Below are 105,816 nucleotides of genomic sequence, written 5' to 3' on the forward strand. Positions count from 1 at the left end.
CTAATTTTCAGTCCAGTCCTTGCACCTGACCATTTTGTGTGTGTGTGTGTGTGTGTGTGTGTGTGTGTGTGTGTGTGTGTGTGTGTGTGTGTGTGTGTGTGTGTGTGTGTGTGTGTGTGTGTGTGTGTGTGTGTGTGTGTGTGTGTGTGTTAATCCACTTAACAATGACCTATGTATTATTCAAGCATAAAAAAGCACCTAATTGAATTGATGAACCAGTGTCGTGTCTACACATAACAGACAACTTAGCAGTGAACCAATTTTAGATTGTATCTTCAGACACTACATGTTACTAGCCATAATAATCAAAACAGTTTGACAGGCATAAAATCATATTTTTGGACCAACAAGGTGATTCCCAAAGAGCTATTAGCTGAAAACTGAACATGGTGTGCCGCATGTCCTTAAAAGAAAGTGACTGGCCTAAAAACTATCCACAGCAGATGAACAGTCTCTGAAAGTCATGTCCTTAAGAAATAAGAAAAAAATCAAGCAGGACACTGACACAGGACTTGAGCAATGCATCTGGCTCTTCAGCTGATCCATCTACTGTTCACTGAAGTATCATCAGAAATGGTTTCAGTGGAAGGATGACTGTAAAGACGCCATTCCTAAGGAAGGGAAACAGGGAGAAAAGGCTGAGGTATGCCACATTGCAAGAACTGGACTGAAAATCACGGGCAACAGGTCAGATGGAATGATGAATCCAAATTGCTCATTTCTGGTTCAAATTGTCATCAGTATGTGAAGTCAGGTACAACAGCGAGTGTCTACAGGGGCTCTGTCATGGTTTGAGAGCTGCATTTCAGCCATTGTTGTTAGAGACCTTGGCACAATTGATGGAATTATGAATGTAGAAAAGTACCATCTGGCTGGCAATGACTTAATTTCTCAGCATGACCATGATCTCAACGATCCTCTGCTTCCTAGTTTAAATTAACACCACTGTAGCAGGTGTTGGTTCACTGGTAAAGCTCATCATTTTAACATATAATCCTGACTCAGATACTATAGCTGTCAAGTCTACAAGTCTGCTCCCAAATCAAACACTCTGCTGTCTCAATTCCATTAAAAGATCATGTCATCAGTGCTTTGTGAAACTCAATTACCCTTCATAAGCAGAGCTGGCCATCGAGAATTTAATCTAATACTGACAATTAATGGACGTCATGTTGCAGGAGCTGTCTGTTAATACCAGAACAGCTGAAAATGGGGCAATAACACAGAAACAGGAAGTCTGGTTTCATTAGTGATTTTCTTCTTGTTCCTCCATACATTTAGAAAATCAATTTTTATGATGATCTCATCATTTCAGCATCATTATCTGACAATATCTTCATCCGTATATCCAGTGATGGGTTCAAGAGTGCAAAAATATAAACTTTTCTGGGTTCTGTATTAATATAACATTGTATGGTCATAGCTAACTGTTTCAACCATATTACAACGCTGTGTCAGCACTGCCTATAGATCCATTGTATGAACAATCTATAAAGTCCTCTTTCTTCACACGCATGCAGCTGTTTGAAATTGTGTTGCAGAGGGAGAAATTAAAGGGCCAAGAAAATGGGAATCTATAAACCTATTATACCCTGTTGTTAATGGAAATGTCATCAGTAGAAATCTCACAGCTTTACTGAGTGATGAGCCAATTTCCCTGAGTCTTTCTAAACCACTCGCATGTAAAATGGCTGGAAATTCCCAGGATTAAGTATGTATACAGTACCACCAGTTCGCCACCAAAAACAAAATGACCAAATTTTCCAACCAATTAAATTTAAAGGCTTTTTATCCCAGTTTTGAATGGACTACAATAAAAGGGAAGTCCGGATTGAAAGTGGAGCCCTTATCTTGAAGGATGAATAATGGCACATAAACATTTACTGTGTTTGGTCACTCCCTGCTGGTCACTCGCCTTTTCTGCCCTTCCATAACAACCTCCTATTCCAGATGAGGTGAGGAGTGTGTCTGGAGCTGCCTGTATCAGGGGTTGATTGACCGTGACGCTGAGCTCCTCTTGTGGCAGCAGCAGCACATTGTCCTGGTCATACCTGTTGGGTCAGTCAGTGCGGGTACACTTAACCCTTTAGGTCTTTATTGGCATTCCTTTAAACTGTGAGATGGTTGTTGTTTCAATTTCTTTGGATAAGAGAAGTCATACACAAGGAGCTCACCAAATTAAAGTTTCCTCAACACTTTATGAACACACAGGAGTATTTTTGAGTTGATGACTGGCTGTTCTGATTTTTTTTTTAATGCAAATACACATTTCAAAAAGGTCACATGTAGGTTGCATGTATTTGCCTCCCAGACCTCACCATAATTTTTTCCCATCCAGGAGGAGAAAACACCCAAATACAAGCACTTTAATGGAATAGCCTACACCTGCATGATTACCAACGAAGAGGAGGAACGTGACACACTGAAAATGATTAATTGACAATCGGAAAGAAGACCAGCGAGGCTGCAGGTGACTTGCTAACACTTACTGACAGGTGGCATGTGTTTTGAATTCCACACAGACATTAATCCACCGACTTGTTTCACCACAACACAAAACCCTTGAATAGACTGCTACCATTAGGCTCATGTCAATTGAAGCAGAGTATAGTACCGTAGTACTGTATTCATAGTACCGTATCACCCCAATAGAGCACTTTGCTCTCAGACTGCTGGCCATCCCTTCATTATGCTGCTATGGACCTAGGTTGCTGGGGGGGGGGTTCCCATAATGCATTGAGTATTTCTTCTCGCTCACTTCTTTTTACTCTGTTTATGCACCATTCTGCCTTTAATCATTAATTATAATTAATCTCTGGCTCTCTTCCACAGCATGTCTTTTGTCCTGTCTCTCTTCCCTCACCCCCATCTGGTCCCTGAGCGCGGTTCTGCTGGAGGTTTCTTCCTGTTAAAAGGTAGTTTTTCCTTCCTACTGTCACCAAGTGCTTGCTCATAGGGGATCATTTTGACTATTGGGTTTTCTCTGTGATTATTGTAGGGTCTTTTCCTTACAATATAAAGCAACTAAAGGCGACTGTTTGTCGTGATTTGGTGCTATATAAATAAAATTGAATTGAATTGAGAGTAAATGTGACACTTACATCCTCAAATCAATCCATAAGTCCACTATCATAGACCTTATAACTGCATCTTGGCTGATTCTAATAGGATTATCATGGTCTTCTCCAGTTAAAATGTAGCATGCCCAGCCTGACTTATTATATTATATTATATTATATTATATTATATTATATTATATTATATTATATTATATTATATTATATTATATTATATTATATTATATTATATTATATTATATTATATTATATTATATTATATTATATTATTATATTATATTGGCATGGCAAACAAAAAAAATCTTGAGTGCTTGTTGTTTGAGACACAGTAAACAGTATGACTATGCAGCCTCAATGGTAGATATGAATTAAGGCTATGTTAATGAAGTGTGGCAGAGATCCTGTGATTCTCTGCATCATTATATCCCAGTTAGAATGAGTAAGCTGTGAGTGTCATCACTCCTGTCTCATCCTCTGACATCATGTTTTGTAAGCATTTATGGGAGCTAAGACAAGCGCTTACAGCGAAAAAGAACGAGATTGCTTTGAGGAAAACCATGTTCCTATGTGTGATAGATCAGGAAGCCTTATTAGACAGAACATGTGGGAGTCGATGACATCCCAAAACAGCCAGCAGTCACATCATAGTTGTTGTCACATGTGAATTGCAGTGTCACCTTAGTTTATTAAGAAATAAATTTAGTCTTCTGTCACTAGCTGTTGTCAGTAATTTACCTCCCACACAGGCAAAACAAACCTTCCCTTTCTCTTTTTGCAGACAGATGCCGTAAGCTATGAATGAGCAAGGAGGGCCATGCTTTCAGATGATTGCACACGTCTCCTGGCCCCGATTTTTGTTTTCTATCTTGATTGGTGTTGTAAAACCACTGATGAATAGTGGCATATGCCTTGCATTGGTATTACTTAACATAGTCTAAATACTGGAATGTTCTTTATCTTTTTGTCTAAAAATATTATAGAGACAGCAGGGATCATGCACACTGGAGAATATAGGTAGATTTTAGAAAATTAGGTCTCAGTGCTCTGCAAAGTTTCATCGGGCCAATGTGCTCAGTATGTCAGATTGCTTTACATCCTTGGATTGTCCACTAGGGGTTGCAAGAGTAGAGCGAAAGACAATGAGCTCAGCAGAGATGCCATATGAGGCGTTCCTTTTAATCAACAACTTTTAATAAAATGACTTTAATGCACTGTGACAGAGATGAATCATTATAAACCCAGTTAAGTGGTTGTTTTCATTAAGAATTTAAGATAAAGCTCTACATTATTAGTTATGAGTGAATGTGTAGCATGTGTGACTTTTTCACACTAACCAATTATGATGGCTCAGGTAACAGTGTTGTAGCCATACTTCATAGTTTTCTGCTGATAAGCGAATGTTGCCCTTTGCTGCAAAGCACAGTTGGAACGAGACTTGATCTAAAAGAAATCTGTGTTAAATGATGTATAGATGTGTCAGAATCTTAGCAAGGGGGATTTGCGTTACTGTGTTTACCTGGACAGTGTTTGTCAGTAAAAGTCACTGGGTCAGATAATTGAGTAAAAAGAGACAGATGGTGGCAGCATTTACTGCTGATTACATGGAGGTCATAAACTGCCTTTCAGTAGCTGGGGGTGTCAAGACCAAGCCTATTAAACTGCCAGAGCCTGAATCTTTGAGGGATGCAACTGCACCAAGAAGAAAGTGGATGGGTTTAAACAGACCACAGATACCAACATCCAGACCAGGCACATAATATTTATATCTTTAAAGGGGGATATGAGGTTTCATATTGCATGTGGTGTTTTGTGCAGACATGCAGTCCTGCAGGATATCTTGGCAGCCTTGTGTCAAGAAGAATACTTAGTCTTCTCTTCACATCTTTGGAGTTGGCACACTGTAGCTTGGGATGTAGCTGCTGTCACTCATACAGAGGAAAATATTCCATATCAGAGACCTCTGGGTTATAGCAAAATTGCATAGAGTGGCTATATGTGCACAATGCAGGAAATATAAATAGTATATGCTGATGTAGGGTCATGCGCAGTGTTGAGAACTGACAGGAGGGCACAAGAGAAGCAACGTTCCCCTGCAAACCTGCTGGACAAAGCAAAATGCATTCATCTAACAAATACTTTAAATCACGCAAGATTTTTCTTATTATAGTAGGTAAGAAAACTAAGACTGTGTAGGTCTCCAGAAGTAAAATAAAGGATGCAGTGATTTTAACCTGCTGATAATTAACAGTAAAGTTCATTATTTCACACCAAATTACATAATTATGTACTGAGGGAGTGCTGTGATATATATACACCAGTCCAAACTGCAAAACCCTGCAAACTACATTACACAAACCATTAACACTAATTTAATATACCAAAGTTTACTGCTCTGCAATAACCTGCTGATGCTAAATTTATATCTGTGAATGACAGTTTCATTCCACTCTGCAGTCTGCTGAAGGGTCTGCTCACCATCTCTTTACATTAGTGTGGTATATTGGTGTCCCTGGGCATCGGGGCTGTGTTTACTGATCATACTGATGTATATGTCTACCAACTCCACAGGACAGGCAATCAATATTCCAATAACAGGTAGATTTCCATTCTCACCCAGTAGAGTAGTGACCATCAGTCAATATCCATGTCAAAATGATTGCCAGCATATGTACGAGCAGTTGTTTGGAGCAGGATGTGAATAAAAGATCTGTGGCTTTGTGCTGCGAGCGAGTCAAAAGAGTTAACTGTCTCAGTATGACAGTGTGATTGTGAGCCAACATGCAAAATGCAAGACAATAACAGTACAGACATGACATAGCATGGCGTACAGAAGCAGCGGCTTCTTGTCTGTGATTTCAGTCTTTAAACCTTCATAGAGCAGTTTTATGGTGTTTCACATTTTACAGCGAGCCAGTTTTATGAATTATTTCCAGAGCATCACCTGCTCACGTATTCTTTCTTACATCAATTGATTTCAAAGTAGTGAACATTCTTTTGGTTGAGTGCTTCCAGAGAGTTAAACTCTCTTTCTGTGGGAAAACCTACATTACAGTGATGGACAAATTCAATGATAATGGGCTTTTTTCATGATTAGAAGAACATTTAAAAGGGTTGCTTAGGCTTCCAGTTGCATAGTTGCCCCAAGAGATCCAGTCTCCTCATAGCTGAGTGTGTCCCTTGAGCTTGACTGGCCCGTAATGATGAAACAGAGCCCCACACTCTCCGCCAGTGGCCCTCCAACTCAGTCACATCAGAAGCTTCACTCACTGTCTAGCTGTATTCTGACTAGTAATCTGCAAAATAAAGCAAGCACAATTACTTGTCTTTTATCCAGATCTGGGCAGAAAGGAGATAAGGTGGCCCGCATCAGCATGATGTCGCCTCACAGCTCATAACTAAATGTGCACTTTTCACAGTTCAACGCCTGACCTGAAGTGCAAGCTTAATGCCTTCTGATCTTCCATCCCCCGGCTTACATAACCATTAAAATCCCATCTTGCTCAGCAAGGTGCGCTGGACACTAATGGAGGCTGACTCTGCCCATTTGCTTTGTTTAACACCATTCATTTCCTCCTGCTGCCAAATGGAGCGACGGTAGGAGTGGTGCTCTCAGAGATCTTCTGCATCACCCAGTGATCAAGATCTGGCCATTTCTCTTCACCTCTACCTCGTCTCCCTTTCCATTGAAACAGGGTGGCCTCCCATCAATGTTGAGTGTGAAGGTAAGTGAGCAAACATCCGTAGGAGGTGTTCTTCCTGTATAAATATTTGCTGTCCTTGTTTGAATAGTGAGTGTTTTCTCTGACTTGGCTATTTCTAATGATCCTGTGTTTTCATCTGCTGTTTCGTTTACTTGGTTGCACTCTATTTCAAAAACACGCTAACACAGCAGTTGGTGTATAATTCTTATGCAGGTCTCATGTATAAATCATGAGCAGGGCAGTAAGATGAAAAAAAAATTTTTCTCATACTGTAAATATGCATAATGTTCTGCACACAGTACAGTATCAGAGAAAATAAGGTCATAACAAAAATGAATCTAATTGTATGCAATATTTAGAGCTATAGTATATAATATCACATGTGCTTCTATGTTTGCTTTTCATCATCAAAACATATATCTTTGCAGTTTTCCTGCTCAAGGATTGGAGAGAGACTCGGTGTGCTCGGCACACTCTAGCAGAGCTACTGTACATGTTTAGAGCAGGGATTGGTTTAGAGTGCTGCCACTCAAACAGCAAATACTCTCCAACTTCCTCTGTCCTCCTTTCCTGGTGCAGCCTAGGAGGAGGGAGGGGAATGGATCTTTTCTGTGTGAGTCGCCAGTACTCCCTCAGACTGCTCCTTACAACCTGTCCTTGACTTACTGTGCACAGACGAGACTGAGAGGAAGCTGCACTGCTCCGTCCTCCTTCTGCCACGTTCCTGTTCTTATTCATGTGAGCAGCAGCATTTTTGAAACATTTCACTGCGTGGCTGTTTCTTTCTACCTGTGGTGCTTCAGTAGACTGGTGAGGGGAGGCACGTTTGTCCTCGGCCGGTGGAGCTCTGATGGGAGGCAACGCTGACTCTGGCTGGGACTGGGGATGCTGAACGGAGGGAGGGAGGGCCTGTTTGAGCTGGGACAGCAGCTCCAGCAGCAGGGGGAGTACCAGGCCGCCCTCCACTGCTTCCTCAGCTGCCTGTTGGGACTGAACCATGTGCAGAGCTTCACCTCTCTGCCCAACTGCTTACACCAGGTGAGTCAGATGGGAACTGGGTATACTCACACCCACAAAGTCTCACACAACCATGCATGGACGCTGTCTTTCTGTGTGTTTTTATTTGTGTTCCACACATGCCAACATGAATGCACATATGTGTTCCATGCATCCACATGCATTCTGCTCCACCGTGTATTTGCACAGCTGTACAGACACATTTGCATCACTTCTCCTTTTGAGCGTCATAAATTATTGCACACCACAGCACACAGGACACATTCAACATTTTCAATGTCAAATCTGACAGCACAGTCCATCATGTGTCTCTGTGTTGACACTGGAACATCATTTAGTCCCAGTAGAACTGATGATGTGCATGCTGCTAAGAGAGGTGCTGAATTCAGACCTAATACAGACTATAGAGGCAGTAGCACTGTTAGTCTATAGTAATAGTATAGTATCCAGTTAATGTCTTCCTCATTGTGTGTGGGCTATGCTTGAGATCAGAGGCATTGTGTTTGGGCTCTGTGCAGCCAGGCCACAGTCTTAGCAGATTAAACACTGGGGTTGCTTTAGAAGACCCTCCCACAAAGGTAGAGCTACAGTTTTAACTCTCTTTACTAGTTCCTGAAGGAATGTCCCTGATGTCAAAACATGGCCTTTACTCCAGAACTTTGGAATGCATGGCATGATGTTGACCAGACCAACAGTGCTGTGAGCAGAGCGCGATTATTTGCTTTGACAGCTCATGACATCATGCGCATACTCACTCTGTGATGTTAGAACTGAATTATTTAATATTTAACCATGTCCCTTGGTTGTTTTTTTATGCTTTACAGATTGCAGAACTCTTCATCACTGAAAAGAATTGTATCCTTTACTAACAAAATGAGGAAAAGTCAGTTTGTGCTTTCCATCTGACACTTTAACTGTCCCTGTCCTATAAGCCTCTAGCAAGTAGCTAACTATAAAACTAGCTGTTTGGCTCTGTAAACCTGATGTTTAAAGGATTGTCACTGAGGCAGGCTTAGCAAATTCCACCACAAAGGACCATGTAGCCCCTTTATAGAAAGCAATGTAAAGCAGAGAGGATGAGGGGATGTCTTTGGGTGAGTTCATTTGTCCCCAAATGCCACATGTTTTGTGTGTAGCCCAGGTTGTGTGTCTGTCTCTTAAGAGGATTTGTAGGCTCTTATCTCCACACAACAGAGTGGGGAAGCACTAATTAACCTGTATCTGCACTGATGAGCCTGTGCATTGCCACTTCACTGCTTCTATAAACTATAGCTGTAAAGGACAGAGAGATAATAGAGAGGTGTTATATTTCGGGATATATTACCTCCATGGCTCCTCTGTTACTGAGACACTCCAACGCTTTACTTGCCAGCTCAGGTTATCTGCCCCAGCAGGGATCTACCTCTCACTGTCCATTTTCCAAAATAGGTCGATTTGCTGAGCTTCACTTTGTCAATAGCCATCACAGTTTGCCCCTCTCAGCATGGAAAGGTATCTACTTACAAGGGTGATCTTTCAAGATGGGGTTAAATTTTTTGACATGCAATAAACTCTTTCAGTAAGAGTAATGTGTTGTGTCATGTCAGATTTTGGTGTTTTATTATGTGAAGCATATTCTTTTGGTTTAATGTGAGATTACAAGTGTTGTAGGTCGGAAACAGCCTGGAATAGTTTACGCAATAATTTTAAAAAAGTGTTATTTTAGTCACAAAATAACATAATCGCAACCATGATCCAGTAAGAACTGTTTCAGTATATTTTAAAGATATTTAAATCCATTTAAATTGCTTCCAGCTAGTCAGTTCTTTCAGTATTTTCATGATAATCACAGAAGCTGAAGCAGTGATGTTGTGGTGCATTTGTGAATATCCTCTGGGGAGGTGAGGTGAAGGGTCAGTCTGCTCAAACTGGGAGCAGGATGTGGGAACGTTTCAGTGTCACGCAAATGTTGTATGAGAACGGGATTGGCAGCATTTTCTCATATGTTATTTCTAACCAAAAGCATGATAAGAAAACCAATCTATCAGTACTGGTTTCTTGCTGCTGTGCTGGGTTTAGTCCAGACAAATATTAGATGCGCTTGATGGTCATCATGGCAGTGCGATGGCTACTTAAGGCCTGGTGTATTGTTATCCATGCTGATAGTGTCCACAAATGACCTTTCTTCAAAGCCAAAAACTCTTTTGGCTCATGAGTGTTACTGATGTATGTATGCGTTTGTTGGAAATAATACTGAGCCAGACATGTAGACTTTAACCTCAATTATATCCCGATTTCAGATTTCTAAAGGACAATGAAGAAACTGTAGGAACTTTGACTAAACTTTGTATCACAATTAGTCATATTTGAGGTTTCATTACTGTATCTTTCCACTGGAAATTCCAGTTTCCTACCTACTAAAATAGGTTGTGTACTTGAGGTCAGTGCACGTGTGAGCAGATGCCTTTGAAGGTGCCAAAGCTTTGGATTGTAGTCCAATTACAGTGTGAGTGTGAGTGTGCGTGTACAGATGAGAGAATGGAGGTCATTCCCAGGAGAGCATTGTATGAGGTTCCTGTTGTTGCATTGCTGTGGTCCGAGCTGACTAAAAATAGCAGACAGAAGTAGTGCTGTGACCTTTGGTGATGGCTGTTCCCCTCATCCTCCCTCACAGATGATCCAGCTGAAACTGTTCTTGTTCCCCTCACTGCCAGGTGACTCCCAGGAGCTGTCACTGGTTTTTCTAACTGTCTTATAATAGAGCTCAAGATTTGCTCAAAAATTTGATCAAAGCAAAACACTACAGCAATAATCATTTTCCAGTGACCTGTAAAACTTGGTTTTCAGGATAAGTTGCTATGTTATTTCCTACTTTACAGCACAATCAATTATTTAAAAGTACTTCCTCTAAAAGCATTTCAAAATTCATCTCTCACTATCCCTCATCCTGTTATGAATCAGGAGTACACATTTTCTTACATCTTTTCTCCATCCATTGAGTAACTGTTCTTTTGTTTTGTTGAGGATTCTAATTGTACTAGGTCTTTGACTTCCTGGTAAACGCATGACTGTGCAAAAGTCTTGAGCTACCCTTCATTTCTTTATATTTTGCTAGGAAAACAGGAAAGAGGTGCAACTATTTATTGAAACACGTGCAAACATGTGGAGGGTATTGCGTGGTGGATCAAAAATTGGTGGCACTTCTCTTTGTTTATAATTGCATCAATTTTGACAAGATCTCCAACAGCACTGGCTGAAATGCAGCCACAAACCATGACCGAGCTTCCACCATGTTTTACAGATGGCTGTAGACACTCACTGTTGTACCTCTCTCCTGACCTCCTCTGTACATATTGATGACAATTTGAACCAAGAAGCCTGTTGCACTGATTTTCAGTTCAGTTCTTGTGTAACTTGGCATACCTCAGCCTTTTCTCCCTTTTTCACTTCCTTAAGAATGGCTTCTTGACAGCCACCCTTCCACTGAGACCAGTTCTGATGAGGCAAACAGTAGATGAATCTACTGTGTCAGTTTGTTGGATTTATTTCTGTTTTGTAGCCCTGTAAAGCCTGAGCCATGAAATAAGTGCCAGAAAGTTTGACATTTTTTTTAAATGGAGTGTTTATTGAACCTTCTGATAAATTTAAAAAAAAGTGAATATTAATTACCATATATAAGCTTTAATTTGTATCATACTTACTACATCCAGAAGAAGTGGGTACAAATAATGTGTTTTTTCAACAGGCTGCTAGTAACAAAGAGCCTGAAGCTACAATTTAAAATTGGTTCTTTGCGAAGCTGTGTGTTCTGTGTTGACACAACACTTGAATGATTCATAGGTCGGTGTTAAGTGGCCTGGAGAACTGTCGCTCAAGACCACTTTAAAAAATGACAAGAAAGTCTCGCTGCTTGGAAGGAAAATAAAAAGAAATGAGGGGAGACACAAGACTTTTGTACAGTACTGTTTATGTCTTGGCTTATATGTTCTCACATTAGTGTGCAGCACTAAAAATTATTCTATCAACAAAATGAAGAATACCAGCCATTGTGGCTGTAAGTTCTAAGCTTAATAGTTCTTGGAGTGTGGACGCCAATTATTGCAAAAGTTCTCAATTCTCAGTTTTGTTTGTCATATATTCTATGACAAACACTATACGTCAAGCATTTATTGGCATAGACCCTCACAGCAGTGATGAAAAGAGCCACACGAGTAATCTTGTGTTAAGTAGGACGTTTAAACAGCCACGGTCGTGTTTATTTTAAGCCTCCTCCATCCCAATTGGTCTTTAAACTCACCTGACAAACATCAGTGGTGTCGTTTTACAGTGGAACAAAAACCAAGTGCACAGAATGTTTCGAGTGAGCTATTTTTAGGACGCTTAAAATAGAGCGTCTTTTCATGGAAACAAAAAAAACTGCCCAAATCAGATCAGCCCAAAACATCACGTACAAAGCATATAGACAAAACAAAATGACTGAGGAATGTAATAGATTGAAATATGAGTTGTAAAACAATATGTCTATATTATAAGAGTCAATGTGTGAAATGTATTTGGCCCACAAAAACACAGAAAGAGTAGGTACTCACAGAAAAGTTACTGACCTCTAATCTACAGTGTGTTTTGGATTACTGTATACCGTGTTTGCCCATAGGTTTGTTCTCACGTGCAGCAACAAAAGTGTGTTGTCTATGAGCTGGGCAGCAAAGGCTATTTTTAACTTCAACAACTGCCTATAATTCCGCTGATACCCGAGACTGATCCTTCACCCATATAAACAGATGGAAAGGCCCTCCAGTTCATCCAGGCTGAAAAAATGTTCTATGAAGTGGCATTGATCGAGCTCACCGCTCTTCAGGGGAGCACAGGCGAGTACTTTTCACATTATGCTATCAAGGAATACTTCTGGGAATATTTCTGAAAACACGTAAAATGTCCCGTAGAGTGTGTACTTTCTATCGGTGTTTGGCTTTGGCATGTCCTCATGGTTTCTAAGAATTTAAATTTCTCTGAAAATCACGTCATCTGGCAGTGCTCACATGTAAAATAAACATGCTGTTCTTTCAGTGAATTGTTTCCAGTGAGTTTCTAAACCTTTTTGGGGAGTCTTGTGGACACTGCACAAAATTTGTCATTAAGTTTCTCCATTAAAAAAAAAAAAACATACAATTGTATAATGCTTGCTTGCCTGAATGCTAGAAATAAATAAGTGGTTTACTTGGATTTGATTGGATCAGTTGCTTTAAGGGCATTTTCCTGGTGATTTCACAACAATTAATCATCAGATCACAATTTTCTCTTAACTTTTGGTCAATAAACAAAATTTTATTCATTTTTTTGGTTGTTGTTAATGCAATATGAGATGACATCGCATTTTACCCAACTCCATCTTTGCTTACAATATACCTGGTGGAGCTTTATGCGAGCATTCACAGCAAGGCCATTCATTTATCACCTGCTGCTCCAGACGCCTGCCTCTCTGTCTGCTGCTGAGGCAGCAGCGCAGTGTAGCATGGGCACAGTGGAGGAGATCGGGGACAGAGCAGAAGACAAATGGCCACACTTTCTCATTACGAGCTGTGTGTCACTACAGAATACTGAAGCTCCTGAATCAGCACTCACTCAGATTGAATGCTGGACGTCTCTGGGGCAGAGCTGGCAGTATAGCTACAGCTTACAGCTTTCTTTTCCTCCCCAGCGTCTTTCAAAAATGTGCCCTTTTCTCTATTTCCCTCCCCAACGTAATTGTCATTTCGTCATTTATGTAATACAAACTAAAGTCAATGATTTATTTGCATTTGGATGTGTTATGAATTACAAAACAAACTTGGTGTACTTGGTGTGTACAGTACTTGCATACTGTTGGTGGTGTGTCACTGTGTGCGTCTCAATGCTCCAGGGGGCGTGGCGAGTGTGTTGTTTGACTCCCTTATCTGCTCTCTCCTGCCCTTATCTCTCTTGTCTCCCGTCCTCAGTTGGCTCCACAGCTGTGCCAGACAGGTTGATACAGCCAGATACCCAGGCTTCTGGGGGTTTAGTTTATAAACTCTTCAGTGGAAGAGGAGAGTAGTGAGGAGGAAGGTTAGCTCGAAAGACTGAGTGTTGCATTGTCGATTTGGCTGTGATTCCATGCCCTGTGTTTGTGTAACAGGGCCTCAAGAGGAGGCGACACTGGGATCTGCAGCATGGACAACCCCAGAAGAACTTTCGGAGCAGGCCTCCCAGGCACAGCACCTCGAACGGCTGGCTCAGCTCTGCATCATGAGCAAACAGTAGGTAAAACTGTGTCCTGTCAAAGCTTCCATTCTGCTGCAATTAATGGAGTGTTACATGTTCTGCTACGTTCAGGCCTCTCTGGGTTAAATAAATTCATTTTTATAACTTGTTTTATCACCTACAACATAGTGTAAGCATGTGTGTGTGTGTGTGTGTGTGTGTGTGTGTGTGTGTGTGTGTGTGTGTGTGTGTGTGTGTGTGTGTGTGTGTGTGTGTGTGTGTGTGTGTTTGTATTCTGTCATATTTTGTCCATCATTGCCTTACAGAGCTGAAAAAATGGGTGCTGGTTTAGATAAAACAAAGTAAACTATGTGTTGCCTTTGTTTCTGTTATCCATTTTATTACACAAACATCCGTGCAGCACATAATTATGAATAACCACTTATTTATGAAGTGAAATCATCATCTTAAAAATTTAAACTTAAAGGACTAAATTACTGTCGCTTCTCAAAATTTTGTGTTTTCCAAAGGTTATGTAAGTAGTCGTTGCTGTTATCGCTAAATCTTTATGAAAATGCGCACAGCCGTGTCTATTTGCACATACACATTCACCTTTCTGCAAATTTCTGGAAATCCTTTCAACCAGAGAAAGCCCAGCTTCAACCCTTTTAAGCAATAGTCAAATTTTCATGTAGATGTAGAGAAAAAAAAAAGACACCACACACTCTGTGAGTGTTACAGGAGGAACACTTTAACTGGATCTGGTGTCTCCTGTTGCAGGGGTACTTTGTTAGGCCACAGAATGCACCCATTTTCTCTGCCTCTGTTTTCATTGTTGGGATTAGGCCATTTAACCTGATTGCCGGAGAGGGTGGCAGAGGGTGGAAGGTGTTCTCGGTGGAGGGCTGGTTACACTGCTTCATTAATGAAAGGAGCATACAGTAGTTAAAGTTAAATGAGATGGTACTGATTGTGCTTGGCTGTAGAGGCTTGGGTTTCTGGTAGGAATTAAATTCTGCTCTTTGATGGTCTCTTTGCAGATTTCACAAATATGCCCTGAAAAGACTATAAAGGTTGAACAAAACAATCAGAAACTGAACAGAAAGTGACCCTGGTTTCTCTGAGTAGGCACAATGCCATAATGACCAAAAACCCATTACTGCGCCCACCCGCCATAAGCCTCAGATCTTCCTTCTTGCAGACAGGAAGTTGTAATTCTTATTAAATCTTTCAACAATGTCATAGGAAGTCCTTTGAGCCAGTGAAGGGCTTTTCTGTCTTTGCTGATCGTGTATCCCCCAGAAAAAGACCTTTGCAAACTGACACCTGACCATTACTAATTGAAGGAAAGTATGGGTTTGGAACAGCAAAGCTGACATCTGTCACACTAAACAGAGCTTGCTCAGAGCTTGCTGTACAGCTATAGGCACACGTGAGGGTGTTAGAGTGACGAATGTCCTTGGCAGGCTTTTCAGGGCCGATATGAGTGGAACAGCTGGCAGATCTTCAATGAAACCCATCGTGTTCGCCTAGCTTAACACTAAGCAGAAGAGAGGTAGAGGGGCGGGAGATGGTAAACTAACCTGGAAGCACCATGTCCTCTGTAATTCACCCTGAGAATAGACAGTGGAAGGCAACGCTGGCAGATAAACAAGGTTTCCACTTCCTCCATAACATACCTGAGCACCGGCAGCGCTGCTGTCCGTGTCCAATCACAGCATACGTGTGTTTAGATTTGTCATGCTGATGTGCTGCAAACACAGAAACTGATATGCTCCCCTGATAATGAAGCACATACCTTTATGCTTCATTCTGGTCTGGTATCTTTGTCTCTGGAAATATTTACCCTTAACATATTTATGTTTTGTAATAGAAGAAAAATGTGCGGCTAGTTATTGTTTGCTAATTCTAGATCATCCATTATTAATATACTATACAGAAAACATTTATTTAAAAAAAAAGAACTGTCATTTGTTCATTTGTGTATTTTTATTTCCTTTTAGGCCTCATCTTGCCCTAGAATACAGCGGTAAGGTATGTAAATTCAGATTTTTGAACAAATACAATATTATAACTCTTTTATAAGCTTTAAAATGACATGTGTCTTTTTTTTTTTAGGCTACAAAGATTCACCAGAGGGCTTTTGGAAATGACCATCCAATTACAGCTAGAAGTCTGGAGCTCATGGCAACTGTCTATGCTGAAATTGGCAAGACCGAGTATTCAGGTAAAGGCTCACCTAGGTTGCATAATACAGAGCAAACACTACAGTCCCTCTAAAGTAATGGTATGACGCAGGGATTTACTGTATGCACATAAAAAAATGGTGAAAACAAACATGGGTGTATGAGTCAGAAAGTAGTATATAGTATAAGGGTGGAGACCTCACCATCTTAAGATATTAATCCCACAGATGTTATTGTATCATATTCCTGTTTTATGAGAGCACACAGCACCACATCATCCCATGAAAATGCTAATTAAAATTTGCAATCATGTTGGACACAGCAGTGTGTTTTATGCAGAGGACAATAAAGAAAAGAAGCGTTGTGACAGTTTGAGACCGTCGTTTTTGGTTGCACCGTGTGTACGTTTGCCTCACCTGACTCCGAACTGTGTATTTTGTCAAGCCGTAGAAACAGTTTGTTGTTGAGTCAGCTTACAGAGACTGTAGTGCTGAACAAGAGCAGCTGCATAAAGACAGGAGTATATAGACCACATAAAGGGAAAAAAAACTTTACAAATTGCTTGTTTTTCACCTCAGCTTGTCTTAAAGGATCTGTGCACCTTTTTGTGACATTTAATTTTGCACTGTGCAAAAAGAACTCCTCTTTGACCTGCACTATGATGGCAGGTGTAAGTGTTTACAGCCTATGTCCCCTACATACCCTTCACTATAAAGTAGGTCAGTCACCCCCCCCTTTCCCCCCGCTAGCAGACTGCTTCCATGTATTTTCAAGCTGATCTAGACTTGACTGTAGAATGTAATATGTTGAAATGATAATTGCATGTGTCCCTAAAAGTGAAAAACCTTATGAAGCAAGGGCCTGATATAATTGATAATTTAGCTTTATAGTGCAAAGATTCTTGGAAAACATAAAAGAAAAGAAAAAAGTGAGGTGGATGCTTTTGCATCAGTGTTTGTAACTTAAACCTGCTAAACTGCACTGTTCCCGGTGCGGACAGAGTTAACACACTTGCGTCTTGCCTGCTGTTCATTTGCATGTTCAGCTTGAGCTCTGCTCTGTCTTGACTGTAGACTCCAATGTGAAGCAGCTTTACTCATGTACTGTATGGTCATGGTTTTCTTGATAGACTCTCTGGGTCAGTGTGTGTCTGCACTGTCCAAACGCTTCGCTGCTGCAGAGTCTCTCAGAGACACGGTCAACTGTCTTCCTCATTCCCACCGGGAGAAACACTCAGAGGTACGCCACAGAAAGGACACCCACCACCATCAGGAGGACACACTGAAACCTAAGGTAGGGAAAACACCTGGGGGTATTTTGTTGGTGTCATTCTAATTTATTTATGTCTTACAGTATATGAGGCAGCTTGTTTATAACAGATCTGTTCCAGTTGTTTGTTGCTGGCATGTACTCACCGTGAATTTTATTTTATAATATTAATGTAGTTAACCAACATCAAAGTCCCCACCTCCATTCTTAAGAGGCCAAGTTCCAACTACAGGCCAGACACAGAACTGAACCACAGACGTAAAGGCGAGCGGAGGGTTCGATTCAGGGAGCCCGAGACCACGGTACATGGTAAGAAAACAATTCACAGTGAGTCGAGCCCGCTCAGTATTGTTTGTGCAACCGCAAAGAACATGCTGCCCTCTGGTGCTTTAACACCACAACCAAATTCATCATTTCACGTGTTTTCTAAAAACCTACCTGTGTTAGCTGTCACTGCACAAACTTAGGAAAGTAATCCAGTGACAGTTTAAATGAAATTTTCATTGTTATTAATTAGAGCTATGCCAGCTTGGATATGAACCCTCAACCCACAGCCGTGCATGCTTTGCAATTCATATTAAAGACAGAACGCAACATGTATTAAAACAACCTGAAATTACATCGTAAACTTCTGTCATTTGGGGATTCTTTACTACTTAACAATAACGTAATGCTGAGAGACATCCACGCATAAGCAAGTGATTTACTCTTTTTAATTAATTATGCATGCAAATGAGGCACTATGGAGACTGTTCAGGAGAGATAGTGGAGACTGGAAGGGCACAGCAGCTGGTTCGTAGCTGCTGCACATCATGGAGGTCAGCTCTCACCGACTGACTGACCTCGACCTCTTTTCTTTTGGTTTCACAGACATTCCTTATTGTGACTGTATAGGTGGTAAGTCTGTCTGAAAAAATAACTACATTTATGTGCACAAGAGAGTGTCGACACCGCACTCATTAAGAGCAACGAGCCTGCTGGACCTGTAGAAAAGCCTATCACTGTCACTGCCTGTTTAACAGTGTCTGAAACACCAAAGTTTTATGTGACTAAGCTTAACTAATCTATAACAAATCTACAAAGCAATCCTCTGAAACAGGACACTTGCCTCAAAAGGAAAAAAAAAGATGTATGCAATTCAAATGCTCATCATTTACAAATCAAAACTGTGGAAAACTGGTCTTTTTTTTTTTACTCCATGCAGCCTATGAGACTACACCATCCCGCCCCCACCTTGCCCTGTTCACCTGCCTCTTCCTGCTGATGTCATTCCTGGGTGTTGCCATGTACTGCACAGACCGTCGACGCCCACAGCGAGTGTGCGAAGAGCTGGAGGCCGCTTTGGCTGTGTACCTGCTGCATATGAAACAGCTTCTGTGGGGCTGCTGGATATGGTTGACAATGCAGTGACTGTTATCAACCACAGGTGGAGTCATGGAGCCTCCTTTATTTTTTTTAGACCCCTCTTTTTCCTATCTTTGAAGGTGCCCAGGCCTACAAACACCTCAGCCATTTGGCAAGGCTCTACGGTCTACGGTTTTGCTCCACTCTCACCATTAAAAAGGGAAAATATTTAATCCCAGAAATATGTAGCTTCCATGTCTGTATGTATATATGTACTAAAGGTGGTGAGCATGCCACTCCATATTTCAGTTGTAATGGCATTTTGCACATCTGCAATGTTGACGCTCACAAGCAACACTCACATAATCCCTTCAACCATGTGATTTTTCAGTTCATGTCACAGGCTGTCTGTGAGTGAATGTTTCTGTGGAATGCAAATATTTATTTTGTTACAGTACATGATTTGTGTATACCAGATATTACACAGAAATGAATGTGTATATATGGCTCAATATACTAAGGACTATCACAGCATTTAGCCTTGTAATTGCACATAAATGAATGTAGAGAGATTCGGGGAAGGCTTTGATTGGCACATCCGATTGGCACAGTGAGAGTAGGTAGATGGAGGCATGAATGTGTGTTTGATGGTCTGAAAGACAAACACAGGGCTGCATCACTTCACAAAATGACTTAAGACATGAAAACACCTTCTTTTCCAACTGTCTGGTCGTCTGTCAGCTGATTGCTAGTTTCACAGAGGATTAAAATCTGCAGCACAATATAATCGTTCATGAAAGAGAATATACTCAACCTGAACTAATGCTTGTGCTTTTGACACTGTTCCTCTTTATAACTGCCTGAATCCCACAAAAATACTTTATCCTAAATGTTACTGATTCTTCTCTATTGTATATCTGCTTCTACGCAACTATCGGACTTCTGGTTATAAAGACTTTTTTTGTGTTTCTTTTTTTTTTTTTTTTTACTTTTTGTTATCTGTAGCATTTCTATTTAAATGAAACATTCAGGTTTTTAATTCTGATGTCAAGTGTATGGAAGTGTGTGGGTTAAACAGATATTTGCAATACGTGAAATTGTCACTGCTATTTTCGAGGCCAAACACAGAAACATAACAGAACCGGATGTTATTGCATGAGTCCCTTTATCAAATGAAGCAAGTAAAATTCCAACAGCCAAATCACCACACAAATGGAGTATAGGAATCAAAGGGCACAGTGATGCACATCCCACATACCTCTCATTATGAGCAATAACACACATCACATATATTCCATTAAAACACCTTTACAACAGGTTTCAGGGAACTCAAAAAAAACGAGTTTTGATTTTGGAGATCTCACATTTGACTGTCAAAGCAATACATATGGCTGATAACAGATGTACTGAAGAAAAGGAACACTTTTGACTCTGTACTGTCAAACTAAATTGTCATTAGCAATAAAACAATACCCAGTGAGCTCATGTCCTGTATATGCACATTTAGCTTAAAGCTGCATTTCACTGCTGTTCAAACATCTACAGTCACTTTGAAAGAAGTGCCTTTCTGGAGGGTTTTCTTAGTTCCTACTGTTTTTTTTTTTCAGTCGTTTTTGAAATAAAAACTGTCATTGCCTATCAAAGTGAAGCAGCCGGCTCGCTTTCTTCCTGTGACCTCTGACAATAAGTGAGCGTGGGATGTAACAGGGAGAGAGATGCATGCAGGTATATTTGTGTGTGTCTATTCACAGTAATAGAGTATATTGGTTTATAGCCTATAAAGTGTGCAGAAGAAGCCTGAGTTGCTAAATGGCACAAGATAGGATCTGTTTTCTTATCTCACACAGATTGCTAAAAGCCTTTTAGATTGCCTGCCGAATACACGAATGTGTAGAGCTGCGATTTGTCTTCTTTTTGCCTTTTGTAGCTGCTGATAAATGTGTAAAGACACTGCAAAAGCACACATCATTTAACTTTGCCGGAGCATGCAGTTCTCACTGCGCCAAGACGCACTGTGCATCCTAGCAGTTAAAAATAAAAACCTATGTCAGGAACACATTTATTGTTGGAAAAAAAAAAAAACCCAAACAAAATAGCTCCTTTATATCTAAAAAAAAACCACCCAAGAAAAATTTTCATGCATTAGATCCATGCAGAAATTTCACAAGGACAAGATCCACTGGCCAAACTGTCCAAACCATTAATACTGTTATCACTAAATAGAAATGTATACTTGCTAAAAGATGGGTGTAATTTTTGCTTAAAAATTATTAATACTATAAAAGCTTGGCTGGGGTTGAATAGGGTATGAATTATAGCAATAAAGCAGGAAAGGTTAACAACCATTTCTGGATTTTAAAATATCTGGATTATTTTTTTTAGGTAAATTATTTACTTCTGGAAAACAAAGCTAAAACTGTCCATTTGATTTAATTTATCTAAGGGGAGCAAAAGCCAATTGACGTTGATTGTCTACACAGGCGAATACTCGTGTTTGTCATAGCAGGCAAGAGGACTATACAGTTGACTGTGAATGAATGTGTGCGTTTGTGGGTCTTCCTGATTTCTAGATCAGGCCGGTCTTGAGGTCAGAGCAGCGGCGTGAAGAGCGGCCGAGCAGCAGGTCCTTTTCGTGGATGAGGGTGTCGAGCAGGTCCTCTTGTCTGTAGTTGTGGTAGACCTTCAGAAAAGCCATCACAGTGATACCGAGCCAGGTGAGCCAGGCAGCCCACAGCCCGAACTGAAAGAGGAAAAATGATCATTACAATGACTCAGACTGCTAAATTTGTTATACTGCCTGTATGCTAATGGGAAAGCATGTTTACCTGAGCTATAGCAAACTGGTCATAGAAAGCAGAGTTGTCCAGGCCCAGTTCTAGATCAGTGTCCTGCATGTCTTCACAGCTAAACAGAAACTGGCATTTAGAGGGACTAGATCATGGCATCATCTGATAGATATATAGAATGTCTGCGCTCCTCTCTCACCTTCTGGGCATAGTCCCACCCTCTGTGATGGCTTCACACCACAGGTTGAAGCCCACACTAACGATGGTGCTGGACAGGAAGACTGTGAACACCACCAAGGAGCTAATGAGCAGGTTGAGGAAGGCATTGAAGATGGAGCTGCAGGCAAACAAAACAGAGAATTTGAGCAGACAAAACTGTTTTAATGTCCTCCTTTTCTTACAAAACTGAAACAGAGGCCTGTTATTCTGCATAATGTGTCTTGCACTGATGATTAAGTCTTTCAATCGCACATCAAGATAATGACACATGCTGTACAGCTGCGTGGATGTCACATAAAACAGTACGTGAAACACAGGCTCTGGTTTTTGTTTAAAAATGAGTATTCCCCCATCTTTTGGAGATGACAGTGACTAGACATTTTATAGGATGCTTCTGTGGCTATTTCTATTAGCTATACTATAGAGTATAATGCATGCAGGCTATGAAATTGACAAAACAGTGCGCGAACAAGGGCGTGGGAGATGGACAGAAATGGCACATTTTACACTCAGACCGTTGAAGTGGTGTTGCTCCACTGAGCTTTCAAAGGAGCTTCTACTGAATGTTGAAGGAAGGGGCACAAGTGTATGCTCACTCACTCGTCGTGTCCTTTGCACAGAAAGAACAGCAGCCTCCACGCTTGCACTGCGGACAGGATGAGGGACGCTATCCCGACAAAAGTGATGAAGCTGCAGGAGGACTCGGGTCCCCACTCTTCCACGATGAAGCGCTGCTTCGACACAGTGATGTTCTCATTTTGCCACATACCCCGCGTGAACAGCAGGCATTTGCCTCCGAAATCCTCCGTGTTTTCAGACAGAGGCACCACGGCGATAAAACCGAAAACGAAAGCTAAAAAATAAAGGATGCACTGGGCGAAAATCAAATTGTCGAGGGCCATTTTTCTGTCTTCCCTGCTCTGTACTCAGCGTCCTGGAGCAACTGCGGCTGCGCAGTGGAGACGGCGACGAGCGGAGGCGCAGCATCCGACGATGCTTTGCTGCAAATTAATGAGCAGGCAGAGGCCTTCGGGGCTCTCCATCTTATCTACGTCCAAACTGTGGCGAAATCCTTCCCTACTAGTATTCCTATTCACAACAGCTTAGGCATTTAACAGTTAATTATGACATTTTTAGTCCTTAATAATTTTATCCCCCCTTTAGGTAGAAATAATCGTTAAGTTCTCGTATTGTCACACATTTTAACACCTGTCCATTCCTTTCTAAGCTCCAGTATTGAACTGAAGCCAGATGCTGTTTAAGAAAAAATATTGAAAACTAAGACTCAGGTAGTTGTGGCTGCAGCATGCCCTCTGTTTCCATTGAACACTTTTTCTACACATTTCCCCCCAAACTCTGTGACCTCCAGATATTAAGTAAAATTCTGCATGACTTGTTTCACAGCACGATTTTCCCCTGACTTAACTAGATAGTAAAACTGGAAAATATTTAACTATACCATAAACTTGATGAAAAAAAAATAATACTATAAAGGTTCGGCATAATCATCTCCTTGCACACAAACACTTATGTGTGTACACATTTTGCACACACATGAGTGTATACTCACAAATTAGAGTAATGGTTTGTTTATATATGGTGACAGTCCTTAAGGAAGGGCAGGTAGCTGTCACAGCCATCCGACATGCTTGGGTGAGCCCATCTGGTGAGCTGGCCAAGGTGTCTCTCCCTTTCCTGGGCCACCAAGCTTCTGTACTGCTCACAGTGCCCTCCAGTGGGCAAGACACCTGCTGCCACGTTGCACCAAAGTCTTAGTGTTTTGTGTTAACAGTATTATCACTGGCCTTCATGCACGGCCAGCCTGATGAAGGATGCTGCAGAATACAGAGATGAAAAATGTGGAATTGTTTTACAATCAAGAATATTCAAGTTTAAAATATCAAAAGGAATGTGGAAAATACGCTGCGGATTGGGCATTCTGAGTGCACAGCATCACCATCAGAGGCACCGATTAAGTCATTTTGCTTTTGGAGATATTAATAATACTGCAGTTTTCTCCATAATAGGCCTCACAACACAATGACAAGTATTTATATGAGAGTTTTCCAGACATCATGTGGCTATTTGTATCCATCCAACTGCAGGTTTTTTGCATCATCTGCTGGCACATGATTTATGTGTCATTTGCACCACTGCACTCTGATTTCCATGATGGTATCAGCTTTTAGATTAGCTTGAGTTATTGTGTGTGTGTGTCTGTGCGTGCGTGCGTGTGTGTGTGTTGTCTTGGCCTGAAAGCTGATTTCATTCCACGGCTTTGAGACCGTTTGCTTTTTAGCGTCATTAGGCATTATGTATTATCCTCCTTGTGCATTTTTGTTGTGTTAGATTTTTATTCGTGTGTGTGTGATATATTGTCCAGATTACCATTTCCTGTAATCCATCATTTTGCGCTGTATACCATTTTGCTATGATACATATTGTGCTGCTTGTGAAAGATGTTTTTCTGCTTTTACAAAAAGAAAAACATAATCTGGTAAAAAATAAATAAATAAATAAAAATCAATGAGACAAGCATAAATATGCTGACATACTTAAGTTGTCTTTAGCTACACTTGAAATATCATCATGCCACAAATGCAAGGTCAAAAGAAAAAGCTGAACAACTTTGCAAGGCATTCCCCCGGCCCTTACACAAAGAGGAGAGTACACGCACAGAACTCCAAATCCCACTTTTAAATAATACAGCATGTGTGGGCTCGTGAACTGGGCACCCAGGGGAAACCCAGAGCAGAAGTGTGTCAAGCTGAAATATGTGTTAAGTTATTCACCCTGCGAACAAGCCACAGAGGGAGAGAAGGAAGGAGGGAGGGAGGGAGGATGCTAACCCAAATGCAGTCCCTGGGCTTTGTGCAAATATGAAGAGCAATGGGCAGAAGAAAGCCTTGGGAGGTCATCCATTTTTCATGAGATGCAATGGCAGCAAAGTAAACATGCTTTTTTTTTCAGGAGGAGGAGACCAGTGAAGAATCTAAAGTGCAGAATCATTTTCAAGGACATCACAAGTGCATTTTAAATGTAGTGCATTTACACTTGAACTGAAACAACCATTGTTATGCTGACCAGAAGAAAGTGAAAAGACATAATGTAACACGGACTTACCTCTGTTCAGTAGAGTTTCAGTTGGCAGTGATATTTAAGAATTTATGTTTCATCAATAACTGAGTATTTCTGACACGTGACATTACAGTGGAAGATTAAGGGTGTGGCAGGACAATACCACTAAGTGAGAACAAAGCCTGTCAGAAATATTTGACCAGTTGATCGATGGGAAAAGGCAAACGGCTCTGGTCAAGGTTAAAATTCTTTGTGGTGAGCATCAATAGTATGAACAGATTTTTCCTTTAGGTTTTTAATTCAAAATTTATTTAAGATGCATCACATAAAAGGCTGTTCTTTGTCTTGCGTCTTGCAGATGATCATCTTCTTTTCACTCGTTTGCCCTTTCTGGATCCTGCTCTTCCACTTCTTATGGCTCCTTGTGAAACCTTCCCCAAACTATTCCAACCGGCAGGCTCATCTTTCTCTGCCTGCAACATGAAACAACAGCAAAAACAGACACAATTACAGCCTCATATCCTGAGCAGTGATGTGGAGGGCCTGATGAAATATCCTGTACCCATTAATCTTTCCCCAGGGGGTGCAGGAGACTGGGAGCACTGGGCCAGCAGCTGATTAAATGCTCCTAATAGAGGCCATTCATCTCCCCCTTGAATCTTGAACGTTTCAACATGCAACATCACCCCACACAACTACTCCCTGCCTCTCTCTGTGCAAATATTGGTGTTTTCATAAAGACAGCAGAGTCGATAGTATTTAATATTGTGATATCTTTTTAAGCGGGCATGATCTCTTAGTGGGCTCCTAAGATTTGATGGATGACTTTGTTTGTGCCACAGTGTGAAAATCTCATTTATAACTGTGCCAGTAATCATCATAAATAGTCATGCATGAGATCAAATGGGACCAAATCAAAATTTATAGTTTGAACTAATAACTGTTTAATATCCAGATTTTATTATTATCTTTAGTTGCTCTGGCACAAATTGCATGATGGTTTGATCAGCCATTAAGGGTTTGTCTTCAACTAATTTCACTCATTAGTGATTAATCTCTCTATCAGCCAATTAAGCAAATCCTAAAAGTATTATTTCTGGCCTGGGTAACCAATTAGATAACACCAACAGCCCTTCTTGCTAAACAACCCCCTGGAAACCCACGCTTACGTGGAAACTGCAGGGTAATGAATGTAATGCCATCATTACAAACATGCACTCTACAACCAAAATAGATTGGCCCTGATAGACACATTTTTGTACAGTATAGGCTGTTCAGTCATATTCAGGTATAATCATCATAAATTAGCATGGCCTAATTGTGTTTCACCTGCCAAGCTCCATATGGCCCCTAGTTCAGAGCAAAAATAATTAGGTGACTACATCCCAATTAAACCATTATCCAATGAAACCTCTGTAAAACAATTACCTGGTCAGCTATGACATTAGAAGTGTAATATTCAGGTCAATGCACATGCAGCATTTACAAGAAAGTTATAGAAAAATATATAACAAAGCAGTGGCCACTGTGTTTTTGACAAATAAATGATAACCATATACTTGGCATCTCATGGATGTTTAACCTGTGTTTCAAGATGCTCCAGAAAATCCCCCCAAAAAAAAAATATTCATCCTACTTTTATATTTTAGGAAAATGACATAATTGTAGGCGGAGAGCTTAAAAGCAATGATGTTTATGCAGAGGGACAGGAGAAATGGGAATGAAAGGTACTAAAGAGGGGACCTGCCAGGCTGTGATGTGATGAAGTGAAATCCTCCGGGACTAAAAATGAGATCACCCAAATACTATTCAGCATCTTAACTGGAACAACAGTGACCCCTATTGACAATTTTAGCTTTTTTGTTCTCTTGATGAATGTATCACAGACTCATCATGATACAGGCTGTACATTGTACAGCCTGTATCAGAACAATATACCTGTTTTCCATCTCTGTTGTCTCCTTTCTGCTTTGCAGTGAAGGCCATAAAGTTGACCAGGCCGTAGATATAAGGCTGACCTAGTACAAGAGAAGGTATCTTGTTATCTGCAAATGAACAGAAATGTTATCAGTATTGTTTTCTTTTGGAATTTAATGATCCAGTGATGAATACATCATACAAATGGGGATCTTGGTAACAATGAATCTGACACTATTCTCTTTTTATGCAACATTGCTCCACTGTTATGTCTTTAACCCTTGTCTTAGCAACAAGGTTGGAGCATCAGTGTGGGCCAACAGGCCACAGCTCCCTGACGCTCAGCGGTGATCAGCAGATGGAGGGAGGTCTGCCTGCAGTGGTAGACGGTGCACCCTTTGACAGAAAATGTGGGGGAGGGAGAGGATGTTGTTTAATGGATCACTGAATGCTGCAGCAAGGTTAAGGGAACCAATCTCTGACACTTCACGTCCTCTCCAATCTCCCTCTCCTAGCAGCCAAGCCCCCCTGCCTTTAGTGCATGTACCTGCATCCTGTACCCCTGCAGCTCCTCTGACAAACAATTATGTCTGCCCTTAACACACACACACACACACACGCACACACACACACACACACACAATTAATCAGTAAGTCACTGCAGGCAGATATAAATGGCTTTTTTAATTAGCATATAACCAGTGACCATTTTCATGACCATACCATGTTTTCAGAGTTGCAAAGGTCGAGTAAGCAACATGTCTCATTATCTCTGCTGACCACTTTACACCAAATGGTTACATAGATTTGTATATAGTTTTATGTGTTTAGAAGATGTTGTTTTTTTTTAATCCAAACATTCACCTGCCCCTGGAAACTCTACAAGTCTCAGTGCCCTAGATTTAGTGGAGTGCTAATTCTTGGTCTCCAAATGAACAAAGGTGGTTTCGGTGTTGCAAGTTGGGCTGGGGTTCATAGAGTTACCACTGATATTAAGATATGTGGGGAAGGTGGAGCTACACACAGAGGAAAAAAGGGAGCTGTCCTGCTTACCTATCCCTGATGAGCCACAGAGTAAAGACTGATCAAAAACAAGGCTCTGATGAAGATCTGTCAGCCCGTCATGGGTGGTTTCAGATGGGATACAAGGGAGGTCTTGGCTGGAGCATCCCTGTGGTTCCTCTTGCTGGTGGCAGGTGGCATACAGTATACAGTGTAAAACACACACACACAACAAGGCCGACTGATAAACGGATATTGCACCAGAGGGGCAGTATGTGCTTTAAAGCTAAAGCTGTTACCTACCTGATGAAGTTTCTTTGCCTGGACACAATGAGCTGTGGGTATCTCAGAGAAACTGAAAATCAGTGAAAGGAAGTAAAATTCATATTGGAGATTCAACTTGCAACAAATATCAGACAGCTTTAATTTACATTCTGATAAGTGTTGTGAGACTTACGATGACCTCTGACCTTGTGTCTGAAAGAAGGTTTTCATATGTGGAAGGTCCTGAAAGCCCGTCAACCATATCTTCTCCCAGAAAAACATCTTCTTCAGCATCTTCTCCCCCTTGTAAAAGGTAAGAAAGTGCTTTTGTTTCTTGGGAATCTCTCAATATGCATGATGTGTGCAGAGAATCCAACACAAAGCTTACCATCTGCAGAAAGCATCAGCTCCACCATGCTGTCTTTGTTCAAGCTGCTGAAGGAAATAGGTTCTGTGGCGCCATCTGGTGTCAGCACCAGCTCAGGGATATTTCGGAAGACGTTGGTTGATGAGTGGGTTCTGCGCTCTTCTTCTTCTTCTTTCTCTTCCCTCCTTTGGTTGCCTTCATCATTCAGCAGAGAGGAAATCCTCTGCAGAGTCAGCGTGCTTTTATACACATGAAGGGGGTCCCGTTTCAATAGAGAGAAGGGTAAGGCTGAGGTAGAGGATGAGGCAGACAGATCCTCAGAAGAAGAAAAAACGTTCTCTTGAGTCTCAGGCTGCTGCTGCTGCAAATATAAAACAAATTCCAAGATTTCTTTAAATCACATGTCTACTGCATATTGCAGCCGTTAGTGACAAGGACACTGAAAATATATACGTTATAAATCACAGGATGTTCCTCATCTGGGTCAGCTGCATATGCTGTTTGCTGTGTTTCTTCGGCCATGTCCACAGGGTAAGGGCTGTGTGTGAGACATTGTAGAGCCTCGCTGAACAGAAACCTTTGCCTGCTGCCAGGCTTTCTCTCTGTGTGCTCTGGCCACACTATCGCCCTGGAATGAGAGCACATCTCACAAATCTAGAGTGCAACATATACTGTTTGTTTTTTAACATAATTCAATTTGTCACTCCAACTGTGACATCCACGACCTCAGTACCTTAACTTGGGATGTGGTTTGCTCACTTCCTTCACAGCCTTTCTGACCAATTTGACTTGTTCTTCCTTTGATACTGTGCCAACTTTCTGAACCTGGTACAGCTTAGCAGACAGTGGACAGGGTGGCATTTCTGCAAAACAGTCTGATGAGATGAAGTCTTCGTTGTATCCTAATACTGTTAAGTAATATCTTTCATACCTTTCTTCATCAGTTTTAACTCTGTGGTGTCAGCCCCATCTTCTTCACGCTGATAAGAGTTTTTTGGGGGAAAATGTCATTTCTAGGCTGTCTATCTTTGGTATGTACATTATGTCTTGCTGTAAATAAGTGATTCACCCACATTGTATCCCACAGGAATGTACTTCAAAGCCTCTGTGCACAGACTAGCTCCTTTACAAGTCTGGAGGAAGTGCTTGATCGTGTCTTCACTTTGTGTGTGGCCGCTCTTCAACATAGCCCGGGCATCAGAATCACAGCTGGAGGTTGAATACACAAAATGAGCCTATAAGTCGGTAATAGTCCTAATATTTAGAGCTTTTGTTTAATAATGTTATTTTCCCCTAACATTTTGTACCTGCTTTGAATAAGAACATCTGCAAAGAGCTTGGCATCGTCAGTGGTCTCTACTGCAGGCCTGGTCCACTGGAGATACCTTAATGCCTCTCGGGGCTGTTTCCTTGTCAGGAGACAATGGATGATGCAACGATGCTGCCAGGGGAGCGTGGGAACAGAGGCCTTTGGGCTCAGTAATAGCTCCATGGAGGCCTGGGTTTGGTTGGAACATAGTGCAGAGCGTTTTGTAAGTAAATTTCTAATCAATTAAAGGTCTCTGGAGCTTGAAAAAGGCGACTGGACTTCTTTTTGTTTCTTGAAGACGTTTCACCTCTCATCCGAAAGGCTTCTTCAGTTCTCAACCAAATGGTGGAGAGACCCAGGTATTTAAACCCCTGTGGGCGTAGTCCCATGGAGGTGGTTATGACCCTCTATTGATCATGTGCGTGAACACATGTGCCCAGGTGTGAAGAGGGCGTGGGTCATATTTAATCAGTGGTTTCAGTTGAAACCAATTTAGGACTCCGCTCCATTGTTTCCTGTGGCCTATTGAGGTCACTGGAACAAAGGTGTGAATGGGGGTTGAGACGTCTGGGAAGGGAGCTCAGGACAGCACTGTAAGCGGGGGAAAGTTGGTGACGTAATCCACCTCCTCTGTTCAATGATGGTTGTTCACAGTGGACATAGATGGCTTCTTTCACTCCTCTTTCAAACCATCTGTTTTCCCTGTCCAAAATGTGAACATTGGCATCCTCAAAAGAGTGCCCTTTTTCCTTCAGATGCAGATGTACTGCTGAATCTTGTCCTGTCGAGGTGGCTCTTCTATGTTGTGCCATTCGTTTGTGAAGAGGCTGTTTGGTTTCACCAATGTAGAGGTCCGAGCACTCTTCACTGCACTGAACAGCATACACTACATCGCTGATCTTGTGTTTGGCGGGTTTGTCCTTGGGATGAACCAGTTTTTGTCTTAGGGTGTGACTTGGTTTGAAGTATACTGGGATGTCATGCTTGGAGAAAATTCTTCTGAGTTTCTCTGACAAGCCTGACACATATGGGATGACAATGTATTTCTTCTTGTCCTTCCTATTCTCTGTAGTTTGTGTTTGGCCTTCATTCCTGTGCATCTTAGCTGATTTGATGAAGGCCCAGTCGGGGTAACCGCATGTTTTGAGGGCTTTCTTAATGTGTGTGTGTTCCTTATGCTTCCCTTCTGCCTTAGAGGGAACACTTTCCGCACGGTGTTGTAGGGTCCTGATCACCCCAAGTTTGTGTTCCAGAGGGTGGTGGGAGTCAAAGAGGAGATACTGGTCTGTGTGTGTGGGCTTCCGGTAAACTTCAATGTTGAGGCTTCCATCTTCCTCGATAAGCACTGCACAGTCCAGGAATGGTAACTTGTTATCTCTGGTGTCCTCCCTGGTAAAACGTATGTATTTATCCACTGAGTTAATGTGACGAGTGAAGGCTTCTACTTCTTGGGTTTTGATTTTGACCCAGGTGTCATCTACATATCTGTACCAGTGGCTAGGTGCCATCCCTTTGAAAGAACCAAGAGCTTTACTTTCCACTTCCTCCATGTAAAGGTTGGCTACAATGGGAGACACTGGGGAGCCCATGGCACATCCATGCTTCTGTCTGTAGAATCCATCATTGTATTTAAAATATGTTGTGGTAAGGCAGAGATCTAAAAGTGCACAAATCTGATCTGGGGTGAAGCTGGTTCTGTTCAGTAGGGAATCGTCTTCCTGTAGTGTGCTAGCCAAAGGACTCAACTTTGCCATAGCCCCACAACAGCTTCCTATAGTAGACCTCATCACAGCAACAGAAACCGCTATAAGAAATAACAAACTTTCTCATCCTGTAGCAGAACAGATCAGGATGAAAGTTTCAGCCACTCTCTCCAGTGCAAGACTTCCTCCATCCAACCTCACCATTCAGGAGAAGAAGGCCATCACAGCCCTAAGCAAGGATCAAAACATCACCATACTGCCAGCCGACAAGGGGAGGTGCACGGTTGTGCTGAATTCATCGGATTACCACAACAAAATTACTACACTCCTCAGTGACAACAATACTTATGAGGTCTTGAGACGTGATCCCACAAGCAACTACAAGAAAAAAGTTGTTTGCTGCCTGCAACAACTTGAAAAGGAAAAAGCCATTGACCGCCCCACTTACTACCGCCTGTACCCTGGAGAAGCCACTCCATGCATTTATGGACTCCCAAAGATCCACAAAGAAGGAGTCCCACTTCGACCCATTATCAGCAGTATAAACTCGGTCACCTACAACATTTCCAAACACCTCGCCACCATCTTATCACCGCTTGTTGGCATCACACCCCACCACATTGAAAACTCTACAGATTTTACTAACAAGGTCCAGAATCTTGTACTGGATCCAGATGAAACCATGGTGTCCTTTGATGTGGTTTCACTTTTCACTTGCATACCCACAACTGAGGCAGTGGAGACCGTCAGAAGACGACTACAGGAAGACGATTCCCTACTGAACAGAACCAGCTTCACCCCAGATCAGATTTGTGCACTTTTAGATCTCTGCCTTACCACAACATATTTTAAATACAATGATGGATTCTACAGACAGAAGCATGGATGTGCCATGGGCTCCCCAGTGTCTCCCATTGTAGCCAACCTTTACATGGAGGAAGTGGAAAGTAAAGCTCTTGGTCTTTCAAAGGGATGGCACCTAGCCACTGGTACAGATATGTAGATGACACCTGGGTCAAAATCAAAACCCAAGAAGTAGAAGCCTTCACTCGTCACATTAACTCAGTGGATAAATACATACGTTTTACCAGGGAGGACACCAGAGATAACAAGTTACCATTCCTGGACTGTGCAGTGCTTATCGAGGAAGATGGAAGCCTCAACATTGAAGTTTACCGGAAGCCCACACACACAGACCAGTATCTCCTCTTTGACTCCCACCACCCTCTGGAACACAAACTTGGGGTGATCAGGACCCTACAACACCGTGCGGAAAGTGTTCCCTCTAAGGCAGAAGGGAAGCATAAGGAACACACACACATTAAGAAAGCCGTCAAAACATGCGGTTACCCCGACTGGGCCTTCATCAAATCAGCTAAGATGCACAGGAATGAAGGCCAAACACAAACTACAGAGAATAGGAAGGACAAGAAGAAAGACATTGTCATCCCATATGTGTCAGGCTTGTCAGAGAAACTCAGAAGAATTTTCTCCAAGCATGACATCCCAGTATACTTCAAACCAAGTCACACCCTAAGACAAAAACTGGTTCATCCCAAGGACAAACCCGCCAAACACAAGATCAGCGATGTAGTGTATGCTGTTCAGTGCAGTGAAGAGTGCTCGGACCTCTACATTGGTGAAACCAAACAGCCTCTTCACAAACGAATGGCACAACATAGAAGAGCCACCTCGACAGGACAAGATTCAGCAGTACATCTGCATCTGAAGGAAAAAGGGCACTCTTTTGAGGATGCCAATGTTCACATTTTGGACAGGGAAAACAGATGGTTTGAAAGAGGAGTGAAAGAAGCCATCTATGTCCACTGTGAACAACCATCATTGAACAGAGGAGGTGGATTACGTCACCAACTTTCCCCCGCTTACAGTGCTGTCCTGAGCTCCCTTCCCAGACGTCTCAACCCCCATTCACACCTTTGTTCCAGTGACCTCAATAGGCCACAGGAAACAATGGAGCGGAGTCCTAAATTGGTTTCAACTGAAACCACTGATTAAATATGACCCACGCCCTCTTCACACCTGGGCACATGTGTTCACGCACATGATCAATAGAGGGTCATAACCACCTCCATGGGACTACGCCCACAGGGGTTTAAATACCTGGGTCTCTCCACCATTTGGTTGAGAACTGAAGAAGCCTTTCGGATGAGAGGTGAAACGTCTTCAAGAAACAAAAAGAAGTCCAGTCGCCTTTTTCAAGCTCCAGAGACTACTATGACCTGGATGACTGAGAATCTACACAGACATAATCAATTAAAGGAAAACATATGTTGTAGCTTCTTTCATTACTTACGAGTGGCACATCGGAGCTTATTAAATCATTTTGCAGTATGCAAGCATCTCATTTGTGTCACCTGCACACCATTATGGCTGTTGAACACTAATGTGATCAGCAGCATGGTTAACTGGCTCTCATAGCTCATTACCACAATCTGTTTGTTAATGTTCATTAAAATGCCTTGAAGAAAATCATTCTTTGAGCATCACTTTTTTTTTCTTTTTTTTTTCTTTTTTTTTGCCTGATGCATAAAATCTGTTTTCTTTGTAAGTTGCATACCTTAATGTGTCCATGATCAAACATCCAGAAGGCTCTGATTTGTTGGGAAAAGGCAGATGGAATTGTGAAGGCATGACAAAAAGACTGAAGGAGGTCATCTTTGCACTGCAGGAAATTTGCCACATCCAGGATGAAGTACATGAGCTGTATCATAAAAGTTAAGACATATTTAACCTAAATTAACTGCATCTATGGAAGCAAGAAATCAGTATGTTTCACAGAAAAGCTTTGTTGATTTGGATGGATACAATGGCCTGGACTGACATGTTGTCAATATGAGGGATCAGCATGAGCTTCAGCAGTGCCTGCAGATTAGGGGGCGGATAATGTGGGTCTGTGCAATCTTCAGACATCCAAATGCAGCCATGTTGTCTGCCTAGCTGTGTCACCATGCTCTGTATCAAAGAGCTGAATCTTCCCATTTCTCCCTCCTCCCATCTAATAAAATGGAAGGAAGTTTTTGTTTTTTTTTTTAATAAAGCAGATGTGAAATGGATTAGAAAAAATGTTCAGAGTGAGACAGAAATGGTGGAATGGCTGTAAAATCCGTAAATCATTTCAGAGTTACCCAGGTGTTTCAAGACAAGCTTTCCTGTGGCTGTGATCCATTTCCTTCCACATCTGAGCGATACGCTTCATTTCTTGGGTATCTGACAGAAACAGCAGGGAACAGACCATTAAAAAAAAAAACATTTAGAGGTATGAAAACAGTTCTTCATCCCAATTTTTGGTGTGTGATGATATCTATACCAGGAAACTTGGGCAGAAGCCCCATCATGCCCCACCACTGAACCAGCTGTCCCAGCCAGATGTGTTGCTTTAGAGTCCTGTGCTCTCTGTTCCAGCAGCCGTGTCGGATGTCTGAGGAGCTGCATGTATCCTTGCAGACCATACACGGGACCCCCACACCTGCACAGAGAAGGCATTAAGTTTTCAGAAAGGTTTTATCATGTCACAACATTAAAGATTAAGATATCTGCAACACATATACCATACTGCTCCAGTTGTATGGTGTGCATGTACCGTGCCAGAGGTGGGCTGAACAGAGCTGCTTTCTTCCCCACTGGGCCAGTGTGAGCAGGTTCCTTAATCTCTGGAGCAACATGTGCACTCTGGTGAAGGAGCTCCGGTCCAGGAACATCCACTGACCCTGACAGCGGCTGAAGCCTGTGGGAAAAATTAAGATACAATAGATACAAAGATCCAAATTACACATTACTCAAAGTAACATCAGCTTGTTGCACTGAGTTTAAATCTATTTCAGGAAATAATCCTGATGAAGTTGGAAATGTTTTGTCAGTTTGGGCTTGGATTACTCTTTTTGTTTTTAAGATCTAGACTTTACAGAGATGCAATGCTAAATCACCAAATTGCAGGCTTAGAATGACTAATAATATGACTTAATATGTACTTACATAAGGTTACTAACTCCTTCTTAGCAAACTCTGCCGTCTGCTGTACCCAGCAGCTAAATGGATGTATAATTTCCCCCACATCAGCATCACCTTGTTGGAGATACAGCGTTAAATCAAACATCAATATTAGGTAGTCTTTGCAAACATTGCACAGAGCAATAGTTATATGGATGTTCATTTTCTACCTTCAGCTGTAAGCTTCCTCAACCAGCAGATGATGGCTTTTATGTTGTTGCTAGCCAGAGCCTCAGACCAGTGTCCCTCTGTATCCAGCATGATGCTGAGCTTGTGGTATCAACACCAAGACAAGGAGGATCAAACACACAACATGAGTAAATGAAAACATCTAAAATTAACTTTACTGTATTAGACAGGTCTTTTAAATGTAGCACATGTAATGTCCTTAAGGATTTTTAAGTGGTTAAATAACATGTACGCTTAAAGCTAGAAAATCCATTTATGTAAATGTTTCCACACTTACATCAATCGATTGTGCAAGACCAGATTAAAGCACAATGATTGTAGTAAGCATGATTTTGCATTTGTTGGGTCTTCAGATACTTACTCAGTGCAGTGACTGTGGTCTAGTTTTCCGCAGTGGGTCAGTAAAACTTCCCTCTTGGTCTCTGTAGCGGTGACTGCTCTGAGTTCTGTCTGCCTTGTGGATTTGCTGACTGGCCCGCTGGCTGCAGTAACATTCTCTTCTTACACAAGCTACTTTCGTACATGTTAATCCTCTAAGCTCACTCTCAGTTAACATTTCATTGGCTGATTTGCAGCGTAGCCATGACTGCATATTTATGTTTGCGTGTGCATTCAAGGCAGGAAACAAAGTAGGTAAGAACACCAGGGGTTAAAGTGAATGTCTTAAGCGAAAGAGGGAAGATATTTGGCACTTCTGGTCACATTCCAGTCAGTGATGTCAGTATTTTTTACTATCACTGGCAAAGTGTCTGCTATATTCAAAAGCACCACGAGCCTTTCTGATCACTGCATAATTTTGTCATTGTTTTGTTTTTTGGGGGGTTTTTTTTTTGCATTCTCATGCACATGTGGTGGAGACTGGATGTCTTGATTCTGGATTATTGGTTGGTAGAAACAAGATATTTCAAAGCGTTTTATAGACAAAAGAAAATTAATTCATTGATAATGAAAGTTGTTGCAGCCTCATTTGGAAGTTTCTACCAGTAGAGAGCAGTGCAGCAGCAGTTTGCATAAGTGTGTTTATCCTTTTTTGATGCATTTATTGGTCTGTGTTATGCGTATGGTCTTCATAAAAAAAACACCAAAGGGCAAACTATGTTTTTGTGTCTTTACAGTCTTTCTGTATGTACATAATTCATTTTTATTTGTCATTAAAAGATGGCTTAAACTTTGCAGTAAGGCTGATGTTGCTGATACAGAGAGCCTTATTTTTTCATTTATTTTTTTATACTTGAACTTTATGCTTTTGGAAAACTTTTACTGTTGACATAAACACAAACACAGGCAATCAGCCATTACTTTCACAGTCTAGGGACAGCCAGATTTGCATGGGTGGCAGAAGGTGGGTCCAAATCCCTTGTGGGGCCCAGGGCTGATTAATGACTAAAGGGGATTAGGAGGAGGTTCAAGATTTGGCTGCTCGTCTCACTCTGATGCTGCTGTGGGTGCCTTCATGCGACCTGTGTCACTACGACTGCTCGTCACTCTGGACTAAATCTGAGGATGTCTGGAAGAAAACAACCTGAAAATGGGAAGAAAATGATTTCAAATTTTCACCATGACCACACCTAGGTGAGCGCCACAGATTTATTTATTTTTTTTTGTCTTAGTTTTTTGTTTGTTTCATTTTCTTCAGTTTTAAGTTTGGGACTTTATTTTGGGGAATACTTTTTTTAAACTTTTTTTTTTTTTTTTTTTACATTTTTAAAACAAAACCACACTTTGTTGAACTCTTATTGTGGTTATATGTAAATTTTTACCATTTCTGTTTATATATAACTGACTAAAAGGTCAGGACAGTGTTTCATAACAGTGTTTTTGTTTTCTAGAAATTGTGCTGTTATATAAGAAATTTTTTTATATATTGTCACCACTACAGGCTTATCTACGACCTCCAGTACAACCATAATGCAGCATCCACACAATATCAGTCTTGACTACCAGGCTAAGCTGCTTATGAAAGGACCTTCACAGAACTGTACAACCAAACCCCCTCCACCTGTTCCTCCACATCCCCTGGATGATAACTTCCTCTTCCTCTTCCCTGCTCTATCTGTGTCCTACCCTTAATCCCACCTTGGACTTGAATGAAAACTCAGAGAAGGGTTACAGACGATGGCAGTCTTAAGAGTTAAATTTACCAAGACCAAGAGGGACAAGTTGGCCCAGGTGCTCTGGATCCTAAACTGGATCTCAGTGGTTACAGGGGCCATCCTGTTCAGCCTAGGCATCTTCCTCAAGGTGGAGCTCCATAAGCAAAGAGAGGTGATGGCTGAGAGGGATATCCAGTATGTTCCCAACATGCTTATAGCCGTGGGTCTCATTGCATGTGCCATAAACTTCCTGGGTGGGAAAATCTGCTATGACTGCGTGGACACCACCAAGTTTTTGCGCTGGAAGCTGATCATGCTGCCCTATATCATATGCACCTTCTTCTTCACCTTTTGTGTGCTAGTAGGGGCTCTGATGTGTTACTGCATGCATGGGGAACTGGAGGAGTCTCTGAACCTGGGGCTGACAGAGGCCATGAGGTTTTACAAGGACACAGACACACCAGGACGCTGCTTCCTAAAGCGCACAGTGGACATGCTGCAGGTGCAGTTCCAGTGCTGTGGAAACAATGGCTATAAGGACTGGTTTCAAATTCAGTGGATAAGCAACCGTTATCTGGATATGTCCCAAAAACAGGTGGTGGAGTAAGTACAAACTGCAGAAACAGGGTGCTGTAGTACATTCATATTAAAGAGGAGGTATGCTTAAGATTTATATGTCCTGAGTGGCCAGAAATATGGCAGTTGCTGGATGTGTAAATAAGTTTGTTAAATAGTTCACATCAGCTGAATAAATGATGACATGTGGTGTGTTCACAAGTAGTTGATATGGCCTCTGTGTGGCCAACAAACTCCAGCAAATTATCATAATTATTTAAAATATTGCACATTTACTTAACAACAATATTCCATATGTATCTCTGCATTTGCAGTTCAGAGAATAATTTTCACAAGTAATCCAGCGGGTAAATGGTGACATCTGTGCAATACGATTTTAACCAGTTAATACCGTTTTTCAGCTAAAATGTGTGGAATTTAATCTTTAAAGGATGTTATCTAAAAGTTCGTTTTTTCCTCATACACTGAGCCATAAATTATTCCAGTAACACTTGCAGTTTCACACAGTGCACAATTAAGAGGCAAAACGGGGGAAAGCGGAACAAGACAGGAAACACAGATCAGCACAGTGGATGGGGTTAGGGTGGCAGTTACGATAATAAAATACTGTTTAAATATATTTTCTGCAGTCCCAAACAATGACCATCATGCCTAACACTTTGGTCACTCGAGCACCAATCCATTAAGGCAAACTCGAAATTTCATTTCCTGCTTTCTAGCCGACTAAGGAGTAATGTGGATGGAAAGTACCTATTGGATGGAGTCCCTTTCAGCTGCTGTAACTTCAACTCGCCCCGGCCCTGCATCCAGCAGCAGATCACCAACAACTCTGCCCATTTCAACTACGAGCACCAGACGGAAGAGCTAAACCTTTGGATGAAAGGGTGTCAGCAGGCGCTGCTGGAGTACTACACAAACATTATGCAGTCTATCGGCCTCACAGTCCTCATCACCTGGTTATTTGAGGTGAGGAAACACAAGTCAGTGTTAGAGGATCTTCCTGGTGGGGTTAAAGAGAAGATTGACTAAGTAATGTAACATCTTTGCAGTACTTCACGTGCTCTCAGCCTTTATATCATGCTTTGTGTTTATTTTTATGTGTGATCCTGTCAGTAATATGGGTTTCTGTGTCTTGCTTCAGCTGTCAGTGTTGACCGGGGTTCGTTACCTCCAGACCTCCTTGGAAAATGTGCTGAGGCAGGAAGACCCCAACTCTGAATCTGATGGCTGGCTGCTGGAAAACAGCTTCATGGAAACTGCCCGCAGCAACCTGAATATCATCAAGAGCCTTGGCAAGGGCAACCAGATAGACACAGCAGGCAACGGAGACCCCAACATTAATGTCCCCTCCACCTCAAAAGCACACTATGGTCCTGACAATGTTCCACCAAAGCAAATAACTGAAGCCAGTTGACCTCTTTCAGTCAAAAGACCCCAATGAAGGACATCCCCTACAGCCCACAAAGGGCTTTGAAGCCTGTACACATTACACTGGTAAATTCTTATCTCTATATCTGTGGAGAAGAACTGAGACTGAGCAGTTATACAAAGAATATTGTCTGTGGAAAATTAAACATACTGTGGGGATTATTAAACAATATATGATCCCTGAAGGGTATTCTCCTGCAGATAATGCCTTGTTAACTTTATGCAGTCTTTTCACATAAACACCATGATTTAAGTCACCATTAATGCACATACAAAGTGCTACCAAAACACCTTAAATGCACCTTTGCATTCATTTTGCAAGTGTTTGAACTCAGAGGGGTGGAACACCATTATTCCAAAACTCATTTCCTAATTTGGTGTTTTAATGATGGTGGTGACTAGTGACTGCCAAGGCCATAACACAGGATTTAGGTCATTTCCATACACAGCCCATTCAGTGACCCTTCACACAATGTGGACCGGGGCAGTAGCATCCTAATAACTCCTCAAAAGGGTTTATTGGACCCACAGCATGCTAACTAAACATCCCTCACAGTATAAGCAAAGCCACATTTTCTATATTTGTTTGTAAGACTATCTGTACTGTAATCTATTGTTTACAAATGACATCTGCTGCCTGTGTATCTCGTGGTTTTGCAAAAAGCTGCAAAAACAGCTCTGTACACCTGTCAGTTGCAACACTGGAATCAAAATGAACTTGACATAGATTTACTGTTTGCTGAAGACAACTGTGGGTTAGAAGTTAAAGCACCTAACATTGTTTCCCATGTTTTCATCTGAACATACTGGAAAATCCAGCCGGAAGAAGTTAGAGTTACAGCAAAAAAAAAAAATGCATTTCACAATCAAAAGATCTTTAGTGATTAGTTTCTGGGTGTTCAGACTGGTAACAACAATCTTGAATCTTGTGTGTGCCCTTTTCCGAGTTGCCTGACCGCATTAGCAAAGTTGTAAGAAGGGTAGCGAATAATATTACACAGTACCTTTTGTGTTTTCACATAAGTAGATCACCAGACAGAAATCCCTGAGTAATTCTTAACTATTACTCTTAGAATATTCAAGCCAGTGCTGCAATGATTTTCTTGTGCCTCAGCAATGTCACCAAGTTTTAATGCTCTAATGAAAACACTTCTTGCTGGGATGAGCTACCAAAACATTTGTCACTGCTTTAATGAGGATTTCAATGTCTGCAAACTAGCCTTGCTGATATGATCTGCTCTTCCTGCCTTTCTTTTCCGAAACAAAGCCGGGAAGTCCTTTATACTAAATTTATGCTGTACTTTTTAAAGAATTAACAATATAAGTAGAACTGCAAAAATACCTAAATGTTTAGAGCAGTTAATAATAGAGAACAGATCGTTCCTTTTTAAAAGATTTATTCAAATCTTGGACACTATTGTTTTAACCATTTCAGAGCATTGGAACAGACTGCCTGCAGATTGTCTTGTGTCTTTATTTCCACAGACTGGAAGTCATTAAGTACTGTCAAACAACACAAAAAGGTAGAAATTATATATTCACACTTTTTTTTTTTTTTCCTGAAATGGCAGAGAAATAATGGAGTACCTGAAAACATATACTGGGGTTTTAAAAAAAAAAAATTGTTTTTTTTCTTAAATAAAACAGTGCAATAGATAATTAAAAACAAAAATTTAGATAATGATAAAATGTGACAATGTGTTGCACAGTAGTTCATCCAATAATTTTTGATTATAAGCTTTTGGCTGAATAAAACTTTTTCTCAAAGATCATATTTCCTGTGAAATCTTTCATATAATTAATTTCACAATTCTTAAGGTCAGCAAGCGCAGATGCGAGATTTATGTAACTATAAAAACAGCTAAAATTCAGAAAACTGGTGCATCAAGGATAGGATATAAGGAAGTCACCGAGGCAGATTACTGTATACTTCTCTTAGAATACTTCATCTGTTTGATGCAATCTTGGAAATAATGTTTATTCTATATGTTTTGTCCATTATACATGTGTCTATTTATAAGTAAAGGTGTCAGTAGGTTAAGGTTTCATTATTTGAAACATTCTACATAATTAAGGGGTGAAAGCAAAAATGTATAGGATCTCTGACGAAGCCCAAACATTTCCACATGAATGTACTTCAAAACAGCATCATTGAACAATTATAACTTATCACAAATCATAAGTTCTAACACAAAGAGAGAATACAGAAAATTCACAGCATTATTAAGAAAAAAAAAATACACATGAAGTGATAACAGAAACATGTTAGTGTGTGTTGATGCTCTTCTTTATTTAAATGAGCCTCTTTGCAAATAACATCACTCTAGGAGAATTTCATCCTCACAGCAGACAATCAAACTGAAACAAGGCGACTTGGGTTTAATCAACAACAATCACCCTCCATCTTTTTTGACTACACACACTTCTCTGGACTCCAAAGGAGATTCATTTGGGACAAAACAAGCTTTTCTGATTGTAGAAGGGTTTGATTGCTTGTGGGTGTGTGAGTGTGTGTTTCTTGGGAGCTTGGGAGCCACTGCGCTCCATGGCCGTGCTCAGTATTGACCAGCTACCACAGCTGGAGCAGTCATCACAACATCTGCCACTCAAAAGCAAACATAACATTGACCACCTCCAGGCTGCGGGCGATTTCTTCCAGGATGCAGTGCTGCTGCCACAGCTGGTTTAGCTTCCTGTAACGGTCCGGGCAAAGGTGCAATGGATTGCCCCTTCTAGAAATGAAAACACAAACACAAATACATTCGAGGGTTTGGTGAACCCAGTATTTGACTCGTATGACAAAAAAATTTAGTCACACTTCACTGCGATGTAAACAACTACTTTCATAATAAGGACATAATGCTTATCCAAATATAACTGTGTGAGGGTAGTGTTAGTAGCAGAGGTTAAACTTATTTGGTGTCATCAAATAGTTGGACTTTGGCTGTAAGTTATTTAACAGGGGATACACCAGGAGGGGATTTTCAGTGCTATGCTCTCATCCAGTTTTGGCCAGCACATAATTATGAATCTGAGAGCTAATTTGTAGACCACAGTGGCAAAAGATTCAGCAGTAACATTCAATGCTTACAAGTGCTACAAAAGTTACACTCACAGGAGCCCCAGCATTACTGTACACCTTCCAGCTACCTGTTCATAGGTGACACACATTGTGTGGACTGACAAAGACAAACAGCTGACCCTTGAGGACAACATGCACTCTGCTAAAGATTAGTTCCAAAACTTTCGAATTATGCCCCAATATAGGGAAGTAATACTACAATTAAGCTCAAGACACAGAATAGATTCTTACGCAAGATGAGGATCAGTCTCCCCATAATCATCCAAGTAAGGAGCTGGATACGTGCTTCCTCGAGTCCTACTGGCCATCAGCACAATTTCACACTCTCTTATCCTGTTAACATAAAACAAAACTTGATCCAATTGGAGAAAAAAAAAAAAGCACAAATGACAAACTAATTCTAGACCTGAAATACAATTCTACTAATCTAAAATGTGCAGAGTGGCTGAGCAACCTGAGGAACATGCCCACTCCTGCTCCACAGGTTGCAGCGTGGGCAGTGCAAGCCCCCACTTCCTCCCCATCCAGCTGGCTGAGACAACAGGAGCTCTGAGAGCACAACATAGCCCCACAAAAGAGGCACAGAGTCGGATGCTTCCTGTCATCATCTGTGGATTTTGGACACCTGAGGACGAGGCACAGACGAGTGAGAAGGGACGCACAGAAGAAAACCGAAAGATTTCAAATGAGTGGACTTCTCCGCTTACTGAAAATGGCTGGCTTGATTGAGAAGTGTACTGTAATCTTCAGGAAGAGAAATCAATCGATTCCTTTTCCGTGGGTATCTGTTGATAGAGTGGGTTTTTTGGCCAACTGTAGGGCTTCAATATAAACAGAAATCAATTTTGAAATAAGATAAGAAAAACCTACCTGACTGTCTGGATTTTGCCTTTCAGGGCTTTGGTTACAGCTGGGTTCTCACACCACCTAACAATTTAAAAAAAAAAAAAAAAGTTACATAACTACTCACTTCACCAGGAGCTACTGTAAGATGCAACAGTCTTCAGGTACCTCTGAAGCAGTGGACTAACAGTTTCTCGATGCTCCTGGAAAAGCTGGAACACATTGGAGGGTATTGCCAGGTAACTGCATAATGCCTCCATCTGTTCTTGAGAATTAGCTGCAAAAGACATAAAAGGTGAGGATGAATACACAAATCTTCCTCTTGTGTATTCCAAAATGCCACACTTTTATACTACTACAGTGAGACCTACCAGAAATACTAAAGAGCTCCTCTGGAGGGGGTACTCCTGTAAGGCAATTGAAAAAGAGAGCAGCACAACGCAAGAACGGTGCAATTCCTGTCTTCACTCTTTCTACTAAAGAGCCACTGGAAACATCTGGAAGGAGCCTGATGAGAAAACCACACCATAATCTGTCAAATACCTGAGCATTCGTCACAGAAAAGCCCCTGAAAACATGAAACCTGGGAAAAGATTTTTTTAAATATCTAGTTCACTGCATCCTATTTTACCACTATCCTCATGAAGGACAAAAGAACTTAAACACTTTAAATGAACCCAATTAATTTACTTTAATCAATCTTGATTTTTTTCTTTACATATAAAATACAACTGTGCTCATCTGCTTTATCGAATGATGAAAACCACTTACCTTCCAGTGTGTTGTGACACTGCAGAGTACAACTCTGCTGCTGCTCTCTCCTCCTCCGTCTCCCCTCCATCCCCCGCTGCAGGGAAATCTGCTCAAACAAAACCATTATTTAATCATCATAATCACTCCTATTATGTTACTACTAGCAAGCTCACTAAATGGCAGCTAACAAGTGTATTATTAGATCAGACTGTATTCTGCAAGTTCTTGTTGGCTTGTTGTACCTGCAGAAGACAAGAGGACCTGCAGCACATGAGCCATGGTCACCAGATGCAAGATGTGCAGGTGGTTGTATGCAGAGCTGACAGCAGATGGCTGTAAGTCTACAGTCTCCTCCTGATACAGTGAGGGTACTGATAACACCATGCTCACCTGAAAAAACATGCATTTTAGACTTCATTACACATTTTTCTTAAACAGGCAATCTCTTGCAAAAATTTGGAGGGTAGTCTATATTTTAGTCTCATCCAAGCAGTTTCCTTCAGGGACACCTACCAGAAGATGGAACAAGTCCACCTCAAGAACAGAAGGTGTGTTCTTCCTGCTCATGGCTGGTAGCAAGGCTGAGGAGGGAGAGCGATCACAGGTAAACTACACAGTCATAAGTATAAAAAGGACACAGCCTGAGGTTGTTCTGATGACCACATACCCCCCAACATATCAGTGAAGTGCCTCTGGATGACTGCCTGAGAGCTCTTAAGTCTCTGTGCTGCTGAAAACTGAACAATGGCCTTCAAACCTGCAAGCTAAAAGAGAAGCATTTCACAAAACTGACATCAAACAACCTGAACTATAAGCACTCCATTATTTGTTCTCTAATGAGTACCTGTCTGTTTTGTAAAGACCCAAATAGTGGCTTGCCCTCTTGCTCCAATATGTTTTCTGTGAAGATATGCAAAGATATTTTAAGAATTGCATACATGAGTACATAAAAAGGTACGACGTGACATAGGCCAAGAGATGCAGTACCTATGGCCTGAATAGTGAAGGCACATGTGTTCCAGGCCATAATGGGAACATGGGGGCACAGCTCATTGGGAGCAGTCTTCAGTCCAACCCTGTGGACTGTGGTGGCGCACACAACTAGCATCTCTGCAATGCTGTCTGAGACCTTTCTCCTAGAAATGACCAACAGCAGAAAATTTAGACTGTGTGGTGGGGAAAACAAAAATAATAAAGGTGGAGATAGTTCCACTCACAGTTCTTGTACTCCATAGCTGAGAATGGATCTAAAGTCTGGCTGGCCCTCGCCACACAGCCCAGTGCTACTATTACTACTACTGCCTTCTGAGTTGTGGTCTGCAAGACAGAGAGAGAGAAAACCATCATCAGTTACATTCTGCTGTGCTATCTGAGGTTCAGGAAAAACAAGAAAAACTTTTCCAAGCAGATACGACAAAATGTGGACTTTTTTTCCATTGGTGGGTCAGTTTTACATATGTGACACTGCAAACCAGTATTGTTTACATCCAATAACGGCAATAACTGTATTCTGGTTTCTACTCGTACCATTATCCTGAGTGAATGACCCGAGTCCTTTAATCCTAGCAGAGAGGATCTGGATCCAGCGAGGCAGTGTCATATGCTGGCCAATTATCTCTGCATTTTCACTGCAATCAGACAACAAACATGCAAATAACATCTTTCTATTTGCACAAACAAAACACCGCAGACTGCTCTGAGGAACAAAGACGGGCTTACTAGTCAAATGTTAGCGGTTCTAATGGGATCAGTGGTACCACAGTATTGCACAGAGACTTGCACAAGGGACACAAGTACTCTCCATTTTCCAAATCGATGATCAAATCAGCATGGAGCCGGTTCCTGGTTGTACTTTGCACTGCCTCAAAGTATCTGGAAAATAAGGAAATAATACCCAAAAGTAATGTCAGGATATTTTAGTTAATTGGAAAAAAATGGTCAAACTTGTTCCTTTGATGACTTACTTTTGCCAACATGTGGCATGCATGACATGTCCACAGCTGCCAGTGTGGGTCCCCACAGCCAGATCAGGAGGCATAAAGAGGGGATACGATGTCCCCGGCCCTTTAAGTAATAAACACAATAAATATATGGGTCAAATGTGAATCTCACAAAATAAAATGGTATGATCAGTGAACGGAGCCTGACCGTCTGTTCTGCTGCTTGGTATCTTTCCTCTGCACTGTGTCAGCACTGTGGACCTCTGGACACAAGCAGTCAGTACCATGGCTTGAGCTTGAGCCATCACCTCCTGCTCCTCCTGACAAAGAATGCAGGTCAGTACTTCCCTCTCAGCTGGAGTGGACCCTCGGTGAGGCCCAACAGCTATGCACAGCTCCCTCTGCTCTGTGGCACAGCTAGGAGAAATAAAACAAACTGTATTGAGTGGAAATAATCTGGTGTAAATCCTCACATTCAAATCTTCAAAATACAACTATAGGGTGTTACGAAAAGGCTTCACTCACTCCTCAGTAGATGCAACGGTTTCTCCCTGTGTTCCACTTTCAGGCATGTTATCATAAAGCATCTTATTTGACTCAATAAAGTTCTTCTGCATTGCTGACATCTGGGCCATAATCTTCTGTCGGTGGAGTTTAGCTGCCTCTGCCTTCCTTTTCCGCTCTGCTTTTTCTTTGTCCTGAGCACTCTGGATCAATAAAAACACAAGTCAGGATGGTATCTGTGTCCATCTTTGAGTACTCTGCGCAGCTGCACTTTGTCTCAAAGCCAAACTTTTTTGGGGGGTTTGATTTATTTAATTTTTACCTCTTCTGGCTTGGCTGTTTCCATGCTCATGGACATTGTTGGACTGGAGTTCTCTCTAAGGCACTTGACAACCTCAAACATCTAGAAGAAAAACAGTGATATAAAATGGAAAACTAACTACAAAGCATATGCACCAGTCCTGAAAACTGATAATGACTGTTTTAATATTCTGAAACAATATCTTTAATGAGAAATAAGTGAACAGCCTACCTGTAGAACCCACTTAATCATGTCTTTTTGAGCTTCAAGAGAAGGCAAAGCCTTAATCTTGGACAACAAGAGGAACACTGACTTGCCATGTTCTGCACCTATTACTGAACAAGAAGAACAGGAATTTATTTCCCAAAAAGTATTCATACACTCTCAAAGAGACAACGATTCTGAAGAAAAAGGAAACAGTTGATTGTTTTTCACTCACAACGGGCCTTCAGGCTGAAATCAAAGGTCACTTCCTCCACAGTGACATCCTCAAGCTGCATTTTCTCTTCTAGCAATGCCTGACCAATCAGGTGCAGCGCCTGTGTGATAAAGGAGTAAATTCTGTTGCTGCATTTGAATTGAGAAATTGAAATTCAGGGAAAGTAAAAACATGAATGTAATTTGTACCTTCTGGATCATGGCTTCTGTCCAGTGAGTTGGCCGATCCTCTGCAGCTCTCTGCAGGACATTTCTCAGGATGTGGATGATTATGTCACAGCAGAGGAGACGCACTATATGGGAGAAGGCTGGGCAAAAGGCTGGGGGCAGCGGCGGGCGAAGAGCTGAGCGCAGACACAAACAGGAGCAATGTTATTAAAGCCTTTTTAATCACGAATCGGTCTCCAAAAGATGGCAACATTTGGTGACAGATTGGAGTGTCAGTCACCTTTATCATTGCCCTCCTGAGCTCTCCTTTTCTTCTGGGACTCTTCTGCCTGCAGAAAATAACAAATTAGCCAAAGCAAAGTCAGCAAAAAATGTCAATTCAATTTAAGGCACTGGGCTACCTTGCTATGTTGGGATCTTGAGTAATGGTAGAAGAACGGGTTGAATTCTATTAGACGTTCTTTTTTCACTTCGTATAACCCATGTCCCGAAACTCCTGGTTTTCTAAAAGCAAAAACAGAATATAAAGATTAAAGATTTGTAAAATTTACTGTTAAGGCAAAACTGATGGGGGTGTACATACTTGAAAGTGGCAACTTTTGTGATTACTGTCTCCAGGCCTGTTTCATGGCTTTCCTGCAAAGAAAAGAAAAAAAAAAAACATCACTTTTGTCATAAATCCTCCGTACCAAATACCACGAAATGAATCATATAATTCAGAAATGTGGCATTTTAAAGCATACATTCTCTGGCAGGGCTTTGACCAGGGTACTATGAGCCATGGGTTCAATGCACAGCAGGTGGACAACCTCTCTCATCGTCACATCCTCTTTGGTCAACTGACTGATCCCAGGGACATAGCGCTCACCTGAACAGACAGCACTGTTCATATACTACAATATATTTTACATTTCTTTTTTTTTTTTTTTTTAATTGAATTAAGAAATATCTAAACTTGATCAAGAGATTCTGACACTGTACCAGCAATGACGATCAGCAGGTAGAGCATCTCTTCTGTTAAACGGTTCCATTGTGTCAACTCATCCTGAAAATGAAACTGCATTTCATTAATACGTCGGGTGGCACAAAATTTTTTTGTTTTTGATTTTTAAATGAATGATTATTCAGGTGGTGCTTGCCTGGTCTTTGCTTGAACAACTTCCATTAAAATATTCAAAGAGCTCAAATCTCAACAAGATCAACATGAGGAAGTGGTTGGGGTCCATTTTGGAAGCAGCTATCTGTAACAGACATGATGAAGGGTGTGTGATATCATCGCACTGTTAACGCAAGAAAAAAAAAAGCAAAAGAAATTTTTAAACTGGCATTAGAGAAACGCTGATGCCTGACGGATACTAACCTGAAGCATGACAACATCCTTATCGTACATCTCCTCCCTGCATTTTACATCCTGGTAGTAGTATACCTGTTCATATGAATCAGTTTATAATGTGAAAAAGAAAGACCACACAGAAAATAAAAATATATATATATTTTGCGTCCAAAGGCTATAGTGTACCTGGCTGACCAGGGAAAGCCCGTTTCTCCGCCACATTTCAGCTGAGACCTGTGCCGCCAGCACCACGCAGCGCAGAGGATGTTCTGCCAGCTGGGTGAAATCGTAGCTTTCCTGCAATGGACAGAAAAAAAAAAAATCCTTAAATCTGTAACACACAGCGGATGATTAACATTTGCTCACTGATTCACTAAATTAACACATTTTCTCATGTCACTTACAGGATTATCCAGGTGATCAATTGCCCCGGTCCCACACAGGAGTACATACAGTCCTATGAATCACAATGTACACATTATTAAGTCAACAGTTTTAAAAAAAATTAAGAAAATTAATTAATTAATTTAAAAAAAAATAAAAAAATAATGACTGCAAGTTTCAACTCTTAGTTCTCCTACCAGCCAATAGCCTGGAGATGGGCAGATGTATGCTGACAGGCTCCCGTGAGACTTTATATGGACGGACATGGAGGATGTGCTTGCACATATAGTAGTCTGTGGCCTCCTTGTGGAAGGGCTGGTTATTGCACTGCATCAGAACTGTGTGGCACTCCTTAAATGCAAGCAGCAAGATCTCCTCCTGAGGGAAGACAAAGGCAATACGTGAGTACAGGGATTGCTCTCCTCCCTATCGCTGTCCATTTTAAGTAGATGAACACTGTAGAGATTTTACAGTTACGCTTCATTTAAACGCTACCAAACTGTAACGTCTGCACGGCACTTTGAATTTATTTTATTTTTTGTGTGTTTTCAATTTATTTATGCACCAGCTAGAATGGCAACGGATCATCTACAACCATGACAGAGCCAGAACCATGAGGCATTATGCTCTCTGTAGTTTTAAGATAATATTATCGCATGAAAACAAGCTGCATGGCAACTCACATCAGATGAACACCAGTCTTGAAACATGGCAAGAATGTGGCGCAGCTGGATCTGGAGCGTAAACCCAGCTTCCCACTCTGGCTCCACCGCAATGTGTTGGCCAAGTTGCCGCTTCACCTCCTCCATACCCTGATGGAGAAAGCAATAGAAGGTCAGGATTCATTAAATATCCAGTCTAATCATCTATTAGGTGACACATTTAAAGATACATACTGTATATATTTACAGAATGAAACAGGGCTGGGACCATTTGTACCTGCATGCATTTAAGAAGACCAAGAAAGACTCTGAACCCCTCCAGGAACTGTCTCCGAAGCTCTTCGGTCCATATTGATGGTTTACTGATCAGAATATACCTGAGTGGCAAAGATTAGTTACATCTTAGATAAAGGCCATAAAACGTTAGGAATAAAGAACAAGAGAGTACAAAATTTTGCTTTCTTTAATCACCTGAGGTCGTGGAAGATGACTTGGATGCGTGAGAACTTGTCTGAATTGTAGCCCAGGAAGACAAAGCGATTATTATCATCCAGATGTTCACGCAGCAATTCCATCACGGTATCAACTATCACTTTAATCACATTGCACTCTTCAATCAGCTGTCTGGCCTAGGGGAAGAACATGAATGTAAGGACGAGCACTGATGATAAGTTATGTACACATGCCGTTTCATATCTCAGTTACATACAGATGGCATGTAACACTTACAACACTATGATATGACTTCAAGAGATTTATTGATTAAATGGGAAACTCCCTTTATTCTCCTATGTTCACACCATTTACAAATCATAATGACGCTGCCAAAACTGCATGCCTGAGGTTTGCCAAACTTCAACCTGTCAGTCACATGCAAATGGTGAGATGTTTGAGTGACTGGTGAGAACAGAAGTGCACAAGGAGACTAAAATTAAAGGGAAGATCAGCCAGATATAACTCACATAAGGATTTGATTTAAACTGGTGGAGTCAGGGACCAATGTGATCACATTTAATATATTTACTACCATTTGGATTTAGAGCAGACCTAAACACAGTTTTTGTACCTTTTGTCCCGTCTCTCTCTGCCCCTACATGCTTGTATGCCTGATAACGAAGGATGGCGTCCTGGGGGATCTCCTCCCAGATCTGGAGCAGGGCATCACTGAGCTCCTGGACAGTCTGAGGTGCAACCTGGCACCATCGGGTGGACCATAAAATACGTCCCAGAGGTGTTCTATTGGATTTATATCAGGCGAGCTTGGGGGACGGTCAATTGTATCAATTCCTTCCATCCACCCTGCAGACTCGCACCACATGAGGCCGGGCACTGTCGTGCACCAGGAGGAACCCAGGACCCACTGTCTAACAGTGGGTCCAAGGATTTCATCCCAATAAGTCAGGGTGCCATTGCCTAGCCTGTAGAGGTCTTTGCATCTCTCCATGAATATGCTTCCCCAGACCATCACTGATCAGCTGGCTTTTTACCGTAACTCTGCGACCATTTGTCCAATCGGAAAAATTCAAACAGTTCCTGAAAGCCCAGAAATATAGCATATAGAGGTATTATGGTATTTGTTGCTGGAAGTCCACAAACTGCGGCACTTTTGAAGTACGTTGTGCCACAGCCGATGCATTTGCGGTTAAAGGGTTAACTGACCAGCTCAATATCCCAGATGTTTAACTGCCTTGATGCTATACTCTGATTAAAAAGTGTTCCTGTAATTTTTGAGCAGTGTAGATACTGTGCAATGAGCTCCACTGAACCATTTTCAGCAGATAGCCTAAACATATGGCTGAGTTAAAGCAGGCGTGCGAGTGGAAATCATTGAAGTCATTCCTGCCAAATGAAGGCTGACCAGTTGCTAAGGGTTCACTTACTTTTTCCACCACCAATGTGAACATTTAATTGGTGCGTTCAATAAGGTGATGTGTAAGATTATAACTGTTCTGTTAATACAGAAAACCAAGCAATTTACATACAGTATCTTGTGACTTCTCGCATTGATGTAAACCTGGAAACAACACTCACTAGTGTGGGAACAGTAAAGATCTGAACAGACAGAGCTGTGATGGAAATATTCCTTTCATGGTCATCATTGATGAAGTCCTTCTGCAGCTGCTTATAGTGCTGAAAAGACAAAAATGAAGAACATAATTAGGAAGTGTGTGTGTGTGTGTGTGGGGGGCAGCAAAAAAAGGTTCAATTTTTGACATTTTTATTTACCTTTGTAAACTCAATTGCAAAAAGCCTCTTGAATTCAGTCTCCATTAGCATGCTGCAGAAAATCAGCTCATGTACTATCTTGCGAGCTCCTTGAGGAAATAAAAAAAAAAGGTGTTCTTCATGTTAGTGTCTTGCAGAATTGAACTGAGTTTTGCAGTAACATGCAAAAAAAAAAAAAAAAGTCACCTAACAGCCTAATCTCAATCTCTACCCTACTGCCTAGAAACTAAATCATCCCAGACCTCACTTGACGTCATCTGTTAAGTGATTAAATGCGAGAGGCTGCAGGGGCTCGAAATGGTGTAGGCAGGAATAGGACAGCAACAAAACAAAACACCTTTGGTACTATTATGAGTAGGGAGACTTTTTACCCCCCCGCCCCTTCCCCAACAATTGCTGACAAATAATCTGTTTACTGTTTTACTATATTATATGGCTGTTTTCCTCTAATTTAATAAAAACCTTCAGGATTGGGCCGAGGTCTGCTTACCTTTGTACATCCTGGCATCGTGCAGCATGAGTTTGCTAATGAGGCAAGGTTGATCTGTGTCCATGTCTGGCTCGAGCGCCACCTGGCAGAAGGCTTGTCTGAAACCCACTGCACAAGACAGATTACCAGTCATACAGCTGTATATGTGCAACAGGCCGTTGTCACGTGTCAGTGCAGGGTAAACACAGCTGTGTCTAATAACATGAATTATGGCCCTGTTCCATTTATATTGGCCAGGGCTCATGTGTTGTGCATGCTGTCTCACTGCAATGGCTGTGACACAGTAAATAGATACAGTTGTGTGTTACCCTGCTATGACAAGCCAAAATGGCCATGGTCAAATTTTGCAGACTGAAAAGACAGAAATGTTGGACAAAGCTAACAAGTTTATGGGGTGGAGGTAAGACAACAGTGATGTAAGCACCTGAATAACCAATTATTTTCTGGAACCAGTAGCCGAGGTAAAGCGCAAAAGTTTGATGAGCCATTACTGCTGCGTGAAGGATCTCCACACGCAGTGGCTGCTGGGAAATTTGCACAGAATTTGCCTGCAACATGACAGAGTTCATACTGAAATGCAAAACTGAACAGCAGTAACTGATTCTGAAATTTAGTGGTGGATGGTGTTTACCCTGATACGATCTTGCGCTTGCTGGCAGGTACGAAAGCTTCCCCTCTTTACTGCCCGACGACCCTGTGGAACAGTTAAAAATAATTACATCGAGGGACAATCTGCTATTCAAATAAAGACAAAATTAACGTTCCCTCACTTTCAGGCTACCAGACGGACCCCTCTGTCACCCCTGACCTTAGGCAATGTTTAGAAATTTCATATTCATCCCCAAATCACCAGCTCTCAATATGTACCTCATTTGCACAGGGTAAAATTTTAGGAAGAATTTACAAATTTCAATCAAAGTTACAGCAGATTTTTGTTATCAAAATACGGTAAGAAAAAAAAAAAAAAAAAAAACTATAAATCCGATACCAAAAGTTTCATATCAATAATGTTGACTCAATAGCAACAGAGTGCCATCGTTTTTAGCAATTTTCCCCTAGGGTGTTTCCCTAATTTGCATTATCTCGTAAAACGTTTGAGATATTGGGCGGAAATTCTCTGTGCGCTTACTGGGTCCCCTCTTGACATCAATATTGCTATTTTCTACACTAGATTTTGAGTTTGAATTTTTGGCAGCTGGTAGAAGCTTAAAGGCAAATAACCTAAAGAAATACCTCCTTATCAATGAGCGTTGTGTGTGTCTGTGCCTCAGCTTGATCACAGTTGACCGAACGCTGCAGGGTGTAGATCACATGGTCGTACGAGTGATGCTCATCATTGTAGAGTACACAGTAATATGTAGCATCTTTAGTCCTGTATGGGTTAAGAAATACTCTGTCAAACTTAAGATGAGTCTTTTGAGTACAGATTATTTTTGGACATTTGACTGGACGGGCTGTACCGTGGCTGAAGTTCAGCAGACAGCTCAAAGTTCTCCTCCCACACCAAAAAACTTGTGACATAGTTCAGCAATACCCGGAAGAGCTTTTCAGCACGTTCATATAACTCTGGGTCCAGCACGCACTCATCCTATACAAAATAAACAACACAGGATTCAAGCATACAATTAATTTTTTTTAAAAACACACACACACAGACATTGCAGTGATCACTACAGGTAAATACTAGCAGTGGTCGAGGACAGAAAACAATAACTTCACAGAAACTGAAGTTAATCTGATGTCAAAGTCTATATAAACATTACTAATTCCTCATTTCCTGTATCTTGCTGGGTAAGTCTATAATGTAACAGGGAACTGGTCTAAATATTTTTCTTAATTAAAGCCAAGCAGGCAGCTGGCCTGGTAACATTAATATTAAATCCCCTGAGAGCAAACATTTCACATAGCAGCACAGTACTTCCTCCAAATACCCAACATCTAATACGCAAGCCAAACAAACGATACGGCGAGTTTGTGCATCTTAACATTACATCACTGTGTGAGAACAAACACTAGAATCTACAGTAATTTAACCAATGACATTACATATACATGGCATGATGTTTTTTTTTCCACGTTCAGAGCAGACATGCTGCTATGGTAATGTGATGTGTGAGTTCTTCTTAAGCACAGGTTCAGATCTGGTGTAGAAAACACAAAGCAGCCTGCCAGACCGAGGCCAGGGATGTGTGTGTGTGTGTGTGTGTGTTAGCAGAAGCACCTGCTGTTTACGGAAAAGCAGAGCTGTCAAACAGCATGTCTGCGCAAAGCCCGCTGAGCATGATGGTATCAGAGGTGAGCACAAACGCTGTGATCAGCAAAGAAAGGCCTGACAAACAACAGCTACCAGCAAAATCAGCAGCCTTTTGTAGCAGAGGAGAAGCTGCGAATGGAAAAAAAATCCCCAAACAGTTGTGTAGAATTAAAGGCTGCTCTTAACTAGTCTCACCCACTGTTTTGTTTTGTTTTTTTTTTCCCCCCCACCAGTTTCTCTGCACTCAGTCATTACTGTGATCTCTTAAACTTGATTTTCTCATTTGATGCATGTCAGCAACTTCTGTTTCTTTTTTCACTTCTGGAGTCAAAGCTACTATCCAGAGAGCAGCATCCACCACTACGATGGGAAAAATAAGCATTCTAGGGTTCACTGACACAGAATGGGATGAGCACACCCTCCCCTCCTCCACTTCCTTCTTCCCACTGTGTTACGCAACTTACCGTTACCATGGCATTGGCTGCTCCTGGGTCATGTTTGGAGCAACACGGGCCAATCTTCCAGGCTTCTACATCTCCACAATCGCAGAACCCCCCGCCTGATGATGCATGCATCTGGAAAAAATGTACATCAGTGATGAGTGAGTGAGAGTGATGGATGCACACTACGGCTATTACTTTAAACAGATCCTTTAGCTATTCAATATTGGGGTTCCAGCATGTATGACTTGTTGACTTTAAGTCAAAGATTAAATCCTATAGTAATTTAGGAATCCATGATAGCATATTGTCCAGAGAAGTAAATCGCTTGGACTCATGACTAACAATGACAAAGCATGGAAACAGTAGTATGCTATTCAAACACTATGCACTCAAACATACTGGAATTCATTGAAGATGTAAACATTTATATTAGCACCAACCTTGTAGCGATGGCTTTTGTGAACGCTCTCCTGGAAGCAGTCCATGCACAGGACACAAGTGGGATCTATTGCACAATCCCTGCAATAAGTGGAAGACATTTTTTTTTTTTTTTTTTTTAACTTGACAGTACAAATGTCAACAAAGGTCTGAGCCTAAAGAGTGATATACTCTAAACACAAACTGAGCTGCATGCCAAGTGCCTTAGCTTTTAGTTATTTATTTTGATGTGAATATCCAGAGTCTATAGCAACATCAGCTTCATTAGACACTGTATTTACCTGTTTTCAGTGTGGCTTTGCATACATTTTAATGACGACCTAGAATTTATTTATCGTTTTGATCATTTTAATTCAGGTTGTATTAAAATCTAAGATTTTATCACAGCTAAAGATTTCCATTAAAACTGATTTATTTTGATGATCTATTCAGACCTGCAGGAGTAGACAGTTTCGCCCTCTTTAAAGACACGTCCACAGAGCTGGGACGAGGTGCTGCCCTGCTTGAGCTTCTCCAAACCCTCCTGAGGATCCTCTCCAAACAGGAAACACTCCAGAGGGTGAAGGAGACGACTCTGCATCAGCTCCTCCTCTTCCTGAGGGCTGGACTCCTTTAGGCAGAAGATCTGAGGCACCTGCTCCTTCAGGTAACAGAGCAGCGCTGCTCTGCTGTCTGCTGCCTCCTGCCATTCCTGTGACAAAAAACAGAAGACCTCAGCATGCTTTCTAGACCAGCCAGATGACTCCATTTAAAATGAAATGAATAAAGAGATATGTATTTTGGTCAGCAAGAAATGGGCTGCCTTTTTAACTTTGTGGGACGACTCTTAGCAATGAGGACTAATTGTCCAAAGCAGGTATTATATAGTGTAAAGCCAAAAGTAAAGTTTATTGAAGCCTATGAGCTAACTGTGCTGGAGTGCTCCTGTCTTTAAACAAGTTCTGTCAGCAGTGAGGGACTGTTTTTTTGTTTGTTTTTTTACAAATATTCAGTGTTAAATATAAAAACTCAAGCCAAAAAAAAATAAAAAAATAAAAAATTATGTTAATAATACACACATGATAATACAGTAAGTAATGTAAGTATGCTGCTTTTTTTTTTTAAACATGTTTGCAGCTGCCATAGTGCAACACAGGTTGGCTGTCACAGGGCTAACACAGAGAGACAGACAACCATTCACAGCTATGGGCAATTTAGAATCACCAATTAACCTAACCCCACTAACTGCATGTCTTTGGACCATGGGTGGAAGCCATAGTACCTGGACAGAACCCACACGACACAGGGAGAACATGCAAACTCCACACAGAAAGGTCCCAGCCAGATGGTGGATTCAAACCCAGGATGCTGTGATGCTGCAGTGCTAACCACTGTACAGCCCGATTTCCAATATTTTGCCAAACAATGTTATTCAGTAATTAAACTGCTGTTAAAGACTTGGCTACCTCTACGCTGTCAAACGTATGTCTCAAGAATTAGTCATTTTTCATGAAGAAGAGGGCAGCAGAATTTGCAACAAATATAACATAGCACTTGTATAAAGATATTTTAAATGGCCCAAAAGGACTGGGTTGATTATAATGTAGTACACAGAGCAGGCACAACAAAGCAGAGTCACGAGGATACTTGCAAAACACATCATCTATTTATTTTATATATATAATCCCTTCATAAATCCTGTTAACTACAGCCTACTTAGCAAGACAAACAAGGATATGAAACGATCACCTTTTGGTGAGCTGCTCATAAGTATAACTATTTGATAGTATTAACGCGTGCAGTGCTTTTGCATTACTTCTGCAGTACTACACGCTGAATGTAGTTAAGTCAAGCTGCACATCGTTTTCATATTTTTATGGGATTTGGTTTAACAAGAGTTGATATGCAAAATATCTGAAACAAATCAGTGACCTTTCTGCAGCTGAGCCTAGTTTCTTTTTCACATTGTGAACAACACGGGCGAGGTTTATGAGCGACGCAACGCAGAAAGAGCCTGAGGTCCTGTCGAGGCTACAGTGCTCCAAAGTGTACAAACTAACCGCAACTCATGGACAACAGCGACTACCAAGATATCACAAGATGGAGCAGACGGCGGAAGATGCATGCATGTTTCCTCTGTCTGCGATGTCTAAACAACCAGGTCTATCAACATGCCATCACTGACGCTGAGCAATAAAAACAATGCCCATAACCACTGCAGAATGGACGCTAGTTAGGCAGCTAGCACACAGCTAGCTCTAAGTGCTAGCTTGGGAAGTATGATAGGCTTTCACTGCGCGTTCAAATCGTATTGCTCAGAGGGCTTTAAACATTATACTTCAGTGTTTTGTCCCAGCATCTCGGGCACCACTGTCAGTTATATTAGCTAATTTTAAAAAAAATCATACCTTGCTGAGCTCCAGCCCGTCTTGGTTTTCCTCACTCGCCGCCATATTCCATTTGCCGTAAAGGAAGAGGTGTAGCTAGGAGACTGCTTACGACCAGAACCCTTCACCGGTGCTGGTGCTGTAAGGAGCCCAACAACTAGAGGGCGCTAGTCGAGATTGTCCCCTCTTTCTCTATGGTGACGGACGCAGCGGTGCTGGAGGTCAGAGTTCAGCGTTTGACAGAAAGCTGAATATGGATTCCATATTTCACGAGAAAGTAAGTTAAAAATATATATATCTTAAAGTATTTAAAGTCGAGCTTATTCGGGAATGCTTTGGACTCGTTGCGGCTATTTGTTTCCCAGGATTATGTAGCTGGTACGATATATGTGGTGATGTTTAGCAGCATTGTTGTCCAGACAGCTAAAAATGCTAACTCACTTGCTAATCTGAGATGTTGAAAAGTTTCTTTTCAGCTTGGAGTATCAGCGCAGAAGGTGTCTTAACTGCTGCAGTCGTGTTACATTTCGTATTTTTAACAAAGGAACCGGCTTAACGTAGCAATCTGTTGTTAGAGAGGACTAATAAGACTAGTTGTGCATGTTGTTTACGTAGCGTAGTTAGCTCTGTGTTGCTCTACTGATGCGAGAACAAATGTTGAAGTCGATCATTTCACCTTCGTAAAGCTACCAAAGTTGTTACGAACCCCCTAAAATTATACTGCCATGGTAGCAGTCTTAATTGCCGTGGTGCATTTAACAATACCGATTCTTAATTTGCAGCAAGAGGGCTCCCTCTGCGCCCAGCACTGCCTCAACAACCTGCTGCAAGGCGAGTATTTCACTCCTGTTGATCTGTCCTCAATTGCTCAGCAGCTCGATGAAGAGGAGAGGATGAGGATGGCAGAGGGAGGTATGGCCAGCGAGGAGTACAGGACCTTCTTGCAGGTGAATAGAGACAGAGGGCAGTTTATACTGCAACAGCCTGTTTTTGGAGGTTATGGAAGTTTCTTTATTTTCTAATTGTTCTGCACTTGTGTTTATAGCAACCATCAGGGAACATGGATGATAGTGGGTTCTTTTCCATACAAGTGAGTTAAAAAAAAATGATTCTTTATAAAAAATCTGTACTTGTAATAAGTAAGGCATATCAGTTTTTTATTTTGTAATGTGGTTTGTTTGGTTTTTGGTAGGTAATTAGCAATGCTCTTCGAGTGTGGGGCTTGGAGCTAATCCTCTTCAACAGCCGAGAGTACCAGAGCCTGATGATAAATCCAATGTAAAGTTCTTAAGACTAATTACATTAACTCTGTGTATTGCCAAATTTGTATTCACATTTATTCTTTAAGCTGAGTTTGATTTCAATGTTTCAGAAATGAGAAAGCCTTCATTTGCAACTACAAAGAGCACTGGTTCACTATACGCAAACTTGGACAACAGGTACAATGTACATGTTTTCCTAAATTATATTAATGCAGTTTCCTTTACTAAAGTTTTTTTCATTCTGTTTTTATTCCAGTGGTTTAACTTGAATTCCCTTTTGACTGGACCCGAACTGATATCAGACACCTATCTAGCCCTTTTCCTTGCACAGTTACAACAAGAAGGTATTAAAAACTGATCATCATTCGCTTTTTTTTTTTTAGATGTTGCATTGCAGAAAATATGACAGGAGTTGTATTTGTGTAGGGTATTCCATATTTGTGATCCGGGGAAACCTTCCTGAGTGTGAAGCGGAGCAGATTCTTGGAATCATGAGGGTCCAGCAGCTGCAGCGGCCCAGACTGATTGGAGAGGATGAGGCCCAAACAAGTTCAGGGTATGTATATGCAGCCTGTGCAATATGGAGGAGCCAGTAAATACTCATAAAGGAATATCTTGTGTTATTTTTCTTATGACTTAAAATAAATTGCAACTTACTTGTGGCAACTGAGTGTCATTTTCTGTGAGCAGCAGGTCAGTTGCTCTGGGCCAGACAGAGATGGGTTTTGGTGTGGCCGATGAAGCTGTGGATGAAGATGAAGAACTGAAGAGAGCTTTAGCACTCAGCAGACAAGACATAGATGTGGAAGATGAAGAAGCTGATCTTCGCAGAGCCATACAGCTCAGTATGCAAGGTACTGTATAGGTCATTGAAAAGTTTAAAAAATATTATGGCTTCATTGTTGTAATTGTAGTTTACAAAAATGAAACGTTTTATAGTTGATATTATAAACTCACACTTCTCACTGTACTGTAGTATCTAAAAAAGAAAAAAGGATGATATAAGTATTATTTTTCATCTTAATTTCACAAATTGTATCTCAGGTTGACACTAACATTGCTTTAAGTTATACATATGCATATACAATATGACACTGGCAAAAGCTTAATTTTGGATACATATTTTTCCATATTATAGGAGCTGTTATGAGCAATAAGTCTTCAGAGGGTGAAGTGGGAAATGTAAAATCAGGGAGCCAGGCAGCAGGGAGTGCTGCAGGAGAACAAAGAGAAGGCCAGAATGAGACACTTACAGCTGAGGAACTAAGGAAGAGAAGACAAGCTTACTTTGATCGGTAGGTTTCACCAAAACACTTAATTAAAAACAGAATTCTGTCTTGCAGTGAGATTTGCATATTGCATGTAAGTGTACAGAGAAAACAGTGCGTGCATTTTGATACACGTCCACTGTGTTGACTGTTTAGGCAGCAGCAACAAGCTCAGCCAAACATTCCTCAACAACCAGATGCACAACCAACTGGAAGCTCAGGTCAGCAAATCTCTTTAATGTAAATGTAAAACCCATTTTGCGTTTTATTTAATATCCTATTCAGTTAATATGAATGGAATGTATTAACCCAAGCCCACTTACTTTTACTAGGATCAGTAAACACTGGCTCTGAGGAGGACCAACAAACGAAGCCCAGCCAGTGAAGTTGTGAAAGGTTTGCCTATATTGTTTACCAGCTGCCTGGATTGGCAACCCCATACAGGGGTAGCTTTTCTCCCTCCTCTAACCTTTTGCACACGTGGACCTGAGGACAGTCAGAAGGCTGACACTTTACCCCTGGTTAGTTCGCTGACAGGCTATAAAGAAAAGAAGAGACAGCACTTAATCCAACTCAGTGAAACACTGAGATGAGGAAAAGATCGACGAGACTCATGATGCAGTTAATCCAAGTTTGCAATTGCCTTTTTAGCCATGGCGCCTTCTATTTCTATTGTATACAGTTTTGTATTCTGTTTTTTTTTTCTTTTTGGCTGTATCTTTTTTGTTTTGTTTTGTTTGTTTGTTTTTGAGGGGGGGCATGGAAAGGAATAGAATGGAAAGGGTGTGTTTTGTTATTTTTGGCACAGGCATTCTATGAAAGCCATATGAGACCAATGTTGTAGACCGTAGGTAAAAGCTTTGCAAGCTCAAGCTTTTCAGATATGGGATACATAATACTGCTGGCTTCATGCTATTGTGTCATTCAGAGAGAGGTCACTTTTACATTAACATTCCTCACTGCTTCACTCAGACATAACCGCGACAGAGACGGAGGGAGACACAGTATGCACATATTTGGCATATTGTTAGCACTGATTCTAGTGAAGTGTAATCACGTCCTTGAATATTTAGCTCTCCAGCCACTGAGCAGGATCTGTGTGTACGTGCATGCACTGCATAGTGCCACAAAGTGCAGGAGAGAGCTGCCCTCGCCTCAGGCTTGAGAGAGAATGAAAGAGAGCTCTCACTTTTGGATCGGGAGCAGCAAAAATGCATTATAGAAAAGCTGTCACCTTGTGTGTGCCTTTCTGTTAATGCAACTGTGTGCTGAAGTGCATACCTTTACATGAAAGGGGACCAGGATGCTCAGTCAAACACAAAGTCTGATTTAGATGCCATCAGATCAGTGGAAAGGGGGGCTTAGGTAATGAGTGATTCCTACCTTTATAGTAGACTTGAGTTTGTAGAACATAAAGTGAGAATGGGGGGGGGCATTGCCAGAAAAATATCCTTCTTGAAACTTGTAATAGCACTAACATTTGTGGGTTATTGACTCCTTACATCACTGACTTCTATACTTGACAGTCTAAAAGTGATCGCCCAAGGCATTTAGAGAGCTGCATATTTTGGATGTTGTGGCTGTATTTTTATGTGTGCAAGTAGGCATAATGAAACCTATTAGACAGCTTACAAACACAATTTAAGGGTGTCTTGTCATTTTTGATCAGATTGTTTTTTTGTTTTGTTTGTTTGTTTTTTTGCTGAACCTAAATTGCTTATCGCTGAGGCATGTTTTTCTTATTTTTATCCAGAATAATTGGGGAACAAAGAAGCACCATATAAACATGAATTGTTCCAGCAGTGTATTATGTCCAACCTTTTTTTGTTTGTTTTTGGCTTTTCTTTCATCAGTGTTTTTCATGAACCATGTATGGGGGGAAAAAAAAAAAAAAGATTTCCACTGAGGACGCCTCTATACAAACAATTAACAGTTTAATTGCACTGATCTGATTTGCTTTGTATTCCAGTTCTGCTCAGAGCAGTGTTGTACACGTTAGAAGAACAAAGACACTGCGTATATTTGCTGATTATGAAAATGAATTAAAAAAAATAAAAAAATCATTATTTAACTTCACAATTTGAAATCCAAAGATAAACGACACATCAAACGTGTCACAGTGCGTACACTTTGAGGAAATTGTTTTCATTTCAACAGTGACTTTAAAATCTCACTCGTTTTTCTCGAAAAGACTGTAAAGTTCTGAAAGCGAGAAATCTTTCTTGGTGACTGCTCCTAACTAAAGCATTAAAACACTTTACATTTGTTTGTTGTTGTGTTTCCGAAACCGATGACCATTCAGCCCGGATATATCTTGATGCCTTCACTAACACGTTGGATGTCAGACGAAGTTTGTTGATTCCATGATTTTGTTATCGTTTTGTTTCCATTGGATCAGCTTTTTTTCTTTCTTTTTTTTTTTTTTAAAATTTAAAATGCAATTGTGAAAGTCTATAAAATGTTGGTAGTTGGGTTTTTATCCTTATTTTAGTCACTGCATTCTTAAATTCATTATTTTTGTTATATTTCATGTTAGAACAGCACATTCTTTCATTTAATATATTGGTTGTTGTTCCAGGATTAAAGTGAAATCCACGCCTGATGTTTCTTGTGTCTCATTTACTTATTGATTCTTATGGATTCACCTCTGAATATGTGTTTTGTGGTTAATGTGTAACATGCAGAGCAGACTTGCACTTTGTTTCGACAAATAATACATGGAGATTTCAGGTACAATCTTGGCCAAGCTGAAAGGTACGTACGACATTTAGTTAAATGTAGATTGTATTTCAGTAAAACTTAGTGTTTTCTAAGTATATGGAATTAGTACATTTTCAGTTGGTGTAAACATCTGTGTTTCAAGTTGTGCACCCAAACCTTTCCAGGTTCAAATGACGGTGGTACACAAAATGAAGATGGCCCGTTTTTTCTTTGTGGCCTTCTTGTGTTTTCTGACTCCTCTCCACCAAGCAGAATCTAGCGGGAACACCATCTCAGATCTCACCTTCAAAAATATGGACTTTGCCATGAACCTGTACAGAAAGATATCCAGTTACCATGACAAGAACATCTTTTTCTCGCCTCTGAGCATCTCTACCAGTTTTGCTTCTCTACTAATGGCTTCTGACGGTGTCACACACAAGCAAATCCTGAGGGTACTTAAACTGGAGTCGCTGGAGAGGGCTGACCAGCCAGACCTTATCCCTAAGTTGTTTCAACTCCTTCATGAGAACGTCACACGAAATGGATCGCTGAAATTGGACCAAAGCATGGCTCTCTTTATGCACCCACAATTTGTCGTAGAGAGGGAGTTTGAAGAAAAAGTTAATAAGTTTTTTAATGCAGACATCAAAACTGTTAACTTTGCAGACACTTCAGAGAGTATCGGTGTCATCAATGATTACATTAGGGGCAAGACTCAGGGGAAGGTTACAGAGATGATTTCTGCCCTGGACGAACAGACCAAACTCCTGTTAATTAACACAATTTTCTTTCAAGGTAAATTAAATCCTTCTTGTGCGCTTTACAATTTTCACTTTCATCATTAATTACACTTCATGTGTGCACCTTAGAAATATTTTTGTTTAGAACTAAACTTGCAATATTATCTTCTCCACAGGAGCCTGGCAGATGCCTTTCAATGGCAATTTGACTCGAAATGCACCCTTCTACATTGATAACTATAATACAGTGCAGGTGCCTATGATGCTTAAAGAAGACAAGTTCTACACTGCGGAAGATGCTTCTCTGGGTGCCAGAGTTTTGAAACTGCCATACTACGAGGGCGTTTCCATGCTTATCCTGCTGCCCAACACAGGCATGGACTACACGATGGTAGATGATGAGATTACTGCAGAGAGGTTTCAGAGCTGGATCACAAAGCTGAGAAAAATGTATGTGCATAAAAATCCCTTGCTGTACACGAGCGTCTACATCTTTTGCGTGCATATTTTGTAAATGATCATAAAGCAACGCCTGCAGCAGCAGATGAGTCACTGTGTTCAACATGTCGACTCGTGTCTTGTTCGCAGCAAAGTGGAAGTGAACATGCCCAAATTCAACATGGAGCAGTCCTATTCCCTGCATAATCTTCTACCTGGTATGGGCATGACCAGTGCCTTTAGCAATTTGGCCAATTTGACAAAGCTCAGCCAGGACAAAGGGCTCAAATTGTCAGAGGTAAGTTATCACTTTTACTATTAATGCAACATATGCACATGTTCCAACTAGTACAGCTTAACACTTTCATCCTTGCTGTGAAATTGTAGGTGCTGCACAAGGCTGTGATTGAGGTGGATGAGACTGGAACAACTGCAGCAGCTGCCACAACAATTGGTATTATTCCATACTCCCTACCAAGGACCTTCAATGTAAACAGACCATTTTTCTTCTTCATATACCATGAAGATACAAACTGTCTGCTGTTCATGGGGAGGGTGATTGACCCCACCACAAAATAGTTTTGCTACTGTAATGTGTTAGTTCTTAAACAGCTTCTACACAGCTAATTTGGTGGATGTTTTTAAATTCCAGCAAGGTTTAAGCCTGTTTTGGTCTGTTCTGTGAAAGCCAACCTACAGCATGCATCACCAGAGTATTCTAGACTCACCAATAATAATAATAAAGTCTTCACCTGCATCACAAACTTGTTTTGAATTTATTTGCAACTCCAAGTGTTCCAAATTATGACAACCACTGTAAATGCAATAAATTAAGAAATAAATTGCTGCTGCAACTGCATCTGTCAAATAAAAACATTAGTATCATGTTCCAATAATGCACTTTCCATGGAGTTAACGAGCTCAGTTGTGTTAACACAATTCTACAATCTTCCCAGGAGTGGACAGCAAATCAATCCCAAGGTCAGAAAATGAAATGCTGAGAGAAACTGCAAAAAACCCAAGAGCCTCATCTCAACAACTCTACAGGCCTCAGTTAGCATGTTAAATGTTAAAGTTCATGACAGCACAATCAGAAACACCTCATACCAGCTATAAAACACGGTGGTGGAGGGGGTGATGTTTTGGGCACCTTGCAGTCATTAAGTGAACCCCTCTGTGTACCAAAGTATTTTAGAGTCAAATGTGAGGTGATCTGTCCAACAGCAAAAGTTTGGCCAAAAATGAGTCATGCAGCAGGACAATGATCCCAAACACAGCAGCAGAACAGAACAGAATGGCTGAAAAATAAAAATCAAGGTGTTGCAATGACACAGTCAAAGTCCGCAGACCTCAACCAGATTGAAGTGCTGTGGAGAGCTGTGCATAAAGAAATGCCTCTAAACCTCAATGAGCTGAAGTAACGCTGTAAAGAAGAGCGGGCAAAAATTCCTCCACACTGATGTGAGAGACAGTTATTCCTGCTAAATGTGGTTCTACAAGCTACTGAATCATGGGGTGTACTTAAAACTTTATTTTTCACAACTGCATTTACTGATCTATGTACTAAATTATATGCTAGTTTGTCAGGTAGAACCCCCATTAATAAATATTTTTAATAATATTTTCTACTACTAATAAATACGATTATTGCTGACTTAGAAAGTGAACTAGTACCCTTGGCACAAACGTCACTACAATTTAGTCTCCACCTTCAGAAATTACAGTGTATAATCCTTTATTTCTGTCACAGAAGCACTTATAAATTCAGACTTCATATTAAAAACCGATAAACTGACATTTTTATTTTTCATTAATGTTATTTAAACGTTTATTAAACATTAATCAATAAGTTATATACGTGATATAAGAGGAGACATTTTTTTTTTTTAAAATCGAAATTATCAGGGGAGTCACAATTACACCGCTCCTGTTCAACAAATAAAGTTTTTCAAACCACGTGATCAACACTGTCATGGCTGCCCCCTCGTTTCTCACGTTGTTGTGATCGTATGTTAAGTCTCCGAGAGCCTGTTCTCAGTCAAGGTAAGGCTTTCGTACTCACTGATCCAACTGGTGGTTCATAGGAGACTTTGTGCGCGCAGTTTTTGTTAATTATCGGTACGTATTTGGCTCTAACTGCAGGAAACGTGGATTGCACGTGGCGCTTATACCAACCCAACGTTAGAAACTTCGCGAGGTTAGCGGAACTCGCTTATTTTTCAGCTGTGCCATTTGTAGGAAAATGAAGACAAAGAAGATGAAAGCGAAAAACAAAGGTATGTCCTCTGGGCTGCGGAAGCCAGCGAAACGTTGCATCGACATGAAGGGCAAGTGGAAAACCGTGGAGCTCGATCCCAGCGTGTTCTCCGAGGAGGGCTTGGAGGGTCTGGTGTGTTTTGAAGAGCTCACGGATTATCGTTTACTAGACAGTGAAAAGGCTGCAACCATAGCAGCAAACGAGCTGAAAAAGGAGAAGAAGAAAGCAAAGAAAAGAAAAGCTGATGATGGCGAGGAGGCTGGAGAGAAGGAAGATTCGGAGATCAAAGAGGGAGAGAGCGCAGCTGAGCCAGCAAAGAAAAAAGCCAAGAAGAAGAAGAGGAGGAAAAACAAGAAAGGGGTTGTAAAGGAATCGGATAACATTTCTGCACAAGATGTAAAGCAGAAGGCTAATGCTGCCCCTGAGCAGGGAGGAGAAGATGAGTTAGCAGATGAAGATCCTGCAAAAGATTCAGCTGCCATCGCTGCAGACTCAAAAGATGCAAAGAAGACCAATAAGAAGAAGAAAGAGAGAAAAAGGCAGCAGAGAGTAAAGGATACAGTCCCAAAAGAACAGCAGAAACCTGAGTCTTCATCAGAGCTGGAAAAAGAAAAATCTAGTCAAGTGACAAAGGCCCCACAAAAGAAGGCCAAAAATTGGACAAATGCTGCACTTTCTGGGTCTGATGACAAAAATGTTGACATGAGTGCATGGAAGGACCTGTTTGTTCCCTCTCCTGTGCTAAAGGCACTGAGCAATCTTGGATTTGGTTCGCCAACACCCATCCAAGCCCTGGCTTTGCCTCCAGCTATCAGGGATCGTCTGGATATACTGGGGGCGGCTGAGACGGGTAAGATAAATGTTATTATGGCTTTATCATGTTATTTTCTGTTCCTAGATGTTCAAGTGAAGCTAATGTGGGTGCTGTAATTACAGGAAGTGGCAAGACCCTGGCTTTTGGCATTCCCATAATTCATACCATCCTGGAGTGGAAGAATAGCACTGAAAAAACTGACACTGAAGACACTGAACCAATCACAAAGGTGGAGAGTTTGTATTTACCACCTGTAGATGAGTGCACAGAATCAATTGAAGAGGATCACAAGGGGGGAGTGGAGGCTTCTCAAGAAGACGATGAAGGTGAGGAAGATCAGAATCAAGGAGACTCAGATGAAAATGAACCCAACGATGTAGAAAATGAGCAGCTTGGATGCGTCCAGGTAATCAAAGATGCAGAGTTTGATTTTGATGAAAAACCTGCTGGTGCTCAGAGTCGCCCCCTGCTTGGACTGGTTCTCACTCCCACCAGGGAACTGGCTGTTCAGGTCAAACACCATATTGACGCTGTCGCAAAATTCACAGGTAAGTCATTGCTAATTAAAGTGTTATGATGGGAGTCATCTGTTAACAGTTGTATGAATGTCAGGGTATCTAAAGTGTTACTGTTGTGCAGATATCAAAACAGCCTTAGTGGTGGGTGGAATGGCACAACAGAAACAAAGACGGGTGCTGAAACGCAGGCCAGAGATCATTATAGCTACTCCAGGGCGTCTGTGGGACTTGATCAAGGAGAGGCACCCACATCTGCTCAACCTCAGGCAGCTCAGGTGAGTCTTAATTCAAACCTCTAAATAATAGGATTAGTTTTTAAAAGTGTGTTATGTGAAAATTATCTATTATTATTATCTTTCTTAATTCCTCTTCTTGTTATAATGCAGGTGCCTGGTCATTGATGAAGCCGATCGCATGGTAGAAAGAGGACATTTCGCCGAGCTGGAGAATTTGCTGGAAATGCTTAATACCACTCACTTCAATCCTGTGAGGCAAACGTTTGTGTTCTCTGCCACTTTGACAATGGCTCACAGCCTGCCCACTCGCCTCCTTCAAAAGAAGAAGAATCTGGACCAGAGGAACAAGCTGGAAATTCTTATGGAGAAAGTGGGGATAAAGTCCAAGCCCAAAGTCATTGACCTCACCAGGAAGCAGGCAACTGTGGAGACGCTGATTGAGACACAAATCTACTGTCAGAAAGATGAGAAGGACTTCTACCTCTACTACTTCCTGCTCCAGTATCCTGGGCGCACCATGGTTTTCGCCAACAGTATTGACTGCATCAAGAGGCTGAACGCTCTACTGGTTATCCTAGACTGTACTCCGCTGCCGCTACATGCCAACATGCACCAGAAGCAACGGCTCAAAAACCTGGAGAGGTTTGCAGAGAGGGAAAGGTTAGTTGACAACACTTTTGCAGTAGCAGCATCAAGGTCTCTTTGGACCTTATCTAGTAACTGTGCCATTAATGAAATCTAAATTGTAACTATGAATATAAGGGTTTCATCTAGTATGCACTGTATTTACTGTAAAACATGATTTCTTTTTAATGTCATTTAGCTTTGACGTTGGCATTTTTTTTGTGTTTATTCACAGTTGTGTTCTTCTGACAACTGATGTGGCAGCAAGAGGCCTGGATATCCCCAATGTTCAGCATGTTATTCACTACCAGGTACCCCCTTTAACAGTTATCCAAGGATTTGAGATCTTTGACATTACAGGAGAATTGTCCAACATGAACAAGAGATGAGCTAGCCATAACACTAAATACCACACAACCATAAGAGTCCAGGCAATATTTATCTCCTGGAAAGATGAGTTGTGATATCAGAAGCTGTTCTAAATGCCTCATTGTACCTCAAATATAATTTGCTCATACCAGGTTCCTAGAACATCAGAGACTTATGTGCACCGCAGTGGCAGAACAGCAAGAGCTACTAAAGAGGGCCTCTGTTTGCTGCTAATAAGCCCGGATGACATGATGAACTTCAAAAAGATATGCAAGACCCTTGGAAAGGACGAAGCGCTTCCCACATTCCCCATCGAGACCAAATGCATGGACGCAATCATGGTGAGCTCTGTCAGCATCAGGTCCCGTCTGTGTGTGTGTGACACTCTGAAGGGTTTATAGTTGAGATCTTACTACTTGTGTCCCTCTACAGGAGCGAGTAAACTTGGCCAGGAGTATTGAGAAGATGGAGTACTACAACAGCAGGGAGAAACAACATGACTCCTGGCTCAAACAGGCAGCAGAAGCTCTGGAGGTGGATCTGGATGATGATCTATTAATTGGTAAAAAAAATAAAATAAAAAGCACATTGAGTGTCATTTAAAAGAGATATTTAAATACAGACAACTGAAAATCCTTCCATTTCCACAGGCAAAACAAAGGATGAGGATGCAGACAGAGAGCATCAGAGGATAGTGAAGGGGATGAAAAAGGACTTGAAGCGTTTGATTTCACAGCCTATTTTCAGGAGTGTCATAAATACCAAGTACCCTACTCAAATGGGAAAGCTGTCCCTGCCCCAAATCCCTGTTGCTGGGATAGAAACTGCCCTAACCAGAGTTTCAACACAGGAGAAGAAACAGAAGTTAAAGAAAAGGATCCCTCCATGGCAGAAGAAACAAAATAAGAAGAGAGAGAAGCAGAAGCCACAGTGACTTGTTTATTGAAATGTTTATTAAAAAAAAAAAAAAAAAGTCATCTTTGACAATATATAAAAAAAAGCATAAAAACAATATAGAGCATTTTAATTCATCTAAAATGTTCTGTGCCTACTGTGCAGTGGTCAAGTCTCCAGCTGTTGAATTCCTGTAAACTGCAAGATTTTATAAAAATCTGATTTCATAAGTGTCTTAAAGCCCAGCTGGAATTCATTCAACCAAAGTCAATATTCCTGAGCTGAGTTCCAGTGGTCATAGTTGTGGCCGAGGGTAGAGAATGTTATAATGAGATCCTTGGTAGAGGAGATAAAGGGACGGTTCCCCGCCCTCTGGAATGATATGGTGAGCCAGCTGTTCTTCATCACCCTCCATAGAGACAATGTGGATGCAGATGTCCAGAGCCTGCGACAGGGCCAAGATGTCCACGTGATCACACTCCATTGCCATAGGCTCCACTTCCTGATCAAAGAACAGATTTTAATCCAACTCCGTTAAATGATCCAGTTTAAATAACTTTAAAAAAAAAAAAAAATTATCTTTTTGCTGTAGGCAGCAACACTGATACTAACTTGATGACAGTAGACTTGTAGATCAGGGGCCTCCACAAAGTTGCAAAAGAAGTCTGCATGGTTTTGCAGGTGCGCTGAAGTGAGCAGCCTGAGATACTGCACAACACCGTCAGAGGTAGTCGGATCATTGAAGAGCCTGAACAGTGCATTTGCATCTGCTTGACATTGCTCTACAACATGTAGAACCTTTGAGAGAAAAGGAACAATTAGACAGTCTTGCAGTTTTTTTTTTATTTTTTTTTTTTTAAAACAGACAGTATCCTTGTCCCTGTAAACAGCTTCATTTTCTGCATCTTTTAATAGACACAGAGGGCTAGCAGGATACTAAGAGCACAGGAGTAATGCTCAGGATATTTTGGCATAGTGCTTTTATTGCGAGTAAAAATCTGATTCAATGCCAGGTCACAATTTTCAGTTTCAATATGTACATCAGTATTATTCAGAAAGTTTGATGTAATGATTTATAGATAATACATGTGCAGGAGTGCAAAAGTTATGAGCCCTTCATTTCTCCATTTTGCTTTCAAGGAGAGACATTGTCATTTTTAAAGTGGTCTTGAGCAGTAGTTCTCCAGGCTTTCTGAAGGTTGCTGCTTTTTCACTCGTTTCCAGTCCTTGTGCCTGACCATCAGGAGAATTTTTTTTTTTTTTTTTTTAAGTCACTTAACACTGACCTATGAATCATTCAACCATAAATAAGGTATCTGACAAGAACCAATTTTAAAATTGCATCTTTAGGCACTTTGTTACTAGCAGCCTGTCACAAAAAAACAAAAAACAAAACCCACATTGTGCCCATTTCTTTAGCAGAATCCACACACAGTGGAACACTATCAGTCATTGATTGGCCTCCCCAGAGCCTGGACCGCAACATTACTAAAGCAGTGTGGGATCATCTTGACAGAACGGAACAAAAGGCAGCCAACATCCAAAGAAGAGCTTTGAATGTCCTTCAAGAAGCCTGGAGAACTGTTCCTGAAGGCTACTTAAAGAAATGACAAAGCTGCTTAAGAGAGTTCAGGCTGTGCTGAAGAATAAAAGGTGGTCATACAAATATTGACTTTCAAGCTCATTGGAACTGTGCAAACTGTCTTATATGCACTGTATTTCCATTCATCTTTGCACATTTCAATAAATTGCTGTGACCATTTTCCAAGAAAAATATAAAGAAATGAGGTGTGGCTCAAGCCTTCTGCACAGTACGTCTTTCAGATCTACAAGAAGTGCAGCTGCAACTTTAGATGCAAGTCTAAGTAAATGATACAATCAATACAAATGCAGTTGAGAAGTGACGGGCTGTGTAATGAATAGGATCTTGTTTTATAGCTGGGACCTGATTTTACAGCATGCCCCACACAATTAAAACCAAGTTAACATTTGATTGATGTATGTAGGTATATACTACATAACAGTCAATCTAACTTGAGATCCAAGCCAAAGCTCAAAAGCTACAAAGTGCTTTTTTTTTTTCTCTCTCTCTCTTCTTCTTCTAATGAGGGGGCTGCGAAATCATACCGTAATGCCTTGTCAAATGTAAAAAGCTGTAAAAATGTAGTGCAGTACTTACCGTGTCCATGTAGTGCTTGAAGAAACTCTCCTCAAATCCTGCAGATGTCAAAATTTTGCTGCTCTGGATTATCTTGTTCTTGAACCTAAAATTGAGCCCCGTGACACGAGACAACACACCACCTTTATTACCTCAAAACTGTTCAAGCATAGGTGAGACTGGCTAAACCCAGGGGCGGCAATAATTAAAACTGACCTCTGCAAAGCCCTGGCACTGTGTAGGACTGACTCTAAGTGTGCGAAGCAGAAGGCTCTGTAGAAGCAGTTCCCATCGCCGGAAACTTTTCTCACGCCGGAAAACTGGCTGCCCAAATCCTAAAAAGAAAGACAATAGATGTGGTTATTCCGCAGGCGGACGCGCTGAGGTATAAGAGGTAACCGGGACCACCTGCGCTACATCAATCTCAACCCTGCTGAATAGCCTACTTGGTACTTGGCACTCGGCGTCTGGATCGGGAACAGCGAAGAAATGTCCTCACTGCTTGAAATCAAGGTGCCATCCTCCATCTGTCGACAAACAAACAGCTTTACTACGCGCACCACCAACAACAAAAAAAAACCCCGCAGTTTCGAGTTACCTGTCCGCATGACGTACCTTCATATTGCAACAACCTGGAAACAACACAAGAAAACGTAACTACAGTTTGGCAAAACGTGTGTCAAAACATTGTTGCTTTTTTTTGGTTTTTTTTTTTTTTGTTCCTACTTTCTACAAACCGGATGTTTGCGGAAACCACGTGCTTGTGTTAAAGGGCCAGTTCAGAGTTTTTATAGTGAGCGGAGCCATACCGTCAGTATTACTATTTCTCATGAAAGTACTTAAGTAGGTTGTTATCTACGAAATATAACTATATTTATAATTAACAATGTACTTTAAATTATTTTTACTGTGCATGCATCGTTTTTCATGTATCCAGTTAAAGTGCTGATTTTTATATATAAATGACTATTTTGGGGGTGGCTAAGTCATAGTTTGGATATAAAATCGGAATAATCAAAGTAACAAGAAACTATTGCAATACATTATTGTCGTGGCACGACAGGTTTTAACTAGGAAGTAGGGCCTCTTGACACAGACACACACAATAAAACCCAGCAGTGTCTGACATTGGAGGATGCCCAAATCAGTTGAGACTGGGTCAAAGGTGATTTTGTTTTTAGTGTTTTATTGTGGACTGCTGTTGATTGAGTGTGCAAGATTTTCAGCAGAAATATCAGATTCTTCTAACTATATTAGTTAATGTATTTAGTAAAGGAAAATGTAGTCTGTCACAAAGAATTATGCCTCAGTTTTAAATATTTCTGGATTTCTCTTTGGAAGTGTGCAAAACCTAAATATATGAGGAAATATATGAGTGTGTGTGTATATATATATATATATATATATATATATATATATATATATATATATATATATATATATATATATATATATATATATATATGAATTGTACTTTCCAGTCTGACCACATTATTTGATGATGAACACTTTATTTCAAAAATAAGCAACAATCACAGTCCAATGATAAACACTGGCAAAGTTTGGATGACCAGATAAACATGAATATCTCATCTGAAGCAGCTGGGTTGTTTTTGTGTTTTGATTTTTCTATATATTATGACTTAATCGGATAGGTTGGCAGATAGCTTTTGTGGAACACTGAAAAACTGTTACAAAAGCAATCAAAGCAACGTAAGAAAAATAATGAAACAACACAATTTAAGCTTCTCCTAATGGAGGTTTTGGTAACACTTCATGGCCTTCTTTAGCAGGTGACATCTAATTTGCTACAAAGTGGTTAAAGTGCTGTTTTCCACCTCAAGAGTGAACCTTCACACAAACAAACCACAAGAGGCAGCACTGTGATAAATACTAAAACCATAACATCAACCAAATGTCTCGCTCATTCTGCTGACTTTACTTGAACTTTTGATTTGTGTTTTGCTTCCAAAGCTCTTCATTGACCCCCCCTCTCTTTTGTTCATCACAGCCTTTGTACTTGTCATGGCACTCCCGGACTCCATCAGCCTCCTCGCCCTCCTCTCGGTGTCTGCGTTGTCCAGAATGTACTCCTGAAAGAAATGGTCAGCCGAGAGCTGGGTAAAGTAAAAATGGACACTAATAATCAGCTTATCCTTTACGTTAATACCTTCACCATGTTCAGCATCGTCAGCGCATTCATGCTTTCCAACGGTCCGTATGCTTGTAGGTAACATTGTTCTGCAAGGTTGCTGATAGCCATGAGCAGTCTTCCTACTTCTGTCATCTGAAACACAAGGACACACATGACAGTGTTTCTATTCAAGGCTTCCCACGATCAACTGAGAACAGGGCCGTATCCAACTAATCTTGAAGGTATACTTTCTCTCTGGAGAAGCCCAGCTCCATCTGTAAATTAACCTCCGCCTGCTTGTTCTTCTCTTTGAGGGTCTCTAACTCACTCTGCAGTTCAGACAGCTCCTTATTGGTCATCTGCAACAGGCAGAAAAACATAATTCAACCACTCAAAGCTACAGTACAGCTATAAAGAAATGCTACATCTAACATCTGCATTTGTATGTCTGACCAGTTTCTTTATGCTGAGTTCCTCCTTCATGTTTTGCAGCTGTTGCTGGCCCTGCTCCACCTCCACCTCCATATGCCCCAAACGTTGCAGGAGCTCCTGGTGGGTGATGGACAGTGTCTCATGGCGCCGAATGATGGGCATAACCAAAGATTCAGAGCCATCATCAAGATAATCTGAAACAGATTGCCTGATTTACTCAACGGGTTAAACAGGTTTAAGTAAAAATTCAATAATGACAATTTGAACTTACTGCTGGGGAGATAATCTCGTGTTTTCATCAAGTAATCATCATAGATTTTGTATTTTGCCACTCTCTCCTTTAAAAGTTGCCTTCTGCAAATTGAAATGTGGCAAAGCTGGGCTTAAAAAATCAACTTAATGAAAGAAATCTTCACAGTAAAACCCAAATGTTAAGGTGTCACCTGTCTCTGAGTTCTTTAAGGTGCTCTGTCAAATCTTCTATCTGGCTCTGTTTCACAATGTTTTGCACCCGTGAAGCTTCATAGTTCTTCAGTGCTCTGCGTCGCTTTGCTTCATTTTCAGCTACGAACTTTTCAAATTTCAGTATCTTCTCTTTAGTCTGGGTGACAACACAAAGCCAAAGGCCAGCCACATTATGACAATGTCTTATAGATGATGGATAGCTACTACTGCTACTCATTTAGACCCAAGGAGGTCTCAACTCACCTGTTGTAGTTTTATTTCCAGTTCAGACCTTCGCTGTGCTAGAGCCTCCATGCAGGCTTTAAAATCTAGCCGTTTAAGTGCAAGTCGCTTCTCCACCTCATCCAACTCGGCCTGTTTCTTCAGAACCAAGGTCTTTTGCAAAGCAGTCACTCCTGCCTCCAAGTCTCTGCTTGAAGACTACACACAAAAAAACAGATCCACTCAGATGCATTAATACTGAAAGCCTTCCAGGGTGCATTTATGGAAAGCGTCTTAAAAGAAAAGTTAGAAAATGCTTCAAAGGGAAAAGAAAAGAGGGAATGATAAGAAAGAAAGAAAGAAAGAAAGAATACCCTCCAAAATCAAATAAAATTAAGGTGCACAAAGCAGAAAATGGAACATATAAAACCCATGAGAGTATTTTTCTGTGAAATCACAAATCTTACCTCTTTCACAACAGGTATGTGATTTTCTTCCCTTCTGCGTCTGAAAAAAATTGCCAGTAACAGTCTGATTCAGTCAAGAAAGACACACACATACACATATAGCACAAAACTGACTATGTAAGATATAAAAACAAATAATTATATTTACGTTTTATTTTTATATAAATGCGTTTAGATAACCCCTTACTTAATTTATTAAATACAACGTAACTTGAGTTGCTGTTTATGAAAAGCACTGGCCTACCTCGTGTCCTGCGGCTGTGTTACAAAAATGTTTTTTACTTTATTTTCCACCTGGAGTTTCGGAGCAGGATCGCTGTTATCTAGTAAAGGCAGAGAAGAAGTCATGTCTTAGTAGATTTGTCGCTCAGAACTTCTGAAGCGTCTTCGGTTGTTCTGCGTTCAAAAGACCAGAAAAACAATCGAGGATCTTTTCCGGATGTTTTCCCTGGATTCGTGCAGCTGTTGCCTAGTGACCACGGGCCAAACAACAGGGAATGCACCGGGATCGTTTCTTTGTTGTCATGGCAAAAGCTGGGGAGCCTCGGGTCGGTTACTGACAGAATGAAATCAGGAGAAAGCGAAGAGTGCTCACTCCGTCCCATTTTCCGCAAACAGTGAACCAAAAATATGGATCAGAGTTGTTATATTAGCTTTCATATGTAATTCAATACTTTCAGTGTTTTAAATTTCAGTTCATTGGTTCGTTTTACTTTTTTGTTGTGTGCATTTTTTTTATTTACATCAGTGTTAGTTTTAGATGTTTAGGAATTACAGAACAATAATTTTGCATATAAACATAACGCACCAAAGCCCGTCAAGATTTGACAGATAGATAGATAGATAGATAGATAGATAGATAGATAGATAGATATGTGTTTGATGGAGAAGAAGTTCATTCTTAAAATATGTGCTCAAGAATCTGCAAGTTTCCAGAACAAATGTAAGGTAAACAGTGAATGAAATCACATGACGTCACAAAAATATGCTTGTACATGCACATGCACGTGTTAAACTGACATTTAAAGTGCACACAGGGAAACCTTTTCTGCTCAGCAGATGGTGCTGAAGTATGCACAAACGTTATTCTACACAAGGAAGGTAAAAAAAAAAAAATCCAGGTAAAGCAACAATAATTGTCCCAAAATGCATTTGTGGGTGCGTTTTGGGACTGTGAAGTATGTGAGGGTGAGAGCAGCGAAGACAGTGGAGAGGTGTGCAGTATTAGTGGCAGATGGGTTCAAGGGAGGGGGTGGAATTACATCAGGGATTGACTCTGAGCCCCTTCTTATTTGCAGTGATGTTGGACAGGTTGACAGAAGAGGCCAGGCAGGAGTCTCCATGGACTATGATGTTTGCACTGTAATCTGTAGTGAGAGTAGGGACCAGGTGGAAGAGAGCCTGGAGAGGTGAAGAGAGGAAACATGAAAGTCAGCAAAAGTGAGATAGTTAGACATAACTGTCTAACTTCATTCGATTTAACTTCACGTGTGAGTGAATGAGAGGGAGACATGTGTAACAGTGAAGGTGGTTGAGTTTAAGAACCTGGGGTCAACCATCCAAAGCATGGACAGTACACAAGAGAGGTGAAGAAGAGAGTACAGGCAGGGTGGAGTGGGTGGAGATGCGTGTCAGGGGTGATTTGTGACCGAAGGAAAGCTGGTAGTGAGACCTGCTATGGTGTATGGTGTGGAGATGGTGGCACTGCAAAAAGGAGGCTGAGCTGGAGGTGGCAGACTTGAGAATGCTAAGATTTTCCCTTGGAGTCACCAGGGTGAGATGGAGGCATATGATCTGCTTTGGTGACCCCTAAAGTGAGCAGCTGAGAGAAAGAAGAGATTGTTATATGGATCTTTACAAAGCAGATATTTTGTTATGAGTTAGCAGATATAGTTAATGACATTAGTAAGTGCTACGCTACATTTAGCTCTTCTACTGTCAGTCCTCTGCCACTGTGTATACCAGCTTAATATCAAGAATTTCTGATTCTCTTAAACTGGACAAGAGCCACTATTAAATGTACATAAACCATTCCAGGATTCCCTTTACATTCCTGCCCTGACATGTTAGTATGTGGCAGTTCTTCTTTATTGCAGGTGCTGAAGCCTTAGATGTGTATCTTATGTGTATTTTAGTTTGACTTTGTTGGCAAACATGAGAGGTTTCTCAAGAATTTGCATCAGAGCCTGTTCACGTAATTGGAAATAACAATGTCGAAGGACTTGTTTGTTGTCATAAAAAAAAAAATGAGGCCACATCCAGTTTCAATAGAGGAAGCACTTTTCAAAAACACTTCGGAAGAAGTCGTTGTGAAACAAAAATCTGCTGTCATCCTGCACGTTCTTCAGACTCATTTTCACACTTCACCCGATCGCTAAAGAGCTCATACATGATAACATGGAGTCTTTAAGACAGTCTGTTTTGGATTAACACATTTGTTCTAGAAAAAAAATAACTCATAATTTGTAAATAAGGATAAAGAACGTGGTAAGTTCATCAAGCTCATCCATGTGAGTTCAAACAATTCTGTGGGTGCATGCATGTATTTTCTTTTTTTTGTTTTGTCAAAATATGATGAAAAGACAACATTTTTTTATTCCATTAATCATGATCTGTAATCTCAGCTTTATGGTTTATTGTTATCCTTTCTGCTGCATAACTCACTAACAGCACTACACACGCCAGGGTTGTCTCTGGAGCAGCAACACCAAGTGGAACATAACACTGCTGAACATGCCCTTAAAAGGCATCCCCCCTCACTGCCGGAGCTGCTGCTCTCTGATATCTGCCATTGCAGATTTCAGCTCTTTTATATGAGTTTGGTCTCTAATTCCTATAGGATGTGTGTATTATACTTTGCTTGTTTGAGTTTTGCAAGTCTGTTAATTTATTGCTGCTGTTAATGCTGTGACTTCTCTTTTTCTACCTTCTATTGTGGATAGTGATTACTCATCTATGAAAAAGACAGCAGTACATTTTGAGGTGTTCTGCACTCAGGACTGGGCAACAAATCTGCTCCTGTGATGATTGCAATGAGGAAATCTGGGTCTCTTTACCAGAGACTAAACAGTGATATCAAAGACAGGCTGGCTAGCTGCTCCCTGACTTTCCACACTTCATCCAACACCCCAACAAACTCGCTCAGGTAAGGAAAAAAATGATATCACCTCTGTACAGTTTGACAAATACTGCAAAGTGCTACACCTAATCATTTTTTATAAAAGAGTATTCATATTTATTCATTACATATTTGTACATTGCACATCATACAATGCCATGGTGAGGGATCTGTATATGTAAACACCTATCCAAAGAAAACAATGTAAAAAAATAAAAATATAAGACATGAAAAGAAAAGGGGCTGTCTGTGTTGAATATCTCTGTGCTGCTTATTTGAAAAGCAAAATTGCTATGAGTTATCTAAATGATGAAGTGCTTTAATGGGTTATTTTGTGGAGGCTTAATGAGATTTGGACAGTATTCAAAAATTAACATTAATTTAACAGAAAGCAGTGTATTTGAGCAAGTGGAGGTGAAGTCATCGTGCTTCATAGCTGTTTTATTTCAAATGTGATGCAAATGTTAAGAGGTCTAAACCTTAAAAACATGCAAACAAAATGGCACCACTAATTATAGTGTGTATGGCCTGCAAGTGTCTTTCTGTCCCTGCAGGGCTGTGTCTTCCATTATAGGGAAGTAACACTTAAACATGCAGATATTCAGGTCTAAAGTACAGCTGGAACATGTACTTCCTCTAGAGCCTCACAAGGTGAATGGATCTGTCAGTCACAAACCCTTTCAGGCTCATGGAGAAAGTGAAACCTGTTAAATGTGAACTCACAGGCAAGTGATTTCTGCACGGATAATTGGGCACTACGAGCTAATCATTTCTTCTTCTGTACCATTTATATGCTCCAGTCTTATCTGTGTATTATTTTTACAGGTGAGTTTGTTCTTACGCCCCTCAGAGCCTGATTTGAATATTTTCATCTTAAGTGGCAAAATAGTTTTTGATTTTTGTTTGTTTGTTTTTCCTGGCTGTTGACTCATTTCATTCTCATTTTTGAAGTGATCTAAAAAGAATGTCAAAATTTCCTCAGCAAAAATCATAAGCACGGCTTTATCCAATGCTCACGATTCTGTTATGGAAATGTAAGCAAATGAATTCCTATTTGCACAGATAACATTTCATTTTCATATTTAAACATAACATATCAGAAAGATGGTGATACATTAATGTCTTAACGGTTGTAATCAATCAGTAGGGAAATTTCATGGTGATAACTGCTATTTTATTTTACATCCTCCGTCTCGGTAAAGGTGCTGTCACCACAACAGCTTCAGTGTGTTGTAGCATTAGTTCTCCAACTCTCTGAAGCTCTTGTGCTGTGATGGATCCCCATCCTGACTAAAGCTATTCCCTCACTGTTGTTTTGATGATGGCGCTGGAGAGCTTTCCAAAGATCTTAATCTAAAATCTCTCATAATGCATATTTGGGCTGAGACCTGGTGATACCCAGAGGGCGCTGTCATTAGAGCGGAAATGTTTTCTAGTTGGATAAAAATGTTTACTCAGAACCACTTTGAAATCATTCGCAGTCATCCTTCCCTCTAAGGGGACATGTGAACCCAAACAATGCCTACAAAATGCCTCCCTCCCACAGGACTAACAGAGCCGCTGGATCCCCTCACTTAAGGGTTCTATTTTTTTCTTCTAATCATCGCAGAGCAAAACCACCACTTAAAGACACTTAGCTCACTAGTGCCCCCAACAGGGCTTAAATGATCAAAATCTCGAAAGCATATGAAGGTAAAATTATTATCTTTGGGGGGTAAAAGCATGAAGAAGTTACAGACTATGAATTAATATGTTGCTGCCTTTTGATAAATAGGTTTCCTGGGGTAAAACAGTGGCTTAATCGCTGGTGTGAAAACATCACAGAGGTCATGCCTGTAGCTGCCAGGAAGGACGCAGAGGTCACATCCTCGGTATTTTTCTAGGAATTTTAGAGGGCTGCATTCTACGACTCCATGTGGTGATTTTTGGAAGTTATCGTAACATTTTGATTTCCAAAACTGCCTTTTTATAGAAATATTAAGCCACCTCCTCCTGCTAATAATACAATCCATGTGGAAAGGCTTTCAAAATGGAGCAGTGATTGTGGGGTCTGTATTTATTTTCTGTAGTTGTCATATATCATATACTTTTATTTAATTTGGAAACCAAACAGTAAAGCAAAGGCTACAACAAAGGAGCTGGTCTTAGGCTGCATTATCTCCAGGGCTGTTTTCATTATCTTTAAATGCCCAAGTCTTTTGACATATATGGATAAGCCCGTCATCCCGCCGCCTGACAATACAGTCCCAAAATAATCCGGGAGAGCACAGCTGAGCCACGCTCGGCGTTGCGCACTGCTCCGCTTCCGCCGACGCACCGGGAGGGGAATCGGCAAAATCTACCTTCAGTGATGACCAAATTCAGCTATTCAGACTATTTATCTCAGTTCCGTTATGCCGGTAATAACACTGTGCCGGGACTGCGAGGAGATAGGAGGAGGGGAGACAATCAGAGCGACGGCGCGTCAGAGCCGGAGTGAGTCTTTGTTGTTGTGTGGGCTATTTGGGGCGTGTGTGTGTGTGTGTGTGTGTGTGTGTGTGTGTAGTCTTCTGCGTTAACAGTAAAGAATAAAAATCGCACACTCTGGATTACTGAAGAACAAAATCAGTTGTTTTTTTGTTTGTTTGTTTTTTTCTTAATTGAGACGATTAAAGACAAAGAGATAATCACCAACTGTGCAGATTTAGGAGTCAATACTGCACCTCTTATAGGTTCCATGTCTGTTTGAAATTACACTTGATTGTATTAAGGCTAGTTAATGTGATTTTTTTTTTTTTTAATTCTCCTTTCAAGGGATGTTGATCCTGTGGTCTGTGCCATCAAAAGAGGAGATGTGGAGACTGTCAGAAATCTGACAGCATCTTCTCACTGGGCGCTAAAGGAGAACAAAGATGGATGGATACCTTTGCATGATGCTGCCTGCCTTGGACAACCTGAGTGCTTGAAGACCCTGTTAAGGGGTATGTGATTGAAAGCCTCAAAATAATGGCCCCAGAAATGTCATTTGTCAGCTCTTTCAGAATGCCCAGTGAGTTACTCAACTGTTCTTTTTTTTCCTGTGTATTTTCTGTTGTAGCCCATCCAGGTTCAGTAGACAAGCGAACATTGCAGGAGCAGACGGCCTTGCTGCTTGCTGTGTCTTGTGAGCACTTGGCCTGTGTGCAGTGTCTTTTGGAAGCAGGAGCTGACCCTGACATTAACAGCAAAGGCAAAGAAACACCTTTGTATAAAGGTACAGCTGTGGGCTAAGAATTTCTCACAACAGCATATATGGAGCTAGGCTGACTCCATCTTTTGTGTCTCTGCAGCATGTGAGCTTGAGAATGTGGACATAGTGAACCTCCTTCTCTCTTATGGGGCCACTGTGAATCAGAGGTGTGCCCAGGGCTGGACTGCCCTCCATGAGGCTGTATCCAGAAACAACACAGAGATCTGTGAGATACTATTAAGAGCCGGAGCTGCAATCAATCCGTCTAATACCTACACCATCGCACCACTCATTGTAGCAGCTCAACAAGGACAGATGAGGTCAATGTGTTACCTTATTGAGAAAGGTATTTTTCTGCCAAAAACAAAATCTTCAAAATGTTCATATTTTTTATGCCCATTAAAATGTTATAAAAGAAAGGTGGAATTTTTTAGGCGCAGATGTCAACATCCAGACATGTGATGGTGTTACGGCGCTCTATGAAGCGAGTAAAAATGGCCACAATGAAATTGTGGCCCTACTGTTGACTAAAAATGCAGATGCCAACAAACCAACAAGCTCAGGACTGCTGCCTTTGCATATCGCTGCCCAGCACGGGCATGACAAGTAAGTTCAAGCAGTACAGTTTGTTAACTGGGTAATATTATAATTTAAAGAAAACACTGGTTTGTGGGTAAAATTTGTATTTTTAGAGTAAATTTATTGCTACAGTATGCAATAGAGTGGATGTTGTAAATGGCACTATAAGCTATAACTTGTTGGGTTCACTTTACATTAACATCCTTGCTTTATGTTCAGGATTGTATCCCTGCTTGTCTCAGTGACAAGTCGGGCCAGGCTCCGGCACAGTTGGATCAGCCCCCTCCACCTGGCAGCAGAGCACAACAGACACACTGTTGCAGCTGTGCTACTGAAAACAGGTGCAGATGTAAACGCCACACTGCCCCACAGTCACTCCATCAAGTATGATGATCGACGTGCTACACCCCTCTACTTTGCTATTGCCAGTGGCAGCACCAAAACAGCTGAGGTGTTGCTTAATGCTGGTGCTAGTCTAAGCCTGGATCCAGTCAGTCCTCTGCTGATGGCTGTAAGTCGGGGTTGTATTAGCTCTGTGTCTTTACTGCTGGAAAGAGGAGCCGATGTAAATGCAAGCATCCCAACCTGTACTACCGCATTCCCAGTTCTTGTTGCACTTTGTCTGAATAAACTGCCTCTACTCAAGTGCCTTTTGGACAACGGCTGCGATGCACTCTCCTGTTTTGCATGTACTTATGGCAGTGGCCCTCACCCAGCTGTAAGAGGATCCAGTATAATAACTGTTGGCAGTAATGGATATGCTGTGCAGAATGGCAGCATGCTTCCTCGAAACTGCAGTGAGCCTCCAGAAGCGATAACGCAGGTATACAAAAAGAGCAAAAAAAATTGACATACATTCCGACACAGCAAAAACATATATGTTCTTTTTCAGCAATGTAATTTTTTATGATTTTCTTCCTTAGTTCTGCGAGTGGATCTCAATACCAGTTATGAGTAAATGGACGGGGCCGATTATAGACTTGCTGCTGGAGTATGTTGGCCATGTTCAGCTGTGTAGCAAGCTGACTGAACTACTGCACAGCCGTGAAGAGTGGCACATTGTTGAGAAGAAGTTGTGTAAGTATCAAATGGAAACATGTCTCTTTCATGCACAAAAGTGGTCTAGAAGCAAGCGACGAGCCTCTTTATCTTTTCTTTTTGTCTTGTCTTTAGTGTCACCACGTCCACTGCTGCACCTCTGTAGATTAAGGATTCGGACCCAGATGGGGAGATACAGACTGAGATCTATCACAAGCTTACCTCTGCCAAACAGACTGATCAGATACCTGAGCCAGGCTGACTGATTTTAAAATGAACCTCAAGCAATATAGTCCTCAGAGATAAGACTATATTTATCTTCTAGTAGTTCTTTTTTTAGTTGTGTCTGATGTCTTGAATCTGTAAATGTTCCTCTCAAAGAAATTCTCTGTGTATGAATATCTATTTATAATATATGTGGTGTGACAATAAGGCTTTTTAATCTGTCCTTCAGAATGCTTTTTTTTTCCTTTGCAGAAAGCTTTATAAAAAGGTAAAAATGATCTTGTGCCCAAAGGAGTTCTTGAGGGAAGTTGAATCATTTATTTAAAAATAAAAGTCATTGTTTCAAATGTGCCTATCAAACATTACTTTGACAAAGAGAGGCGATTCTCATAGTTGAAATAGGAAACTAAAACAGGATGTTTTGATTCATTTGTCTGACTTTTTGCACTTAAAAAAAGAACAATCATTCTCTGTAGACACCTAAAAGTAGAAACCTTTTACCTTACTGTCAATTTTCAGGCATAAGACTGGCATGAAAGTGAAGATGATGAAATTATTCAGTGCAATTTAGTCCTTTAGGTTTAAAAAGACAAAAATAGATGAAGCATTCCAATAAGTGCTCAAGGAAGTATCTCATTTTAAAATGCTTAAAGTCATTAGTCCTATTTACATATTTTTGTGTGATGGGTTCATCGTTGGGTTAATTAAATGAACCCAAACACACTGAAGATTGGTGACTGGGCGGTGGGCTTGGTCGGTATGGGTTTGACAACAACGTGCGTGTGAATTTTCTGTCCATAAGGATGCTCGGATCTCTCTGTCTCAGTCCCTGCTGCTTTGCTCCACAATCCCAGGGGCTGATGGGGGAAAAAAATGTGACTGTGAAGGATCTGGTGTCCATGGTACTGGAAAGGGCAGCAGCCGCACACACTCACACAGTGGTGAGAGGTCAGGTCTAGTTTCAGAGTCTCTTTATCCGCGGAGCTGCGCCGACTGCACGCAGATATTGCGGCCTTTGCGTCATCATTATCATCATCATAACTTTTTTTCCTCTTTTCATTCTCAGTTCCCTGCGATGTGCTTGCAGGACTCCTTTTCATTCCTAAATATGAGTGCTCCCTCTCAGTTTGGGTCAACTTAGGTTCCTCCCAAAATGAGGCCGGTAATTGGCGTTTCCTCATAGGCACCTGCTCCACAGAGCTCCCGACATTATCCACATCCCGCGCACCAGAGCTGGCCTTTTCTGTCCCACTCTGGAGAACAGTCCCCACCGGTTTGGCACACCTATACTCCGCAGATCTGTGCGTGTGGCATCTTGGAACTCTGGAGTACTTTTGAGAGAAGCGCTTCAGTTGTTTCTGCAGATATTTCCGGTGATCAACAGAGCGTCTGCACGGAGCGGACTTATCTAGGGCCGCCTTGATGTCGCTGGATGCCAAATTTACAAAATTGAGTAAAGTTTTGACCTCACTATCTGCATTTGCCATATTTTATCACGAGTGTATTCAGTCCATATTAAAATGTGCGAGCCACCGTCAGGATCTATAGAGAAATCAGAAACAAAATTATGTTTTTGCGCACCAGGCATTATGCAGTCAAGCCTCAAACGAGTGGGATGCTTAATATCGTAATTCACTTCCTTTTTTTTTTTTTTTTTTTTGTCAGAGATTAATAATCTTTTACTCACCACTGCTGGATCGATCCAGATTTTCTCAGTCCAACCACAGACTTCTCACAGGCTGCAGTAGGAGCACTTCAACAAGTTGAATGAATATAAACTCCTTGTAGTTATGGTGCTTCCCTTGAACCAATCAGCGACCCCAGGCCTCTTACAATGCACCCCAATCAGCCTCCAAGCGCCCTGGTATCAAATTCTTCACCATCGCAAATTGTTGTCATGGAGATCCGGGGGGGGGGGGGGGGGGGGGGGTGCCTCTGAGGGGATGCGATATTTCTCCTACAAGATGATTTCTGCTCCGAAAATGTTAAATGTGCATTTGAAATAGGGGCGCAAATTCTCGCCAAGCACGGATGCATTATAACGTCATATCAGAGCGGTTAAAGTTGAGTTTTTAACACATGTCCCGGTCATTCCCTCCCCAAGAGTGATGTCAGCTGTAGGATTTGGTGAGGTGGCGCGGGGGGGTGGGCATCTGAGGAGTGCATAACCATGGAAAGGGTCTTGAAGGCTCAAGAATCTTGTCTTTCTGTTTGCCCCCTCAATCGAGCGACACAAAGGCTGAATTACTCATTCAAACCTCGCGGGACAAAGGGAAAGGAGCTGGATAGCACTCCTGCATTTGTAGTCAAACATTTAGAGACTTAAATCGAGTCGTCATGAAGGAGAAAGAGTCGGACAAAGCCCATAGAATTGCCATCAGCAAACATTTTCCTGTGTCATATTATGGGGTCTCCATGGCTCCCTCTGGCCCGTGGACAATAGCACAAGTTTGCACACTCGAATACTGTCACCCTGCCAACGGCAACAAGGGCCCAAAACAGGACAATCCCCAGAGAAAGCATGGGCTCGGCGGGGAAGGTTGCAATAGAGGAGGAAAATGGGACTTGTGAAATGCTAATTGAGCTTCATCCCCTTATTGAAGTGGAAAAAGAGTACCTATCGTTCCACCGAACCGCGGCAGCAGCGGAATGAAATGTGAGGAAACTGTTTGTCTGGTAACACCTCATGCCTGAAATCCTGACGCATTCCTATGCCAGGAGAGAAAATGTTTAAAACTATCCGCAGTCTATATCAAGGCTACAGACCGTTTACTCGGAGCTAACTGAGGGGCCACATGATTGATTGCCTCATTCATTTCGTTTGGGGTTGTGTGAGGAGAGCCCTGCAGGTCTATATGTGCACTGGCTGGTCTATCTTTTTAACGGTGCATCCCTCTTGTTCTGAAGAGGCAGTGGGACTCTATTGTCCTCATCTCTTCTTCTTCCCTTCACCTCTCTGTTCAGCTGAAAAGGCCAATTAACAATGCGGCTCCCCCTCCCCTGGCCTGTCACCCCACTCCTGTGCTTTTGAAGTGAGGGAGAATGAGAAAAAGAAAGAGGAAGCATAGTGGCATACTGGGTGGTGGCTGAATTTTTTTTTTTTTTTTTTTTTTGGAGGGGGGGTGCTGATTTACAGAACTTCTGAAGAACAAACAATTGGATAAGTAAACACATTTTTGTTTACTTATTCAATTGTATAAAGGGCTCATATCAGTGTGCTTACTGTCCATCACAGAAAAACAGGAACAAGGAGGTCATTTTAACTGCTGCAAGTGCACCAGAGATATACACCTAATTTGTATGTATTTGCTGTGCATGCAAACTGCACCCAGAAAAGACTGCAGCCAAGAGGCATTATGCGCCTCTGTCCTAACAAACTACAGAACCATCATCCTCTTTGCGATTTTTGCAGAAACCCAATAAGAAGAAGCCCAGTAGAGCTCTAATACATCTGTAATCTTCATACCTCCTTCGTAGAAGCTGCCCATCATACATCCATTAGTGGGACTTATGGTAAGTACACTATTTCTCTTACCTCTTACGCTTGCCCAAAAATAACCACAATAAGATAACACTGTTTTGATCTGCAGGGGAGAAAATAAATGTAACAGCAGCACAAAGGAAATAACATTCAAGAAAATAAAAATAGAAGAAAGCTGAAATAAAACTGTACCTATATAGCACAGCAGGGTTTGCAGATTCATAGAGACTATACTTTTCTTTATTAGGGAATAGGAATCACAAGTAAATGTAAAAGTACCAGTAAATGAGGGCATTCATGTGCATGTGTGCATCTACAAATCAGATGCATTTATTTTGGCATAACTAAAAAATTAGGGAAAGCCATGTACAGATGTAAAATAAAGGAGTGATTAAATTGAAAAGCACTGTACAATAAATGCAAATAAATCACTACAGCTTAAGACATACAATACACCTGATATTCCCCAGAATATAATAGCTTCATCTTAAACACCCTTCCAGTGGCTGAGCTTTTTTTGTTTGTTTGTTTATTGCTGTGTAGGCAAACTTAAATAACAAACCCATGCTTAATGTATCCACCAGCTCCAACAATAATCTGTTAATATACAATATGTCCTCTGTATATAAAGCACCTTAAAGTCATGTGTTGCCAGGCTTTTCCACTAGATGGCAATCTACCTTCACTATGGTCCAGCTCAGCATCCATACAGTACACATCCAACACTATACCTACATACAAATAAAGGAAAACTGCGAATAATAAAAATCAAAACATTCAAGGTAATTTGATCTAAATGTTAATTTTCCTTTAATAACAGAGGCCTCGTTAAAAAAAAAATGTTTGTTCTGATAAAACAGAATGTTGGGGTGCTGTTTGCTTTATACAGAGAGGCAGATTAAGTATCTTGGCAGGATGATAATGCTGAAAGACCACAGTAATTACATAAAGAGGTTTTCTTATCTGAGTTTTAAAGGCCTGTGATGTATGTTGTGGCAAATTGCTGGTTGTAGGAATGAGGTGAGGTAGCAGGAAGGAAACAGAAGGATGTAGTGCGTTCCTCTTGTCAGATAATCAATATTGGGACAGACTGTAGGAGAGATTGGATGAACTGAACTGCTGGGCAGACCATATGCCAAATGCAGGCTCGTTCTATCCTTCAAAAGCTCTGAAAAATCTCCGCATTGTACTGTATGTGCAAATGCAGCTTAACAGCAGCTATGGATTTTCCACTCTAAAAGTCATTCATGGCTCTTTGTATGAGCTCAGTTCTTTATTGCCTATGAAGAGCTTTTTCATAGGCACGACATGTGATAAATGCTCAGCTGCAACAAAAGGCTTTAAGGCTAGATGCTGAATCCACTGATCTTAATCCAAAGTTGTCTGAATGCTCAGCTTAGATGTTATTTGGAATAAGCAGGCTTTGACACAATTGGCTGTCACTTCTGTTAGTTAAACTGCAGGCAGTTCTCTCAAACAAAAGACAAGTCACATGGGTGCCACAGTAGATTGTAGATTTATGAAACATGAATTAGCTATGAACAGGCTGGGAGGCAGGTTTGCGCACTGCATGAGCAAAGAAACTGTCCTGTAAAATCAACATGTCAGGTCCAAACATGTTCACATTTTCGTAACAAGACAGCAGTGAGCTTCAGAGGTGATGCTGGTGCTCAGTTACAAAGATCTCTTGAGATTGCAGGGGGATGTGTGGAAATTATTCAAATACTATCGACTGGTTTATCACCTAATGAGTTGATCATTTGGACTTTAAAATGTGAGAAATTCCCCTGTTGAAAAGCAGCAAATCCTGAGGAGGGAGCGGTTTGAACAGGTCACAATCATTACATCATCTTTCAGCTCTGAGACTCTGATCAAGTAAGTAACCCATCAGCACATGAGAACTAGCTGATCAATAAATCATTTAATAGAGTTTAAAAAATTTATCAGCTCTGTCTCCCCAGTGACACCAAGATGAACACTTGGATTTTATTCCTATGCTGTCAATCAGCTGTTGGAGTAACAAGTGAATGTCACGTTGGCTTTCTGGTACTGACTGAGGGTTCTGTGGTAATTTCATAACTGTGCCCAGTGAAGACCACCAACAATATTATGCAACTCAGCTCTTAAAAACTGCCCACTGCATGATTCTTTGCACTCTGCCCTGCAGCATCACCTCTTATAAACTATATCAGTATGGGGCCAAGGTGTTATGATAATAACAAGAAACTAAGGTTTGAAGAAAAAAAAAAAAAAGCCAATTCCACTTTATGAGCATTAGCAGTAAAATGCCAGGTTACATCAGTATTGTTTATCTCAGCCTACTTTGGGACATTGGACCAAAGAGTGTTCTCGCAGGCACACGGCACATCAAACACGGGCATGGCAGTGTTTTCAGTCGGTAGGCGTCTTGCACTCTCTTTCCACTTGACTTTAATTTGCTCTAGTACGCGTCATCTTTACAGACTCGCCTCCACGCATTGTGGGCTATACTTTCTGCCTGGACCATTGTTTGAAAGAAAAAAAATTAAACACAGACATAAACAAGTAAACAAGGCAAAACAAACAAAGCCCAGCTGACATTACCGACGCCTTCATAACCATATGCCCTTCCCTCTGTGTTTTTTTTTTTTTGGGGGGGGGGGGGGGGACTTTTTAAGAAGCGGAGGGTGAATTTGTTTGAGCACACGTTGTCAGGATGAGCTGATGTGAGCGCCGCATCAAGTGCGCGGTGGTGATGCTCCCGTATAAAACAGCCCGCTGTATTTTGGCACAGAGGAGGATGCATCACTTTAACCCTCGGCTCTGCCCTCCGGACTCGCCCATACAGTGTTCAGCTTAGATAAGTTGAGGGGATGTGTGATGCTATTGCGAGGAATCCTACCACACGATATTCCTGAGGATCTCTCTCTGTTCGTTTTTTCCTTCAACTTCGATGGCTTGAGTGGTCCATTTGCACTCATGCTTGCAGCCGAGGAGGGATGTAAGGTACGGGCATCTACCGCCCTCACATTGCGCGGAGTAGCGGCGTGATTCAGGTCGCTATCTGAGTGCCAGAAAGAAAAAAACTACTTTCGAGATGTGAATTATCGAGATTTGCCACTCATTCCACCGGCTCGCCTGTCCTATGCTATCGACAACGGGATTTCAAGAGGAAAATGATTGTGGCATAAACTATTTCTGGAGACGCCTGTCACAGATATCGCCACTGAAGTGGATAGGGTGGATGGTTATTTCCCAAACAGTTCAAGCCTATGTATACTGCATTCATTTGTTGGAAACGCTGCCTAGTATCTTCGAGAACAGCGCAAGAGGAATGCTGGTCCAAGATCTAATGCCATTTACTTTAAGTTTTTGGCCTTTTTTCTTCGGTCATTGCCTTCTCTCACTGTTGTTACTCTCGTGCCAGGTAAGGATCACGTTCAGGCGCGCCACTTGACAATTTACGCATGAGAAGAGGTTACACAAATGTAACTTGAGTTTCATTTACTGATGGACTATGGATAAGAGCTGTGGAGCTAATAATCATTTCCAAGTAACTTATGTGCTCATTAGGATCCACTGTCGTATTATACCTTGCCTATGTGTTTACACTTAGATAGTGGGATCACCACTCCAGAACACACCTGTGTTGAGGAAATGCTGAGAAGCAGGGATGTGTAGTGAGTTTGCTGTAGGATATCTGAGCAGCTATGCACAGGTACACACAGAGGCACTCAGCTCTTATGTTGTGGGAACATGGAGTAGTCAACTGTGTTTATATGATAACAACATTCAGTTATCCCACCAGGATCCCTGCAGCAGGCATATGTTAGTGATGAGTATTCTAACCTCTGCCCCGTGCTGCTGCCTACAGATAGTGGTGAGCAGTTGTTCACGCGCACGCAGTGTTGCCAGGGTTCATGTGTAATGTGATCTGCTTGAGTTTCCAAGTCCACCCACGCGCACTCCTCGGGGCAGCCTGCTGCCCACTCTGTTGGTGGGTGGTTTCTTACAGGGAGCGGGCTGCAGCCATCGACGTGATACTATTTTACATGTACTACATACACAGCATCCCCAATGACAACAACACTGAAGCTGTGATATGAAAAGAATGCTGAGAGGATATCCACAGTGCTACAAACTAAGAGGCTGCTGAGTATTCTGGCATCTCCATTTGTGCTGTACAGTGTTGTGCTGATGGTACTTCTGAGTAATGCACTAAGGGACACAGCCTCAGTCCTTTCAATCTCTCTCTCTCTCTATCTCTCTCTGTCTCTTTTTTCTCTCACCATAAGGGAGAGCTCCAGAGGTCATGCTCACGGACTGTGGCGGAGAAAGTTAGTGAACAGTGCCAGCTGGCATGCCACTGTAGAAGATACCCCCCCCTTCCACCACCACCACCTCCACCACCTCCCCCACGGCTACTGGGCACCACAGGTAAGTCTTCCAACTCACCCTCCAAGCTTTCACAGCTGTCTCCCTCCAAGTCTGTCTCACTCTGTCTGCTCTCGGCCCACAGTTGGATCTTATTCCTAGCCAGACGCAGGTGTCAAGCAAGTGGCTAGTCTGAAGAAACTGTTTTGACATGAAGTGTTTCCATTTATGTACACAGGAAAAATGCATCATCAACCTCTTGAGATGAGTGCGTGAGTGCTCGTGCATGGGTGTAATTTTGCACTCTTGCATCTGTGCGTGTGTTAGAACTAGCAGGATGTTGACAGCTAAACACAGGACTAATATATACTGGGTCTGACCCTGGGGAGTACCCGGCTGTCTGTGAAATCCATGCCTGCTGGGCTGCCAAGCTCAGCGGTTCAGTGGTAGGGTTTCCCCCGGAGAACCCCTGATTAAAATACAGATGAGTTAATTAAATTAGCTTTAATTTGTTAGAGATAAAGGGCTAATGAGCCAGCCCAGTAGTTCCAGCTTCGTTTTGAAGTTGAGCTGGCGGCAATAAGTGTGCGTGTGTGTTAGTGCTCGCATACAACAAGCTCGCATATCTGTGTTGATCCAGTGCTTGTTGTGGCAGTGCTCCCCTTCCCCTTCCTCTTTCATCTCACTCTGAGGTGCTAAATCTATTGACTGAAAGGCAAACATATTTAACGGGCCTGCTTGCTGAAAGTTGATCTGATTTGTATTTCATCTCAGGCACCTTAATGAACCGTGCTGAAATATGGGACAGGTGTTGCTGATGATGCAGCCATTCTGAGCTATTACTGTGATTCTTTAGAATCACTCACCCTGAGCCCTTCATGCTATGAGGAGGGAGGAATACTTAATCATGGAGCAGTGGAAGGATTTTAATCAATCAGTTTCAATGTGTTTTTTCCTGTCTGGTCAATTCAAATGGACCTCCTTTTCCCCGACTCACCATGTGAGTTTCCTACAAATCGAGAGTTATAGACTCTTCCGTGATTGTCGTCAAGGTCACTGCATGAATTCTGTCAGGACCATCTGACTGTAAGTGAAGGTGGGCCTTTTACTGTCCAGCTACAGCCAATGCGGGCGTGGACCTCTGAGTGCTGCTGCCACAAAAAACAGCAATATGTCATGTTAAAAAAAAAAAGATAAGCTGATCAGTTTTCATTCCTTTTTAACTTTACACAGAAATGTTTGCAGAGGGTGGAGACACCATTAATATTTAATTTAAAGGGAGTTTTTTTTTTCTTCACATTTTTCATGCATAATTATCTCAATATTCCTTCAGCAGCCCAATTTGCAGAGCACTTTGAGCTGAAAATATGCTTTAAACTATCGCCTTTAAAAATCAATGAATATGCATAGCTAACATGAAAACTGGGACAATGACTGGGACCACATCTATCAGATAAAAGTCTAATAAAACTGAGGAAAATTGGCACAGTTAAATAAGTGTCTGTGTGCTAAAAATGGTATCTGAGGTCCCTTGATAGGCGTGTGCTCTATCACAATAAAGTAGATCCTTACCACTGCCTGAATTAAATCCTACAGCCGTTGACAAAACGAAGGATTAAAATTGGAGTTTGGCTGAGAGGGGCTTTTAAATTCATAGTGACTTATGATGTGGTGTGCTGTAACAGGGAGAGCCATACCTTGTTATTTGCACTGTAGAAATGTGCTGTGCTGGAAAATAGTCTACAGCATTACTCAGGAGCATTTGTTGCTATGGTGTAAGCCCTTCCTCTCATTCATAACAAAATACCTCTTCATGCAGTAGGAGTTATGTACAGAACAGGGTATTTTCTCCTGGAATGATAGGTACATATGCACATGACAAACCTGATTTAAAGACGGTGGGAGAGCAAAAAGATTCTGCAAAACAAGACGAGAGAAATTCTGCAAAACAGATACGAAGTTGCTGATGCACACAATGTTATACAACATTCCTGGTGAGTGATCTTACTCCAGAAATCTAATGTGGAAAGAGCAGGAGGTTCCTGCAACAGTAATTGGTGTGGACAAGAGTGCTGGTGTAGGGAAGGCTGACAGGACCTTAAATGATTCATGGTGTCGGGTTGGATATCTTTGAACGTTGCACCTAAGACCTAAAGAACGGGTGAGGACAGAACTGCATCCCAGCTCAGAGAGCAGGGGAGAAAAATCATATCCATTCTGTTTCACTGCTGTGTTGTTTAAGAGTTAAGCCACTTACTAAGGATCAAAATACAAGACAGAAGTCAGCATTGTGCCTTCAGTGTAATCATAATGCATGCATTTTTTCTAATGCATTTCCTTTTTTTATTGATGTGGTTGAATTCATTCTGTTTATTGTTTTCTTTTTCTGTGTCTACACCTCTCTCTTCCTGCTGCCCTCTTCTCTCTGTCTCTAAGTGGCAGAGCCCATGGTGCCCTTGTGGAGGCCATGGTGGAGGGAGATGGACGTTATAGTTCTTGCAACGGTGGGCTGTGCCTCAGTTATCTTCCTCCTCTCAGCCATCATCATCTGCTACAAAGCTATCAAGAGGTAAGATGTCACCCTAACTTATTTAATTTTGTTATTTTAACATTTCAAATGGAATCTGGCATATCTCCAAAATATTTTAAAGCAAAGACTAATAGAAATAGAAATCAGTCACAGATGGCCACAGGCGGGTAAATAGACACGTGGGAGACTCTACTAGGGCTCCTGCCTTTGTGTTAGAGTTATGCTATCACATTGTCATCGCGCATCTGGATCATAATGAGGTCAGAGGTTAGGTGGGTTGTAAATGTCCACTGCACTGAGTCCTATATGCTGAATTCATTTGCTGAAGTGCATGATGGCATAACAATGCTCTATTGATTTTAATTTACATAAAAGTCTAAAGCTTCCCTAGAATGGCAGCTGGATTCGTAAATGTGAAAGCAAGAGCCAAGCAAAGGAATCCCACCGCACTGCTGTTGCAGCAGATTCCCCATTTGGTTTATTAGAAAAAAGGCTGTGTGAGGTTTTAGCCTGCGGCACAACCAGACCCAATTCTCTTGGTGCCATTCAGGCAGCACAGTGTCACACGTGCGCTCCGACATCCACTTAATGTTCACAGATATTTAAAAAATGCGCACTCGCATCTGAATTGTGCCAAGTTTGCAGAGGACACGCGACATCTTTACATACATACATTCATTCATCATGTTGGCATATTTTCACAGTCTTTAACTTTATGACTATAACCATGTGAGAACAGCCATGTGTGTAGAATTAGGCACTAAATCAAGGAGCTACTTCTATGTTTTATGTATACATATTTAAAAAGATCTAGTATCCTACCTTCTTATATTTTTGGAACTATGCTAAGCCTGCATGCCAGATATGGCTTTCTTCAGCAGAACTCTATTTCTCCTTTCTTTAAACAACAAATAGGCAAAGTCAGGCAGTGGAAGTAATGGGCGGTTGGCTCGAGAATTCATTATGGCAATTCTCCAGCCCCCTGTGTAGCCAAGGGGCACCTTTTTTAATGCAGCAGTGGTAGGAAAGTGTTGTTGCAATATGGGCTCTAGCCCCAAACCCAAGTCATTATTTATGAATTAATTTGCGCAGTCATTCAGTCGCAGGCCACATCTTTTATACATGCAAGCAGGTCGTGTCCTGAAGCTCTGTGGGCTCTAGACTGCAGACTTTGTGCCACGCCAAGCTGCCCTCCACTAAGAATGTGAAGGGAATATACACAGGTCCAGACTAGCCTCATTAGACATTCATTAGTCACCAGTCAGCAGGCAAGCAGTCCAGGGAAAGATGTGACTCCTTCAGCATTTGTCTTGGATTCTCTAATCATCCATCGTTCCAGAGGGGAAAGGAGAGGAAACAACACAGCCAAAAGGACAGATAAAGTGTTGTCTACCAAAGTGAGCAAAAGCAGTAATTCAGCATCTCAGTCAATAACAGTGTGAAAAACGGTTTGTCAGTGAGAAAAACACAGCCAGTTATATATAGTTCTTCCAGCTTCTCAGTGCTCCGGGTTTTCCCAATGAAAATCAGCTGGCCGAGGGCCAAGGCCTGAGCACTACAGACAGTAGAAGAGCTAGCACTGCAGGTCCCAGCCCTCCTGGCCTTTTGTTATTTTTTGTAATCTTTGCTTGCCAGTCATCTGTCAGAAGCAAGGGGGACTGAAAAGAATTAAAAAAAAAAAACACTTCCATACAATCCTATTCAGAGTCCACAGCACCAGAGAGGCTGGTGTGCAAGCACAGAGAAGAGGATTCAGACACACGCTGCTTTTCAGTGTTGCTGTACCATCCAAAGCAAAAGACATGATACTGCAGTCCAGGCTGTCAGCCATCCAAGGCGCCAAAACAAATAAAACTCAGACCAACCGACTAATGAAGCTAGATGCTTTTCCCAATCACTTACCGCTCAGGGAGGCTTGTTCAAAGACGGATAATGCATCCCAGCTGGTCCTTTTCAAGGGTAACACAGAATATCCAAAATACTCAAACCAAAAAGAAAATGCTACAATATTTGCTCATACATCATTAATCGCCTTTGTTTTATTTTTGAAATTGCTAAACCGGCACCGTCAAAACTGGTCACAGATTTTTACAGTCTGTTTTGTAATACATTTGCTTTGAACTTTACCATGTTACTCTAATTTCCAGATGGCTGGAGTAATTGTAAACAGCCTGACACATGTCCTAATTTCACCATGATGCATTCCCCAAACTTCAAACAGGAATGTGCGCTGTGATTGCACAGCTTTGATATGAAATATTCATTTAACCTGTGAAGTGTTGTGTTGCCACCTGCCATGTGTCAACAGCATGGCATCTATTATTGAAGGCCTGGGCAGAGGTCGGCTTGAGGCCCCAGTGCTCTGCCCTGTGTGGTGGCCCAAAGTGACATGGTCAGTCAGTGCGGAGATTACATCCTGAGGAAAATAAACAGGGCTGAAGCAGTTTCCATCAGTTCTCAGCTCACCGGCGTCAAACAGCAGCAGTTTGCAAGATAACAGAACCTAGACAAAACAGTTAAAACAGAAGCACTGCATCACCCAGAACACAGCGTACAGGTTCAGCACAGAGTTCATGGCTGGTTCTCTTCCTTTGCTAAATCTTATGTGTAGCATCAAGACATGCCAGACTTCTGTATATTGCTTTTTCATCAGTTTTTAACACTATTCAGTTGCAACTTCAGCAGGACAAAAAAAAATTAAATTTAATTGGCTGTATGGAGACTTTTTAACTAGGCCAGAAGGACAGGGCATAATGGGCATAATGAAGTGCAATCGAAAAGATCTACGACTCCGCCCATAAGAAGCAAAAAAACTAAACTGATTTAAATTTAGCTGCAGTCCCCTTTAGAGGCGTCTGCTCTGGACTACTTCCAGCACTCGCGCTAATTTTAGATCCCTCCTGTTCTGACCACTTGCACATATGCATCTGCAATGCGTTCTGGATCTCCTCCACTGTGTGTAGCCTTTCAACTTCAATTGCATTTTGGGGCAAAGGACGAAGTATGGCAGGTGGTGAGCGAACATTGTGTTGATGTGGCTAAAAGCTCCTGCCTTTTCAATATGCTGTGAGTACAGGGTGCTCATTTGCAGCCTCAAATTCTCCCCATAACATCTCAGGACATGACAGTACAGTCTCTGCCTCAAGAGTCTGACCCTGATGGGATGAATTCATAGTGAAATCTTAAAACATGAGCATGCTCCTCACCTCATGCCCCTCCTTTGGGCTAGGACACTGCTGAAGACCCAGCTCTCATTACTGTTGTTAATATTTAATATGAAGCATGGGTCACTTTAGCACAGAGGTTAATCTTGGCTCTTTGCACAAGTTTGAGGCCTAAGTTGAAAAAAGAAATACATATTAAACTGGTAAGAACAGGACTTCCGGGAAGAGCTCTAAAAATTCACCATAAATTTGGGCTCAGTGTTTTGCAGAAACCTTGCAATTAGTGTACAACCCACTCTACTGCCTGAGCCACAGCCATAGATTTATAATAAACAGTATGTTATAAAGTCATCAGTCTTTGGTAATGTCTGTGGATAAATGTGGACGCAGGTTTATGGCACCTTCATCAAATCTGGCTTGTCTTTTTGCTGTATGGTGCCTTATGGAAACCTCCACATCACCCTTTGTTCATGTAGTTGGATCTGTCTAGTCGTTGGTGCAAAAACTAAAGGGAATAAATCTTATTTTGTTTTGTTTAACTCTTATCATAATTTTTCTTAACTGGACAGAAATGTTTCAGGCTTATGGCGTCATTGAGTCTAGGCTGGCTGGAGTTTGGGAGATTCCTTGTCTGTCCTCCCCTGGGACTGTTATAATTGTGTCTGGCATATTGTTTTGTGTGAGTAATCATTGCTGTTTTTGTACATTCTCCCCTTGGGGACAGTAATGATTTATAGATTGATATCGACTTGTAAAAAATATTCAAAGTTAGAATCATTAACTTCAGCTGGTGAACTTCAGCTACACTGCATAAAGTTAAATCCCTGAGAGAAAATTTTGGTATATCCCAAATCCCCTCGCTGCAGCAGTGGGGACCACCACCTACCACAACAGCCTGTGTTTCCACCCCGGGGCTGGACAGTTTCTTTTCTCAGGCTTTCCCCTGGTCTCACAGGGACACAGCAAGCAGCATCTGCTCTACATGGCCAGCATGTGTCCCTGTTGTGCTTAGCCGCATGACCCCTCCCAGGTGACACAGGAATCCCACAGGAAGTCTTAGTCATAGTGTTATGTTTTGTTTAAAAGTTTTTTGGAGAGCTCCTCCCCCTCCCCGCAAAAAATATTAACATGCAAGTACTCAAATTCATCAACTGAAGTTAATGTGTTAGCTACTGACTTGATTATGGTGCTGTATTAAAAGTTAAGGGATTGCTGAGATTTACATGAACGGAAGACTGAAGAAGGGCACTCCGGCCCGAAACGTCACCGGTTTAACGTTGATGGATTAAAATTTTCCAAGGAGCTCTTTGGTGTGTGGACCTCCTCTTTTTGTATTGACATGAACGGACCTAGTTTTTCTATCCAATACTTGTTGAGACATTTTGCCATAAACTCACAAATTGCAAACTAGTGGAAGAAACACAGTATAAAACAGGGATTAAGCAAAGTAGCCTTCATCCTTTGGGATCAGTGAATAGCTTTACAAAGTTTCATGGCAATCAGTGGGGATGTTGCAGCCTGGACCAAAGTGGTGGGCTTACAGATTGCCTGAAATTGCCTTGCCTAAAGCCATTTTGCTAGAATAGCTAAAATATAGGGAATATTCAAGGGGTTTCTTATTTACGCCCTATTGTAAATTTTGTTTCCGTGAGTGGAAACCCTTTAAAAACTTTAAAGATCCTGGTGGCAGATCAAAGTTATTGCGAGTGTAAAAACTAGATGGAGTCAAGCTGAGCATCATTTTGGGGGAACGCTGGTGAGTGCAGGAGGTGGATGGGTCGGGGTTAAGCTCAGCGCTGAAGTGACAGCTGAAAAACAGCCAGACAGGAACATTTTTAAAATCTGACAGCAGAAAGACGGCTGTTTAACAGGTGTGGCAAAAAATCTGATTGGCAAAAGTGCGTGGGAGCAACCCAAAGAGACAGCTGACAAACTGGGGCGACAGCACAAGAATTACAAATATTTAGTGCCACAAAAAAGCCCTGGCTGATCATTTATCATAGTGACACCTCACCAAGAAATATTCATGTAATAAATATTCCTGCTATTCTAGGAAAATAGCCATATTGAAAGACTTCGTGTGATAATGATTCAGCAAAATTCTGTGGACGGAGGGAAAGAAACGCTATCAGGTGTATTAGTCCTCCAAGTAATGCTTCACTTGTGAAGCTCATAATGTTAATTTTTTAATGAGATGTTGTCACAGGTTTGGATTCATTACTGCTAGTGTTTTAAGTCCATGGAAATGATGACACCATTAAAACTACAGCTAAGCAATTTCCAATACACAACACCATCAGGCTTAAGAAGTGGTGCATTTCATTATTTATGAATTTGACTTTCATGTTTTTAAAATGTTCCATAGTCCTTTTAAAAGTAGCCTCTTCAATTCTCAACAAGAAGCTTGTAATCACAAGTCACACAGAGTGCTTTCTTCTTGCAAAGCTTTTGTATTGGATTGCATTATGTCATGTATGAGCTCATTTCACCCTGTAAGGGCTCCCTGTCTGCACAATTCCTTCCCGGCACGATGCCCGAGAAAGGAAAAAGATTTGTGCTGGACTGGACTGACTGTTTGTTAAAGTTGTGCCGGGCCAGGCTGGGCTTTCAGAGGAGAGGAGAGGAGAGGAGAGGAGAGGAGAGGAGAGGAGAGGAGATATTGAGCTTAGATGTAGCTCAAGGGTCCTCAATGCTAGTGAAGGCGCTGTACAGTGTTGAGTGGGACAATGACTGTACTCACTGTATTCAGATCTGTCTCTAAGTTACATAAGCCCAAGCTGGGGAAAGCAGCTGAGGGGGTCGGTGCAGAAGCCACAGTACACTGGACAAATATAATAACCACAAAGGCATCAAGGAGTGCATGAAAAGAGCTACATTGAATGATACTGCTCTTCACAGGCCAGTAGCAGCAAGGGGATCATGTGTTGCTGCTTTAGTTGCAGAAAGGATCGAGTATTAGAGCGCAACCAGTTTTGAGAAGGAATTTCCCAGGAGGTTATGTATCGATGTAATTCCCAAGTTGTTTTGACAGCTACACATACTCATTACTTAGAAGGGAAGATTGCATCTCCCAGTCAGAGTAGGTAATTGCCTTATCCCATGTGCTGCAATGTATCTTTTCCTTCTGTCTCCTTGCAAAATTGACCTTTAAACACTGAGCTTATTAGAAGGGATTGCTGAGAGCAGCATATCCACCCAGAGCAGCTTGAGAAATCAAATCAGTCTGTAGGTCAACAGCCCAGAAACTCTGTTTATTGACATGGCCTTTAGCTGTGGATGAATGTAGTGTCAAATCTTTTTTTTTTTTTTTCCTACGAATTCGTCCTCACTTTGTAAAAATGTTTATTCACAGGAAACCACTCCGCAAAGAAGAGAACGGGACAAGTCGTGGGGAGTATGCCATGAGCATCCGTAACAAGAAGGCCATGGGTACAAACAACACTGTGGTATAGACCGTCCTGGTACGCATAGGAAGTGACATCACCGTTATCTCTCACCTTATCCTGACTACAACAGTTCCCTCTCACCTCAAATGCAAGTGGGTTTTACCCCAGGTTTTGCAAACTGGTAAAACTTCCCTCTTTGCCTGGCATGTTGCCTGGACTGAAGACACCATTCAGCTCAAGAAAAGCTAAAAAAGATGGAAGGAAAAAAAAAATCAAGACAGAAAGAATGGCGAGAAAGATCCACAACCCCCCACGGTGTCGAAAGTGGCACAGCAGGCTGAACATTATGCTCTTAGTAACAGCAAGTGTTGCTGACAGGCTGGTTGGCTGCTGGCTGGAGAGGGACTGTCTGCCAGTCTGCCGCAGATCCAGACCTCACGCACTGTTGACATCTGCAGTGGAGCAACAGACAATACAGCAGCCCTGCAGTCCCACGGGCAGCCAGACAAGACAGCCCATCACACACGACAAATAACATGCATGCAGTTTTTACAGAGAATGCAACAATTTTTTTTATATTCCAACCCTCACACTGTCCATCTATTTTTTTTTCTCCATTTTTAAGACAGATGCTTTGTGAAAAGCATGATGTTGCCCTGGCTCTGAGATGTGGATTCCTCTGACTATGCAATTTAAAGAAATCCATATAAACAAAAGAGGAGCAGAAACATCAACATGGGACGTTCTGGTTATTCTGCCATGCCAAAAAAAAGCTGCAGAAGGCTCAATGTAATATATATTTCAGTCACTCATGTATTTATTTGCTCTATTTATTTACTTGTTTATCTTTGAATTTATTTTTCTACTTAAAAGGAAAAAAAACTGTCTTGTAAGTTACTCACATCTTTACAAATCTTGAACATCTTGATGAATTCATCTTATTTCTTGATAGCTCTGTTTTCTAATTGAATAATTTATAAATCCTATAATTCATTTGTGATGCACCCATGCTTTAAGCCGGCTGTCGAGACACTGATGCAGAAAACACGCTTGCTCTGCAAAGAGTTTTGGTATCAGTTGTTTTGTCTCTCTGGGTGTTTGATATTCTTTTCTCTGTTTCCCTGAGACTTCAGCTAAAAAGTCAGGGGCCTCTATGATGTCCAATGTGAATGTGTGTTTACCAAACAGTATTTCTGTGCTGCATCATATGCCGGTCCCGACTTTCGTTTTAGTCACTCAGTGCAAGCACCTCTACAAGTTAAACCTGCTATCCACGTCATCCGGTTAAACCTCGTTGTCCAGTGTCCTGGGGTCAGCTGGATGCCTTCATCCATGTTTTGTCTGGATGTGACAATCTTCATTTTTCTATCTGTCAAGAAGGGCTTAGCCCATCACTATAGAAACAGGGGACATGAGCCCAGAGCTGACCTTGTGACTGGTGAAAGACAGGAGACTTAGCCAATAGCCAGAGATCAGGTTGCACAGAGGATGGCCTCATCAAGGATGTGTGTGAGTCAGTGCTGTCACACACATCCTCCTCATCCCCGCTGGAAAAACACAACTGAGCTGAACTGGAGCATCACTCAATGCTGCTCTGCTTTTTTTTTTTTTTTTTTTTTTTAAATACATTAAATCTGCGTGTGTCTGTGCGTGCATGCACGTGCGTGCGTGTGTGTGTATGAGTGTGAGTCTGTCTGTTTGTCTGTGAGTGTGCATGCAGATGAGTGTACTCAATGAGAGTGGGCTGTACTCTGTGGCTGTCAGTTAAGTATAGATATTGGCTAAACTGTGGAAAATAGGGGGTAAAAAACACATGCTTGCATTTAAACATGCACAGATATTAGCTAACAGTAAACCCCACCATGTACCTATATGAGAGAAATGATGGATGCATGAATGTAAATATTGATATTTAAATATCTGCCTTCTGGACTGTTAATTCATGTACAGTGTAACAGAACATATGTTTATACATAGTAAAGTTTAAACAATGTGCTCCCATTTAGAATTATGTCAGTGTTGTCATGTTGATGGAGCAAGCCATTAATGTATATATGGCAATCAGTAGAGCATACACAATTTATGCATTATACCAAACAGATAAAGAAATGTGCATAAGTTGGTTCATTGCTGAGTTTTTCAGTTGTGAATAAAACTGTATATAACAACTGAGCTACAGAATATTGTGTTTAAAGAAATGCGTGTGCAGTTATAAAACCACTGTTATATGTAGGCAGACGAGCTGGCCCGTATGTGGTGAAGGTGATAAAAGTGAAACTGTTATATTTAGCCTGTGCCCATCTTGTCTGCTCTATGCTGTGCTGAGCCGTTCACGTCTTGGGCAGAGCCGTGCTGGCCGTGTCTCCTGGGCCCCCCACAGTGGAGGACATGTTCTCAGTCTGTCTCACACAGTGCATCTTTAATGAACTGCGATTACCAAGCGTACTCCTCTCCGCGGGGCTTAATGGCACAAACTAGAAAACTTTACGTCACATATTGTGTAAGCTCTGGACTCGATCAATAACGGTGTCACCAAAAGGCACGTGTGAAACAAAAATTTATGCAGCTAAAGCATGCGCATGAGTTGATATAACAAAAGGAGGTTTTTAAAGCAAGATAAAAGAGGGTAACACATCTTATAGAGGCTACATTCTTACACCAGGTCGTACAGACATGTTCCTATTTCTGTTTTCATTTGCACATTAGATGATGATGTGATACAAACAAGGGGGCTAAACCTGTGCTGCACAAGAGCACTCAAGAGGAATGTCAATGAATTATAATGTGAATGAGGGACCATCGAGTTCTCTGCCTTCCCTGCTTTGGATGTGCCACTTGACGGTAATGCAAATGGACACTCAGAGCAATTTAAACATTCATGCATTGTCCAGCCAGGGCGCTGTGGATTTCACTGTAATAAAACCAAAGTGACAGCACTAGGCGGGGTACCAGGGATTGTCACTGTCTCAACAAGTTTTCAGAGGTTTTCCTTACAGCAAAAAGGTGCTGGTACACTGATTTTATTTTTTTAAAACCCGCACTCTTAAAAATGGTTTTGAAGAGTGCGGGTTTCTTATCTGTTTCTTAAACATTGTTTTTTAAGAGTGCACTGCTGAGTTTTATCTGGCGCTTCTACACCTCTGCTCTTTAATCATGAAATGTCACCAGTGCACACACCTGGTGATACATTGTGCTGGTGCATGGTTGTGTGAGAGAGCTTGCACAGTCCTTTTTAAAGCTGACCTTCACAATCTTTGAGGACCCACTCACACACACTCTCTGCCCGCCAGGCCTTTGGTCAGTGTTAATTACCCTCAGCACCTCCAGCTGCCTACTCATCAGGTCAGCACTCCCATATGGTCCTTCAGGAGGCAGCAGGCAGGCGAGTAGGCAGGGGTGGGGAAAGTGCTGGATACCTGTGGGACACTGATTACATAAGCTGCTGCTAATGAGAAAGGTTCTTTCAGAAAGGGCTGCAAGTTCAAACGATCACAACGGTGGCATTGGCTGACAGATGCAACCCCAGAGCAAGGGAGACTTGATTAAACAGACACACACAGCTATGCACATGCAGGGACACATGCACATACACACCTGTAGCCAGCATCCCTGCAATACGCACTGTCACTCATAGAGACACAGCAGGAGAGGGGCTCTTTGATGAGCCATGACTAGAGGTTGATGAGAAGGGGCACTGCAGCCTGATTCAGCTAGCTTGAGGTCACCAGGGAGCGTGTGTGTGTGTGTGTGTGTGTGTGTGTGTGTGTGTGTGTGTGTGTGTGTGTGTGTGTGTGTGTGTGTGTGTGTGTGTGTGTGTTCATTAGTCACATTGTGTGATATCATTATACTAGTGACTCATTTAGCAGACACCTCTCAACATGGGTCTTTCAATACCAGCTGCGACTTAAAAAGTAATATTTTAAAGAATTTATGTGCAGATCAAATGTGACTTATTTTTGTCCAATAAGCTAATTTCTCCTTATGGAATACATTTATATCATCAGATCTAATTCATGCTAAAGCTTGATAATGAAATCCTTGCAGCAGAGAAGATCAAAACAAAGATTAATGTGCTGTTCAGTTTTCGGGGCCTGCTGTCATGTCATCTGTTATTCTCAGACAAGAGCTTCGTGGTAATACAGTTAGACCTCACAATAATCCCTAATCACAACAAACCACATTAAGCCAAAGGTAATTGTGTTTGCTTGGTATATGCATGGGCCTATCTGTTTTGCTGCTACCAATGAAGGGAAGGCTGGAGTTGGGGGGGGGTGGCTTTCCACTTTGGGGGTAGGGTGAGGGAGGGTAAAACCGAAATAGTCTTGTTTACCTCCAATGTCTGGCTCCATGTTATCGAGTTACAAAGCTGCTGCATCAACTCGGATTGGCCTCTGATCGATC

General features: G+C 41.4%; 13 protein-coding genes and 1 long non-coding RNA gene across 17 annotated transcripts; 7 read left to right on the forward strand and 7 right to left on the reverse strand.

Moving 5' to 3' along the window:
* Nucleotides 1–7,420: 7,420 nt before the first annotated feature.
* c22h14orf180 (chromosome 22 C14orf180 homolog) lies at nucleotides 7,421–19,949 on the forward strand. The gene is made up of 9 exons (XM_030718774.1): nucleotides 7,421–7,816; nucleotides 8,620–8,650; nucleotides 12,556–12,642; nucleotides 13,926–14,046; nucleotides 15,994–16,024; nucleotides 16,109–16,217; nucleotides 17,306–17,469; nucleotides 17,622–17,754; nucleotides 18,650–19,949. The coding sequence occupies exons 1-9, from the start codon at nucleotides 7,664–7,666 to the stop codon at nucleotides 18,853–18,855; spliced, it is 1,035 nt and encodes a 344-aa protein (XP_030574634.1). The 5' UTR covers nucleotides 7,421–7,663; the 3' UTR covers nucleotides 18,856–19,949.
* tmem179ab (transmembrane protein 179a, genome duplicate B) lies at nucleotides 19,938–22,747 on the reverse strand. Its single transcript, XM_030718775.1, has 4 exons — nucleotides 22,395–22,747; nucleotides 21,775–21,912; nucleotides 21,615–21,693; nucleotides 19,938–21,529 (listed from the first exon to the last, which is right to left on the reverse strand). The coding sequence occupies exons 1-4, from the start codon at nucleotides 22,694–22,696 to the stop codon at nucleotides 21,356–21,358; spliced, it is 693 nt and encodes a 230-aa protein (XP_030574635.1). The 5' UTR covers nucleotides 22,697–22,747; the 3' UTR covers nucleotides 19,938–21,355.
* A 2,411-nt stretch (nucleotides 22,748–25,158) lies between these two features.
* LOC115772647 (uncharacterized) lies at nucleotides 25,159–36,085 on the reverse strand. Its single transcript, XM_030719019.1, has 19 exons — nucleotides 35,993–36,085; nucleotides 35,613–35,722; nucleotides 35,428–35,517; nucleotides 35,036–35,179; nucleotides 34,763–34,921; nucleotides 34,581–34,662; nucleotides 34,261–34,450; nucleotides 34,013–34,156; nucleotides 29,730–29,920; nucleotides 29,496–29,631; nucleotides 29,354–29,402; nucleotides 29,156–29,285; nucleotides 28,876–29,050; nucleotides 28,444–28,783; nucleotides 28,262–28,358; nucleotides 28,095–28,146; nucleotides 27,843–27,975; nucleotides 26,811–26,917; nucleotides 25,159–25,345 (listed from the first exon to the last, which is right to left on the reverse strand). The coding sequence occupies exons 2-19, from the start codon at nucleotides 35,701–35,703 to the stop codon at nucleotides 25,235–25,237; spliced, it is 2,421 nt and encodes an 806-aa protein (XP_030574879.1). The 5' UTR covers nucleotides 35,704–35,722; nucleotides 35,993–36,085; the 3' UTR covers nucleotides 25,159–25,234.
* A 973-nt stretch (nucleotides 36,086–37,058) lies between these two features.
* On the forward strand, nucleotides 37,059–41,495 carry LOC115772439 (photoreceptor outer segment membrane glycoprotein 2-like). Its single transcript, XM_030718698.1, has 4 exons — nucleotides 37,059–37,203; nucleotides 37,511–38,327; nucleotides 39,020–39,266; nucleotides 39,442–41,495. Exons 2-4 carry the CDS (start codon nucleotides 37,747–37,749, stop codon nucleotides 39,712–39,714), a joined length of 1,101 nt encoding a protein of 366 aa, XP_030574558.1. The 5' UTR covers nucleotides 37,059–37,203; nucleotides 37,511–37,746; the 3' UTR covers nucleotides 39,715–41,495.
* Nucleotides 41,496–42,318: 823 nt separating this feature from the next.
* ubr1 (ubiquitin protein ligase E3 component n-recognin 1) lies at nucleotides 42,319–58,419 on the reverse strand. Its single transcript, XM_030718696.1, has 47 exons — nucleotides 58,375–58,419; nucleotides 56,422–56,678; nucleotides 55,990–56,068; nucleotides 55,571–55,681; nucleotides 54,313–54,440; nucleotides 54,086–54,224; nucleotides 53,484–53,546; nucleotides 53,277–53,400; nucleotides 52,853–52,960; nucleotides 52,363–52,451; nucleotides 52,168–52,266; nucleotides 50,608–50,765; nucleotides 50,414–50,513; nucleotides 50,158–50,286; nucleotides 49,672–49,852; nucleotides 49,495–49,547; nucleotides 49,277–49,387; nucleotides 49,118–49,183; nucleotides 48,897–48,998; nucleotides 48,739–48,802; nucleotides 48,501–48,625; nucleotides 48,341–48,393; nucleotides 48,159–48,261; nucleotides 48,038–48,086; nucleotides 47,779–47,933; nucleotides 47,591–47,690; nucleotides 47,383–47,486; nucleotides 47,173–47,253; nucleotides 46,872–47,053; nucleotides 46,555–46,763; nucleotides 46,371–46,470; nucleotides 46,126–46,278; nucleotides 45,934–46,034; nucleotides 45,624–45,723; nucleotides 45,394–45,542; nucleotides 45,251–45,306; nucleotides 45,074–45,170; nucleotides 44,920–44,987; nucleotides 44,649–44,796; nucleotides 44,425–44,512; nucleotides 44,025–44,161; nucleotides 43,822–43,930; nucleotides 43,681–43,737; nucleotides 43,518–43,595; nucleotides 43,265–43,435; nucleotides 43,042–43,143; nucleotides 42,319–42,460 (listed from the first exon to the last, which is right to left on the reverse strand). The coding sequence occupies exons 1-47, from the start codon at nucleotides 58,417–58,419 to the stop codon at nucleotides 42,319–42,321; spliced, it is 5,223 nt and encodes a 1,740-aa protein (XP_030574556.1).
* Nucleotides 58,420–58,535: 116 nt separating this feature from the next.
* Nucleotides 58,536–63,473, forward strand: atxn3 (ataxin 3). The gene is made up of 11 exons (XM_030718699.1): nucleotides 58,536–58,630; nucleotides 59,136–59,300; nucleotides 59,399–59,443; nucleotides 59,546–59,631; nucleotides 59,726–59,792; nucleotides 59,872–59,959; nucleotides 60,042–60,171; nucleotides 60,306–60,469; nucleotides 60,754–60,910; nucleotides 61,040–61,104; nucleotides 61,216–63,473. Exons 1-11 carry the CDS (start codon nucleotides 58,607–58,609, stop codon nucleotides 61,266–61,268), a joined length of 1,044 nt encoding a protein of 347 aa, XP_030574559.1. The 5' UTR covers nucleotides 58,536–58,606; the 3' UTR covers nucleotides 61,269–63,473.
* LOC115772441 (uncharacterized) lies at nucleotides 59,771–61,270 on the reverse strand. The gene is made up of 3 exons (XR_004019038.1): nucleotides 61,207–61,270; nucleotides 60,273–60,358; nucleotides 59,771–60,186 (listed from the first exon to the last, which is right to left on the reverse strand). It is a non-coding gene; the product is annotated as an uncharacterized LOC115772441 (long non-coding RNA).
* Nucleotides 63,474–63,515: 42 nt separating the features above from the next.
* Nucleotides 63,516–65,528, forward strand: serpina10b (serpin peptidase inhibitor, clade A (alpha-1 antiproteinase, antitrypsin), member 10b). The gene is made up of 5 exons (XM_030719314.1): nucleotides 63,516–63,637; nucleotides 63,769–64,381; nucleotides 64,503–64,776; nucleotides 64,915–65,062; nucleotides 65,152–65,528. Exons 2-5 carry the CDS (start codon nucleotides 63,775–63,777, stop codon nucleotides 65,341–65,343), a joined length of 1,221 nt encoding a protein of 406 aa, XP_030575174.1. The 5' UTR covers nucleotides 63,516–63,637; nucleotides 63,769–63,774; the 3' UTR covers nucleotides 65,344–65,528.
* A 1,192-nt stretch (nucleotides 65,529–66,720) lies between these two features.
* Nucleotides 66,721–70,564, forward strand: ddx24 (DEAD (Asp-Glu-Ala-Asp) box helicase 24). 2 transcript variants are annotated; one of them, XM_030719511.1, is made up of 9 exons: nucleotides 66,721–66,807; nucleotides 66,907–67,871; nucleotides 67,958–68,383; nucleotides 68,475–68,628; nucleotides 68,740–69,249; nucleotides 69,449–69,524; nucleotides 69,735–69,923; nucleotides 70,015–70,144; nucleotides 70,233–70,564. In XM_030719511.1, the coding sequence occupies exons 2-9, from the start codon at nucleotides 67,007–67,009 to the stop codon at nucleotides 70,514–70,516; spliced, it is 2,634 nt and encodes an 877-aa protein (XP_030575371.1). In that variant the 5' UTR covers nucleotides 66,721–66,807; nucleotides 66,907–67,006; the 3' UTR covers nucleotides 70,517–70,564. The 2 variants fall into 2 exon arrangements, with proteins under 2 accessions (XP_030575371.1, XP_030575373.1); XM_030719513.1 differs by having other exon boundaries at nucleotides 66,728–66,807; nucleotides 67,003–67,871.
* A 36-nt stretch (nucleotides 70,565–70,600) lies between these two features.
* LOC115773021 (ubiquitin thioesterase OTUB2) lies at nucleotides 70,601–73,381 on the reverse strand. Its single transcript, XM_030719515.1, has 6 exons — nucleotides 73,250–73,381; nucleotides 73,081–73,161; nucleotides 72,851–72,969; nucleotides 72,656–72,740; nucleotides 71,089–71,274; nucleotides 70,601–70,978 (listed from the first exon to the last, which is right to left on the reverse strand). Exons 1-6 carry the CDS (start codon nucleotides 73,253–73,255, stop codon nucleotides 70,772–70,774), a joined length of 684 nt encoding a protein of 227 aa, XP_030575375.1. The 5' UTR covers nucleotides 73,256–73,381; the 3' UTR covers nucleotides 70,601–70,771.
* Nucleotides 73,382–74,165: 784 nt separating this feature from the next.
* Nucleotides 74,166–76,810, reverse strand: ccdc197 (coiled-coil domain containing 197). Its single transcript, XM_030719514.1, has 9 exons — nucleotides 76,578–76,810; nucleotides 76,334–76,373; nucleotides 75,909–76,085; nucleotides 75,644–75,801; nucleotides 75,472–75,554; nucleotides 75,222–75,394; nucleotides 75,017–75,127; nucleotides 74,805–74,921; nucleotides 74,166–74,727 (listed from the first exon to the last, which is right to left on the reverse strand). Exons 1-9 carry the CDS (start codon nucleotides 76,679–76,681, stop codon nucleotides 74,542–74,544), a joined length of 1,149 nt encoding a protein of 382 aa, XP_030575374.1. The 5' UTR covers nucleotides 76,682–76,810; the 3' UTR covers nucleotides 74,166–74,541.
* A 1,786-nt stretch (nucleotides 76,811–78,596) lies between these two features.
* On the forward strand, nucleotides 78,597–84,777 carry LOC115772828 (ankyrin repeat and SOCS box protein 2-like). 2 transcript variants are annotated; one of them, XM_030719231.1, is made up of 9 exons: nucleotides 78,597–78,820; nucleotides 79,276–79,478; nucleotides 82,245–82,411; nucleotides 82,528–82,683; nucleotides 82,760–83,005; nucleotides 83,094–83,265; nucleotides 83,458–84,061; nucleotides 84,162–84,315; nucleotides 84,412–84,777. In XM_030719231.1, exons 2-9 carry the CDS (start codon nucleotides 79,357–79,359, stop codon nucleotides 84,540–84,542), a joined length of 1,752 nt encoding a protein of 583 aa, XP_030575091.1. In that variant the 5' UTR covers nucleotides 78,597–78,820; nucleotides 79,276–79,356; the 3' UTR covers nucleotides 84,543–84,777. The 2 variants fall into 2 exon arrangements, with proteins under 2 accessions (XP_030575091.1, XP_030575090.1); XM_030719230.1 differs by lacking the exons at nucleotides 78,597–78,820; nucleotides 79,276–79,478 and adding an exon at nucleotides 81,750–81,926 and having other exon boundaries at nucleotides 84,412–84,776.
* Nucleotides 84,778–84,928: 151 nt separating this feature from the next.
* On the reverse strand, nucleotides 84,929–86,275 carry LOC115773038 (protein FAM181A). Its single transcript, XM_030719535.1, has 2 exons — nucleotides 86,189–86,275; nucleotides 84,929–86,043 (listed from the first exon to the last, which is right to left on the reverse strand). Exon 2 carries the CDS (start codon nucleotides 85,986–85,988, stop codon nucleotides 85,206–85,208), a length of 783 nt encoding a protein of 260 aa, XP_030575395.1. The 5' UTR covers nucleotides 85,989–86,043; nucleotides 86,189–86,275; the 3' UTR covers nucleotides 84,929–85,205.
* A 778-nt stretch (nucleotides 86,276–87,053) lies between these two features.
* Nucleotides 87,054–103,583, forward strand: prima1 (proline rich membrane anchor 1). Of its 2 annotated transcripts, XM_030719101.1 has the most exons (5): nucleotides 87,054–87,157; nucleotides 87,914–88,014; nucleotides 92,257–92,398; nucleotides 94,772–94,904; nucleotides 101,382–103,583. In XM_030719101.1, exons 2-5 carry the CDS (start codon nucleotides 88,012–88,014, stop codon nucleotides 101,479–101,481), a joined length of 378 nt encoding a protein of 125 aa, XP_030574961.1. In that variant the 5' UTR covers nucleotides 87,054–87,157; nucleotides 87,914–88,011; the 3' UTR covers nucleotides 101,482–103,583. The 2 variants fall into 2 exon arrangements, with proteins under 2 accessions (XP_030574961.1, XP_030574960.1); XM_030719100.1 differs by lacking the exons at nucleotides 87,054–87,157; nucleotides 87,914–88,014 and adding an exon at nucleotides 90,693–91,388.
* Nucleotides 103,584–105,816: the final 2,233 nt, after the last annotated feature.

Source organism: Archocentrus centrarchus, chromosome 22, assembly GCF_007364275.1.
Source record: "Archocentrus centrarchus isolate MPI-CPG fArcCen1 chromosome 22, fArcCen1, whole genome shotgun sequence".
Classification (NCBI taxonomy): Eukaryota; Metazoa; Chordata; class Actinopteri; order Cichliformes; family Cichlidae; genus Archocentrus; species Archocentrus centrarchus.

Excerpts from the sequence above, each read along its gene's own strand:
- c22h14orf180 (XM_030718774.1), top strand. The coding sequence starts at position 7,664 with ATGCTGAACGGAGGGAGGGAGGGCCTGTTTGAGCTGGGACAGCAGCTC. Across the intron at positions 8,651-12,555 it reads CTTCATCACTGAAAAGAATT|ATGGAAAGGCCCTCCAGTTC; the intron begins GTATCCTTTACT and ends CCATATAAACAG. Across the intron at positions 12,643-13,925 it reads CGCTCTTCAGGGGAGCACAG|GGCCTCAAGAGGAGGCGACA; the intron begins GCGAGTACTTTT and ends TTTGTGTAACAG.
- tmem179ab (XM_030718775.1), bottom strand. The coding sequence starts at position 22,696 with ATGGCCCTCGACAATTTGATTTTCGCCCAGTGCATCCTTTATTTTTTA. Across the intron at positions 21,913-22,394 it reads CTGTGCAAAGGACACGACGA|CTCCATCTTCAATGCCTTCC; the intron begins GTGAGTGAGCAT and ends GTTTGCCTGCAG. Across the intron at positions 21,694-21,774 it reads GGTGGGACTATGCCCAGAAG|CTGTGAAGACATGCAGGACA; the intron begins GTGAGAGAGGAG and ends GTTTCTGTTTAG.
- LOC115772647 (XM_030719019.1), bottom strand. The coding sequence starts at position 35,703 with ATGCTGGATACAGAGGGACACTGGTCTGAGGCTCTGGCTAGCAACAAC. Across the intron at positions 34,451-34,580 it reads GCTTGTCTTGAAACACCTGG|ATGGGAGGAGGGAGAAATGG; the intron begins GTAACTCTGAAA and ends CCATTTTATTAG. Across the intron at positions 29,403-29,495 it reads ACATTCCTGTGGGATACAAT|CGTGAAGAAGATGGGGCTGA; the intron begins GTGGGTGAATCA and ends AACTCTTATCAG.
- LOC115772439 (XM_030718698.1), top strand. The coding sequence starts at position 37,747 with ATGGCAGTCTTAAGAGTTAAATTTACCAAGACCAAGAGGGACAAGTTG. Across the intron at positions 38,328-39,019 it reads TCCCAAAAACAGGTGGTGGA|CCGACTAAGGAGTAATGTGG; the intron begins GTAAGTACAAAC and ends CCTGCTTTCTAG. Across the intron at positions 39,267-39,441 it reads TCATCACCTGGTTATTTGAG|CTGTCAGTGTTGACCGGGGT; the intron begins GTGAGGAAACAC and ends GTCTTGCTTCAG.
- ubr1 (XM_030718696.1), bottom strand. The coding sequence starts at position 58,419 with ATGGCGGCGAGTGAGGAAAACCAAGACGGGCTGGAGCTCAGCAAG. Across the intron at positions 48,394-48,500 it reads TCAAAGCCCTGCCAGAGAAT|GAAAGCCATGAAACAGGCCT; the intron begins GTATGCTTTAAA and ends TTTTCTTTGCAG. Across the intron at positions 45,307-45,393 it reads CTTCACTATTCAGGCCATAG|AAAACATATTGGAGCAAGAG; the intron begins GTACTGCATCTC and ends ATATCTTCACAG.
- atxn3 (XM_030718699.1), top strand. The coding sequence starts at position 58,607 with ATGGATTCCATATTTCACGAGAAA. Across the intron at positions 59,301-59,398 it reads AGTACAGGACCTTCTTGCAG|CAACCATCAGGGAACATGGA; the intron begins GTGAATAGAGAC and ends TTGTGTTTATAG. Across the intron at positions 59,444-59,545 it reads GTGGGTTCTTTTCCATACAA|GTAATTAGCAATGCTCTTCG; the intron begins GTGAGTTAAAAA and ends GGTTTTTGGTAG.
- serpina10b (XM_030719314.1), top strand. The coding sequence starts at position 63,775 with ATGACGGTGGTACACAAAATGAAGATGGCCCGTTTTTTCTTTGTGGCC. Across the intron at positions 64,382-64,502 it reads TAACACAATTTTCTTTCAAG|GAGCCTGGCAGATGCCTTTC; the intron begins GTAAATTAAATC and ends TCTTCTCCACAG. Across the intron at positions 64,777-64,914 it reads ATCACAAAGCTGAGAAAAAT|CAAAGTGGAAGTGAACATGC; the intron begins GTATGTGCATAA and ends TCTTGTTCGCAG.
- ddx24 (XM_030719511.1), top strand. The coding sequence starts at position 67,007 with ATGAAGACAAAGAAGATGAAAGCGAAAAACAAAGGTATGTCCTCTGGG. Across the intron at positions 68,384-68,474 it reads CGCTGTCGCAAAATTCACAG|ATATCAAAACAGCCTTAGTG; the intron begins GTAAGTCATTGC and ends ACTGTTGTGCAG. Across the intron at positions 69,924-70,014 it reads AATGCATGGACGCAATCATG|GAGCGAGTAAACTTGGCCAG; the intron begins GTGAGCTCTGTC and ends GTCCCTCTACAG.
- LOC115773021 (XM_030719515.1), bottom strand. Across the intron at positions 72,741-72,850 it reads AGTGCCAGGGCTTTGCAGAG|GTTCAAGAACAAGATAATCC; the intron begins GTCAGTTTTAAT and ends GCTCAATTTTAG. Across the intron at positions 71,275-72,655 it reads TCAAGCACTACATGGACACG|GTTCTACATGTTGTAGAGCA; the intron begins GTAAGTACTGCA and ends TTTCTCTCAAAG.
- ccdc197 (XM_030719514.1), bottom strand. The coding sequence starts at position 76,681 with ATGACTTCTTCTCTGCCTTTACTAGATAACAGCGATCCTGCTCCGAAA. Across the intron at positions 75,802-75,908 it reads TGGAAATAAAACTACAACAG|ACTAAAGAGAAGATACTGAA; the intron begins GTGAGTTGAGAC and ends GTTGTCACCCAG. Across the intron at positions 75,395-75,471 it reads ACGAGATTATCTCCCCAGCA|ATTATCTTGATGATGGCTCT; the intron begins GTAAGTTCAAAT and ends AATCTGTTTCAG.
- LOC115772828 (XM_030719230.1), top strand. The coding sequence starts at position 81,802 with ATGACCAAATTCAGCTATTCAGACTATTTATCTCAGTTCCGTTATGCC. Across the intron at positions 81,927-82,244 it reads GACGGCGCGTCAGAGCCGGA|GGATGTTGATCCTGTGGTCT; the intron begins GTGAGTCTTTGT and ends TCTCCTTTCAAG. Across the intron at positions 83,266-83,457 it reads GCCCAGCACGGGCATGACAA|GATTGTATCCCTGCTTGTCT; the intron begins GTAAGTTCAAGC and ends CTTTATGTTCAG.
- LOC115773038 (XM_030719535.1), bottom strand. The coding sequence starts at position 85,988 with ATGGCAAATGCAGATAGTGAGGTCAAAACTTTACTCAATTTTGTAAAT.
- prima1 (XM_030719100.1), top strand. The coding sequence starts at position 91,107 with ATGCTATCGACAACGGGATTTCAAGAGGAAAATGATTGTGGCATAAAC. Across the intron at positions 92,399-94,771 it reads ACGGCTACTGGGCACCACAG|TGGCAGAGCCCATGGTGCCC; the intron begins GTAAGTCTTCCA and ends TCTGTCTCTAAG. Across the intron at positions 94,905-101,381 it reads TGCTACAAAGCTATCAAGAG|GAAACCACTCCGCAAAGAAG; the intron begins GTAAGATGTCAC and ends GTTTATTCACAG.